Raw genomic sequence first — 144,179 nt, forward strand, 5'->3', positions numbered from 1 at the left:
AATTCCAGCTTGAAATTGCCATCAGAAGATATCCTCAATCCTGCCCCAGTCATATGATTGTTTTGTGTCATTGGATAAAGTCACTTCACTTCTGAAGCTCACTTTCCTCTTCTAAAAACCAGAGGCTGATAAGGATCGCAGGAACCTCATGGAGTTGTTCCAAAGTTAAAATGAGAGTCCGCCCGTGGAAGGGCATTGCAAATGATAGAAGATACAGATATAAGGCATCTACCTTATCTTTACCAGTTTTGTCATGTTCGTCTTCATCTCGTTACCATGGTCATCCTCATCAGCGGGGAAGAGCGGGAGTTCTCACGGCAGGATTGGCTTCGTGGCTGTGCTGCGAAATGCCTGTCTGAAGTAGGCCACACATGGGCTCTGTGGAGGTAATTGATTTAATTCACAATCAGCTTCATTAGGGTCCACTTCAGAGGTGGGTTCATGGTAGCCTTAACCCGAACATCCACTAGACTCCCCTCTGACTGGGGCCTCCCCAGCTATATACGTAGCTTGGAGATTTGAAAGGCATGGAGGCAGGAACTGCAGAGGAAGCAGCAGCTAATGAAAAATTCAAGCTAATTGTTTGTTAAAAAGCCCTGTCTGCTTCGAATGGGATTTTCTGGGCTGGGGAGGGGGATGTGGGGTGGCCTGTGGCTGTTGTCTTTTTTCAGGCTCTTGTTTCCTGGAGGACCCAAGTGGGCAGGGTATGGAGAGGATGGGGAGCTTCCTAGGCAGGCGGCCAAGTGGCTGCATCTCTAGCATCTGCATTTGGGGGAGAAAGAGCCTCTGTGGCCAGCTCTGACTTCCACTGTTTCACAGTACAATGCCCCTCTCTGTTTAGGGCTGTGTCTGTGTGGCAGGCATGTGCTTTGTGTGTTGAGGGGCATGCAAAGGAAGAGGGACAGCAGAGAGTATCCTGTAAGTCCCCAGAGTAGTCTGGACCCACTCCTGATTAGCCTGTAATTGGAGGAAAACCTCCTCCCTTTCTGGTATTCGAAGTGCCCACTATGTGGCTGGTGCACTTAGCCTGACCCGGGAAGAGAGGTGTACCTGCTCTGAGGCAGGGGAAACCAGAAATTTGTTTTGTAGTGAAAGTAACTAGTGATAAGTTAACTCATGGATACTGGTGGCATGGCGGCCCCTGCTGAGGCACCTTGGCAGGCTAATGTGTCCACTGAGTGAGAATTATATGACAGGCCCAACCAATATCAGAGGGGGAGGCCAGGATGTGGGGGGGGGGGGGCTGCTAGTTGTGTGGACTCTGGGAGAAGTCCCAGAGGCAGGGCTGAAGAGTGGAGAAATTAGATCAGACTACTTGATAAACGAATTGAGGTTGCAAGAAGTAGCCATTAGGACCGGCTCAAAAGTTGCAAGCAGAGAGAGAGGAGTGAAGGAAGATGCCTGTAAATGGTCAGGGAAGGGGAGATGGCACCATGGAACTTGGGGGGTTCTGGAAGCCATGGAGAAAGCAGTGTTAGCCCCCAGAATGCAAGGGTGCACTTGAGATACAGTGAAGAAGAGCTGAACTTCCCAAGCTCAAAGCTAAAGGGGAAAGCTGGTCTTCTTGTGGTACCCCATTACGGGACCTAATTTTGAGTTAGACTGTGTCCAGTTGGTCTTCATTATGATATGCTGGTCTGACTGACCTCTCTTGTTGAGTATATCTGCACCCCGAGATTTCTTCACCATTGAGAAATGGGTTTTGCACTGTGGCATAGTGGAAAGGGCATGAGGCTTGGAATCACACAGACATGGGTCTAAATCCCAGCTTGCTATTTTGGGGAAGACTTTGCTGAACCCTGAGCCTAGGTTACCTGTATTTCCATGGTACCCAGTGCTTATCTCCATCTCTGAACTGCACACAGCAAAATATGATGAAATTACGTACTTCTGAGGCAAACTGTCAAGCTGGTTTTCATTAGGAAGTTGCTGTGCCTGACACTGGCCTCTCTGTAGGGTATTATATTTTTGCCAATATTTCTTCATTGTTGTTGAGAGTCTCAAGTGTAGGGAGCACAATTGTTTTTTCTATAAAAACCAAACACCTTGGGCCATGCCTGGAGCACCTGATTAATGTATGTTTGTGGAACTGAACTGACCTTTGGTGATGTCATCTTTCAGATCCCGGTTTTCTCACTGGTAAAATGTGCACAAGCAATAGTGCCCACCCTGGGATTATGGTATGGCCTGAAAGAAAGAAGCACCATAAATGAAAGACCCTGTATAATATCTGGCACATAAGTAGGTGCTCACATATTCTGGTGAATGCATGACTTTCTGAGTCTGACATCTTTTAACATTTTGTGGTGGAGAAATTCTCATCCCTTGGGTGAGGGTAGTGGAAATTGACCAGGGGTTCTGGGAGACCTTCTCTTTGGGGTTGCATAAGCTCACTTTGTACTGGACTTTGCTGCAAAGGACTTGAGGCTGTCCTTCTGACAGGAGGGTTCCAGGGGCAGGGAGACTGGTTAGAGGCAGAGATTTGCTCTGGCCTGAGGCTGTGGTGGAGCGGTGAAAATGGGAACAGGTAGAGGTGGGGACATTTCTCTATGAGAGCCTGAACGTTTCTCTTGCCAGCAGTGGACTTGATTTCTAAGTGCACCCTGAGGGTAGAACAAGTGGAAACAAGACTACGCACCCAGAAAGCTGAGGATAGACTTAGAAGAAACTTCCTGATGCTTCTATAAAGTTGCCTGTCTCATTTCTATCTCAGGAAATTATTTCTAAAATTTAGACAACTCCTGCTAGTTTGGTTCACAGAAATCACAGCCATGATGACCTCTCTATTGTTTCATTTTATTGTTTTCTAAAATACAGGAATACAGGAATATTGTTTTACAAGATTCAGACAATGCACACATTAGCAAATAAAGTAAATGGTGAAAGTCCCCTTGGTTCCAAAGCTACCTCTTTCATTCTCACTTTGTTCCAGAGGGACATCACTCTTAACAGTTTGATGTATACTCTTTCAGGATTTTGCCCATGCATTAACAGCTATATGTACATAAAAGAAAACAGATACAAAGCTTTGTTTATTTATTTGAGACAGAGTCTGGCTCTGTTGCCTCCTCTGGAGTGCAGTAGCATGATCATGGCTTACTGCAGCCTTGACATCCTGGGCTCAAGCAATTCTTCCACCTCAGCCTCCTGAGTAGCTGGAACCACAGGCATGCACCACCATGCTCAGCTAATTTTTGTATTTTTACTAGAGGCGGGCTTTCGTCATGTTGCTCAGGCTGGTCACAAACTCCTGAGTTCAAGCAATCTGCCCTCCTTGGCTTCCTAAGGTGTTGGGATTACAGATGTGAGCCACCATGCTTGGCTGATATAAAGCTTTTAAACATGAATGGGATCGTACAATTTCCATTGTTTTGTAGCATGTTTTTCCAAGAAATGCATTTGGAGATCTTTCCATGTCTGTACGTACAAGTAGACCTTAATTTAAAAAGTAATGCCTCCGTAGTGTTCTATAATATAAATGGATTATAATTTTAAACAACTTTTTATGGGTATTCTGATTACAAGTGAAGTGGAGCATCTTAAAAATCGTTTGTTAGCCATTTAAATTTTATTTTTTTCATTTTTAAAACTGAATTGACTCTTTATAACTTCCGTCCATTTTAATGTACATTGGATGTCTGGTCTTTTATAGTTGATTTGAAGTTATTACATAAAGTTCAATATTAATCCTTTTGTGTTAAATACATTAAAAACATTTTCTTCCATACTCTTCATTTGCCTTTTAACTTTATTTGTAAGTATTTTGTTGTGTAAAAGTTTTCATTTGTAAGTAGTCAAATCTGTCAACTACTTTCCTTATGGCTTTCAGGTATCATGTTTTATTTAGCAAGGCCTCTCTCAGTCCAAGGCTAAAAACAACATTCTCCTATATTTTTATGTAATATTTTCAAGTTGTTTTCACTTTTGGCTTTTTCACATATCTGATCAATGGTGTGAATCTATTCTTTAATTGTTGCTGGGGCATGTCAGTGCTGTAGGTAGACAAAGGCAAATACTGGTAAAGATAATTCCAAACATCAAAAAATGTTTACCTTTGAAATCATGTGATTATAGAGTTTTATATTTTAGAGGGCCAGTTTTTAAAAATGTCAAAATGCTTTTAGCAATAAATTTAAACAATGAAGAAATATACGATGTAAGAAATGAAGGTCTCTCAAGCTTCCTTTTCTAATTCTACTTCTATTGAATTGAATTTCTTATGACAAACATGTTTTATAAACATAGAACATATATTTGTTGGCTATTTGTATTTCTTTTTCTTTTTCTTTCTCACTCTGTCACCCAGGCTGGAGTGCAGTGGTGCGATCTCGGCTCACTGCAACCTCCACCTCCCGAGTTCAAGCGATTCTTCTGCCTCAGTTTCCCGAGTAGCTGGGGCTACAGGCTCACGCCACCATGCCCGGCTAATTTTTGTATTTTTTTTTAGTAGAGACAGGGTTTCACCATATTGGCCAAGCTGGTCTTGAACTCCTGACCTTGTGATCTGCCCGCTTTGGCTTCCCAAAGTACTGGGATTACAGGACCAAGCCACCGCACCCAGCCTTGTATTTCTTTTTCTATAAATTACCTCTGTACCCTTTTTTAAAAATTGGGCTGTCACTTAAAAAACTTATTCGATGGCATTATTTGTACATTAGGACATTAACTCTTTGACTTTTATATAAGTTCCAAATAATTTGGAAATTCCAGTCTGTAATGATTAGCTCTTAAATTATAACACTGATGGTCATCTTTTGGGTTTCTTTCATTCGTTTATTTCTGAGGAGTTGCACAATAGAATGGAAAAGAGCACTGAATCAGGAGTAAAAAGAGCTGGGTGTGTGACTTGGTACATCCACAAACTAGCTGTGTAACCTTGTGGATGCTGTTAAAGTCTCTGTGCTTCAGCCTCCTCGCCTGCAAGATAATGTAACAGTGCTCTAAATCCCTGAATTCTACGATTTTTATTATTCAGCCACTGTATCTTTAATGGTCTTACTTTCTGAACCGAAGTATGGCAGATTCACATCCTGAATTATATGGTGCCCAACCGTATTAGTGATTCTGATTCCCTGGTGAATATGGCAACTAGTGAACTGGGAAGTGGGGGTGAATATCAGCTAAAGAACAGAAAGCACCAGCCTGGCAGGCAAACAGTTCACAGTCCCTGAGAGATGGCACAGAAGGGCTGTAGTACTAGGGGATGGGAGACTTGGCATCTTAGACGAGTCACTGTCCCTGTCTTGGCCTTGGAATTTTGATCTGGAAAATGGGGATGGGGAATTGTGGATGACTAAAGGTTTCTGAGCTGCCTTCCAGCTCTGCTTTTCTGTGATGGCCCATGTGAGTCACAGGTAGGTGCTTCTGTGGTTCCCGGCTGGCCATTTATCTGGTGGCCTCCCCTTGTCTCTCTCTGCGGGTGGCCCCTCTTCTACCCGCTTTCTAACACACTGGGCATAACTGCTTTACAGCATCCATCTGGCTGCTCTTGGTGTGTCTCTGTGTGAGCAACTTGAGAACAAGACTTCCCAACTTTGAAAAAAAGCCTGATTAAAAAATTCTCTGTTAATTATTAAACATGCTCATTGTAGGGAAAAAGAAAATTCATAAGGCAGATAATTCTAATAAATCTGAGACATCTACTGTTAGCATTTTGTTATCTTTTAGTCTCTGGATTTGCTTTTTTTTTTTTTTTAACTACATACACAATTTTGTATCCTGAATTATTCACTTAAAACTCTCCATAAACATCATTTAAAGTCACTCATATCAGAGAGAAGAAACATTTTATTGTTTAAAAGTGTCTTTGCATGTGTATGTCATTTTTGTCCCCAGAACAATGTTAGAAGGCATTGGGGAAGAGTAGGTGTGACTATTCCTAATGTGGAGGTGAAAAGTGAAGAGTAAGGCAATAAATAGAACTGTGTCAGGGTCATGGAGCTGGCCAGCTGCAGGGCGGAGCGGCTCTACCACTGACATTTGCATTGGGCATTATAGTTTACTGTATTTTCACACTTACTCACCTCTTTCAATAATTCTGTAAGGAACGTGGCCAGAAATTACCATCCCCTTTAAAGACGCTAACTGAGTTGCAGATCATTGAGTGATTTGCCCAAGGACGTAGAGAGTCAGTGGCAGGACCAGGATTCAAACCCACACTTCCTGACTCCAGGTTTAGTGATCGTCTTGCATTCCCAGGTGAGGACTCGTTCCACTAAAGTCTCAATGCAAAATGAAACTTGAGTGATGTTAGTGGGCAGCAAGATTTCAGAAATGAGAGTTCAGGGTTGTTGCTAGAGGGAAAGCCGATCCTCTAATCAATCCAGACATCATTTATTTATAACCATAGAAGCTCAAAGAAGGTGCACGTCAGCAGAGGTGGAGGAGGGAGAGGAAGCAACAGTACTCATCTCAGAAGGAGTCAAGTGGAGTTCTGATGTGGGAGTGGGGGCGACTGGGCATGGGGATCGGGAGGGGAGAGGGTGGATAAAACTGGGGGGAGGGAGCAGGGGAGGGCCCCTCCTGGCACCCATCCTGGCAGAAAGTGCTTCTCCTGGATCGATGGAGAATCCTTTTTCCTCCGTCTCTCTGCATTATGTTCTTTAAAAGAAATGTGATTTAGCTGCTTCTTGTGCCTAGCCCTTGACTCCCTCTGGACAGAAACAACCTGAAAAAACTGCTCTGTTGGCCAGAACAAAGGGTGGGTTTGGTGTTTCTCTAGAAAGCACTGATCTCAGCTTAATTTTTCCAGGGCTGACCTGTCCACTCTGCTTTTTTAACAACATTGAAATTGCTCAGTTCTCTGGCTTGGGCCCTCAGGGAAGAGGGCTGTGAGGGTTATCCCATAGAAATGGATCTGCCCAGTCACTGATCCAAGGGCTGTAGATGGGCTGCAGAGAAATGTGGTAGGAAGAGCTGCCCCAAGGATAAGGAGGCCTGGGTTTCCATCCGGCTTGGCCACTGCATACTGTGTGCTTTTGGGTGGGTCATCATCGCTGATAAGCCCTCAGTTTCCTTATCTTAAAAATGAATGAGTTGGAGTAGAATCGTCAAATAGACTCTAGGGGTTATTTCAAATGGATTCCAGGGTCTATTTTGGTTTTGGTGTCCCTTGATTCACTTAGAAACAGTATAGCTTAGAGGACACACCTGTGGACTCTAGAGGACAAGCTAGAACTAGAAGGCCTGGCTTGAATCCTGGTTCCGTCACTAGCCATCTGTATGACTTGGTGAGAGTGAGTCACTCGGCCTCTTCTGCCTCTGTTTTCTCACCTGTACAATGGGGCCAGTTCCTACCCCACTACATTGTTAGGATGATTAAGTGGGTTAATTTGGTGAAACACTTGGAAGGGTACCTGCCACATGGTAAGTGCTTTCTAAATGTTTGCTAAATAAATATGTATTATTGTTAAGTTTGGGGGAGGTGGGAGTGGGTACCAGATTGTAATCCTCCCACCTGGAAGGTGCACAGCTTGTAGCATGTAATAGGGCTTCACAGTTGTTTCTTCCTCTCTGAGGATGGCCGAGTTTCCACAGGGCAAGTCAGTGTTGATTAGTTGCTCTGCACAGCCAACTTTCTCAGAAAATAATGACAGCAACTGACTTGAAGGCATTTCGGGAGCCTGCTTTCTACATTATTATATGAGATCCTTTCTCAACCCTGCAAGGCACTTGGTTATTACCCCTAGCTCCCAGGTAAAAGCCAGAGGCTCATGGAGGTGCACAGCTTGAGCTGGTGGCTCCAGGACCCAGCTTGTCCTCTCTGCCTCTAGCGCAGATCCGGGCAAAAGCCTTCTGCCCAGTGGGAGATCCATACTTAAGGTCACCTTGTTGAGCACAGAGTGGCCAAGGCTGAGAGCGAGGACTGACCATGAGCCAGGCCAGGGGACTTGGGCGCTTTTAAAAATTGATTTGTACTGATCATATAGAAAAAATATACAAACTTACCAAGCTTTTAAAACTCAATCCCTTACTGTTGAACATTGAGGCTCTTTTCAGTGTTAAGATATCATTATATGCATAGTAAAACATAATTATTTCAGAACTTTAAAAGCAGTTACATGTATCTACTGAGGAGGGCTCCATAAATTGGTTCAGTTTTTCAAGAGAACAATCCAGTAATATTTAAGAGCTATAAAGTTATTCCTACCTTTTGACCTGAGAATTCCACTTCTGAGAATATACTCCAAGGAAATTCCCCAAAAGAGAAAAAAGAAAGTCATTTTTATTTAGTTGTTCTTAGAAATGCTATTTTTAAAAATTGGAAGCAACCCAGATGCCCAACCATTGGGGTTTGGTTTAAAACTCATGGTCTATTTGCATTCTAGAACGTGATAGAGCGATTAAGAATGACAAATATGGGAACTACATCAAGGCATGGACAAATGCGTACATGCAAAATAACAAGTGGCAAAGGGGCTAAATAGTATGTATTTTCTGATGACAACTATGCAAAACATGGACCTGTATTTGTTCAATGAATTGTGAAGATGAGAATGCAAGTTGCCATAGGTTTGAATATTTATTAAATGGTTTTTGCTTATAATAAAAATAAAATGGATTCTTTTACACTCATAGGTGAACAGAACTAGCTACATAATTTGCAGGCCCCAGTGCAAAAGGACCATGTGGGGCTCCTTTTTCAAAAACTAATAATTTCAAGATGGCAGTTGCAGAGCTGTAAGCTAGAGCTGTCAGTCCAATCTGCCCACTTCACCAGTGAGCAAACTGAGCTTATGAGCTTGAGTTCTGCTTAGAAAACGCAGAAGCATCTGCAATCCTGGGTTCCCCAAGCTTTAAATTAGTGCTGAGGTTACTGAACATTCAGAGGTTGGATCTAGAGAGGATATAGTCACAGATCTTTGTCCATTTATTTGTCCCTAGGTTTTGCTGCTCTAGCTGGAAAGTCCATTGTACTTCATCCATTCTTCTATTTATCAAGCATTTATGTCTGGTCAGTCTTCTCAGTGATGGGGATACAGAGGGCTCAGAACAGGAGCTTAGGGTTTAGTTGCAAAGACAGACAAAGAAGATACATGTTTATAGGGCACTTTGGTAAAAGTTATGGTAGGTTTGAACTAATGGTTTAGAAGGCACAGAGGTGTAGTTGGGGAAGTGGCAGCTTTTCTGACATCGAGGACTGACACCTGAGTTTTGAGAAAGCCATACCTTAATAAAGAAGGTGAAGGAGAGCTAGCAGAAGAAACAACATGTTCCACAAAGCCCAAGTGAGGACAGTGTGGGGATCTCCAAGCAATGACTTGTTGGAGCAATATCACACGATTGGTTAATATGGAGACAAGCCAACTAAAGCTCCAAAGTCTTTGCCTGAAGACTCTCTTAAGATGGACTGTGACATCTGTCCTCTCAGGTTTGATCAGCATGCTGTCCATGTCCTCATCCAAATTGTCAGTGGGAATGCTGATGAGGACAGCGTCAACACTGGGTGCTATTGCAGCCTCCCTGACTACCCTTCATTGAGAGTTCTCTAAATTATCCACAGGTCTGTGAGAGAAGCTCTGCTGCATGCCTTCCTGATATCAGAACATACTGATTCTTCTGGCCCATCACAAAATAACCTTGGTAGTTAGGAAGTATTGTTTTCTGAGATCCTATTTGGTTTCTAGTAGATGCTTCTTACTGTTCTGAAAGCTCACATGCATAGTAGCTGAGGACATGAACTGGAAATTGTCCATAGAGAGTTCAGAAACAAAATAGACCACCCTCTCTTCCTTCCCCCACCCTGCACCATACAGTGTCCTGGCTACATGCTAGTCCTTGGCCCAAACTTCAGTGCCACCAGATCCCCCTAGTATGGGAAGCCCCAGGTTCTCCAAGACTCAGTCATGACCTTGACCACTGACCTCCCCCGAAGGGCTTGTGCAAATCCTTAGGGAAGCTGGAACCAGATCATGACCACGGGACTATTCCATTTACCTTTTCCTGGAGATGTCACATATTGTTCTTTACTTACCCAGCTGAGTTTGTGCTTGCTATTCAGTTTTTAAAATTAATTACCTTTTGTATTTACATGTAAATAGCTAGTTTTAAAGATTTCCTTTTGAGATGGGGTCTTGGTATGTTGGCTATGCTGGTCTTGGACTCCTGGGCTCAGACAATCCTCCAGCCTCAGCCTCCCAAGTAGCTGGGATTATGGACCTGCACCACTGCACCCAGCTTGTAAAATAAAATATTTGATTGAGGAAAAAATCACCCTATTCATATTACCCGAAAGGAATCATCATTAAAAATCTGTGGTAACCATTTTGGTCATGTCTTTGTGTGTATATGGATAGAGAGGAGTAGATGGATGGGCACAAAGAGATAGAGAAATAATTTCACCAGGATCGAATCATACCATATGTAGCATTTTAGCTAAAATGTAGTAAATTTAATTTAACTGAAAGTTTTACTAGGATAATAGGAAACTCAAGGAATTGACATGGAATTTCTGAACATCAGATAAATGTTTTTTTCACAAGAAATATTAGTTCCTGAAATAGCCCTCAGAGTTAAGAGAAAATAAGTATTAAGACAATAGAATAAATTTTAAGTGAAATTTCAAATTTTAGACACTATCTAATGACTCTCTGCTATGAAAGTGAGTAAATTAGCATGTTGCTCTTTCCCCTCTCCTCCTCCACAACACAAGATATTTATTAAATGCATTACTTTCACATTGTCCAAAGTAATAACATTTACTTCCTGTTCTATGTAAATCTTTATGGACTGTGGACTATGGAATGCTTAATACTAGTTGTTGTTGGTTTTTGTAAACCACAAATTTGATCTTCAAGTTATTTTGATTCACTATTTGGTTGGCTAGATTTATAGTCAAGTAATTTTTTTCTAGGAGCCTTCTTATTTTGCACGTATGATGGTATGTGTCCACTGGCTTTACACTTGAAGGTGACATGCCTGTGTATCTTAAGCTATGCTTTTCTTCTCTTGGAATGTTGTAGGCATCATTTCCCTGTCTTTGGGACTGTGTTGTTAAGGGGAAGTTTGAGGAATTTCCTCTGAGATAGCTAATGGGCTGTGCAGAGTTCACATGACCAAAGCTCAACTCCCCAAAACTATTCCTCCATTATTTCCCAATACAACAAATGGCACCACCATTCACCCAGTTGTCCAGGCCCAACCCTTAGAATTATCCTTTCTGTCATATCTCACTTTCAGTCCTTCAGCAAAAAGGGTGACTCTACCTTCAAAATATATCTCGATTCTCACCACTTCACATTTCCTCCACTGATTCCACCTGCATGTTTCATCACACCCTCTCTGCACTGCTGTAATTCACTCCTCACCAGACCCCTTGCTTCCTGTTCCCATCCCACCCCTGTTGTGTCCTACCCTACCCTACCCTACCCTACCCTAACACCCTACCTGCCCTACCCTAATTCCCACCTACTCTGCATCCCAGGATTCTACTCCCATCCCATCTATCCTATCCTATCCTATCCTATCCTATCCTATCCCATCCCATCCCATCCCATCCCCATCCCATCCCATCCCATCCACATCCCATCCCACCCCCATCCCATCCCATCCCATCCCAATTCCCCACCCATCCTATTGAATTCTATTCTACAGGTAATTCATACAATACCAAGTTATTCTTTTAAAATTACATCATGCCACTTTCCAGTTCTCTGCCCTGTAATGGTTTTCTATCATATTTAGTGTTTATATCCTAGAAGACTTTACAAGATCTTGACTAGATGACTTCTCTGACATCATTTCTATCACTCACTCACTCACTCACTCACTCACTCACTCACTCGCTGTTTCTAGCCACAATCTTCTTGCTGTTCTTGAGACTTTATGCAGATTCCCACCTCAGGATCTTTGCACTTGATTTTTTTTTTTTTTTCTGGGATGCTCTACCTTTCAGATATCCTTATGGCTCCATCTTCACATCCTTCAGACCTCTGTTCAAAGTGACTTTATCAGGGAGATCTTTTCTGACCACCTATAAAAATAAAATGTCCTTACCAGTCTTATTCCCCACATCCTGGCTTACCATTCTTCATAACTCATACCATAACTGATAAATGTCTTTTATTGACTGTCCTTTTGCCAGAATTTAAGCTCCATGAGATTAGGGACTTTGCTTTATCACTCTGGCACCTAACACAGTGCCTAGCACATTGTAGGTGCACCATATGTATTGGTTAAACTAATGAGTTAACTAACAAAATAATACTTTTCACATTATATTTAACCTTTTTTCTTTTGTAGTGTCCCTGTGATTCTTTCTTTATCCTTGAAATTGAATACTTTCAGCAAAATGTTTTGATATAGATTGTTCTTCATAGATTTTTTTGTTTCCTGAAACAGTGTACCCTTTTTAACATGCAGGCTTTTCAGGAATGTTTTCTTTTACTTTAGTGTGTCCTTGAATACTTCATCTATCCTATTATCTGTTCCCTTCTCCACAAACAGCAATGCTATTGACTCTGGATCTTCTTTGTCATTTGTATTTTTGATGTTTTCTGCAATATTTTCATATCTTTATTCTTTTCTTTATTGTTTTATAGTTTCTTCTATCCTGTCTACCATGTTGTTGACAGCATTTTAGTTATGTGTATTCTATTTTTTCCACCTTTACAATATTTTTATTTTTCTTTCATTTATTTTCTGAACTCTGCTAGTTTATTTTTACTTTTATTACTTCTAGTCTCTTCTTTTTGTTTTTAAAAGCATTTTATTAGATTTAGTTTTCTAAATTGATGTGCAGTAAAATTCACTCTCTGTGGATTACAGACCTATGAATCTTGGCAAATGCATAGAGTTGTATTCCTACCACAACGGTCCAGATACAGAATAGTTCCATCACCCTGAATAATCTCTTCTGTGATCGTTTTGTAGCTGATTTCGTCCCCTACTGCTATCCGTAATCCTTGGAAACCACTGATCTCTTCTCTAACCCCATAATTTTTCCTTTTCCAGAAACTTCTATAAATAAAAGGATATGTTTTGGATCTGGCTTCTTTCATTTAGCAAAATGCACTTGAGATTCATCCATGACATTGTGTGTATACATCGTTCATTACATTTTATTGCTGAATGGTACTCTATTGTTTGGGTGTTCTAGTTTGTTTATCCAGTGACTAAGTTACTGAAGGACATCTGCGTTGTTCCCAGTTTTTAGTGATTATGGTAAAGCTGCTATAAACATTCATGTAATGTTTTCTTTTGTGAACATAAGTTTTCATTTCTCTTGAATAATTATCTAAGAGTAGGATTACTAGGTTGTATATTACATATATGTTTCCCTTTATAAGCAACTATTAAATAGTTTTCCACAGTGGCTGTAGAAATTTGAGGCCAGGAATATACGAGTCCAGTAGCTCTGCATTCTCACTAGTACTTGCTATTGTCAGGAATTTTTATTTTAACCATTTTAATAGGTGTTTAGAGGTCCTCATTATGGTTTTATTTTGCATTTCTTTAATGTCCCTATTTTCCACCCATGTGTCTTTTTCAATAAAGTGTCTGTTCAAATGTTTTGCCCATTTTGAGAAAAAGTTGTTTGTTTTCTTAGTGTTGAGTGTTGTTCTTTATATATACTGAATACAAGTACTTTGTCAGATATGTAATTTACAAATATTAGGTTGCCATTACTTTCAAGGGCAAAAACTGTAGTTACTTTTGTGCCAACCTAATATTTTTCTTCCAGTCTGTGATTTGTCTTTTCATTCTCTTAACAGTCCCTTTTGCCGAGCAAAAGTTTTTAATTTGGACAAATTTCCATTTATCATTTTAAAAAAATGGATTGTGCTTTTGTGTCATCTCTAAGAACTCTTTACCCAAGGTCATAATGATTTTTCTCCCCAGTTTTCTTTTAGAAATTTTATAGATTTATGTTTTACCTTAAGGACTATGATACATTTTGAGTTAAATTTTGCATACAGTGTGAGGGTTCGTGAGGGTTCTGAGGGGGTTTGCTTGAGACTAGGTTGTAGGCCTTCCCTTGCCACATGGGGCTTTTTCTAGGGGTCTAAGGAGGACAGAGAGAAGAAATCAAATCTCCATGCCAGAAACCCTGAGGGGTATGAGTGGCTCTAACTCTCTCACTGTTGGGCATGACTCCTGGGACTCGGACATTGTCTCCAGAAAGCCTCAATGAAGTGAGAGCTTGGGGTGGGCATAAGAACAGAGTATCAGGGAATGTTTGTCCAGAAAAGCAGCTGTGGATGTGATATCTGATGGGGAAGAGGACCTGGGATTTTAGAGGGATAAGATATTGAAAATAATAGCAAAAACAATAGTGGCTATCTTTTACTAAACAGTTAGGACAGCAATTTATATACATACTTTCTAAGCCGTACAGGCACTGGGCAAGGAGGGAGTTATCCCTTTTATACAAATGAGGGAACCAAAGTTCAGAGAAGTTGTCTGTTCAAGGCCACACAGCTACTGATTGGGAGGGCCATGATTTAAACCCAGGCTGGAAGCTAAAGCTGGTTCTCTGTCTACTCCAACAGTTGCCCCGCATGACTCAGGGCTCAGGGGACACTGGGTGGAGGTGGAAAAAGGGCAAGGAGGAAGGAAGGCTGAAGTTTGGTCAAACACAGGCTCCTCTGAGGCCAAGGGATCATCACCTTTTGAATGAGGAGCTGGGAGAATCCCTGGAATTGTTCTCCCTGTGATGCTTTATGAAACAGTATATGTAACTTCTCACTTACAGGAGAAGCAAGTGCAGAGGACTGGACAAAATGGCCCCAGTGGACCCTGAAGGAGAATCTCAGGGATACAGCCCTGGTGGAGCCATGTGTGCCTGCTGTCCTAGGTGTTTCTTCCCAAGGCTGACTTGGCATTTTTAGGCCAGTTCCGGCCTGGAAAGCTATTTGGCTGACTAAGTGACGAAAAGACAAGTTCCTTCCCACCCAGGGCGGTACCCATGTCTCCCCTTGGCGTCTCAGGTGGGGCACAGCCCACAGAAGCCCCGCCCATCATTGACTATCTGTCACGCTGAGGAATATCTACAGGGCCTGGCAGCAGGCAGGAAGTGCCTGTCCTGAGAGAATGGGGCCTAGAGTCTGGGAGAGGTAGTCTTGACAAAAGACAACAATTCTGGACCATTCTACTGTTCTGTGTAAAGATCTTCTTCCCTCTCCCAAATAAGGGGACTCTTTGGCCTAGGTCACAGAGCTATTCATGGAAGGTAGGCAGTGTGCCAGTGTTCCAGGCAGGCACCATTTTTGCTCTGTAAATAAATGCCACTGCCTCTACCCCCAGGGGACCAGCAGTCCAGTATGCCTCCAAGCGGGGCTCCCAGAGAGGTGGAAGCAGAGCCACAAGGGCCAGAGAGGTGGAGAACCTGGAGTCTACTCATACCAACCTCAGGTAGCCCCTGGCAAGGGTTCTACCACCCTTGTTTGGTCCTTTGTCCACCCCTCCCTGAGAGTAGCAATAAAAAGGGGGGCTCTAAATGTGCCCTTGGCTTGGTTTGGCTCCTGAGGGTGAGGATCCAGATGACAGCATCACAGGGAGTCTGGACAGCCCAGGCCTGACTTGGGGGGAAGCTGGACAACACAGAGGAACTGGAGCCATCCCTACAACAATGGGGTCTCTCCTTGGCCTGGAGAGACAGAAGCTGAGGGGAGAGGAAGCAAGAATCCAGTCAGTGAATTCAGGAAGGGTCTGAGCAGCATGAACTCACTTCGCCCTGAGGTTATCATCTGGGATCCTGCAATGAGAGGCAGCAGGGCTGTGGTGAGGGCCAGCCCCAGCTCCCCTTTACTAGCTGGGCAAGTTATATAAAACTCCAAGCCTCAGTTTCCTTTGCTGTAAAGTTTTAAGGTTTTTGGGAGAAATGGTTGACATATGAGAAGTGTTTAACATACTGTCTGGCACACAATAAGTGCTCAATAATTGTAGCAATGAGCATCATCATCATCATCATCATTGTTTGATACTTTAATTAATGCACTGGGGATCAAAATACTTAGATTTGAGACTACTTCAAACATTTAGTTATTGTGTGACCCTGGTGAGGTTATTTGACCATTATGAGCATCAGTTTCCTAACCTCTAAAATAGGGTCAATAAGAATATTTGTCAGAAGATTGGTGGGGTAAGTAAACATTTAGCACCTGGCACAGCATAGGCTCCAAATACACTTAGAATGAGGAGACTCTCATAAAGCTTAAGAAGGGCAGCTTAGGACCCTTCCTGCAAAGAAGTATGATTTTTGTGTCAGGGAGCCACTTCATGGGATGGATCACCCCAGGAGATGATATTGATTAGTGCCTTCCCCAGGCGTATTTCAGTTGCAAGGAAACAAATCCAACCTAGACCAGCTTGAGAAAACAGGGAAACCTAAGGACGTTCAGATGGGCTTCAGGCACGATTGGATCCAGACATTTCAATAATGGCATCAGCACACAGTCTCTTCACATCGAGCTCTCTTTTCCATTGTGCCAACTTCTTTCTCAGCCAGGCTTTCTCCTCATGGTGGCAAAGCTAGCCACAGTCCACACCGGCTTGCATCATTCCACAGCTCGCTTCAGAGAAAAGAGCAACACCCTTTCTCCCTGGGCATGCATCTCACTCTACTAAAGGGACTGCTTGGATGACATGACTACCCCTGAACCTCCAACCAGATTCCATGCAGGTCACATGCCCAGCCCTGCGGCAGGGTCTTAGGGCCCTTTGATGGACAGCTCCATTGGAATCAATGCAGGGGGACTGTTCCCATAAAACAAAGATGTGCGCTATTACCAGAAGAAGAGAGAAGGCTCGCTGGGCAGGCAGATTCCAATAGCTGTCAACTAGAGTTAAAAATACGCTCTAAGTAAATCCCTGGATGACCTAATGCATCATCTTAATGGGCCGTTGTGGGGAGGGAGGATGCTTTGCAAGATTTCATTCTGTGGGTCACTCAGTGCCCTGCCAGGGAAGGATTCATGAACTGGATCTCCATTGATCTGTTTTGTCCTTTGCACATGGCCAGATCCCAGCTTGCCTCCAGACCACACCCACAGCCTTACTCCCACCTTCAAGGTAGCCTTGGAGGCCAGACTTCTCCCCTTGAGCTAAGGTGGTCTAGGCAGCATGAGGATCTGAGGGCTGAACATTCATTCCTTGCTTAAATGAGTACTGGGAGGGGATAGAGCAAAATACAGATGGCCCTGAGAAGAACCCTGCACATGGAATCAGAAGCCAAGGGTCTGATGCTGGCCCTGTTCCTTCCCAGCTGCATGACCTTGGACCATGCCACTGCCCTCAGCATCCTCTTCTGCCAAAGGAGGGGCTGGGCTAGATGGTCTCTGACGTCTCTTCCAGTGCTGACATTCTGGGACTCTGTGAATGTTATTAAATTCATGAATCGGCTTCTTTGCCTGGAACAAGTCAGCTTAAAATACATGCAAATTGCACTAAGTATAGCTGTTCCCTTGCTGAGGAGGCAGCCTGGCATATTTACATAGTTTGAAATTGGCTGCTGCATGCACAGGGTGGGGGAGCAGTGACAGGCTCTGAGGCTGGGCCAGCAGCCGCTGCCTCTAATGCAAGTGGGGTCCCAGACCTTTCTCAGCCTGGAGTCCTGAGATTCACTGTTAGCAGGGACGGGGAAGAGAGCTGCTTTGTACTAGAGCCTGGATATGTCAGGATCCTTTCTGGGTGCTTGCTTTCTATTATCTTATTTAGTCCTCACAGCAGTCCTTGAAAGCAAGTATTACTGTTGCCTTTTAACCAATGAGAAAATCAAGGCTTAGAGCTTGCCCAAGGCCACACAACTAGTAAATGTTGAGGTTAGGCTGACTTCAAAATTCATGCTCTCTCCACCACTAGGCCTGAAGTTTCCTCTACACATCCAGGCACTGCCAGACTCACTGCTCTTCGGGCATGCTCTTGTTGGCCAATGTTGAAAGCCTTTGTTTGTTCATTCAGTAAATACCTGGTGAGTGCTATGGTGTGCTAGGTTCTGTTCTAGGAATTCTGCAGTAATCAAGACAGACATGGTTTTGGTCCTCTTGGGGCTTACATTCCAGTGGGAGAGAAGGAATATTTATCAAATGGTTTTTGCTTATAATAAAAGTAAAATGGATTCTTTTATACTCGTAGATGAAGAGAACTAGCTACATAATTTGCAGGTCCCAGTGCAAAAGGACCATGTGGAGCTCCTTTTTCAAAAACGAATAATTTCAAGATGGCAGTTGCAGAGCTGTAAGCCAAGAGTGGGCCCTTCTGACCATGAGGCCCTGTGCAACTGCTCTGTACAACCAAGCCCTAGCTAGAGCTGTCAGTCCAATCTGCCCACTTCACCAGTGAGCAAACTGAGCCTATGAGCTTGAGTTCTGCTTAGAAAACTCAGAAGCATCTACAGGTGATAACAGGTGAATTAGTAAATGAAATGAATTGCAGGTTGTGATAAATGCTCTGAAGAAAACGAAGAGAGGGCAGATGCCACTTAGATGGGAGCTGTTTAGGTAAGACCAGCCTGAGAAGGTGATGTCTAAGCTGAGAACAGAATGCTGTCAGTGACAAAGGTTGAGCCAGCTGCTCTGGGTCCCAGACTCAGCACCTCTTAGCTGTGTCACCTTGAGCAAGTCACTAATTCTTTCTGAGCTTTGGTCTCCTCATCTGTGCAATGGAGCTAATAATAGCTCCCTTGAGAGGGTGGTGAGAGGATTGTTAACAGGGCATACAAAGTACCCAGTGCAATGCCTGGCAGGTAAGAGATGTCCGCTGTTATGGTTATTGTCACTGTATTTCTGATCCAGGCCTAGGGCCTACATTACTTTTCATAATGAGGTTGCATGATAGATACGATCCTCTGTGTCTAACCCCAAAGATCACCAAGGCTGGTAAGATAGAGCAGGTACCAAGCTAGGAACCAGGGTCCTGGTTCCAATCTTGGCCCTGCTACCTAATGCTCAGTGACCTTGGCAGGTCGGGGAACACAAGGGTTCTTGGTGATTCCCTACCACTTGGTCATTCTGTCTTCCAGGATGGCTGTGACACATCAGGGCATAAAAAACTGTTTTCCATAACTCTGCTCAGACCCAATTCTCCATCCAACCAGCTGCATGGCCCCAACAAGTCTTTTTGTGTCTCTGGGCCCAGTTTCATCATCTGCCAAGAGGGAATAACAATACGTACCTCTCTGTCATTGTGAGGCTCAGATGAGATTAGAATGTGGGAGTACTCCAAGTGCTGCAAAGTGGGGGCAGAAATGAAGGTTTGTATTCCTGGGCCAGGGATGGCCCTCATCCCCACCTCCCACCAGCCAGCAGATGAGAGGTATCCCAAAGCAGCTTATTTTCTGAGAACTAGTGGGGAATAGCAGAGACCAGAGTGAAGACACACTGGCCATGGGCTAAGACTGGCTCCACTCCCAAGGTGAGGATAGGGACCTCTTGAGCTGCTTCTCCAAAGGTGCACTCAGTGGAGCCAAATGACTCTTGCTGAAGTCCGTGTCTGGATCATTCATCCTGAGGCAACCTGAACTCGGGTTTCCACCTGCGTCGTAGAACTGGAAAGAACACGGGGCGATCACACTCTCAGGGTCCCTACTGCGTGTAGGCGAATCCCCACACCCATTTTGTAAATAGGATGGCTCCGTTTCAGAAGATTGTGGGAAGTTTGAGGGAACTGCTGGCAGGCGGGTAGCACTGAGAAGCTTCTCAGCTCCATGAGGCTATCGGAATTGGGAGAAATGTTGGATGTGAGGAGGGGTCACATGGCTCTGGTGATGAATGACGGATCATGGAGACAGCCCTGGACTGGGAGTCCAGTCCCTGGGCTCTTGGCTTTATCATCTACTTACTCTGTGCTCTTGGACAAATTCCTTTCCACTTTTGGCCTCAGCCTTCCCATCTGTATAATGCATCAGATGCTTTCTAAGGTTCCTACCTGCTCCTGACATTCTATTTCTTCAGCTGGGCCAACTCACCTAAGCCCCAAGAGCTCACCTAAGCCCGGAAGCAGTTTTACAACTGGGGAGACACAGGAGATGTGAGTTATCTTTGGGGGAGTTCTGGAGGGAGGCAGCTGTGGGCCTAGTGGGGAGGCTCTGCCTGCAAAATCTGCATGACATCTAACCCTGGGAAGGCCCTGTGGACTATGTATGGCCCCGTTTTAGAGCTGGGGAAAGATGCCATGTCCCCATCTCTGAGTAAGCTCATTTGGACAATAGCAGCAGGGAGCTTAGGGAGGAACTCAAGGCAGGCGCCTCATCATACAAAACGCAGTCATTGGTCTCCTCCTCTTCCACCCTGATCTTTGTGGGGAGAGCTGAGCTTCTGCAATCTGCAGGTTTGACCCAACCTAGTCCCTGAGCAGTGTTTCCAGTCTATCATGCTGGGAATGAGCCCGGGCATTCTGGAATCAGCCTTCTCTGGAGTGCCCACCATGTTTCCCTAGTTTGGGTAATGAGCATTAGCTTGAGCCTATGGATCAGCACTCAGTGTTCCCCCACCCCAGCCCAGCAGCTCGGTCAGCTCCTCAAGAGTCAGGTCAGTTATTCACAGTTCTTCTCCCTTCCCAGGAGCCCTAGATATTCAAGTCCCAGTAGGCACAATGCCCCAAATCTTATAGTCTAGGCCTATTCTGGACTGGACTTTTCTTGGGCTCCAGATAGCCAGTGGCAGGGCCAGCCAGGCCTGTTGGATGGGACCCAGGGCATGGTGTGAGGCTAACTCCCTCTGACAAGCCCAGGAGCTACACCCCAGGGGCTGGCCAAGCTGAGGCCCAAGGGCACTCCTGCTGGCAGGGCAGTTGGTTGGATTGATCTTGTAATTAAGTCAGGGCCAGGCCTGCCTACTTGGGCTCAGGCCCTTGGCTCCCAGGACGGGCCAGGGTTTGTTGCTGAGGGCAGAGGGTTTATACTTGGGTGGGGTGGAACAGGGTGGGATATCTTGATTCAGTCAATGGTGAAGAAAAGCCCCCTTCTCAGTGCTCAGTTCAAAGTTAGGACTTTGGGGAGGCTAGAAGGTGAGAATCCTTAGGTGAACATCTTGGGTAAGTGAACTCTTGATCAACTCCTTCCATGAATTTCTCCATCACAAGAATGGATAGCTCTGTTATGCCAGGGGCTCAGACCTAAAACTTGGGGTCATGCTGGATGCTTTTGTCTTTCTTACATTGCGTACTCAATCCACCAGCAAATCCCATTGCCTCCGTCTTTAGTGTGTATCCAGAGTCCAACTGCTTCTCCCCAACTTCTCTGCTGCTACCGTCCCAGCCTCCATGCTCCTTGCTTGAATGATTGCAATCGCCTTCTCACTGGGCCCCAGACTCTATCCTTGCCCCCTAGAGTCTGTTCGGAAGAGCAACTGAGGTGATCTGAAAACAATACGTCCAATTAAGTTTCTCCTGTGCTGAAAAGCCTCCTATGGCTTCCCACCTTACCCAGAGCAAGGTCCTATATGATCTGCAAGTCCCCTTCCCAACCTTACTCCTTAATTTCTCATTATCTTCCCCGTTGCTTCTTCTGCTCCTGCAACACTGGCCTTGATGCATGCCCTCTTCCACCTCGCCTCACTGACTGTGCCCTTGCACTCCCTGAGCATGGAATGATCTTCTCACATGAATCTGTATTGCTAACTCTCTGACTTCCTAAAGGTTTCTGCTTAGATGTCTCCTTATCCAAGAGACCTTCCCTGTGCATCCTGCATAAAAGTGCGCTGCCTACCATCACTCTTCATCTCCCAATCTTGCTTTGATTTTATCAATAGTATTTTCTTTCTCACTTATCCCCCACCAGAAAGTCAAGTCCATGAAAGCAGGAGCTCTGTTTTGTTTACAGATACATATTCCCCAATAGCAAGGAAGGGGATAAAATTATTTGCATTCCATGCATTTGCAATAGGTTCTGGAACATAATAGGGGCTTAATTCATGCTGCCTGACTTGGTGCATTTCTCCTTTGCCAAATGCTGTGACCCTTGACTTCTTTGGAAGAAGAGCATAGTGCAGTTGGTTTGATTGGCAGTAGGCAGACTGGCATTTTAGTTGCCAATTTCCTTGTGGCCTTAAGCAAGCTGCTGGCCCCCTCTGGACCTCAGTCTTCTCACCTACAAAATAAGGCAATTGGTCTAGTTGATCTCCAAGACCCTTTCCAGACTGGACTAGCCAGGATTCTATTGCCCCCAAATTCCTCACCCCTTGCCTTATTCTTGGGAGGCAACTGTCACAGAAGGAAGCATGGACCAGGTGACAAGAGACCCAAGTTCTTTTCTTCATTTCCAGCTATGTGTCCTTGGCAAGTTTCCACCCTCTCAGCACCTTGGTTTTCTTGTCTATAAACTGAGTGTGGTAATGCCTGACCCAATGGCTGCCACACAGATATACTGTGACAGTCAGTGGATAAGAAACTGCTTTGGAGTCTGGGTCATGAATAAGAGGGAGAGTTAGCAGCATGGGCTTTGGTGCCAGATGACCTGGGTTCAAATCCTGCCTTTGGACATTATGTACGACTTCCTCACAAGTCAGGTAAGCCTCTCTGTGCCTGTGTTCTCCTGAGTATAACATGGGGCTAATTAGGGCCTTAGACATAGGATGGTTGTAAGGATTGATAAACGTATTTAGAAGAGGGCCTGGCATAGAGCATGTGCCATATATATGCATTTTCTTTTATTATTCATTCCTAGAACTACTCATTTATTTTGCAATCATTTATTAAAAGCTCCTGCCTATTTATGGGCTACTTTTGGTTCAGGGTTCATTTCCTCCCCTCTCCCAATTAATTCTTTCTACACCTTTCCTTTCTGATGGGGAGGAATGAAGAAGGGGGCTGGGGAAGAGGTTCAGAGAGAGAAACCCCCCCAGGCTTTCTCTCTCTCTCAGGAGCTGAGACCCAAGGGAAGACAGCTTTTTCAGGAACTTTTAATATAGCAATTGCTCATTCACACCTTGCAGCCTCATGAATCCCATTGACAAAAATACCCGAGGAGGGTGATCCCATTCCATTGTACCTCATAATCCCTAGACTTCCTTATCTTCCCCAGGATGCCTTGTTCCTATATTTTCCTGGAGTCTCAGGGGTCAGGAAAGGGGAGGTTGGGGAAACAGAATTAGAGTCCTTGGTGATTTTTGCTGAAGTGTCCCTGCAAGGCTCAGCCGAGTGTTGACCCCACCAGGGTGGTGGCTCTGGTTTCACACCAAGGGCTTTGACGGTGTATTAGTCAGGGCTCTCCAGAGGGATGGAACACTGGGATAAATATAAAAGGGAATTTATTAGGGGGAATTGGCTCACATAGTTGCTATCCCAAGATAGGCTTTCTGCAAGCTGGAAGATGACAGAAGCCAGTAGTGTGGTTCCCAGAGAGGCTGGTAGCATGTCTCAGTTCAACTCTGAAAGCCTCAGAACAAGGAGAGCCAACAGTGTAACCCCCAGTCTGAGGCCAAAGGCCTGAGAGGCCCTGGGAGGACTCTGGTGCAAGTCCTGAATCCAAAAGCCCAAGAATCTAGAGTCTGATGTCCAAAGGCAAGAGGAAACAAAGGCCTCTTACTCCACAAGAGAGAGAGAGCAAGAGTGAAAGAGGTAGAGAGGGAGTGGGATGAGAGAAAAGGGGGAGGGAGACCCAAGCATAGCCCCTTCTTCTGCCCTGTGTGTCCTAGCTGGGCCACCAGCCCACTGGATGGTGCCCGCCAACACTGAGGTCGGGTCTTCCTCTCTCAGTCCACTGACTTACATCAGTCTTTTCTGGAAACTGACAGACACTCACAGACTACCCAGAAAAAGTGCTCCACTGGCCATCAAGGCATCCTCAATCCAGTCAAGTTGACACCTAATGGTAACCATTACAGATGGATTCCTGCTGTCTTGAAGCTGAGTCCTAGATTTACTTCTTATTAGCTGTTTGAGGATGGGCAATTACTTTGCCTCCCTGAGCCTCAATTTTTTCATCTGAAAACTGAGATAATGACAATGATATCATGGAGTTGTTGCAAGAGTTAAGAGAGATAATACAGGCAAACTGCCCAGTGCAATGCCTGCACATGGTTTATGGTCCTTATCTCTTAGTTGAATCTGAATCATTTATTTAGCCATTGTATTTACTGAATACCTACTTTGTATAAGAAATATCTTACTTTTGATTTAGTAGCTTGCAAGGTTAGGATAAGAATGATGAAATCAGGTCCTGAGACTTCATATTTCTCTGACTGTGCTTGTGTGTGCACACACATGTGTGTATGTGTCTTTCTTAAGTAGGTCTATTCCCTCTTTACTCCCTGAGGGAGGAGGAAGAGAACTCCATTCAGCCACAGCCACCATCTGAAGCGCCTTGGGTGTGAAGGGGCACTAGGAGCTGATGGAGGGGAGTGAGGGGAGGTGGGACAGAGTTGCTAAAAGGTTTGGTCCCACCTGGAGCAAGGATGCTGGGCACAGCAAGGTCTAGATGGATGGGTTGTGGAATGAGTTGGCAAGGTGCCTGATAACTATTACCTTGGACACTTAGGTGACTGGGGTAGAAATGGAGCATTGGCTCTAGGAACAGGGTGGGGCTTGGCTGGGGTCCACCAGCATTTGGGAGGAGGCTACTCACTTAACACCTCTGGGGTTGGGGTTAGAACAGTGACTTTCTGCTTGGCCTGGCTTCTTCCACTACAAGAAGAGTGAGACAGTTCTTCCCTGGGTTGGCGCTTTTCTCCATCCCACAGATCTCAGATGCCACTTACCAGGGATCAGCAAGATGGAGCTTAGAGCCAAGATTGAAGCCATTCCAAGCCTAGTTCACCTAGGCTAGGTGGACTATTTTCATTGTATTAAGCTTCCTTAGGGCAGATGAGGTTCTCTTGCTTGCCTTCTTTTAAGACATATCTATGTTTGTGACCAGCCTGGCCAATATGGCGAAACTCTGTCTCTACTAAAAATACAAGAAATTAGCTGGGCGTGGTGGTGGGCACCTGTAATCCCAGCTACTCGGGAGGCTGAGGCAGGAGAACTGCTTGAACCCAGGAGGCGGAGGTTGCAGTGAGCCGAGATTGCGCCAGTGCACTCCAGCCTGGGCAAAAAGAGTGAAACTCTGCCTCAAAAAAAAAAAAAAAAAAAAAAAAAAAGGACATATCTATGTACCCTGAATCACCTGGGGGAAGTGGGGGAAGAAGCCTATGATGACTGAAGGACTAATATCTATTGATTATAATACTCATAAAGAGTATGGGTTTGTACCTCACAAAGGCTGTGCCAGTTATTTAGCTGTGTGACCTTGGGCTACCTATGCAAACTCTTTGAGGTTTGGTTTCTTAATCTGATTAAAATATAGATATAATACCTACTGTATTATGCCCTTCTTGCATTGGTATAAGTAGCCAAGACTGGGTAATTTGTATAGAAAAGAGGTTTAATTGGCTCACGGTTCTGTGGGCTGTACCAGAAGCATAACACCTGGATCTGCTTCTGGGGAGGCCTCAGGGAGCTTCTACTCATGGTGCAGGGGTGCAAGCACTTCACATGGCAAGAGCAGGAGCAAGAGGGAGATGGGGTGGGTGCTTCACACTTTTAAATGACAAGAATCTCGTGTGAACTCAAGAGTGAGAACTCACTTATCACCAAGGGGATGGTGACCCAAGACATTCAGGAGGGATCTGTCCCTATGACTCAAACACCTCCTACCAGGCCCCACCTCCAACATTGGGGATCACATTTCAACATGAGATTTGGGTGGGGACAAATAACCAAACGATATCACCCACCTGATGGGATTGTTGTGATAAACAATGAGATGATGCATGGTGTACACTTTGCAGTGCTTCTGGCACAAAGTCAGCTCTTATAACACGTACGGTACTTTGTATTTCTATAGATATTAATGCCTTTTAAAATCTTCATGCTGACCCTGAAAGGTAGGCATTTTAATCTTAAGTTGAGACAGGAAAACTGAAGTTTAGAAATGTTAACTCCCTTGTTAAGGTCACATAGATAATAGCCTATACTGTAGAGCCACAGATGGAACCCAACCCCGACTCCAAGGCCGAGCATTTCCTAAGGCAACAAGTCTCACCACCCTTAGAATTTGGGAAGCCTGTAGGAACTCTTTGGAGCTCTAGTCTCTTGGAATTGAGGACGGGTTTCATCCTCGGGCTGATGTGGGGTGGGGCAGGCTCTGGAGGGTAATCTCAATGGGACCTGTGGGACAGGGCATTAGGAGATGTGTGGCAGCTTGATCACAGGTGATTTAACTCGGGTGACGCACAGCGGCTGCACCTAAAGGCCAGTCTGACCCGAGAAGTTGAGATGAGAGGTCTCCTCTAGGACCAGAGAAAGATACAGGATGAGAGGTCCTAGAACAAGGCTATTTCTCTGCTTTTCCAAGACATAGATATTTTGGGCACCATTGTGACTACGAGTACTGGCTAGTGTTCAGGTTGGAATAGGTACAAGGCCAAAGAGTCTTGACCGTATCTTGATAAGCCAGTGATTTGTGAATGTGTTGTTTACTGACCTAAGTGAGCGTGTGTGAGTCTGTGTGAGGGGGTAACCTAAGAGAACAAAAGGAGATGATAACCGGAGCTGATAGATTGAGAAATGCCCCTGTTGATGGATTAAAAAGATGCAGACCTGCCTCATTTGCATGTCATTTAAATAGCATTTCACTTCAAAACATGTGGTTCTTCCCCCACTGCTGTGCTAAGCCAGCCTGGGGATATTTCAGGTCTTGATTCCAGGGCCTGAGACTCAGGCACATGGGATAGATTAATAGAAAGAGAAGTCCTGGAGCAGGAGCCGGGTCTAGCTCTGTGCCGGCCACTAACTCAGGTGTGGGTAAATTTCCATCTTCTTCTCCTGTCTGGAAAACCCACAAGGGCAGAATATCCTAAGCATCAAATGCAAAAACTTGTTTTTGAATAAATGAATGTTTTTAAATAAATGAAAATAACTCTGGACAAATCACTTTTCCTTCCTGGATATGGAGAAGAAGATAAGGTGTCTACTTATGACCAATAGTTTTAATTTTGGGGGCTTTTGGGGGCTGTGCACACGTCACCAGAAAAATAACCACACCACAACATGTCGTACATCATTTCAGGGGCTTTTTAGACCCTTTGGAGTTGATCCTTGTACCCCGTGTTCCAGATTAGAAACCCTTGGGCCAGAGAAGGTTGAAAATCCTTCAACTTTCAGATTTCTGAGTATCCTGTCCCACATGAATCTTTAGGATATGGGAATCCAAGAGAAAGGGAACACTCACATATTTTTATTGGCTCCCACTATGCGCCAGGTGCTCATTTGATCTTCACAAGATAAGGCAGGAGTCATGATTCCTTTTATAGAAGTGAGGAAACTGAGGATCAAAGAGAGTATGCTCAAGGGTTACAGAGCTGGTGAGTGACAGAGCTGGGATTCAAACTCAAGCCTTTGGCTTCAGAGCTGTTCTCTTTCTCCAGGGTTAATATTGTTCTCACTTGTGCCAATCAGCTTTGCTCCCCCTGTCCACCACATTGGCCCCCTGGACTAGGAGGGCTCCCCACTTGTACCCCACCCCATCAAGTACCCCTCTTAAGCGGGAGCTATTGGCTGGTGTGAGCCCAGGGTGGTCAAGTGTGTACAGGGCAGGTGCCTCAGGCCAGGTGGGAAGGGTTTGGTGTGCGTAAGTGGCATGGGCGGGCTGCACTTGAACTAGCTGAGCTCTCCTCCCCAAAGTGGAGAGAAGAATGGGGACCTTGATGTTGCAGCTTCCACACATCCCTACTACCTTTCCCTCCCTCTCCTCCTTGCTTTTACCTAACAAGAGCTAACTTAACAATTTACCTAACAAGATCTAAACAGTCCCTGACTGTTTAGACAAAATTCTTCCCAGCTCCTATCTTCCCAGCAACCCAGCTTCTTGGAGGCAGGAGTTCCTTATGTAGTCCCAGCAGGAGGGACCAGGCCTGGGAGGCTGCCTCAGTTTCCCATTTCTTTGGAGTAGGGAGCCCCACTCCATTAGTCAGCCTGAGGCTGTTCTGCAAAGGTCTAGAGCCCCACTGTGGTGGGGGAAATGCCCAATATGAAGGTGTCCATAGCAGCAGCTGTCCCAAATGGTTCTTGTCTCTTTGCCACCCTCTCCCTTGTCACCTCAGTACCTGCACCCAGAAACACATCCTTCTGAAGGTGAGGTCAGGGTGAGGAGCCCAGCTGCTCTGGCTGGTCAGTTTTCCTAGGGACAGAGCATGGTAGACTGTTAAGGGGTAAAACTAAAGATCTTTAATAAGAGACCTCGGTGTTTGGGTATTTGGAGTAGGGGGGTGGTCAGGGGTGGGATGTGCCTGCCAGTGACTGAGGCACCGACTTCCCTGCAGTCATACTCTGCACCATGGCCTCTTTTGAGCCTTCTAAATTTGGGGGAGTTCAGGACTAGATTAGCCCTCAGAGGAAATCAGACAGATGTGCCTCAGCAGTGTGTGTGTGTGTGTGTGTGTGTGTGTGTGTGTGTATTAGGATCTTCTCCACGGAGGCGCTCTGTGTCTCCATCTCAGGAGGCCAAGATAGACATTCTCCTCACTTGAGAGTGGAGAGCATGGTTGGTCCAGACTCCTGTCTAGGGAATCATTTTCAAGCAGTAATGGGCGGAGGTGGGGGTGGGTTTGAGGTGCGGCTGCATTTAAATGATTCCCAGACTGTGTTTGGTCTTCAAACTGGGTACCCCACCCCCACACATCCTCCAGCTCCATGGAAGATACAGGAAGTGTTAATGTAATTGGGGAGATCTCACGCACCCACCTACCCTCCCATTCACATACTCTGCCTTGTCTGCGCAGGGCTCCCAGTCAAGGGCAGGTGGGCACAGGCCAAGATGATTCCCAGTGCATCCAGGAGGACCCTCTCCCGTCCTGCCTGGTCTCTGTCTGGACCCTCATGGCCACAGAAACTAGGCTGAGAGTAAGGCAAGCACACTTGCGTGTTGTAGGGACGATAATTCCAGCAGGCAAGAAAGAAGTGAAAACCATCAGTGTCTGTCAAAAATTTTATTTTTTTCATATCACACAGAATGATGTTAAAATAAATCCTCAGTAATATATATTTATATACTTATTTACTTGTGTCAATATTTACAAAAGACTGTGGAGCTCTATGAAGTCTATGTACACCTATGATCAGGTGGACAGGCAATGTTCATTGAGGCACATATGTACACATATATGTATAACCTATGTACAAATATCAGACCCTACTGACACAGGAACTCTCAGCTGCAGAAGTCCTGGGCGGGGCAGTGTTGGTGGGGCTGAAAGCTTCCAGAATATGTCAGCAAGAATGATAATATCAATACATCCTGTGCAATGTAGTTACAGCTGGTGTCTAAATTTTCAAGAAGCAAACAAATAGTTAAATGACTCCCAACTCCCATGAGTCTTCCCCACAAGTCCTGCTCCGCCTTCAGCTCTCATTGGTCCCCAGCCTCTTATCACCATGGAGACCCCAGTTCCCTTTCGGCATCATCCTTACGAAGCTTTACCATCAGCCTTGGAGTTCCTTCTGCTATTGATCCCCAGGAGACTTATTTATCTACCTCTTTGAGTTTTCAGCAATTATTAGAGACAGGACATGGGAGGGCAGCTGAAGAGTCATGCACAAGCAGCAAGGAAGCCAGTGCAAACCCTAATTGGAGTCTGTGCTGCATGAGCTTAAGTGAGCGGCAGTCATTTCCTCTCTCTCTCTCTCTCTCTCTCTGTGTGTATATATATATATACACACACACACACATACATATACACAATATAAAATCTCCAGAGACAGCCTATATAAGCACATAAGCACACAGGTCTGGAAAAGGAAATAGCATCCTCCACTCACGAGCTTTACAGCTATGTCCCTGATGAAAATTAAGAGAATCTTCCTTGATTGCTGGCACCATTAATCTCAACTGTTCCAAGATTATCCTCAGTGGAGAGAGGGGTGCAGGGATGCAGAAAACCAGGAAGAGGCCAATTTGGCTGGGGTATTGTTTGCTCAGCAGGCTAGAGCTTGATCATGGGACTTTCCAGCTTCCTGGGGCCCTTCAAATGAAGGAACCATCCAAGCACGACAACAAAAGGAAACTGGGTCGCTGGATCCCACGTGAAGGCAGAACTGGGGCAAGCACAGAGCATGTTCAAACCCTCAGGAGCTGAGACTCACCCCCGCCAAAGCCAGCCAGGTCTCTCTTCTTGCTTTTCTATCCCATTTCTTAGCCTGGAGCTGATGTGCTCCTTTCCAGCCCCACCTGGCAGGTCAAAGTCCTTGCCTTACACTTCATAGGCTAAAAAGGCAGTAATGTTAGCAGCTGACATGGAAATTGTTTGGTAGCAAAGTGTGCCCCTGAATATTCTCTTCCTCCCAGCTCCTCCTATTGCTTTCTCTAGCAGCCCAGAGCATTTATTCACTCATACAAACAAGGCATTCGGTGTCTAGGGAATCATTTTCAAGGAGAAGCAGGGCTTAGAGGCTTCTCACAGAGACTCAGAAAGACACAGGACTGAGTCCTCTGGATAGCTACCAAGGGTCCTAGCACACAGCCACATCTACACTGCCCTCAATGATCTAGACGTTGCAGTAGCTGTCTACATTATTACATAATCATGCCCTGTGCATCCATCAGTGGAATGATGCAGGGAGTTCTCAGCTGCAAACTCATCTGGAACACATTTGACTATTTTAGGAGTGCACAGGAGCATAGAAAGATATCCATTTCCATGCTGAGGTTCATAAAGTACAAGAAGTAGCCATCCAGACAGGCCACCTCAACTGCCTCAGTTCACCAGATAGTCATGCCAAGTCCGGGTTATGGGCTTCTGCTGCCTAATCACAACTAACATAGCCAGACTGGAGGGCTTCTGTGGGTGTGGGGATATGGCAGACACCCCTGCACCACCTCAATTGCTCCAGATACAGTGAAAAATTCCTCCCACTTCCATCCAGGTAGAAAGCACACAATCAAACGCAAGAGGTGAGGCTGAGAGAAACTGTCTCCCATGGATCTAACACACTAGCAGGCAAGAGGGAGAATGAGAGCAGGTTTTAGCTTGCACCTAGCTGTTTCTTGAGTGATGTGTACAGCTAACCCCCAAAGAGGCAACTGAATTTCAGCTGCTCTAATACCCACACCCTCAACTTAGGTTTAGTCATAATAAAAAACAGAATGGATTTGTTAGTTCCATTGATTGCCACAAACCTCACCTTCTGTGTGGCAGAGATGTGCTTTAGTTCTTCATTGGAATGTTACTTTCAGATCTCATAAACCTCAAACCTAGGGCACCACCCATGACAAAGAGAATGCTAAATAGATCAATCCTTTGCCAGGTCATCAAGCTTTCCACTCCCCTCAAGTACAAAGTTTGGAATAACTTATCTGGTCCTCAGTGATGAGGTTATAGCCAACCGGGGCAGACAGAAGAAAGGCTAAAGCACCTGGCTGTTAGATCAGACTTCCCTTTTATCCCTGAGTCAGGCAGCCACCTGGGAGGGAAAGGAAAGAGGTGATCCTGGAGCCTGTTCTTTCTTTATGAAAGATCTGCCTTCTAGAGCGGTCCCTAAGCAGAAAAAAAAAAGTGGAACTGGAGAGGTGAAAAGAATGCAAAGGAGGTCATTCAAAAAATGCACATAAATGCAGTTTATTCCTTGGATTGCCAAATTTATTCCACATGAGTGAAACTAAGGAGATTGGTCAATGTATAATTCTATAATTTAAAAAATAGTATACATATATACATATACTATATATATACACACACAAATATATGTATATATGGAAAACCTCTAAAAACTCAGGACCAATTAACCGAAACCTTGATTGACAAGAGTTATGTTTTCTTACTATACTTTCAGTAGAAAGAGGCAAATGACAGCAAGGGCTCTATCTGATGAGCCAGGATGTGCCCCAGTGGCCCATTTCCAGGTCTATCTTGTAGCCAGCAGTCATTCAGCCTGTCTCTTTGGTCTTCTCCACCTATCTCCACTTCTGTACAATAAGCACAGAGGTTTACAGTGTTGACCCTGAGCAAGGCAAGGTCCCTGTTATCTTCAAACACTTTACTTAACTAAGGCAGGAAAGTTTATGCTAACCTACTTAGGAAATATTTTTCTCAATAACAAAGGTTGAACCAGACATGCTTTCCCATTCCCACTCAAATAACCAGAATTGCAAAGCAACCAGGATGTTCCCGTCCCTGAGGTTTCCCCATCAGTTAACTGAGGTTTTGCTGTACACATGTGTATAGAGCAAGGTAGATCAAAAAAGAATGGAATGGGACCCTGGGATTGCCAGCCTTCCCTGATTGTCCAGTCTGAGCATTTAACCTCACAGATGTTTTAGGAAAGGGAACTCTTCTGAATCCCCTGGTTATGTGTGCAAATATTTGTGCAGCTGCACACTCTAGCGGGTAGTAGAGTCTTTATTTCACTAATGTCATGCCCTAACCACCGAAACTTCTATCCCTGTAGACTTCTACCGAAATCCACAAGAACTTGCTTCCTTCTGCAGCTCTCATGGAGTCCCTTTGGTTGAGCAAGTCAGCTTATTCTGAAGGAGACTTAGAGGGCAATTCCCAAATCTGCCCAGGCTACTGATCCCAAGTGCAAACCTCCAGGCCACATTCCCTCAGCATCCATCTCCCTGGGGAAGGGAGGAAGGGCAGCAAAAGGATCAAGTAATGGCTTTTAGTGCATGGAAATGATCTTCTGTAATGGCTCAGGATGCTTTATTCTTATCTATTGGGAAGTGCTTTCCTGTAGGCTTACATTACATCTGCCAGACTGAGGGAAAGTCAACAAAATGGGCTGAAGAGGTCACATAAATTTAGGATTTTTGTGCCTAGAGGTTGTAAGGATGCTGTGTGACAGCAGGCAGAAATGGGGAGACAGAGGGAGAGGAGACAGAGACACACATGGAGACAGAGAGATGCACACAGGAACGAGACAGAGCGACAAAGCCCTCTCACAGGCCTTCCTCGTGCATACACTGCATCTTAGCATATGTGTCCATTCCAGAAGGAGGTCAGATCTCAGAGGACAGGAGTCATGTGAACACATGGGAAGAAGAAACTACAGAGACTGTGAACGAGCCCCCAGAAGTCAAGGGCATTATCTGATAATCCAGGTACTATCTATCACTTTTCAGTCCTGAGAGCAAGATTTTGAAAGAGCTATTGCTAAAGAAAACAGTCACTATTTATTTTATTGCACTTTTCCTCTTTAAAAATATTCAAACACAAACTATGAGAGATGAAGCTGAGATTTGGTGGGAAGGGAAGCAGAAAGAAAGGAAAAGTAAACTAGGTTAGTTTGAGGAAGAGAACCTTCCTGCATGTAGGGGAGCCCCTACCTCCATCTGTCCCTGCTGGTTGCTTTGATAGGGGAACGGGGTTGGACTCAACAAGGGTCAAGTCTGAAGATATAGATGATGGTCACAATAGCTACTGAGACAGCTCCCAGCATCCCCCTCTCTGCGGGTTGGCTCAGGTGGCTGATGATGTTAATGAGGTTAAGGTCATGAGTTCAAACCTGGCAATGGATACCTTGCCAAGGCTAGGGGAACCTCCATTGTGTAACCAAGGAGCACCATGGACATTATAGTCCTCACAGACCAGGCAGCCATCACCTACATACAAGCTGTTATGACAATGGGCCCCAGGAAAGCCCTGGGGAGCAGAGCTCAGCACCATCATCCCCTCTCTTGAGTAAACAAGTTAAAGCACTGTGCTCCCCTGCCTGACATAGGGGTAGTGGTGCCACCTTCATACGCAATTTGCACACTGTTCTATAGTTTCCTTTTGGGGGAGTCAGCCTCTATGACTCTAGTATTGTGGGCAGTGTGGAACCCCCAGCCTGAGGAGCTTCAGAGGGTGCTGTCCTCTCTCCACTTGGGTTGACACTGACAGAGTCCTCACTACACTATAGTGATAGATCCAGGAAGAACAGGTAGGATAAGCTAGTCCTGGGCACTCCCAACATGGAGCAGCAACATGAACACCCAGGCTGGGGTCTCAGGTCATCATAGCTTCCATAGGAGCCCTTTCCATACTGGGCTAATGCAATCTAGAGGCACACTCCCATGGGGCCCCTTTTAAAAGTCTAACCTCCTGGTGACATGCCAACACTAGCCTCAGAAGCACAGGTGAGAGGGACAGAGGCAAGCAGGGAAGAAGGAAGAGATCATGTCAAGTATCACTGAAGTTTCAGGAAGCACAGAGCCTTAATTATTTTCTTAATTAAATGTTGGCTCCTAAAAAGTTTACTCTGACATCTGACCTGCTCAGCCACTCTTCCTTCCTGACAATCTCTCCACCTTTCCTGGGCCTCTTCCTTTTTGGCCTCCTGAAAACTCCAACTTTCTTGAAAATGAGTCCACAGAGGCACTTGATGAAGCCAACGGGAATGGTATCTTGACTTGGAAACACAAGTTTCCAGCAATGCACAAGTTTTGGACCCACATGTCCATTCCTTGCTGTTGTTGCCTTTTCTGTAGAGATTGGGAGCTGTGACCATCACTGGAAGGGAGGGTGAGCCACAACAGGATGGCTGCAGGAGTAGAAATCAGGAGTGAGGCCTGATCCAAGGCCTGACTGCAACTCCTAACTTCAAATGTAGGTGAAGCCTTTGCTAAAATGCACTCAGCTCTCAGCTAGTCCTACTGACGGGAAGAACCGGCTCCAAGAGTAACCCAAAATGGTGGGTAATCTTAGAAAGTATTTAACTACGGCCTTAGAATATTGGATAAAGTCAGGCCCTCTAAAAAGTGTTAGCTTGTTTAGTCTTAGATGTATGTTCTTAATCACTTTTTACTTAAGCTGAACCAGGTTGCATAGCAATTGGATGGGAGGCAGAGCATCCAGGGGAGCCCAACAAGGGGGAAAGGGAGAGCGCGTCTGGGATTGAACATCGCCAGAGGGGAATCAGGAGTTGGCCCCTTTGGGCTTATGCCCAAGAGCAAGTGAAATGCCACAAGCAAGTAAAGGTGGCTCATTTTAAGAGACAGGTCTCTATAGGGTCTCAACTTCCTGACTTTGCCCCAAAAAGCTGCAAAGGATGGAAGGGCAATAAGATCTGTGGGCTTAGAGAATGTTGGGAACATCTTCACCCTGGTCCTGGGCTCAAGATCCTGCAGTTTCTTGAGCCATTACTGCTTTTAAGAGAATGGGCTGAATCGGGAGATCCCAGGTGCTGGGAGAAGGGGAGCCTGGGCTGTTGGGTTGTCTGTGTGGATTTGCTGGAAGGAAGTAAGGGTCATGGCAAGGAGGCCTATATTAGGCTGCCAGCTGTCCCAGGTACTTCCACACTCTGCCCCCAGGTTTCTGGTGGGAGGAAGATGAATTGGTAGAGACCCCATGCAATTCCCGGTCTTAGTTAGATATCTGCTTGATGTGGTGGCCCATCCTTCTGCTTGAAACCTAGGAGTTACTTCTCAGGACTGAAATCTGGTGGTGAGAGAAAAGACTAGAGAAAGATTCCGTGAAGGATACTGAGGGATATAAACACAGGCCAGGGAAAGGTGATTAAATCTGATCTTTTGTTTGTCCCTGTTAATTCATAGCTCTGGGGGCAGGGCAATGGGTCTGAGCATATGTCCGCATTTCATGTGTATTGTGTGATGTTTCTGAGCATGTGTGCTATGTATCTTGTGTGCCTATTATAAGTAAATGCATTGTGTGTATATAGTGAGTTTATGTGTATTTCATGTGTAGAAACAATGGTAAAGTAGCCTTTGTGTATCTTACATGCATATGCATTTTGTCCGTGTAGTTTTTTATGTATCTTGCATCTGAGTTGCAGGTTGTGTATTTGTATGTGGTGTATGTTTGTCTTTTGTGTATGTTCTGTGTAAATTCTGTATCTGTGCAGAGTGTGCATTTTGTATACAGTTATAACCATATATCTTCTGTGTTTGCTTTTATGTTAACTTGGTCTGTCTGTATTTTGCACATGTTGCATGTTTTATGTTTGTGTGTGACAACAGTGTACCTATTTTGTGGTGAATGTACATGACTGTGTGTGAACATTTTAGAGTCCTGGGCCAACGACACTGTGATAAAATATCTACCCCGACCTAGGCCTCAGATATGGGTTGCTTTACCTTCCATTTTCCAAAGGTCTGTGTCCCTCCCACCCCATGTCTTGGAAATTCAGCACCACCTCCCATGAAGGAGAGGAAGAGAAGCACAGAGGCTTTGTGCTGGGCATGGGATGCCCTGCAGATACCTGGGGATGTGGGTGACCAGGCACTAATGAGCACCCTGGGCCTAGCACCCTGAGCTGGTGCCCCATGCCCCAAGACAACTGGCTAGGCAGCAGTGAGGCCTGGGCTGGAGCCACCCCTGCACAGCCCGACCCCTGCAATTCACTGTTTGGGAAAATTCAGCCACTCTGTCAAAAGGCAAAGAAGCCCAGTCTGGTAAGTTAAAAGCCCCCTACCTGAGGCCATTTCAGGGTCAACCTACTGTCTACCTTTAGGCTGTGCAGTGCTCATTTGCACTCTGCCTGTTCTGGGGGGTGGGAAATGATTCTTTACCCATCCTTTGGTTCTTTTTAAAAAGCAGGTCTCATTGCCAGTTTAATGGGGAGAGAGTTTGGGTCTGGAGATCAAAATGATGCCTTTGGATCATCTAGGGACTCCATCCCTTAGTCCTGGATTTCAGACATTTCCACATACAGGAGGCTCCCTTTAAGTCCAGATCAGTGGAATTTGGTCCCAGGGAGTCCTACTCCTTGGTGTCCTTGGTTTCAAAGCAGGGGATCCATTCTGGCTCTTTAGGGAAAGGTTCGTGAAAGTGACAGATGCAGAGCCAAATGATAATAAGATCCAAGTGGCATAGGTAAAGGTGAAAATGGAGATGATGAACAGGATGAACTATAGAGAGGAGGCCCAGGGTAGGTCTGGCCCAGGACAGCTGGAACTGTGAGGGCCACAGGGCCCTTGTGCACTCAGTAAGACAAGCTTCAGCCATGGGAACTGAAGCTGCAGCACATGGAGGGCAGAAAGACAATTCTAACGTCTAGGAATCCATGGATACTGGAGTGTCTGAGGCAATGGCAGCAAACCCAGGCCCAGTGGGGTTACCAGTGAGACAAATTAACCCGTTAGGCCTCTTAGACAGCCAACCCACCAAGCAGTGGATTTGCTCCTGAACCTGAACTCCAGAAAATGAATATATATATGTGTGTGTATGTATATACATATACACACATATGTATGTATATATATACACCCTAGTGCACATAGTCAAACACATGCATAAATTGCCCTGTGTCAAAAATATTGCATAAGCTTGTACAATGTTCAAATGCAATTTTTTTTTTCTATCGCTAGCTAGGTAGAGGAACGCGTGAAAGAGAGATACTCAATATATATTTATATACACTGGATCCACAGACCTGCCTGTCGTCAGGACCAGATGCCCTGGTCCACTGTACAGTCATGCCCGTGACTAGGTTATTTCCTAAGGTGCAGTCATGTGAGGTGTTCAGATGCTGCCTTCCCTGCTTACTCTCCTGGCTTTGCAGAGGTCTGCGTTCCTGTTTAGAAGAACAGGGATAGCTAGGCTGGGGGGCCAGAAGTTTTAGTTCCATTCCAAATAGTCTATCTTTTCCCCTGATGGAGGGATTTTGCCTTCTGATGGGAAAAAACCCCCTAGTTCAAGACCATTCCAAGCCTATTAATACTCTAAATATTAATACTGTGTAGGCTACTAGGAAAATAGGTTATCTCCTGTGTTTTAAATATTGAGATTCATGCAACAAACACCCATGCAGCTCTATTGCATCACTGGTAAATTTCACTGCAGTGTCAGTGTAGCTGGGCCACATCAGTAGGAAAGCAGATGTCTGCAAACTCCAGTAAGAAACCAGACATGTTTTTGTGACCCTGGAGCCTGCAAAAATGGTGAAATCAGAGGCTTAGAGGTCCGTTGGTTTGTTAGCTTCTCCCCATAGGCCTAAGGGAACAAATGTGAAACTTGACAACTCATATTTGGTTATACTAACTGTCCCTCCCCCGGGCTTCCCTCACATCGACACTGCAGAGAAAAAGCAGAATGCAGCATTTTCCGTTATGAAACACAAGCCTCCGGAGCATCTACTTGGCAATTGCAATTCACAAACCTCAGCCTGTGACACAGAAAGTAATTCCAACACACAGGACTGTGTGTTCTTTTCAATGCAAAAATGAGAATGACCTTTTGAGTAAACACCAGCTATTTAAAGCTAAACCATGATTGTGTTCCTCTGTGAAAGGGCAGGTGGGCTCAAATGGGGTGGTGGGATGGCGGGGAGGGGAGTGCATCTCCTGGATGTTGTGTGCATTTCATTAGGAAGGAATGATGGCACTGATATGGTGCACTGTGTATTGGATATGAGGTGGCCTCAATGTCTTTCTGAAATCCTAGCTTGATAGGTGACTCCCGTCTTTGGAAACTCATAAGCCGGTGATGAGGATGTGCATGAAAGCCATGATAGATATTCTGTGTCCTAAATCAAAGTCAAAAGATCAAAAGTCACTTGCACAACTATTGCTTTCCATGCAGAACCAGATACACACTGTAGAACACACTGACTACAATGCAGGCTATTATGCAACATCTGCATTAGTTCCATTGAGCTGTGAGTATGGTAATAGGTTTCAATCAGACATCAGTTAACATTTTGGTAATATTCACATAGTTTGTGTTAGCCAAGGTACAGTTGGCTGTTTTCAAGTTTTCCTCTCTAAAGTCCTCATTACTGTTGTTTACCCCCTCCTGGATCTCCATGTAATCGGACTTACTAATGGTAGAGGCACTTCTACTTTTCTTTAGGTCAGGGGAGGATGGGATCTTTGGACAGCTTGTCACTTGCAAGTATTGGGCCTGCTCCTCTCCCTCTGTCTCCCGGTGGTAGAAGTAGTTGAAATTGGACACAATGACAGGGACCGGTAAGGCAATAGTTAACACACCTGCAATTGCACATAGGGAACCCACTATCTTTCCCCCAATGGTAGTTGGAACCATGTCTCCATAGCCTACAGTTGTCATGGAGACGACTGCCCACCAGAAGGCATCTGGGATGCTGGGGAACTGGGACTCTCGCTCATCGGCCTCTGCAAAATAGACAGCACTAGAGAAAAGGATGACCCCTATGAAGAGAAAGAATATCAGGAGGCCCAATTCTCTCATGCTGGCTTTGAGGGTCTGACCTAGAATCTGGAGACCTTTGGAGTGTCTGGACAACTTGAAAATCCTAAAGACTCTTACCAACCGGATGACACGGAGGATGGCCAGTGACATGGCCTGCTGGCCTTGCTGAGCGTCCTCTGGCTTCTCAGCCAACTCTGTCCCCAAGGTGATGAAGTAGGGGATGATGGCCACAATGTCAATGATGTTCATGATGTTGGTGAAGAAGCCGGCTTTGCTGGGACAGGCAAAGAACCTCACCAAGAATTCAAAGGAGAACCAGATGATGCAGAGTGTCTCTACAATGAAGAAAGGGTCTGTGAAGGAAGTGGACTGCTGGTACCCGATGGTGCTGTTGGAATAGGTGTGGAAGGTCACCCCACCACCATGCATGTCTTCATTCTCATCCCGGAAGATGGGCAATGTTTCCAGACAGAAGCTGACAATTGAGATCAGAATCACCATGACAGACACAATAGCTATAATCCTGGCAGGCCCTGAGCTCTCTGGGTATTCAAAGAGAAGCCACACTTGTCTCTGAAACTCATTTTCAGGCAGAGGACGCTCTTCCTCCTTGATGTAGCCTTCATCTTCCCGAAACATCTCCATCGCTTCTTCTCCCAGCTCATAAAACCGAATTTCTTCAGAGAATATATCTAAGGGCACATTCACAGGTCGCCTCAATCGGCCCCCCGACTGGTAGTAGTACAAAATGGCATCAAAGCTAGGGCGGTTCCGATCGAAAAAGTACTCATTTCGGAGGGGGTCAAAGTACCTCATTCGTTTCTTTGGGTCCCCTAAGAGGGTCTCTGGAAACTGGGCTAAGGTCTTTAGCTGGGTCTCAAACCGCAGCCCTGAGATGTTGATCACCACCCTCTCACAGCACTCGTGGTCTGCCTCTGGGTCATAGGTGTCCTGGGGGTGCCCAGGGAGGGCAGCAGCCTCGTCTGCTGGGTCTCCGGTGGCCACTGTCATAATTGGGACTGAGAAGCGCCTCACGCTATGCCTTTCAGCTGCCTGGTGGCAGGGAGCTCAGGGTGCTGCTACTGGCCCCAGGAAGCACAGGAGCATTGGCCTGGTCTCCTGCAGGAGAGCCCCGAGAGCTCTCTGAGAGCTGGAGAGACAGCCTCGCTTGGCTGAAAGACAGAGGCAGTTATTGACATGCGGCTACTCAGCATTGGCAGCCCGACATGGGTTGCCACTTTTTGTCTCCCATCTCTCAGCCAAGAGTTCAGAAACATGATCACCACCACCACAACGACAAAGCAAAATGTACTTTCACCTTGTAACTTGTCTGGGGATCAGGGGGAGCAGGTAGCAATCTCTCAAGGAACCTCTGGAATGCCCTGCACTGGGGGAAGGTGGCTGGTACAGGCCCACTTGTACCACACAGGCTTCGTGGAGCATAACCCCATGCTAATAGGTTAAAAGTGGACCCTCTCCCAGGTGCTGCACTAATGTCTCAGATACTCGTACCCAGGGAGGTGTTCACGGTGGGGGATCTTGGGCCTGGGTCTTCCTCATTGGCCTCTACCCTAATGATTCTACACAAGGTTGTTATTAAATGATAGATTGATTTACCTGACCAGACAGGAACCTGAAGCTCTCTTCCTTGCAGAGCTGATCAGATGCTGCAGGAATCTTAGATGCACAAACAGGCAGCCCAACTCCCCATCACGTCTTCTCACTCCAGCTAGAAATAATGGTGAGTCATTCTGGGCAGGAGGGCAGATTCTGGGTCCTGGAGGTGAGCTCTAGGACTGGGCTGGGCTGGAGGGGCGATGTGATGCCTGGCCAGGGGCATGCGGGACTTGAAGACAGCCGAGCATGGGCCTGGAGCCTTTTGAAGGAAGGAGGCAAGATGCAAAGCTCAGCAAAAGCTGGAGTCCTGGCTGTCCTCAGGAGGTGTGACGTTGCCTGGAAAAAAACAGCAGCAAGGTGGAACCAGGGCATTTGGGCAGCTGGTGCCAAGATTTAGGAGGGTCTAGCAGCTTCCCTCATGGGAGGTGACAGGCCCCCATGCCCACCCTCCATTCTGATGCCAGACCTGAGGACTATCCCTCAGCCTTCCTGCCTCTTCTGGGCAGGCTTCCCATCAGCTTGAAGCACTTTCTCCCAGGGAGCAAGACTCAGGGTTAGCTGGGCCTGCCTTATCCAAGGGCCACCCTGGGTTGATCCAGGTCCCTAGTCCCCAGCTGCTCTCAGGAAGGACTCTGGAAGAAGCACTCCTACCCCCACATGTCAGGGCACAGCAGCTCCCAAGAGGAGGGCTTAGCTCACTGCAGCCTGTCTACAAGCTCTGACCTCAGCCAGTCCTGGAAAAGAAGCACCCCACCCCCCCAGCACACACAGACTGCTTCAGAGCGCATCTAGGGAGACCCCACACAACAAAGTCGGCACTGTACGAAAGCTGGATGAACTTACTCTCCCTCCGGGATCCCTGGGCCGCAGGCCTCCCTCTGAGCCGGGTGACATTTGAGCTGGGCAGTCGCTCGACCACTGATTCCTCCCCCAAGAGAAAATCCCTCACATCTCCTCAGCAGGGAGCACAGAACAAACGCTCAGCCTGCCTAGCTGTGAGGCTGCTTGGCAGCAGCGAGAGGGGGAGCCTGGAGGAAGCCGGCTTCCGGACTGGCCCCCTGCCGACCCAATCCCGCAGGCCCCAGGGCGGGGAGGGGTCTGGGCCCTCTCCCCATCGCCCCGGGCTCCGGCCGGGATTCCGTCCGGCGCGCTCACCGCTCGCCTCGGCGCAGAGGACCAGACCCTCCCGCTGGCCGCGGCCGCTAGCGCCACCTTAACCCCCTCCTGCCCGCGCGGTCGGCTCCTGCTGCGGGCCCGAGCGCAGCTCAGCTCTTAAGCCCCCGGGGTCCAGCCGAGGGACCGCCGAGGCTCAGTCTCCACCCAAAAATCCCGGAACCTGATCTCTGGGGGTGGGGAGTAGCCGGCGCCAGGCTGCTGCCCCAGATCTCAGCTTCCTTTTAAGCGCGGGGGCTCGGCTGCAGCCCACGGCCCCAGCGAAGGGGAAAGCCCTCTCTGCAGCAAAGCTGTTTGTTATTCTGTGCCGTAAAGGCGAATGCAGCCCGGCCGTCCCAAGTGGTTCAGGTCCTCCAACCCGCGCTATTTACCAGACTTGGTTATGCTGCCAGCTGCACTTCCCACCACCCACCAGCTCCTCTCCGTGCCCTCCGCCCCGCGCCACGCAAACCCCAGAGGGTCCCAAGCCCATTCTGTGCACTCTTCTTGAGCAGGGTGCAAGTTCCCCTTGATCTCCCCGGTCCAGGACTTGCCGAGCGGACTGCAGTGGTCGGCAAGGGCTTGCCCGCCCGGGACTCAGCCCGAGCCTGCTGCGCTGCAGGCTGCGCCGCCAGATGCCCCGCAGCCCCTCTGGGCGCCGCCGCCGGGCAGGGAAGGCAGCACGCGCCACGCAACGCCCCGACACGGATTTACCCTTCCGGATGGGCACCGGGGCCTCCATGTTCCTGGGTTACGGCCAGCGCCGGCAGAACCCCAGCAGCGGGCGGCGGCGGGGTGCGGGCGGCCAGCCGGGAGCCGGCTCTGCAGATCCGCGGGCGGCGCGTACGGAGCTCCCGGCCGCCGCCCGCAGCCGCACCGCGCCACGCAGCGCCGCACCTGGCTCCACGGCGAACTCGAATTAAAGGGGCCGGTGGGGGCCAGGGCTGGGGCGGCAAACTGCCAGCCGCCGCCACCGAGCTCGTCACCTCGTTGGCCCCCGGGCCTCAGCCCCCACCCTGCGAGGAAAACATTCTTTGGCAGAGCCCGGCTTACTAACCAGAACCTCCAGGAGAGCTCAGCTGGGTGCTGCTGGGCCGGGGAGACTGGGGAGGGCAGAAGTTGAGGGGCGCTGGTGAGAGGCTCCTGCCAACGTAATGAAGTAGGCAAGGAGGAGATAATCAATAGCAGCTATCCCAGGCCCACGGCGGGATCCAGCCCCGCGGGAGACGTGTTGCTATTACTGTGGTGCCGCCAGACAGGATCGGCAGACCCCTTTCTTGCCCTTTCTCCCGCCGTGGCGACCCCTTTTCCAGATCGGCTTCCCACCTCCCTGTTACCCAGCAAAGATTTGGCTTCGCAGGGAAATGCAGCAGGTGCGGTCCGCAGTGTGGCAGAAACTCTTCTGCTGTATTCGCCCCCACCGACAGGAGCCGCAGGAACAGGCAGCACTGCAGGGCTGGCCCTCTCCACTCCCCGACTCCCTCCCCCAGGGCCCGGGCAGGGAAGGCTGGGGGACACGCTGCTGCCCTTGGGAAGAGTCAGCTACTCACAAAACGGGCCCTCTGGCAGAACTTGCAAAGCCAGCTGGCCCACGGGGCTCTGAACTTGGGAGTGCAGCTTACAGCACCCTAGGTGGGCAGACGGGGATGCCCTTTGCTTTTGGGAAATGTGTGTGGGCAGCCCAGCCTGCCTTCTGCCTAGATAGGGCATCTGAGAAGGTCCAGGGTGCTTTGGGGAGGCATAAGACAGCCTCAAGCCCCTGCTAGTTCTGTTCTCCAGGTCCCTGTCAGGGTCACCTAGACAGGTGTGCCAAACAGTGGTGGTTCCTTGAGATCAGACTGCGGTAGATATGGAGCTCTGGATTCAGAGGGGCTCTAGCACTGGGAAGTCCCCACTGGGCCCTCCCCCACCCTCCCGCCAGGAAAACCTCCTCTCTATGTGTGTGCCTCATGGGGAGAGCCCCAAAAGCCCATGAGGCCCGACTCCGGATTCTGGCATTTCGTAGTGGTAGTCTGTGAGGTGTGGTTGAAGACTGGGAGCCTGCCTAGAGCTGCAGGGGGTGGTCTAGGAGGGCAGTGGCCTCCAGGAGCCTGAAGGATGACAGATGACTATAGAGAAGGGCTGGTATGGTTTGGAGTCCCTTGAACCTGGCCTGTCAGTGTCCCAGTCAGTGAACAGCTTGGGTGTTTTGGAGGCAGCCAGATGGAAGCGTAAATCCCTAACAGTTACTAGGTAAGTTATTTCACTTCTCTGGGCACCAGTGTCCTCCTCTGAAAAATCAGGATGCCCCTAAGGGTATGGTGAGGTTTTAATTGTTGAATGAGTTTAGCATCCAGCAGACACTGAATACATGATGATTTCTCTGCTCTGCTTCCTTGTGAAACTCTCCTCATAGCTCTCAGCCTCCAGCATAGCTCTGGGGTGTTTCTCCAGGCTCCCAATCACCAGGTCCTTGTTGCCCTATTCCCTCTGCTTCCCAGATTGCCCCACCCTCTACTCTCCCTGAGATCTCACCATTCCCACCCCTCTACCAAATTGACCGCCAGTTCCCTTCCCTATATACTCTTTTTGAAAGCCTCCCCTGACCAGCACCAAGGGGCTCTGTTTCTCCGACTTGGCACACTGAGTTCTCCTGTCATTTAAAGTCAGATAATCCTGTGTGGCCAAAGTCTGATGCTTTATCCATTTGATCATATGTATATATTTCCTTTGCCTTCCTTCTTGAGAACAGAAGCTGTGGACAGAGAAAAGCCCTTGAAGGAGAATCAATTGTCATAATTGGTGACATGGGCTTACCATGTGTCAGACCCTGTGCTAAGCACTTCTAACCCAGGGCAACATTTAATCTTCACAGCCCTAGAAGTTAGTGTATACATTAGTACCATTTTATAGGAAAGGAAATGGAGGCAGTGAGAGGTGAAATCACCTGCCTGAGGTTAATAAGTGGTGACTCTAGGACTGGAATTAGTTCTTTGTGATTCCAGGACATGTGCCCTTAGCTCCCACACCACACTGTGCAGGTAGAATGAGTAGCCCTTGAATTTCATTTCCCTCTTTGAGATCTTCCTCTGACCTCTGCTTCTATTTTGTGACTTGGCCTCAGGGGTATGTTGTCCTCTCTCTGTCCTTTAAACTTAAGTGTGAACAACAACAAAAAAAGAAATTAACTAAAGAAGGAAAAAAAAAAAAAAAAAGAACCATCATAACAGTTGTTCAGGCACATTTCAGGGCTTCTGCCCTGAAAAGTATCTGTCAGTACCTTGGTTTGGCAGTGCTGTGTAGGAAAAGAACTCAGGCCCTATTCCCAGCACTGACACTTGCTAGCTGTATGAACTTGAGCAAGTTATTGACACTCTCTGAGCCTCCTACTGTTCGTTTCCTAGTTGGTTGAATAGGAGAGCAAAGCTACTTTACAGGGTAATAAGGACAAAATTAATATAAAGAATGGACAGCCAGCTAACTTAACTGAGCCCCCTTTCCAGTTCTGTGGTGGGCTCCATTTCTGATTTTTGGCCACACAATAGCAGCCAGAGTGTCCCTTGATCCTTTCCCTGGGCAGGGTGAAAATCCCCAAAGACCACTCCCTTCCCTTTGGTTTGGTTTCCTGCTTGAGAGCCAGGCCTTGCCCTCAGCAGAGGGAAGGACTGTGGTGGCTGTCACAGTGAGTGATTGGTGACTACGGTCATCTAAAAGAAGAGTTTATAACTGTGTGTGCATACACACCCACACCCACACAGAGGGACTGGAGGCAGAATCTCTTAGTTCTTCCCATTTGTGAATCTTCTCAGGTGTCACTCCCAGGGAACCAGCTCCCCTTCCTGGCATGACTGCCACTTCTGCTTGATGCTCCCCACCAGCCCACTCACCCATGTGCTGGCACAGTCTGCACTCACCCATAGGTAGGCAGGGCAGGAGGACACTGGACTGACAGCCCTCCAGAGATCATTTGATTTAATTCTTGCCACCAGCCAATGGGAAATATATCATTGTCTCTATTTTACAGATGAAGATACTGAAGCTCAGAGACAACCAAGGTAATTTAGCTGGTTAGTAGTGAGGCTGGAACAGAACTCAAGATTGTGTGACTTTATAAGTCACCATGCCATTCTACTGCCCACTTTTACTGTTAGCTGGGTGCCAGGCCTCTGGGCTCAATTTCTGGTCTCAGGAACAGAGATTCCCCAGGGGTCCTCTCTCCTGGAGGCAACCTGACTTCATGCCAATCTGGTTTAGAAGGGAGTTGGTGCTGGTGATTAACTGTTCATACCTTAACTGAGGGCCTTGAGGCAGTGGTGGTGCAAGAGTCAGGACCCAAAGGCTCCCAAAGGGGAGGACAAGGCAAGGCATCTGACCAGGACTGCAGTCTGTGTGACCCAAGCTCACTCACTTGACCTTTCTGTGTAGCAGTTTACTAATTAAATAGGTAGGACACTAGGCCCCCCTACCCCCTTGCTTCATAGGCTTAAACAGAGAGTGAGGAAGGAAGGAAGGGAGGAAGGAAGGAAGGAAAGAAGGAAGGAAGGAAGGAGGGGGCAAAGGAGGGAAGGAAGGAGGGAAATGGACCTTCATTGTTAGTGTGTGTTAACATGTCTTTGGTTAGGACTACAGAGGATTAATACCTATGGAGGTGCATGGAGAAGCAAAGCCTGGTCAGTGTGGAACAGGACTCTGTTAATGTCACTGTTGTTGCTGATGTTGTGGTTGTGCATCTGCCTGACGTTTGAGAACTTCCCTTGGAAGTGGCATGGGCCTCCACTCCAGCCCACTACTTACCTCCAAAGTCAAGGTCAGCCTCCTGCAGGAAGGCTTCTCAGATTAACTTCAGCTGCCTCTAAGGGGCTCCTTCATGGATGCCTGGGCCTTGGCTCCCGTCTTGAATGAGCTGCTACACACTCATCTCACTGCAATATTGGCTAAATAAAAGAATATGTTCTTTTATTACAGGGTGGCTCATGCCTATAATCCCAGCAACTTGGGAGGCTGAGGTGGGAGGATTGCTTGAGGCCAGGAATTCAGTATCAGCCTAGGCAACATAGGCAACATAAGGCTCCACCTCTAAAAATTTTTTTAAAAATTAGCTGGGCATAATAGCTTGTCCCTGTAGTTCCAGCTACTCGGGAGGCTGAGGTGAGAGGATCATTTGAGCCCAGGAATTTGAGGCTGCAGTGAGCCATGATCATGCCACTGCACTCCAGCCTGGCTGACAGAGCAAGATCCTGTCTTGGGGAAAAAAAAAAAAAAAAAAAGGCTGGGTGTAGTGGTTCATGCCCTTAATTCTAACACTTTGGGAGGCTGAGGCAGGCAGATTGCTTGAGTCCAGGAATTTGAGATCAGCCTGGGCAACAAGGTGAAACCCCATCTCTACAAAAAATAGAAAAATTAGCCAGCACGGTGGTGCATGTCTGTAGACCCAGCTGCTCGGGAGGCTGAGGTGGGAGGATCAGCTGAGCCCCAGGGAGGTGGAGGCTGCAGTGAGCTGAGATTGCGCCACTGCACAACAGCCTGGGTGACAGGGTGAGAACCTGTCTCAAATAAATAAATAAATAAATAAATAAATAAATAAATAAATAAAATAAAAGAACATGTTAAGGAATGGCTAATGAGGGTAGTCCCTCCCTCACGGTTTGGAGCTGCTGCTCTGGTTCAAGCAGTGTGCTGGTTGTCTTACCATGAGGCCCCCACTACTAATACTCAAAGGCAGAATAGCAAAGTGGTGGAAATACAGTCACGTATCACTTAACGATGGGGCTACGTCCTGAGAAATGTGTAAGGTGATCTCATCATTGTGCAAACATCATAGAGTACTTACACAAACCTAGATGGTATAGCCTGTCACACATCCAGGCTGTATGGTACAGCCTTTTGCCCTACGCTACAAACCTGTACAGCATGTTACTGTGCTGAATAGTGCAGGTGATTGTAACACAGGGGTAACAACATTCACCCAGTTGCCCAAACCAGAAACCTGGATGTCCTTATCAACACTTTTCTTCCTCCTTCACCCAACACACTCCATATGCAGCCAATCACTTGGCCTTGGTGTCTGTTTGCTTCTCTCTGATTCCCTCTCCCTCCCCATGTCACCCTGGTTCAAGCCACCAGCAAGCACAGTCTGGGCCACTGCAACCCCTGTTGGTCCTGTCTTCAGACTTGCTCCCCTCTGGTCTCTTCTCCCCACAGTTGCTATAGAGACCCTGCTAAAGTGCAGGTAGGATCTGTCACCTCTTCAACTCCTCATTGGCACCCTATTGCTAGGATCAACCTGCATTTCCTAAAAGGCGAGCAAAGTCTTTCATGATCTGATGTTCCCCTGTCTTCCCTCTAAACCCCCATCCTGGAAGTCCACACTGGCATCACATTAAACGGCCTTGAAGGCTCTAACTGGCTGAAAACAGACAGGTTAGGTTAAGACTTGAAGTCAGACAGGCCTGGGGTGGAGCCCCTCCTCCACTGCTTGCCACTCACATGGCCTTTGGTGGGGTGTTTTTCCTCTCTGAGTCTCAGGTTCCAATCTGTAAAATGGGATTAATAATGCCCAGTGCATGCTCTGAGGATTAAATGAGATAGTGTGCCCAAGGTGTTTATCTCAGTGACTTCCAGGAAGGTATCAAGAAATGTGAGCTTCCAGATGGTTCCAGGTGTTTCTGCTTTGACTCCAGCAGCCTCCTGGCCAGAAATCCCTGCCTTCCTCCTTCCCTGTCACTTCAATGACTTCTTCTGACACTCAACTCATGTCACATCCTCCACGGAGGCTTTCTCAACCCTCTTCCTGGTCTCTACCCACCAACTCTATGCTCCAGACACAGATCTGTCACACCAAGTCCTGAGGGGCCTGTGTCCATCCCCACGTGGTCTTCCACTAGGTGGAAGCACCCTGAGGGCAGGGCCATGTCTCTTCTGCCCTTGCATACTGGTGTCTGGTCTAGGCTGGGCACAGAGAAGCTGCCCTGGCAGTGTTTGTGAACCAGCAAACACCAGCAGATGTACGGCCTCTATGGTGCCCACAGCTTAACTGCCTCTTCTTGCCTTTCAGCCCCTAGACTTGGTGTCCTTAGAGGGCCCTCACTTACAAAGAAATTTGAGTTGCCACAGGGCCAGCCAGGGGCTATTTCTGACTCTTGCCCAAGAGGCTGAGAGGGGTCAAGAGGGAAGACCAGCCTTGCACCAGTCATCACTGCCAGGAGGAGGATGCACCAGGCAGCCCCTGTATCAGACGTTAGCAGGGCAGGGAGGAGGGTTTCCTAGAGCTGGTGGCTCCCTCTCTATTTTACAGAGAGGTTAAGTATCTTGTTCAGGGTCACCCAGCCAGTCCAGGCAAGAACCAGGGTTTGAACTCAGGCACTGTGGCTCCAGAATTCATGCTCCTATCCATCCTGCTGTGTTGTTCTCATAGAGTGTTTGGGTATACTGTGGGCTGAACCTGGTCCTGTCCAGTAGTCACTCTGTGCTTTAAGGTCTCCTAAGCACCCATGGTCTTCCAGCTTCTGCTCACATGTGCTTATTGCCTCCTACCAGGGATCATTCCAACTTTGGACAGAGCTAACTTTTCAGTTGCCTTTGTGGACCAGGCATTATCCTTCTTGAAACTTTCACTCAGGCTTCTCTACCCACCTGTGGCCATACAGAGCAATTCTTCCTCCCCTCCCCTGCACCTTGCAGACATCAGCACTTTACAAAGTTGAAAAGAGTGGCCAGAAGCTCTGTGGCTTCTCTTCTTTGAGGTCATTATTCCCAGGTCCTTAACTCTTCCTTACATGCTGTGGCTTGAGGTCTTGCACCACCCTGGCCATCCTCTGAAGTTTTCTAACTTCAAAGTGGGCCATGTATCAAAGTCTCCAGAGAAGAACACTTTGACCCTGGTGTGGCCCAGTTAGTCCAGAAGGGCAGACAGTATCACTGCTTTTACTTCATAAATGTAGCCTAAAGCAGGTTGACGCCTTAGTGTCTGCGTTATGTGGCTGAATTAGCTGGGCCTGAAGGTTACTCTAAGCCCCAGGTCCTTCTCTCCCTTTTATGGCCTTTGGTCAGTAGAGAAGAGGAATAGAATAGAAAAACAAGAAGCAACTTGATATGGAAAGGCCCTTGACCTGCCAGTTCCTGTCCTGACTTTATTACCAGGTGACCTGGTAAGTCACTTCCCCTCTTTGGGCCCCTGTTTCTTCATCTGTAAAATGGGAAAACTGGGCTACTTCTTGTTCTATGATTTGTTCTTCAACTTTACCTGGCCGAGGAGCGGGAGCCCTAAGCAGACAAATGCATGTATCTCCCTTATCTCCACTGGCACCGTAGGTCCTCCTACTGTCACTATTTTACTGAGAGGACATCAAGGCTCAGAGGTCACAGGACCTGCTTAAGGTCGCACGGCTCTAGGAGTGGCAGAGCTGGGATCCCAGCCCAGGCCTTGCTGACCCCCACATCAACGGTTCCCCCATCACATCTCACTGCCTGTTTAAGAAGGGAGAAAGGACTTTCGAAGACGCCAAATCATTTTGAAAATGAATCCTGCAAACATTCCAAACAGTGCAAACCTGATGCTCAGTGCATCTTAATGATGTTCTCTGAGTCCAAGAGGGGTCATTACAAAGGGAACACAGGGAATCTTTGACTCTGAGGCCTTGCAGAAAGGAGGCTGAAACTGCAGTGAGGAGTTTCCTGAAGTTGAATCTGAGGAAAATGACTGGCTTTACTGGAAGTCTGATGGCCTAAAGCACCCACAGGTGACCTGTAAGAACAGAGCAGGGCCTGCCTGCCATGCACCACTTACCTAGGGCCTTACCCGAATGCTAAGGAAGTAGAATTAGAGGTGCGAAAGACTAGGTAGAAAACAATTGGATAAAAAAATGTGTTTGTTGATTGGAGTAAGCTCTTGTGTGGAGAGGCAGTGGCGCTTGCCCTGGGAACTCAAATCTGAGGCTCTGGAGTGACTCAGCCTCTCTGGCTCAAATATTTTTATTTTTATTTTAAACATACATATGTTCTGAATTTCTTAAAAGAACAAAACATTCTAAGTCCCCTACTTCCGAACTCTCCTGCTAGAAGGAGGTTCAAGTTGGTCACTAGAATGGGGCTATTAGAAAGATTTTCTTTGCCACCAGATGTTCTGCTCCTGATCTTCCTTAAAGGCAATACCTTGGCACTACTTGTTAGTGTCAGCAGCAGGATGCTTTGGTGCTTTGATGGACCAAAGTCTTTGAAGCAGGGGAGGGAAAGGTAGAGGACAGAAGGTGGCTAAAGCATCCTGGCATTCCTGGTATTGCAGAGCCAACGTGTATCTGGAAGAGTACAGGGAAGATGACTTAGGAGCAGAAGAGAGCCTGGGGCACAAAGGACAACTAGGAGGAGGGACAGAGGGTTGGGGACGCCTGGGGTGGAGAACCCCTGTGGTTTCCGTGGCTGGCGACCAGGAGTCTTGGGATGCTTGCTTGTCGCCTGAAATTCCAGGATCATCCAACAGTGCCCCCCAGTGGCCACATGGGTGCAGGGACGTGCCCAAGGAAGTGGAAACCAGATGGGAGGAGAAAAGGGCCTCACTAACTCAGAAAAAGAGAAAACTGACGTCCTTTCTGCCCTCAGGTGTGGTGTAGGGCTCCCCAGGGGTCTTTGGACCTGGGCAGAGCCATGCTTTAAGGGTCCTGCATGCCCCAAAGGAATTCCTCTCTTCTCTGAACTCTGGCCATTAGAATCTGCTGGATTAAACCAGGGATTTCATAACCTGCAGATCCCCAAGTCAGCCTGGAGAGATGGGGCATCTGTAGCCCTCGGCCCAGGTTTCACTTCCTGAGATGATGAGGGGCTGGGAATGCAGCCCCACCCCCACCCCCACCACCCAGGTGCATCTAGTCAGGGTCAGGGCCCATGGCAGTTGTCAGGTCAGCTCTGTGGGACAGCAGTGGAGAGAGCAGTGGAGAGGATGGAAGTCAGAAGGTGACTTCAAAAGAAGGCATCTTCAAAAGTCCTTTTTCCCCTTTTAAACAGGCAGTGAGATGTGATGGGGGAACCGTTGATATGGGGATCAGTGAGGCCTGGGCTGGGATCCCAGCTCTGCCACTTACTAGAGCCGTGCAACCTTGAGCAGGAAGTCAGAAGAGTGACTTCCTAGGGGGCTGCATACCACTTCCCTTCTCTTCCAGCCGCACCTCTCCGAAGTCCAGGAGCTTTCAGGAAATAAGCAAAAGTTTAAGAAACATGGGACCCCAGAGTTAGATCATAAAGAAGCCAGCATGGTTCCTAAGAAAAAAACAACAGAGCCTGGGAACAAGGGTCTAACTGAAACTCTCCAGGCTATGTGAGAAGGATAATTCCTAACAGAGGCATGTGCTATGTTCACTCCCTTTCAACAGTTACAGAAACAAGCTTGGTGAGGCTGAGTAGCTTGCCAGTAGCCACATAGCCAGCAGCTGGGTGCAAAAGACAGGAGCTGAGTCATGGTCTGTCCTCTAGCCCCAGCTCTAAACCAGGCATCGAGCCAAGCACTGTGGGGGACACACAGAGTGTGGCACAGAGGAGGTGATTGATAAATACTAGTTCCTTCCTTAGAAGGATAGATACTGAAGCAGAGTTGTCAACAATTGACTCTAACCCAAGGCAGAATGAATTGGCTTAAATAGAAGAATAAAGTACAAAAGCACCTAATAAGAGGAAAGCCTTCACTAAGGATGGACATTGAGAGATGTCTTTACGGAGGAGCAGAATGTCCAAAGACCCCGAAAGAGGTGTTGAGGTGAGGTTTGGGCATTCTGCATGCGCAATCTGCATGCCTCGCCGCCTGCTTCATTCATTCACTCCCTGGAGAAGGGCTCTCTGGAACAGCCTGTCTCACACTGTGTGAGGAGGGATTTTGAGGATTTTGTTCGCTCCTGTACCCCCAGTGCCTGGAGCACTCTGGGTGCTTAATACATAAATACCAAATGGGTGAGTGGATTCCAGGAAAAAGGCACAACAGGGACAGACCAGAGAAGCAGCCTCATCTGTGCCAGGGACTCTGCACCAGATGGAGCGCCAGGAGCGAGCAGTGTGGGAGGACGTGGTGAGATGAGAGGTCGATAGGGGAAGGCTGAGAAAGGCCTTGAAGTCATGCTGAGGAGTTCGGGTTGTCCTGTAGGTGACAGAGAGCCATTGAGAGTTCTGAGAGGGAGAGACACGATCCAAGCTATGTTTCAGAAAGAAAACTTGGGAAATGTAGAGTGTAGTGGAAAGGATGGATCTGAGAGCAGAAGCAGGAAATGGATAAGGAGGAGGTTGCTTCACCTCAGAGATGTCAAGGGTCTGGACTCAGGCCATTTGTTCAATGGGTGAACGGTAGAAGGGATGAAGGCAGTGGTGAAGAGAAAAGCACCAAAAGGGAAACACTATAGGGGGTGTAGTGAGATGGAACAGGGAGAGAGACTGTGGAGGGCCTTCGCAGGGTTTCAGAGGGGTGGTGTGTGCAGTGCATGTGCACCTGTGTGTGTGCACTCATGCATGTGTCGAGGGATGGAGCTCACATGGTGGGCAGTTCTGGCATACATGGGGGTTTGTGGGGCTGCTCTGATGGGCCTGTTCCTTGTCAACAGGGCAGATGGCAATGCTGGCCTGATGCTCAGGAGAGAGGTTGAGGGTAGGGAATGGAGAGTTGAGAGTCATCATCATGGAGGGGTCGTTGAAGCCAAGGGTGAGAATGAGATCCCCCAGGATGAGATGGAGTGAGAAGAGCAGGGAGGGGCCGGGTGCAGTGGCTCATGCCTGTAATCCCAGCATCTGGGGAGGCCAAAGCGGGAGGACTGCTTGAGGCCAGGAGTTTGAAACCAGCTTGTACAACACAGTGAGACCTTGCCTCTACAAAAAATAATTTAAAAAATTGTCTGAGCAGGATGGCACCCACCTGTAGTCCTAGTTACTTGGGAGCCTGAGGTGGGAGGATCACTTGAGTCCAGGAGTTCGAGGTTACAGTGAGCTATGATCACGCCACCACACTCCTAGCTGAGATGTGAGTGACCTGTCAGTGTGTGAGAAAAGGCACTTTGTCCTCTTTTAATTCCCCTCTGGAGAGTGGAGCCTAGAACCCTGACTACCTCTGACCTTGCCATCCAGTTGGGGTGTGGCTCTGGAATATGAGCGCCTTTCCTCCGTTCTTTCCCTGTGGACTTGCTGCTCTGTGTGGGTTTCCTTTCCTTTCGGAGGTAGGATGGGGAGGCCTGGGTGGCCCTCAGATGACAAAAAGACCCAGAAGAGCCATGAAAAGAACATAAGGAGAGGATGGAGAGGGTAGAGAGCCCTGCTCAGGTGCACTGAACATCATGACTTGGAGTCTAATTGGCAGCTCAAACATGGCATATCCCAAACTAAACTCTTGCTTCCTTCCCATGCCCCCATACCTGAACCCCCATCCGTCTGGGTAGCACCACTTCTCCCTCATCCAGTTGCTCAGGCCCAAACCCCGGGACAGCCTTTGGTTAATCCAGCAGGGATTCCTATGGCCTCTGCTTTCAGACCATCTTCTGAACTAGATGTCTTATCTCCTCTGGCAGGCGAAGCAAACTGGCCCCAGACACTCTCCTCTCACTTGGTCTCTTCACAGGTCTCCCTGTTCCTATTCACGCCCTCGCAGAAGCCAGAGTAATTTTAAAAACAACATGAATCGAGTTGTTTTATGTCTTTGTTCAAAGTCCAATGGTTGTTCACTGCTCTCAGAACTAAACCTGAAGTCCTATGGCCCAGAAGGCTCTGTACCATCTGTCCCCTGGACATCTTTCTGACTTCATTTCCAACCACCCTCTGCAGCTGCCTCCTTGCTGGTCTCCACACCCAGAGAATGCATCCCTGTGGCCTGGCTGTCCCCACTCTGGGAGACTACCCCCAAACATGCTCATGACTTGCTCCCTTCCTTTATGGGGCCTCTGCTGACACATTACTTCCCAGGAGATGCCTGGAATACATTGGGAAAACGAATGGATGCATGTATGATAATACCTGTTTTAACCTTGTGCCTGGCACATGGGAGGTTCTTGCAAGCTCTCCTGTCTCGGCTATGAAATCTGCTTCCACTCCCAAAGGCATGGCTGGTTCTTTGTAAAGGAGGCCCCACCTACACAGAGAAGGTGGAGATCAGCTCTGCAGAAAGGACAGACGCACGAGCTGCCACTGGACGCCAGAGGGCGCCGCATGCAGCGGCATCTGCACACTGCTGTTCGGGCGGCGCTGCTGCAATCTGGGAGGGCTGCAGCCGTCAACGCCCACGCAGCAGGGAGAGACCGGGACTGGACAGCCACTGGCAGGGCTTCTGAACCAGCCGCGCCTGGCTCCCTGCGCATCCGCCATCCCAGGTCCTAAGGGCTCTTAAATAAAAGGTCAGGGGAGATTTTGAGGGTATGATTTTTTTTCGCCACCTATTTGTTAAGGCCTTAAACCCCAGCACCTTCAGTCACCTGAGGTCACATCTCTGACAACACCTCCCCTTCCGCATTCTAAAAATACAGAACCCAGAAACAGAAGCTTTAGTGAGGTAAAGTAACCTACACCCTCTGCCTGACAAACCCCTCAGCCCTTCCCTGGACAGCTCCCAGTCTCTCCAAGCCGACTTCATGTCCTAGGAGACCACCTTTCCCTGTTCAAGTGCCCTGTAGCAAATGGTGCTGTGAACTGCGATTGTGTGAGCTTCCTGAGAGCAGGTTAGTGAGAGAGAGAGAGAGAGAGAGAGAGAGAGAGAGAGATTGAGATTTGGTGGGTATGCAGGGCAAGGAGGCTCCTATTAGACTTCTCAGCCCCCAGACCAAATTGGATATCCCTAACATAGCCCTGTCCTCACACATCCCGGTCTCTCCTTCCAGACTCTCTCTTCTCCTTTCGCTCTGTGTGAACCCTGTCAGGCAGGTTAGCCTTGGAGGCTCTCAGTGTGGACAGCGTCTTAGAGATCACCTCACTGTTCTTGGGCGCACCCAGCAAACACAGGTCCCAGGAACTCACTGATCACCGCCCCATCCACAGCCCAGGTCCTCCTGTTGTTTTGTGGTCTACTGTGATTGGTGGGAATATCTGCCCACCATAGCAAGCAAACTCTGTCTCCCAGGCATGACTGCCCATCGTCTCACCTGTTTTTCCCATTGCGCCTTCTCAGAGGTGAAGGGTGTGCTGCTAAGAACCTGACTTGGCAGAAGGCCAGAGGGCAGGGCTGGGTAGGGCTGGGCAGGGCAGGGTAGGGTGTGAACGGTGAGCTGTTAGTCTAGGCAAGGCACGAATGAATGGTGAGCTGTTGGCCTAACCAATGGATGGTCTGAGGTGAGGATGCAGGGTGGAATGAGTGCCAGGACCGGGTCAAGGTAGCATTTGACGTGGATAAAGTCAGTCTCCTAGGTGCTCCTGTCTTCCACATAGCTCCTGATTTTTGTTCATTCTCACTGAAAGCTCCTTTTAAAATATCCTCCCCACACACCGCCAGGGGCCCCGCATGTTGGATCATCTTGCCTGCAAAACAAACTGCTCTTATTATGTAATGATGAGTGAGTGCGTCTATCCACCGTTAACAACCTGAACATTTGTAACAACCAACATAGCTTCTGGCTGGAGCGAGAGGCTGTGCACTGCCTCACTCTCACTAAAGTGTGAGAATTCAGCCCCAAGTAGAGTCTCTTGACATTCTGGTTTGCCTGGGCAGGCTTGTCACATGTAACAGTGTGACTTTCTCTCAGGCTTCTTGAAATTCTAAAATAATGGAAGCGCCTCCATATGACCCTCTTGGACAACCAATCTCTGGGGATTCCTGGGTGCGGATACCGGCTTTGGTGTCAGACTTGCTCTGTCCTGCAGAGTCCCACTTCTTGTTTTCTGGTTGGGTAGGGGTTCATTAGCTATTTTTTTAATGGTGTCGATAAAAAATGGATTAGTATGCTAATTTTAACCATAGCTTTCACATGGCATAATGCCTTAGCCCAATAAAATACATAAAATTGTATATACAGCCTGATTATAACTTTATTGAAAAGCAACAAGGGGTAGGATTTCTAGCCATGGCAGAGTGAAGATAAAATTATACGCTTATATTAGAAAAGAAGATCTTACATCAATGACCTCTTTTCCAACTTAAGAAACTAGAAAAAGGAGAGCAAATGAAACCGAAAATGAGCAGAAGGAAGGAAATAATAAAGATTAGAATGGAAATTGATAAAACAGAGAACAATAGATAAAATCAATGAAATCAAAACTGGTACTTTGAGAAGATTAATAAAATAGATAAGTGTCTAGCCAGTCTAACCAGAAAAAAGAGAAATAACCAATACCAGAAATGAGAGAGATGACATTACTATTAATTCTACAGACCTTAAAAGGACAATAAAGGAAATTCTAAACAACTTTATGCTAATAAATTGGACAACTTGGTTGAAATGGAGAAATTCTGTGAGAGACATAAACTACCAAAGCTCAGAAAAAGGAAACAAATAACCCAGTACCCCATAGTTATTTAAAAAATAAATATGTAGTTTAAAGCCTGCTTAGTTTTAACTAATTTTCTTAGTTAAGAACAAAAATTCCAGGTTCAGATGGCTAAACTGACTAATGCTACCAAATGTTTAAGGAAGAAATAATTCTACACAAATTCTTTTAGAAAATAGAAAAGATAATACTTGTCAATCCATTATGTGAGACCAGCATTACACTGATACCAAAACCAGACAAAAACATCACCAGTAAAGAAAACTATAGGACAATATGCTTCATGAACATAGATGTACAAATGGAATAAAAACGTATCAAATCAAATACAAAATAACAAGAAAAGAATAATACTTCATGACCAAATGGGGTTTATCATAGAATACAAGGTTGGTTTGACTTCAAGAAATCAATGTAATTCACCATCGCGCGGTGGCTCAAGCCTGTAATCCCAGCACTTTGGGAGGCCGAGACGGGTGGATCACGAGGTCAGAAGATCGAGACCATCCTGGCGAACACGGTGAAACCCCGTCTCTACTAAAAAATACAAAAAAACTAGCCGGGCGAGATGGCGGGCGCCTGTAGTCCCAGTTACTTGGGAGGCTGAGGCAGGAGAATGGCGTAAACCCGGGAGGCGGAGCTTGCAGTGAGCTGAGATCCGGCCACTGCACTCCAGCCTGGGCGACAGAGTGAGACTCCGTCTCAAAAGCAAAAAAAAAAAAAAAAAAAAAAAACCAGGAAAAAAAAAAGAAAAACATAAAAAAAAAAAAAAAAAAAAAAAAGAAAAATATAAAAAAGCAAAACCACATGATCATCTTAATAGAGAAAAATGTTTGACAATATTCAATATTCACTTGTGATAACATCTTTCAGCAAACTAAGAAAAAAGGGAGTTGTTTTTCACCTCATAAAATGCATCTATGAAAAACCTGTAGCTAACATTATACTTAATGATGAAGGACGAAATGCTTTCCTTCTAACATCAAGAAGACAAGGATTTCTGCTTTCACCATTTCTATTTAAGATTCTATTGGAGCATGAACCTAGTACAATAAGGTAAGGAAAAGAAATAAACAGCTTCTAGATTGGAAAGTAAGAAGCAAAATTGTCTTTATTCACAGGTTGGCATGGTTATTTATGTAGAAAATCCAATGAATCTACCAGAAAAGCGACTAGAATTCATAAGTGAGTTTAGAGAGATATCAGAATACAAGATCAATGTACAAAAATCAATCATATTTCTAAATACTAACAACAAACAATTATAAATTGAGATTTAAAAACCCCATTTACAATAGCATTAAAATATAAAATACTTAGGGACAAATCTGAAAAAGGATGTGAAAGACCTATACACTGAAAATTATGAAACATTAATGGTAAAAATGAAAGGCCTAAATAATTGGAAAAATAGACTGCATTCCAAGGTCAGAATATTATCAAGACATCACTTCTTCTCAAATTAATCAACGTATTCAATAGAATCTCAATAAAAATCTTGGCAGAATTTTTAACAGAAATTGACAAATTGAGCTATACATTACTGCAAAGAACCTAGAATAACCACTGCAACCAAGGCTGCAGTAATAAAAACAATGTGGTATTGGTGTCAAGATAGACAAATAGATCAATGGAGTAGTAAAGAAAGTCCATAAATTGATTCACACATATATGGACAATTGATTTTTTATAAAGACGCAAAGGTAGAAAGAAGTCTTTCAACAAATGGCACTGGAACAACTGAACAGCTATATGCAACATGAACACATGTACATAGACCTTTTCCTAATGTCATAAACAAAAATCAGCTCAAAATGAATCATTAGACCTAACCAAAAGAGCTAAAGCTATATACTTTCTAGAAAAAACCAGAAAATGTTTTGACCTTGTTACTCAAAGATGTCTTAGATATGACACTAAAGAAGCATGATGTATAAAAGAACAAATTGATAAATTAAACCTCGCTGAATTAAAAACATTTGCATTTAAAAGACACAATTAAGAAAATGAAAATATAGATCCAGGCTAGGAAAACATATTAGCAAATGCTACAAAAAATTATTTTTTGTAGAGACAAGGTCTCGCTATGTTGCGCAAGCTGGTTTCAAACTCCTGGCCTCAAGCAGTCCTCCCGCTTTGGCCTCCCAAAATGCTGGGATTATAGGCATGAGCCACCGCACCCGGCCCCTCTCTGCTCTTTTCACTCCATCTAACAAGGAACTCACATGCAGAATATATGAATAATTTCTATAACTCAGTAAAAAAGAAAAACAAATTTAAAAATGGGCAAGATAATTGAATAGACATTTCACCAAAGAACATATACTAATGGATAATAAGCACATGAAAAGATATTCCCATCATTAGTCATTATGAAATACAAATTAAAAGCACAATGATCAGAACAGTAAAGACAAAAAAAAAAAAAAGAAGCACAGGAAGATATCATACACACTACAAAACTGTAATATAAAAGACTGTTGGTGAGAATAGGGAGAAATTGAAACACTCATTCATTGTTGGTGAAAATGTGAAATGGTGAATCTACTTTGGTAAATAATTTGTAGTTTCTTTAAAAAGTTAAGCATACACCTACCATATTAGCAATTTATTTATAGGTATCCATCCAAGAGAAATAAACACATATGTCCAAAGACTTATGTAAGAATACTTATAGCAAGAATAGTCAATATAGCCAGAAACAGAAAGGAGGAATCCAAATGTCCACCAACTGCTGGATTAACACAATGTGCTATATCCATACAATGGAATGCTATTCAGCAATAAAAAAGAAATAGACTACTGGTATATGCTATAACATGGATGAACCTCAAACATGCTAAGTGAAAGAAAACAGACATAAGAAACACATATTGTATGACTCCACTCCCGTGAAATTTCCAGAAATGCCACATCTATAGAGAAATAAAGCAGAACAGTGGTAGCCTGGGGCTTGGGGCGGGAGTAGGGATTGAATGAAAACCGGCAGGAGTGAACTTTTGGGGGTGATGGATATATAAATCTCTAAATTTACCAAAACATTAATACTTAGTCTAAAAATGAATGTATTTTGTACAGTATAAGTTATACCTCGATAAAGCTATTAAAACTACACAATAACAACCACTACTACACATGCTGGGAAAAATGATGGGAAAAATGTGCCAATATGCCAAAAACGGTTATGTTGAGATCATGTTGCGAGTGGATTTTCTTTTTTATTTCTTAGATTTTCAATAATCTGCAATACATTTATCGTGAAAAATATAATAAGTGGCAAGTCTTGGGAGATGGAGGTTGATATTGGTGAAAAGTCTGATTGGAAAGGCATTCTTATTTTGAAGGTTCTTTCTAGGTCCCACGGCCATTTGGAAGTAATAAAATCAATAAGACTGGGGCTGCCAATAAAAAACCTTGACATCATCCTGACTTCTTCCTCCTTCATTTTTAAGACTTCGTCTCCAAGTCTTGGCAATTCTTCTGTTAGAGTAGGGATAGTTCAGTTTCTTTCTGCCCATTCTGGCCACACAGCCCTTGCTCAGCCCTTGTCCCACTGCAGAAGCATTCTAACGGGTCTGCTAGCATTGTAAATACATTATTTGTAATGGGTAGGGAAATGCCCCACTACTTATTCCATATTGTAAAACCTCAATAATCAGAAGAGTGTGGTAGTCCCAGTACGTGAATAAACAGATCAATGGAATTGAATGGGAAGTTCAGACACAGCCTGAGTACATTTATAAATTTGTATAGATAAAGGTGACATCTCATATAGCAATGAGAGTAGGGATGGCTTTTTAATAAATGGTGTAACGACTACTGAATAGCCATCCCACACCCTCTACCAGTGTAAACTCCAAATAAACTGAAGATTCAAATGTAAAAAGTAAAATTCTATTACTAGGAGAAATCTCAGGGAAGTATTTTATAATCATAAAGAATATCTTTCAATAGATGACTCACAATACTAAAGCCATAAAATAAAAAATTGATAAATTCAGTTACAAGAGCAACAAAACTTTTACATGGTAAAAATATGGTAAGAAAATTCAAAGAAAAATGATAAAGTGGGAAAAATATCTGTAACTCATCATCCAGACAAATGGCTAATCTCCTTCATATATAAAGAGCTGAAAGAAGTCAATAAGGTAAAAGGTAAGCAATACAATAAAACAGTGGGAAATGGCAATGAACAATTAGTCCACAGACAAAGAAGTGCATGTGCTCCTTAATATGTGAAAAGATACACTCCTTCACTCAAAATTAAGAGAAATACATATTAAAGCTACACTGAGACATCATATTTTTTGACCTATTGATTTGGCAAAAGTTCAAAAGTTTAACTATATATTTGTCTTTGCTGTGCTCTCAAGAAACAGGCCCTCTCATTCATATATTGCAGGTGGGAGTGTTAATTGGTTCAGCCCCATGGAGGCCAGTTTGGCAACAGTTTTCAAAATTGCCAATACATTTACCCTTTGACCCAGAAATCACATTTCTGGGAATTTATTCTATGAATACACCTGAGTATATTAAAATGACATATGCACAAGGTCATTCATTGCTGCATGATCTGTAATAGTAAAAGACTGGAAACACCCCAACTGTCTATCACTAGAGGACTGGTAAAATAAACTGTGTTAGAGCCATACATGGAATACTATGCTACTATAAAAATGAAACAGGTGTATTTCTATGTTTTGATATAGAAAAAAGCTCTGGATATATTATAAAGTGAAAAAAAGCAAGGTAAACCAGTATATTTAGTATGCTACTTTTGAGTATAAAAATCAGAGGAAGGGAAAGATATATTTGTATTTGTTCATATCTGCACAAAAAGTACTAGAACGATACACAAGAAATGAATCTCGGTGGTTATCTACAGGGATCATGGAATGGAGTGGACAGGGCAGAGTAAGAATGAGACATCTCAGTGTGTATCTTTTATGATTTATTATTATGGTTTTTTGATTTATGTGAAATATTACTATTCAAAACAAAAAGTAAAAATCTCTTGAAGTTCACCATTAACGCATGTTAGAAAACATACATACACAACCATGTTGAAATGTTGTTCCCACAGTCCACACAATCAAGTGTAAAACTCCTACACCTGCCCTCAAGAGTCTCAATTTCCCAGCTTTATCTCAGCCCTCACCTCTACACAGGCCTCAGGCACCAGCCAGACCAGGCTGGTTCTGGTTCCGTGAGAACACCATGTGCTCTGGGACCTGAGTCTTTGTTTCTTCCACCTCCCTGCATGGAATTCCCAACCCTACCAGTTAATAACTTTCAAGACCCTCTTCCTGCATCTCCAGTGAAGTCTTAGTATAAGAAGAATGTGATGATGAGGATGATGATGATGATGACACCACTGTTTACTGGGCACCTATTGTGCTAGGCATTGCACTAAGTGCTTTATTGCATCTCATTTGATCTTACCATCAACCATGTGAAGGAGGAATTGCTATCTCTGTTTCACATACACAGGAAACTGAAAACAGAAGAGGTAAAACCAGACATGGTGCAGCACCACAATCCAAACCTTGGTATCTGGGGTTAGACAGGCTTGGCCTAGACTCCCAAATCAGCTCCTTTCTGGCTCAGTAACCTTAGAAAGTGACATCATCTATGGAAGGTTTAACTTAATCATCAGTAAAATGGTAATAATTAAAATGCTTATTTCATGGAGTTGTTCAGGATTAATGGGACACTGGAAAGAAAACACTCGGCATACCGCTTGGCACATAGTAAGTGTTCAATTATTGGCTAGTCACAAAGTCCTTATAGTACCAGATTTTATCCACTGTCCATGTTGAAGTCTTTCCCCCTTGAAGTGTGAAGTCCTAACCACCCAAGCTTCTTGTTTATACAGACAACACCATGCCAGTCAATGCTATGTTCTCTTTCTCTATCTTCATTTGTCTTTATTTCATCTGTTAGATCATAACGGTTTCAAGGGCTAGGACTAGCTCCTGGGTTTCTCTCTGTGCTCCCTCATTGGACCCAGCACTTAGTAGATACTCAATAAATGTTTATTGATTTTGTCTGAAGAAAGTGGGTAGGAAAGGAAAACAAAAAGGGAGAAGGAATCTAAAATAAAACAAGAGACATCTAAGGACTAACATAATTATAAAAAATGTTAATGCAACCCTTGAGCCCAGAAGTTCGAGATTGCAGTGAGCCACCATCCCACCACTGCACTCCAGCCTGGAACAACAGTGAGACCCTGTCTCAAAAAAAAAAAAAAAAAAAAAAAAAAATAATAATAATGCCAGGCTTGATGGGGAGAAAGTGAAGAGGGAGAAAATCCTATGAGGTGGACAGGAAGTGAAATAGCAAGAATAGGAAGTGGGAAAAGAGGGTACTGAAAGTGGTGCAATACAATGAGGGAAACACATTTAGAGGGACTCTTGGGCAACATTGAATTTCCTCATTTCTTGAATTCATTAAGATATGGATGATTAAAATGAGATTAAAAGGCCACCCCTAACTCCCAAGTTAGTCTTATTGTTTAGAGATGATGGTGGTGGTTGAAGGGTTTTTAACTGATCACAAGTTGTTCTTGTGCCCTGACCGGGGAAAAGACAGTATGTAGCCCTGAGCATTAGTGGGCCTGGGTGCTGCAAAGGCCAGGAAGCAGTCCTCCGTTCTGTCCTCCACACTGGGTATGTCTTGATTGGGAGTTTGCATCTAGTTTTGATCCATGGACTTTATAAAAAGAGGGAGCAGGCCGGGCGCGGTGGCTCACGCCTGTAATCCCAGCACTTTGGGAGGCCAAGATGGGCGAATCACGAGGTCAGGAGATCGAGACCATCCTGGCTAACATGGTGAAACCCCGTCTCTACTAAAAAATACAAAAAAACTAGCCGGGCGAGGTGGCGGGCGCCTGTAGTCCCAGCTACTCGGGAGGCTGAGGCAGGAGAATGGCGTAAACCCGGGAGGCGGAGCTTGCAGTGAGCTGAGATCCGGCCACTGCACTCCAGCCTGGGGGACAGAGCGAGACTCCGTCTCAAAAAAAAAAAAAAAAAAAAAAAAAAAGAAGGAGCAGTGGGAGAGTCTAGCAAAGTGGTTGGGGAATGAAATGCTGCCCCCTTCGTCCATGATCATCCTCTGAAACCCCATTCATCCTGTTAGGTTCACTGTGAAGAAGCCTCCTGGGTGTTAGAAAGGGCCTGACCATCCTCCATATTCCACTGGTTTCCACTTGTTGACAGTACTCACACAAAGCTATTTTGCATAAGAGAAATGAGAGAGCAAAACTCCCTCACCCCAGACTGGGAACTCCTTGAGAGCAGACAGCCATTGTGTTCATCTCTGTACTGCCTGATGGGGGCCTTGTCCAGTGTCTGGCACCTGGTGCCTGACTTAAAACAGGTGCCCCATAAATATCTGTTTGTTGAGGCATCTCTGTAGAGGACTGGACAAGAGGTGATGACTTGAAAGAATGCAGGAGGTCAGATTAGATGCCCCACTGCAGTGCTTCTGTGACACCCTGGACTTCCCACACATTATCACCAGTCTCACAAAATTCATCTGCACATTTTAGGCCTCTCTCCCCCAACCAGATCCTTTAGAGCAGAGATGAACTGACTTGTGCTAAAAGCAGGTGCTAGATGATTGTTTATTGAATACATGGACACAACTTCATAATCCTGTAGATTGCTTTAGAGCTCAGCAGAGCTAATTCCCCTGGGAATCATGGTGGTGCTGCACCATGCCTGGTTTTACCTCTTTCTTGGCAGCAAGACCTGATGTGTTCTCTTCAAATTTGCATTTGATATCATTCATCTCCCAGGCCAGATCCCTGAGGATCCTCAAGAATAGCTCCCAAATGTTGGCTGTGTAGTAGAATTGCCTGGGGAAGCTTTTAAATCCTAGTGCTCAGGTCACATTTTGGATAAATTCAATCAGAATGTCTTGGGGTAAGAGCCTGAGTTCAGTGGCTGTTAATGATCTCCAATTACCACCAAATGACCAAATGATCCCCAATCAGTGAGTGATTTTTAAGGACCCCACCAATGGCCCCAAGATCATCATTGCAGACAATCCCCAGTGGATATGAAAGTTTGGGAACTACCGGTTTCGGAAATGCATTTTACTATAGAAATTGAGTAAGTCTCAATATATCGGAAAATTAATAATGAGACCTGTGTCCCTGACACAACATAAATGGAGGTGCCACTGTAGAACATTTATCAAAGGATCTGGTGTGACAGCTGGAATTTGTCCAGATGCTGTTAACGTTTGTAGATCATCCTGAGAAGTAGTTCAGTGAGGCACCTCTTCCTCAGCACAGTTACTCTCTCCTTCACCTGTGTGTTTATTCACCACTTTAAATTATTTGTTGCTATGTTTTTCTCCTCACTAGTTGTGAGCAACTTGAGGGCAGGAACTGTGTATCCATAAGCACACTGAGCGTCTGGTGTCTAACCCTCGGTGGATGACAGACACCTGCTTGTGACATAAATGTGTCAGTGAATTCACTCACTCATTTATATACTCATTCAACAAATGATGATAGGAACAGACAGAAAGGTATGGTATTGGCAGAGAACAGGAGTTAATTAAGCAGAGAGCAAAACAAGGAGACTGAATTAAAGACAGGGAAGTAAAAGCTGAAGAATAAGAGAAAGAAAAGGGTATTCATTTATCATTTGAATTCATGTAATGCAGTGGTGGGTAGGTTTGACTGGAAGAGGCATTTTTTAAAATCAAATGGACTCAAAAGTGAGTTAACATCTCTAAGTGCTCTGTACTTTTTTTTTTTTTTTTTTTTTTTGCAGGGCGGGGGGAGCGGGGGATGGAGTTTTGCTCTTGTTGTCCAGGCTGGAGTGCAATGGTGCCATCTCGGCTCACCGCAACGTCTGCCTCCCGGGTTCAAGTGATTCTCCTGCCTCAGCCTCCCACGTAGCTGGGATTACAGGCATGCACCACCATGCCTGACTAATTTTTGTAATTTTTATTTTGTTAGAGACGGGGTTTCTCCATGTTGGTCAGGCTAGTCTCAAACTCCCGACCTCAGGTGATCCTCCCACCTCGGCCTCCCAAAGTGCTGGGATTACAGGTGTGAGCCACCGCACCTGGCCAGTGCTCTGTACTTTTTCTCCTTTTTAGGATATTTAGTCACAAGTAAAATAAATGAGTTACTATATATTATTTGCATACCACCCCTTTTCTCTTCCAAGTTCTACAAAGGCAGATCCTACTTGTGTCACTCATCTCTGTGTCCCCAGCACCCAGCATGGCATGACCCACACAATGGGTGCTCAGTAAATATTTACCAAGCTATTCAACGGATTCACGGATTCAGTTCTTCTATTACCCAAAATCATCACGTCATCTTCATCTCAAAGTTGTTTTGAGGAATAACTTAGATAAAATATATAAGCACTGGGCACATGGTAGGCATTCAGTGATTGTTAAGTCATTATTATAATTGAGAAAAACAATAGACACTAAGCACCTACTTTGAAACAGACCTTATGCTAAATGCCGTGCAAAAAGGGACAATCAAAAGTGCCAAGAAATTGCATCTTTTAAAAGCTGTATGGGTTTGAGGACCCCATTGTCACTGCCTCCCCCTGCGCTCTCCCCAAAGAGCCTCGGCAAAAACCAGTATTCACTCACAATCATCTACCTGGCCACACCCCAGGCAGCCAGCCCTGGAACCGCTAAGCCTGGTCTTCCTTTCCACAACCACCAGATGGCAGCACAAAGCACACGGATGGACAATGCTCCGTGCAGGAGGGCTGCCATCTCGAGCACAGGTCTGGCCTTGGTCGGCTGCTTGGGAGTCAACACTTAATGCTTTGCGATCGGTCCCTTCCTTTCCACTTCCAAGCCTCTGACCCCATCCCTTCACCCTGGAGTTACCTCACACCTGCAGGGTCCTCATTCACAATCCTTCCCAGAGTACCTGGAGTGCCTTCCTTTCGCCTGCATTCCTTTACTGACCCCCATGTTGCTTTTCATGAAGGTGCCAAATCCGTTATCTCGCCCTTGAAGTGTCTCACCATCGCAGCTCACCTTACTCCTTGCTGCACCCCAGCAATGGCCTACCAGTCACCTCCTGTTCTCTGTCTTTGCTCACATCACTCCCTGCCTGCTATGTCCACACATGCATGCTCACCCTTGCTGCCCCTCCTCTTCACCTCCTTGAAAGCCCAGCAGAGGCTCTCCTGCAGAAGTCTTCACGCTGGAAACCAGATGATGGCTCACTCTTCTATGTGCCCCATCACCACTTCCTTTCTTGGTAAGTGTTCAAAGGGTTTCAGGTTCGAGGTGACCTGGTTGCATGATGCTTCATCAGCAATCTTCAGGTGTTTCCTGTCACCCCAGCCAGGGACTGCAAGAACAGGTTTTTCTCTTAAGAGAGAAACTGAGCACTGGCAGACTAGCAGGGGTCGGTGAGCCATGCAGAGTTAGGAAGAGCAATCAGCACTTGGAAAACATGGCGGGAGACAACAGGGAAGGCGAAGGGAGTTGTGTATAAGTAATTCATTGTGACTAGAGCTCAGTGTACAAGCAATAAAAGAGAAGTGTATGGAGAGGGTAGCAGGGACCAGATCTTACAAGGTCTAGAAGACTCTGCCAATGTTATTTGGACTTCACTTTGGAGATAGGGGAGTCTTAAAGGATTTTAAGCCAGAGGGGTGACATGACTGGATTTTTCTATTAAGGAAGATCACTCTGGCTGCTGTGGGGGATAGACTGCTGGGGGGGCAATGACTGCAGGGCATAGGGAGACCACCTGCTGGGAAGCTGTTGCAGTGGTCCAGACAGAGATGTGGGTATGAACTAAAAAGAGATACTGCAGGGATGGAGTCAGTAGGCTAAACAAGCCCTGTAGACCTGTTGAGTCTGAGGGGTCCGTGGGATACCTGAGTGGGGAGTACAATGGGATTTGGATGTTCCTGCGGGGAGCTTGGGAGATAGGCCTGGGCTGGATCTAGAAGTCTGTATGGATGAGGCCTCTGACATGGATGAGATTAGGCAGGGAGCAGGGGTGCATGTAGAAGAGAAGAGAGGAAAGTGGGAACATTTAAAAGCCTAAAGACAAGGAGGAGCCAGAAAAGGAAATGGAGAAGGTACAGCCATAGATAGAGGAGGAATCAGGGGAGAGTGATGTCTTGGAAGCCACGGGTGAAAGCTGGCTAAAGGCAGCTGAGAGGTCAGGCAAGACGAGACTGAATGTGTCATTTGGAGGAAGCCACACGGAGGTCACAGTCTCAGTGGAGCCGTGTTGGGCAGAGGCGGAGCTCCGTGGGTTGAGTGAGTGGGCAATGAGGAGGTAGGAACGGGTTTGTAGGTACTCTTTGAAGACATTTGATTGTAAATAAAATGATGAAATTACGTGGTAGGTGAAGGGAATGTAGGATTAAAGAAGGTTTTATTTGTTTAAGGGTTTTCGTTTGTTTTAAGATGGAAGAGACTTATAGAGAGAAATAGATACAAAATGAGTAGTTGAAGATCCAGGAAAATAAGGAGAGAGAATTCCTGGAGGGGAGAAGTAAGAAGGGATTCAGAGCACAGGTGGAGGGGTCATGCTCGGTAAGACCTGCGACACTTCTTTATTTTTATTTTATTTTTTGAGATGGAGTTTTGCTCTTGTTGCCCAGGCTGGAGTGCAGTGGTGCAATCTTGGCACACTGAAACCTCCATCTTCCGGGCTCAAGCGATTCTCCTATCTCAGCCTCCCAAGTAGCTGGGATTACAGGAGCCCGCCACCACGCCCGGCTAATTTTTGTATTTTTAGTAGAGATGGGATTTCACCATGTTGGCCGGGCTGGTCTCGGACTCCTGACCTCAGGTGAACCACCTGCCTCAGCCTCCCAAAGTGCTGGGATTACAGGTGTGAGCCACCTCGCCTGGCCCAGACCTGGAACACTTATTTGATCATAGGAGGTGAGAATGGATTGGAATTGGCTTTGGCTGAGAGTACAGGGGCTGGCTGAGGTGAGGGTCCTCAGGCACCTGGAACTGAAAGGTCTTCTCTAAGACAGACTGAACTCTGCCCAGATCTTGGTGAAAAGGAAGGATGTGGCAGTACTTCCTCTCCTTGTGGCTGTGGGATTTTCCCCATCAGGACCCCTAGACTGGGTAAAGGAGTGAGAAGGCCACCATGTTATTGATGCAGGGTGGGACTGTGCTGGTGAGGGAGCAGAAAAGGGGTTATTGGAGTTGGAAATCTTGCAAGAAAGTACTTAAAGCAATGCCTAAGGGTTCTGGGCTACTGGACTGGTGGGAGTGCTGACAGTAGGACACTGATAGGCTGGGAGAGAAGACAGTGCTCAAGGGTGGAAGGTATCAAAAACATGCCAGAGACCATGCATATGGGATTCAGAAGCAAGAAAGCGTGAAGGCAGAGAGGTGAGAGTGGGATGTTTGAGCTTAAAATTCCCAAGGAGTGCAAGTCCCGTCAAAGTTCAGGATGTGGCCTTGAGTGGGGTCCCTAAGCAGAGTCAGGGTGTAGGAGCCTGGAGAGGAAAAGGTCAAAGGTATTGGCCTCCAGGATTCTGGATGTCAGGGTGAGGACTGAATTTGAGGGGAAGGCTGTGAGCCAGGTGCCAAGGCCTTGGATGGCTGAGGAGTGAATGGGTGGGCAGCTCTGAGAGGGGGTCTTGTCGTGTTCTAGATACTGAAAGATGAGCAGGGGATGCCTCAAAAGGCCACTGGGTGTAGTCCAGCCCTAGGTCAGCTGTGCTTGGGTGACTTGCCTGAGGACAGGTAGCAAGAAAGTGGCTGAGACAAAACAAAAATTAACTTTATGTCTGTAATCACTTAACTCTTCCAATCCTCACGGACTGATGGTCTGTACAGATGTTCTGGTTCACTAAAAGCTTGGGGTTGACAAGACTTTTTATTCTCCTGAATTTGTAGTACATATTCACCATGTGACTTTTAGAAACGCATGTCATATTCTACCAGCCTCAGTTTCCCCCTCTGAATGCCAAGAGGCTGACCAGAGCGGCGAGTGTTCAGCCTTGTCAGGTGGAGCCCCAGTGATTCAGTGGAAGAGGCTAAAGGTACTTGGGTGGTGTTGCAGAGCTGGGGGTGGAGACATTACAGGGAATCTGTAGGGGATCAGCTCCTGGCCCCGCCTTGGTCTCCAGCTGAGCAGCTACCCTTGAACCTGCCAGAATCCTAGACTTCTGCATGAGATTTTGTTTGGAAAGAGGATTCTGCTGCCTAAAACAGTGTGAAAAATCATGATCTTGCCCAGCCCTGACACTGCATGAGTCTGTTGCCTTCCTGTACTGGAAGGAGTACCCTTGGCAGTGTGTCCCTGCTGCTCGCCGCTGTCAATTTTAATGCCTAAGCGCTTGGCAGGAACATGGGCAGTGCCAGGACCTCTGTAACACACTTGGCAATGAGCTGATGCTCGTTAGTGGTAGTTGTGATGCCTCTCAGAAATCTGACTTTCCTGAAGTGGTTTTGATGGGCCAAGGGCTTGGGTGCTCCTCAGTGACCTTGATGATGAATTACATCCGGGATCCAGTGAGTAGAACAGACAGGTTCTTTAGCTGAGGAACAAAGCCCAGACCTGTTCTTCATCACCTAGCCCCAGCTGGGATCTCTTGTTGCCAGGCTGGCAGCTGTGAGGGATCACTGGGCCACCAGGAAGCCTTCCCAGCTGGGACTGTTCTGAAGATTTGTGCCAGAGGAACTACATCTGTGAGTCACTGCTCAGCGGAAAACCCAGCTGCTCAGCTCAGCCCCGGCCCCAGTGCCCCGGGGAAGGACCAGAAGGCAGAGTGAGAATAAAAGATAGGCTGATTTGCTTTTCTCAGTTTCCATAGCAGGTTATCATATTTGCAGTTCTTCATTTCATGAGGGAAGTTGAGAGTGGAACTGGAATCAAAAGAAGTACTCAGATGGTGAAGCCCGTAGCTGTTGGGTGTGGAGGTTTTGGCTGAGCCACCAGAGATACTCCTCTGGCCCTCGGGGTCCTTACTTTGACTCATCACCGTTTTTTTTTGTTTGTTTGTTTTTTGTTTTTTGTTTTTGATCCACAGGAGGCTACAGCCAGGCTCACAGTCTGGCACATGGCATTTCTGGACAGTGAGAATCAGGAAATGGGGGTGACCCACTTCTTAGAGTGGGTCTGATGAATCATGGGAAAATCTCTCAATATTGAGACAGAGATACTGGAAGGAGGATGAGATTTGTTTTATAACAAGAGGGATGCTTGGTGTCATGGCTGCCTTCTCAGAAGGGAAGATCGGCCAGGTGTGGGCCTGAAAGCCATAGGTGTTAAAGGGCTGACCCTGAAACAGTCCCTGCAAGGATAGGGGTGGACCATCAGGACCATGATGGGAAAGTGCTGGTGTTTGGGATGTCACTTCCCACAAAGTGACAATCACTGCAGAGGCCAAGAAGCCTCCCACTGGGTTTGGAGGGTCACTATCTCTTCAATTAAAGTAAGGCAAATTCTTAGCTGCCAAGGAGACGAGGTGACTTTGGGTTCTAGTCTCAGATGAGTCCTAGTGGGATAGAAGCCTGTCTTGCTCTGCTTGACGCAGACCAGACATGATGGGTAGGACTTAGTTCCACAACGGATGTGGGGAGTCCTGTGAGCAGGTGGGAGTGTGTCTGGAGCATGCCTAGAATTATGGGCCCTGCATGGTAAAGGTCCTGCAAACCAAGCCAAAATGGGGATGCTTGTAGGGCTGGGGATGTTTAGCCTAGAAAAGGGCACAGGAGGCTAGTGTTTTTGGAATCCCTGTTGCTACAGATGGCAGAACTGAGGCCAATAGATGGAGATAACAGGAAGAAAAATTGTGACTCACCAGAAATAAAGCTAGCTGATATTTTAAGACAGTAAAGTCTAATGGTTAAGATCTTGGACTCTAGAGTAGAGTCACAATGGGCACCACCCTGAATCCTGCCCACAGATGTGGGTCTGCGACCCACTTGGTATTGGCCTGCCCTGCCCTGGGATTTAAAAACTTGCATCAGTCATCAGCACAAATTGGGAGATTATGCTTACAAATCTATATGGATAGCCTCTTTTTAAAAATCTGAGGATCTGATCACCCATGTTTCTACTCTCTCCTGTAACAATAAATTGGACGTGGGTGGCAGCTGCCTCTTCTGAATAAACAGTTGCACTGTGGTTTTTCACAAGTGCTACTTCCTCCACCTTTCTTACATTTGCACAGTTTCACGGATTCCCAGGTGTCTGTAGGTATTGTAGTTTGCAACCCTGTTCTAGTTAAGAACTGAGGGTTTGTAACCTGGCTTTGCCAATTTTAAGTTACTGTGACCTTAAAGAAGGGGGTCAATTTCTCTAAGCCACAGTTTCCTTATCTGAATATGAGAATCATAATAATACTTACCATGAGTTAAAGAACTCATCACCCTTTTTTTTTTTCTGATCCACAGGAGGCTACAGTCAGGCTCATAGTCTGGCACATGGCATTTTCTGGACAGTGAGAATCAGGAAATGAGGGTGAAGGAATGGCTGGCAAGGAGTGAAGCACGGCATGAGAGCTCACCAACTCTTAGCTGGTGGAACGCTGTCCAACAGTGGAGGAGGTAGCCTTGGGAGCTCTATCACCAATGCTGGACCTGCAGAGGGGCTGCATGACCTGACAGTAGCCAGGACTATAGAGGAGGACAGCCATCAAGAACTCTGAAATAAGTGGATCATGCAGCAGTACTCCTTGGGCTCTTCCCAATGACCAAGTCAAAGGTGTTGGTGTAGAGCTTCTTTTGATGCTCATTAAAATCAAATTTGAGGCCAGGTGTGGTGGCTTACACCTTTAACCCCAGCACTTTGGGAGACTAAGGCAGGCAGATTGCTTGAGCCCAGGAGTTTGAGACCAGCTTGGGCAACGTGGCAAAACCCTGTCTCCACCAAAAAACAAACAAACAAACAAATAAACAATAACAACAACAACAAAACCCCCCAAATTAGCCAGGCATGGTGGTCCATGCCTGTATTCCCAGTTTCTTGGGAGGCTGAGATGGGAGGATTACCTGAGCCCAGGGAGGTCGAGACTGCTGTGAACTGTGATTGCTCCTCTGCACTCCAGTGTGGGCAACAAAGGGAGACCCTGTCTCAAAAATAAGTAAAATAAAATAAAAATAAAATAAAATTGATTTGATCTGGAAGGAAATTTTATAGAAAAGAATGTGTCACCTGGAGTAACGTACATCCACTTGGGAGGCTGCCGTGTGCTCATAGTGAGTTGGAGTTCCAGCCCCAGCTGATGGTGGGTGGGAGCATTCCCCTGCCCCTTCCTGCTCTGCCACAGGGCTCCTTGGAGCTCACTGGCAGCATGTCCTCCCTTGGTAGCTGGATAGGCCCCTCAGTGGGCTGTGCAGGCTGAGCAGCCATGGGGGACAGCTAAACCCATACCCATACCTTGGCTCTATGACAGAGTGGTCCAGCACTTCAGGACCTGCCTGGGTCCTGGGTCTGCCCCTGGGTGGGGCCTGGGTGGTATGGATTCTCTTTGGGTGGTCTGGACTCAGCCTGATGAGAGAGCCTTTGGTGGCTGGTTTCCATTGGCCCCTGAGAAGCCCTCTGCTGGAGCGGCATGGAGTGACTGAGAGAGTCAGTTCTGTGTCTTAAGCCGTCATGTATTTTCTGGTTCTGGAAGCAGAATCTGCTTTATGTGCTTCAGATGCTGAGCCAAGGGCAGACACATCCTTATTCTCAGAGAGCCACTACAGGGGAGGAAGCAGGGGTCTACTGGCCATGAGCACAGCAGTACATGCCGCATATCTGCCCGACAGCCTGGGAAAAAGCTTGGGGGAGAAAGAGGGCTCATCAGGCCTGGAGGCTGCAGGAAGCCAGCCTCCTGGGCTCTGAGGATGGTGCCATGACACCAGTGCTGAGGACTGGTGGGCATAGTGGGGTGAGTTGAATGAGCTGGGAATTCGTGTTCTGAATCTATTTCCCCCACTGCTTCTCCACTCCTCTGTTCTCTCTCCCCTCTCTTCAGCATTCACTGTAGCCTTGATAATTAGAATATCATCACAGTCAGTGAGCAGCTGTCAATGACCCATCTCCTTGTCTCAGCACTAGGTGGTGCTTGTATCTCCCTTCTGACTGGCTGAGGAAGCAGGGCAGCAGGAGGCAGGTACTGGTCCAGAGCCCCCCTTCTTGCAGAATCATTAGGCAAAGCTCCCGGCAGCCTAACTTATGCAGATGTCAGAGCTCAGGCTTTGGTTCTTGTACTTGAGCTAATTGGCATCTTTGGAGAAGCTTTTCAGCCTCTGGCCTGTGGGCACCTGTCCCTGAGGGGTGGCCCATCATTCAGCCTTGGTCTTTGCATTAGGCCTGTATTGCTGCTGAGTTTTCACCCCAAGCCATGTCTGATGGCCTTTGGCTGGAATCTGGGATGGTAGAAAGCTGTTGAGACAGTTGGGTCTAAATTAAATATTAGATCTGAGTGGGTTTCATGTATTTCATAGCATAATTTTGTTGGGATATTTATTTGCTCTTCTCCTGGTTCTCTCGAATTAATAATGGAGTAAAATCCGTTTTGACATTCAGCACTGATTTGCTTACATTCTGCTGAAGTGCACCTGCTCTGTGAGAGAGTGGGTGTGTCAGGAGCCTGGGAGAAGTGGGGGCAGACAACAGAAACTTCAAAGGAGAGGCATGGTTTGGGCACTGACTTTATATGTGAAAATGTGATTCAGCCTTAAACTTGTGGGTCACCTGCTAGATGACAAGCGCGAGATCAGACTCCAGTGGGAGAGTAAAATCATGGAAGATACTGTCTTCTTTCAGGAAGCTTATGTTGGGGAAATAACAGCAAACACAACAATACCAGCTAAAGAGCAGAGTGCAAAGACAGGTGGCTCTCCCCTATTCCACTGCACATACACCCACAATCAAATACACATATGTATACATTTGGTCAAACCTGTGAAGACCAAACCAGGCTCTGGGTTTTGGGACTGGGGTCATCAAGACCTACAGGTAAAATCTCCTCTTTTCAAATCTGCATTTCCTTATAGCAAAGTGGTGAGAGCACAGGTCCTAGAGCCGGAAGGCCTGCCTGAGAATCTGGCTCCCTCCGTACTAGCTGTTTATGCCTGGACATGCCACTTAACCTGTCTGTGCTTCAGTTTCCTCATCTGTAAAATGGGAATTTCAGTGTCTATTTCACAGATTTGCTGAGAGGTTTAAATAAGTTAAAACATGTACATGCTTCAAACAGTGTCTGGCACATGGACTGTGCTCAGTGGCTATGACTGTTGTTCCAAAGATCTGACCACTTTTCACCGCTTGCAGAGGTAAATGATAGATGTTCAGACCATAAGGGAAAAACAGAGGCCCATTTTTAGGATGAGAAAGTGGGACAAATAATACAATATCTGCTTGGTTTCAGGAGAGGAGAGGGTCCTGGAAACTTGGTGCTTCTTACACAGCTGCTAAGCCCCAACTCAATTCAACTCATCAAAAGTATAATGAGGATCTGCTGTGCACAAGGTATGTAAGCATTGTGGGGAAACAGGTGCTTCAAGTATGGAGCCCATCCTCTACCTCGGGAGGTGGAACAGACAGATACAAACAAAGAGTAGGACATGATAAATATCACAAACACTCAGGAAGACCCTAAGTTGTGAGAAGGGAGGAAAGCCCTCATGAGTGTTGGAGAAGAAGATATCAGGGACAGCATACATCAGAACAGGAAGGCAGAAAAGCTTGAGAACAGGACAGAGTCTATTTTGGTTGGAGCAAGCTTGGGTGAGAAAGGGTGTTGGGCTATCAATGGAGAGTGTGGGATGCAAAGGCAGGGTGAGTTGGCACTTCATCAACAGAAAATGGAAGGCCACTGAAGGCTTTCTGAGCAGGAGTAGAATCTTTTTATATTTTAAAACTAACAGACTATAGTAGGTGAGGAAGATGGAGGGATGAAAGACGACAACATTTGTTCATTTGTTTGTTTTGCCTGGGTGACTATCCGCATGATGGTATCTGCTAGAGATAGGGAAGTCAGAAGGAAGGGCCAAATCACTGGAGAAAGAAAATGCTTTGCTTGGACAGTCTGCATGGGAAGTTCCAGTGAGTCATCCTGGTGGCAATGACTGGCAGATTGTTGGAAATGGAAGAGCTAAAGAGAGAGAGTCTAAGAATAGAGATAGGGATTTGGGAGTTAGTGGCAAATAGAGTCAAACTATGAAAATGTATATGATGGCCTGAGAAGAAATTATAGGAGAAGTAAGAAGGACTAAGGGCTGAGCCTGGGAGACAGGACATGGAGGGGAAAGGCAGCTGAGATGAGCCTTGAAGAAGACTGAAGAGGTATAATTACTACTGAGGAGAAGCAAGGCAGTTCAGTGTGATGGATGCCAAAAGATGAAGAAGTCAAGGAGGTAAGACCCAAAGAAAGGCTACTTTTGGGCTCCTGGTGACCTGGGAGAGCCATCTGCGTAGAGTTCTGGGATGGGCAGGGTGAGAGAGCATGGTAGAGCAAAGGGTTGTGGGAAGATCTGAGAGGCTTTGTAGAATTAAGGGAAGAGATGAGATACTAAGCACATTAAGTCTTGCCTGTCTTCCTAATGCATGAATTAAGATCAGAAAAGAGAACTAGAGAAAGAGGCTGGATGGCTGCCAGAAGCCAGAATATTAAGAAATTGGGCCGGGCGAGGTGGCTCACGCCTGTAATCCAAGCACTTTGGGAGGCTGAGGCGGGCGGATCACAAACTCACGAGTTCGAGACTAGCCTGGCCAACATGGTGAAACCCTGTCTCTACTAAAAATACAAAAATTAGCTGGGTGTGGTGGCAGGCTCCTATAATCCCAGCTACTCGTGAGGCTGAGGCAGGAAAATAGTTTGAACCTGGGAAGTGGAGGTTGGAGTGAGCTGAGATCACGCCATTGCATTCCAGCCTGGGTGACAGGGTGAGACACTGTCCCCCCACCCCCCCCCCAAAAAAAAGAAAAAAAGAAATTGGTATTAGTAGCAGAAATGCAGAGTGTGAGAGGGTGTATATAAATGGATCACTAAGAAGACAAAGATTGTTTATAAAATAGAATTGCCTGATTACGAACCAAATACGAATCAGTTATAATATGTTAATATAAAACATTTTTTCTTAAGGAAAACAACTTAGACAATATCAAATATATTTAAAATGTTGGGTAGGCAATGGTTATGAAGGGGGAGAAGCATGCACTTCTCCAACTGCACCATCACTAGCCACATGACTTCCTGTGAGTTATGACCCCTCTGCTTCACATTCTCATCTGTGTAATGGGGATACTAACACTTTTCAAGGTTTTTGCGTTGTTGTAAGGACTGAGTGAGCTATTGAGGAATCTGAATGCAAAGGAGTTATTATCCCAGTGCCTTGTGCATGGTGAGTAGGTGCTGAGTAAGTATTAACTATCATCACTGTTAGCTTTTCTTGGCTGTCGGTAGCGCAGTCTTGGAGAGAACAGTTTGGCATTCTGGGCCCTGATATTTAGCTAGATGGATGCTCAAATGCTTGCCTTGGGTGGATAAATGCAGCTGAAGTAGAAGTGAAAGATCGTGTGTGACTAAACAAAAGAGAAAAGGGAAGAGAAAGGAGAGGTTTAGTGCATTTGTGAGTGAGTGAGTGTGTGTGTGTGTGTGTGTGTGTAGGGAGAGAAGATGGTAACAATGTTAGGAGAAAGGCAGCATTTCATGACTGGCAGAAATGGGTTCCATGGTACCACTGCATGGTCGACTTAGATCCGGGAAACTTGTGGTTTCACAATTCACAGTTGTGAACATTGGTGCTCTTTATCAAACCCTTCAGTCAAAACTGCAAATATACAGTCCAGAACCACAGATTTCTTTAATTTTGACTTTGTAGCTAAGTCATCCTAATCAGGGACTCTCTATCCTACCCACACCCAAACTCAGTAAACCCAAAGAATACTGAGAATATCAGACCAAAATATTTGGTGTACAGTTTGGATTTGTGTTCTGTCTTCTCCAAGTCTCAATTTTCTTCTCTGTGATGATTGCCTAATGTCTACCTTTTTGAATGTCTATGGAGATATGTTTAAGTACTTGGTAATCTGGAATGTGCTAAATAGAGGGTTTTTTTTTTGTTTTGTTTTGTTTTGTTTTGTTTTGAGACAGAGTCTCGCTCTGTCAACCAGGCTGGAGTGCAATGGCACTATGTTGGCTCACTGCAACCTCCGCCTCCCAGGTTCAAGCGATTCTCCTGCCTCAGCCTCCCAAGTAGCTGGGATTACAGGTGTGAACCACGGCGCCCGGCCAGAGGTTATCTTTCTGTACTAGTTTTCTTTAATATTTTATTTTGGATTTGTTCTATGTGAATTTATCTGAAGTTGATTTGAACCTGTTTACATTGTAATCTGTAACACATTTTGGGCAATAAACTTCATATGCTGACTACTTAGCTTCTTTCGTTCATTTTAAATTTACTTCTCAAGTGTTCAGCTTCAGGGAATGCTCTTCAGGAACAACATTCCTGGATCTGGTGATCAAGAACCTTTGCTCTCATTTTTCATTTTCTCCCAGTCTGAGGAGGCCCTGACTCTGCCCAGTGAGGCTGCTCTCCCTCTGGTAATGCCCATCCTGTCAGCCACGATGTGAGTGTTCTTGAGCTCTGCCTTGTGCATGAGGTTTGTCCAACTGGGGGAGGGAGCTAGAGTCAACACTGTGTCCCAGATGTAGGCAGTATGGTTGCTGTTCTGGCAAGGTAATCTGTGGGTTCTATGGAACATTTTTAAATCCTAACCTGCTTTCTCTTTAACTAGCTTCTCTTCCTATCCCTTTAAATCTTTATTTAAAAATTATCCCAAATGTCTGCTAGTAGCCTCCATACAATTCAATATATTTGGTGCATTACAAAATCCTTAAACATGACTTCTGGATGATCTTTTTTTTATCTACCCTCCATTAACAGAAACGACGTAGAACTGCTTGGATCTCTCTCACCTCCTCCCTCACCTCCCACCCCTCTTCACCCTCCACCCCCAAATACTGAAGTGTTAATGGGGATAGTGCATTGCTTAAGCTGTCACAGTGTGTGATCAAGACAAACTGAAAGTCCTCTAAACCATCAATAGTAATTCCATTCTCCAGGAGAGATGGTAAATTCTTGCATGCAGGAGATATTAGTCACTCTGTTTTAGTCTGAATTGCGCACAGAATTTCCTGGGCTACTGTAAGGTGGAGTAATCCCAGATTGCTGGGGCTGTTCCGTGCATCCATGGGATAATGTATAATGATCAGTAACCTGTAAAGTGCTGAACTAAGGTTATCCTTTTATCCTAGTTTCCTTTAATAATATATTTTGGATTTGTCACATGTGAATTAATCTAATGTCTTGTAAGTGGGTGGAGTTCTGGTGTGTCCTGATCTTTCTCGATCTGCCTAGAGTCAATCAACATCCAGGAGTGAGGAGTGGAATGAAGAATGGAGATTCTAGAACCAATATCTAAAAATATGTGTGGAGGTGGGGGCAGGGAGGGAGTTCTTGGCAGGCTACCAGGAGGATTCTTGCTTCCATATTCATTTATCCATAAATCATTTGTTGGGGGCTGTGTTGTTTGGTGGCCTCTGTGGCTGAGCCATGAGGTAAAGCTGATGACAAAGATTTCACTCTGATAGTCTTCTTGCTCTCTGAAGAAAGGCATCCCCTCTTCCCCTGGGAGGCCCACCCTCTGCCTCTCAGCTCATCACTCAGTTTGAAACTAGGCTGTCTGAGCTGTCTCATTCCGCTTGTGATCATGAGCCATTCTGACTTCCTCTATTTCCTCTTCTTTTATTTACTATTCTGTAGTCCTCCCCATGCTTTCAAAACTGAAGGAATGGTTGAGTTGCCATGGCAACCCTCTGCCCCCACCTCTTTTTCCTTCCTCAACAATTTTTCTACATTTTAATAAAATTACTATTTATAGTGCACAAAGCTGCATTCCCCTCCACTGCAGCTCTGCAAGGGAGGTTTTCTGTCTGACCAGAATACTAATGACTAAACCATGGCTTTCCAGTGAGGAAGTGAGGAAGCCCTCCAGAGCAATCACTTTGGGAGACATATGTGTTCTTTAGGACATTGCTTAAGCATGTATGCAGGGCTTGGCCTGCATATATGAAGAACCTCAGTTGGCAGGGCTGAAACCCCATCCTTGTAAAATATACCACATAAATGTTGAATATGGAATTCTCAGCACTTTGGGAGGCTGAGACGGGTGGATCACTTGAGGTCAGGAGTTCAAGACCAGCCTTGGCAACATGGTGAAACTCTGTCTCTACTAAAAATACAAAAAAATTTAGCTGGGCATGGTGGCACGTCCCTGTAATCCCAGATACTCAGGAGGCTGAGGCAGGACAATCACTTGAGTCTGGGAGGCGGAGATTGCAGTGAGTTGCGATTGCACCATTGCACTCCAGCCTGGGTGACAGAGTGAGATCCTGGGTGACACAGCAAGACTGTGTCTCAAAAAAAAAAAAAAAAAAAAAAAAAAAAGAACCGATCTTTTAGGGTTTTTTTAAGGATCCAGTAAATTAATATAGACAAGGACTTAAAAGAGCGTCTGTTGTCATTTGTTATAGGCATTTGAATTATCATTTTAGTAGCTTATTAACATCCATGAAGACTACTCCAAATGTGAGGTTTTACAAAGGTTTTATAGCTGTTGAGGGATAGGCCTGGTGGAGGGGGTTAGGAATGGTTATTTTGTATGAAATGAAACATTTAGACTACATTGAAGAGTAGAATGAAGGAGTAGCTTTTAAATTCTTAGTATTCAATAATGAAAATATTCATTCTTTATCATGTTTTGGGACTTTATAAAAACAAATTCTATATAGGAGCAAGGCAGATTATGTTAGCTTAATTTGAACTTATATTGTTTATTCATTCAAAGGGCTCACAGGTGGAAAATCTCCAAGTGAGGTTATACAGTAATGATCTGGTAGTAGTGCTATTTAAACTTTCATGTGCATATAAATCACCTGGGAAGTTTATTACAATTCAGATTCTAATTCAGTGAGTTTGGGGTGGAGCCTGAGAGTCTACATTTCTATCAAGCTCTTAGATGATGCTGATGCTGCTGGTCCCTGAGGACCACTGAGTAGCAAGGTTTAAGGTTTTTGGGGCCAGCTCTTCCTAAAGACACTTTTAAAACAAAGTTATGGGTTGAGTGGAAGGGGCTTTCCAATTTCCTAGTTAGACCCAAAGATGGAATTACCCAATATTAATAGAACTGGGCCCTCATGAGAGAATGAGGTGAAGAATCACCAGTGGAAGCCAGAAGACTTCTCTTTTTCTGAGATTTTAACAAGAGAAGTCAGGGAAGGCTATATACTTTTTTTATTTTTATTTTTATTTTTATCTTTTTGTTGGCCAGGAAGCTCAGAGGTGCCTGACTGCATTGTATTCAGGCTCTTCTCTTGCTTTATAAGTCAGATGTGATTACTCACTTAATTTTGTTCTTGAAGCATTTTCAGAACCCAGTAAAACTCATCATTTTCCTGAATGAGAGTTAAGGCTTTTTTTTTTTTTTTTTGGTGGTGATTTATTCAGAATATTTTGAAGACATGATTGTTGGACTAAGATCCAAGTGAAACTGAGCCAAAAGAAGACATAATTATTAAAACATTAACTTGAAATTTCAACTTCTGTTTGAAAGCATCGCTTTCCTATCTAAATGTCTGTCAATATCTTATTTAAGTCTTTTTTTTTTAAACAAAGCAAAACAAAACCTTTGACATGTTTTTAAGAACTAACAATAATGGTGATATACAACAGCTGCAGTCTCACTTCCGAATGGAGGAATTAAAGGCTCATGTTAGAAGATGAGAGGTTTAGCTACTTTAATCAGCCAGTGACTCACAATTACGAGTCATGTGATTCAACAATCTCAGTGACTGTGAGTTTCTCTTTGGAGGACTGGGCAAACTGTGAAGAAATATGTGAAATTAAAGAAAGAAATGTGAAGTAGACTTCCTCTTTAAATTCTAGATTAGCCATGACTCAAAGAGCATGGTAGGACATCTGTATATGCTCATTTTATTAGAAAGGTCATCTCAATTGGATTTAGACTTCTATCCATGTAATCTATCTTCTTTTTGCAGGCAGGATTATCTCTAGGCTAGTACAGAAAAATTGTCATTTCTATTAGATTATTAAGCAAGGTCTGTATCATCTCTCAAAAAGACCCACAGATCAAGATACGTTCACATCAGTGGAGGAGGAATTGCCCTTTCAGTGGCACTTTCAGCCTTTGCAGATGCCAATTCAATCAACCAGTAACAACTCAGATGGGAGATGGGAGAGTGCGGCTAAGATGGACAAGAATACACTTTCAAAATGCAAAGCTTTTCTGCAGCATTAAGGGTCATGGAGATGTTAAAAGACTTTTCAAGTAGCAACCACACAATAGGACTCCAGACTAAAGGCTCCTCAGTTGACAGATAACCAGTGGGAAAAGATGAAATGAGAATTATCTGAGAATGGCTATCATAACCTATCCTTAAAACAGAAGAGCTTCGTTCCTTTTAAGCTTGTGGGAGCCTGTTATAGTAGCAGCCTTATAATTTGTCACTGAATAAATCACCAACACCAAGTTACATTAATTATATCTTACTCTTCAGCTCCCTAAATTTCTCCTTAATAGACCTAAAGGAATTGTGATGAATAAGGATTGAGACCATTTGCAACCTTTGGAGTTAGTGTTTTGCTTTTCAATAATTGACATTTTTATCTATTAATGCAGTTAGGAAAATTCATGTTTTCAGTTTTGATAAGAATTTTGCCTAGAATTATCAGCAACTAAAATCTTACTCTAAGTTAGTCAGTTGTTCTTGATGATTATAATGATTTAAAGTTTGATGCCCACAGCCTCATGTAGGTTAATTTCCAGTAGATTCCATAAGGATGAGAGAATGTGTGTATGTTTTCGAACTGGGAGGCATTCTGACTGGGATCTACAGAGATATAAATGGGCAAATCCAGTACAGTTTAAACATAAGAGTTCTTATCCGAGTGGAGTACTTCAAAGGGTTGGAGATTGAAGTAGCCCTCTGATGAAGTCTAGAAACTACTGGAAATGTTTAAATACTGTGGTTTAAAATTACACTTGAGATAAAATCTGATTTCCTGTTTCTAAGTCAAAAAGCTTACAACAAGGACCTTGAAGGTTCCTGGAATAATAAACAACTTTTCTAAAACGGCAACTGGATGAGGTAAGTGTGGTTGACTAGAAAGTACAGATTAATTTTCTCAACACTACTCATGTTTCAAAATTAAGAGGGAAAATTTCCAAGAAAGAGACATATCTGAGGTCATGTTGAACCCAAAATAGTTTTAAATGCTGCAATAGTTTGAAACATTTTTAAAGGTTTTACACTGCTAAAACAATGAGCTAGTTTCCTCAGATTGCATTTGTGTTACCAATTTAGTGATGAGAGCCTCTTAACAGTGGTATATCAATGTGCAACATTTCTTGCAACTTATGAAAGTAGACTGGCACTGGTTACAAGGAGCTGGAAATCCTTCCCCATCTCATTGGCCTCGCTTAGTCCTTTCTACTTAGTCATCAAGCCTAAATCCTTCTCTTATTTCCTGAAGGCCCCTAAGCTAATTTTCTCTTCCTTCTTTCTCACAGTTCCCTGAGCGTACCTGGTGTAGAACTTGTCACTATGCCATAATCATAGGTGTTCTAATTTCCCACTATTTCTATGAGATATTTGAGGATAGAAGTTACATCTTCTCAGTGTCTTATTTATTCAACAAATATTTATTGAGCACCCGTTATATACCAGGCACTGTAAATAAAAAGATGACAAGGACACAGAGTCAGCTCTCAAATTACTCACAGTTTTATAAAAGAAAAAAAAAGAGTAGACAGTTATATTTTGTGTCAAGTTCTTTAATGGAGGGCTCTTCATATAAAATATCAGATAGATACTTAACTGAAATCTTCCTGGAGAAAACGTAAGTTTTGGAAGATAAGTAGCTATCATCCAACTGAGTAGAAGAACAATGTGGATGAGTGAAGTGGGGAAGAAAAATAAAGGTGTAAACATATTTCTGGGCAGAGAGATCAGCAAATGTGAAGGTATATGGGAGGGCATACTGTATATAAGGGATTCACAGTAATTCAGGGTGACTGGAGCAGAGAGTACATACTGGAGAGTGATAATTGATGAAATTAGAAAGGTAGACAGAAGTTGGACCATGAGGATCCTTGGATGTCATACTAAAAGGTTTGGGCTTCATTCTAAAAGGATAAAGGAGGAGTCACTGAAGTATTTTAGCCAGGAGAGTTATTAGTGTATTTGTGATTCAGAGATCACTTTGTCTGCAGTATGAAAAATTCACAAGACTACTCTAGTAACATAGGCAAGAAATAATAAGATACAAAAATAACTCAGAGGTGAAGAAGGCAGCTAAAGTTGCATCAAGAATTTAATGGCTGTGAAGAGTGAGGGAGAAGTTTGAGATTAGTTGGTTCCCAGATTTCCAAACAGTAGCATTAAAGAGAGGTGGTTTGATTACCCAAGACAAGAAATACAGTTGAGATGACATTGCTGAGTGTGGGAAATGAGTTGTTCTGTCCTGGACATGTTGGGTTTGAGATATCATAAATAGTTTCGAGACCATCCAAAAGGACATTTATGGCAAAGTGATTAGTACACAAAAGATAAGTTGTCTGTGTGGGTCAGAAGACTCCATCAAGCTGGCTAATGCAATCATGGATTTTTGGAGGGTTTAGAAGAATCTCATAGAACCCAGTGACAGGGAGTAGAGTTGGGCCTCCCATGTGTTGGAAATTGTCTGTAAATTGTGCTCTTCTTTAAGATTTTCTGATAATAATCTTTCACAGGGGCAGTGTGCTTGTTTTGCGTTGTGTCTGTTTCATTCTTCCCTTTGCTTCTCTGCTAGGCTTAGTTACTACTTCACCAGAATATAGATTACATGGACTTAGGGTTGCTATGATGCTGACTTTGGCTCATCTTGCTAAAACTTAATAGCTCTTTGCCTAATTGTTTCTACTTCTAACTCTCCAAGTTTCAATCGAAATTCCAAGGAGAGAGAATCACCTGGCCCAGTTGAGTTAGGTGACCACCTGTAGACAGAGAATGGGCTGACGTGGGTTTTAGGATTGTCCCTTCTAGACTGTGGGTTGGCAGGTTCAAAGGTAAAAAGGGCAGAAATGATTGGCTGAGAAAGTGACTGGTACCTGGAATATGGTAAGACTAGTACTCAGGTTGTAGCTCTGGGCTGGAGATAAAAATTTGTGGAAGTAGTTGAAACTAGGATATTGGATGAGATTACCTAGGGAAAGTGTTGACTCAGAAAAAGTGAGGCCTGAGATCAGAATCTTGGGGAGCAGCAGTATTTAAAAAGTGATAAGAGAAAGACAAGTCAGTGAAGGTGACTGAGAGAAAATGTCACAAAAGCCAAGAAGGAGGGAGGGATCAACAGTGTCAAATTCCACAGAGTTGGGGAGGTTGAGAATTGATGTATGAGAGAGAAACTAGTATTAAGGAAATGTTCAGTGTAGAAGTGGAGACCAAAGCCAGATTACAGAGGAATAACACTGCAGAAGAATGTCAAATAAATGAGGGGTCAGGAAGTAGAGACTTTTTAAGAAGTTTGGCTTTGAGTGGAAGGGGGCAAAGAGAGCTAACAATGGTCAAGGAAACATATCCACCGATCATAGATTCTGAGATGGGGACATACTGAGGATAAGGAAAAGGCAGATGATATTTAATACAGTCAGGTTCTGGAGGAGGTTGAACAGGATGGAATGGAGCTCCAGAGACTGGGATAACTTTTCCACTGAAGTGAGAAGGAGAAATTGCATATAAGAGCTACTCAAACATTTTTGAACGAATAAATGAATAGATGAAGGGAATGGTGGTTGATTCAGTTTGAAGCGCTTGGGTTTTTATTTATCTTGGTGTCTCGCTTTAAGGTAAGGGGATTGGATCTTGAGGCTTGCTGAGGCAGGACTAGGCTCGCCAGTGTGAACATAGTATAAGACAAACACAATGGCAAGGGCTTTCTTCTGCTCTTCTTTAAGATTTTCTGATAATAATGCTCTCAGTTTCTTCACTTCTTATGGAAGCCAGAATTTGAGATAAGAGGGGTGTTGGGGGGAGGGAAATGTGGCTACACAGAAAGAACTGCAGATCAGGAGTCAGAAAACCTTGTATTCTAGTCACTTTCTGACATTTGCTGACCACATGACCTTAGGTAAATTGCATAACTGCGCATCCAGTTTCTTCTTTTATAAAAGGCATGTGATACTACCTCCTCTGCCTATTTCAGAGAATATATATATGTATACTTTATATATTTAAGTATATAGAGTTGCTTTGAACTATATATACCTACTTAAGATATTGTAAATATTAGAAAGCACAGTACAGATATAATGCCCCATTAATGTATATTCCAGACATTCTGAGAATGTGGGTTGCCTCTGAGGGGTGCCCTGTAGAGCTGTCTAATCTTGTCTAACTATACATACATGTATGGCATGCCCCTGGAGTTCTGTTTGCTAGGTTTTTTCTTGGCTACTACACATGCTGAGAGCTTGGCCTGATAGTGCAGAGATTCCTACTGGCATGGAAAGTGCCTGCAGGGAGCAGCATATTAAAATCACAAATTCAATACGTTCTCGAGACTAGGACATACAAAGTTAAAATAGCCTTATAAATTGCCTCCAGGAATAAAGGCAAAAATTAACTCTACCTCAAAAATTTACATCCACACTTATGAATGTCACTTTCCTCTCTCTTATTTCCATTTCTATTGCCACAAATTAAGACACAACACAAGCCTTTTCCTCTGCAGAATTCCTCAGCTACTCTATAGAGGTAAATGAAAAATAGACTGAAGATATATTTATCATCGTTTATTCCAGATTCCAGATTCCTACTAGGCCCTCTGACTAACTTACATCATGCTGTCTCTGATTACTTTTAGATTCAGGTTATATGGAAACAACTGTCTGTTTTCATGGCTGGCATATGGGTATGAACTAGTAATACCTGGCATCTACATTGCAAAGGTTAATGAATAGTACCTATGAATTCATTTGTGTTCTTCACCTTCATTTAGAAGCATTTTTTACGCCAAATCAGACCAGGCATGGGTGAGGGACTGTGCCACATTTATTCATTTCCTTGTCAATTGTGTGTTTTGAAATCAGATTTCTATTTGTTCCTTCTCTGGTGGCTCCATTTCCAAAAAAATTACTTCACTGACCTTACATTTTAAGATAGTATTTGTCACTAGAGTTTTAGCTCCTCATTTGGCTTTTCTAATTCCATGATATAGTCTCTTCCTCTATGACTCAAGTTATCAGATATCACTGAAAGTAAACAGGATTTTTTGAAACAAAATAACCAATTTGTTTGTGATTAATGAAACCTATAAACAGTAGATCTAAGGGAGAGAAAGTCACAAGATTGATAAGGGTTTTAGTACAAAGGAAAGTACAGAAAAGTGAATGGATGATTGAGTGGGTCCTAACTCATAGGAGGTGTGCAGCAATAATTATGTACTAATTTGTCTCTGTTGAAATCCAGCAGAAAAGTGTGAATTCTTTTGAACACAGGCATGGTTCAAAGAGGATATAGGTAATCCCTTGGAAACAACCTACATCTCTTAATTTACTCTGTGACCATTTCCAAAGGACTTAAAGATTTGGTCCCTTAAAATGAAATACTTTAGGCCTGGCATGGTGGCTCACACCTGTAATCCCAGCACTTCGGGAGGCTCAGGTGGGTGGATCACCTGAGGTCAGAAGACTGAGACCAGCCTGGCCAACATGGTAAAACCCCATATCTACTAAATATACAAAAATTAGCTGGGTGTGGTAGCACATGCCTGTAGTCCCAGCTACTCAGAGGTTGAGGCAGGAGAATCGCTTGAACCTGGGAGGCAGAGGTTGTAGTCAGCTGAGATCATGCCACTGCACTCCAGCTTGGGCAACAGAGCAAGACTCCGTCTCAAAAAAAAAAAAAAAAAAAAAAAAAAAAAAGAAAAACTTTACAAATAGTCACTAATGGAGTTCACTACCAAAATTCTATGACAAGAAAGCTTAAAAGTTATTTCTCATGTCAATTGGAGGATTAGAAAAATATGTTTTGTTCTTGTCTCTAATAACTAATCACCACATGTGTAAAGCCATCTAAATCTGCACTTAGTTTTTTTAGACAAAGTAAAATTCCAGGTGGAAACAAGAGAGAGGGCCTCTGTTTTGATGATGTATCATTTGTTGACATTCCAAAAGTAAAAACACATTTGAATAACTGGCTGTTATTAGGAAAAAGAAAAAGAGTTAGGATCAACATTGCTAAGCACAAAATGAGAACAATGGGTACGTAAAAGGTGATTGCTAGAAATTACACTCTCTTACGATACAAAAACATTGGGCATGCACAGAGAATAAATATTGAAAACAGAATGTTCTTATTTAATATTTGACCAATTCTGGATCTAAAGAGGATCCTAACCTACTAGCTTGGGAATATGTGTGTGTATGTATATACATATATATGTGTGTATGTATATATGTATGTGTATATATGTGTGTATATGTGTGTGTGTATATATGTGTATATATGTATATATACATATGTGTGTGTGTGTGCACGCACATGCATATATCTGAGAGCAGGGTCATCTACATATTGACATCCATATCCCTGACATTGCTGTGAACAGGTCAGTGCATGCAATTGATGTCCAATACTTATTTCTGCATAAAATAATGTACATTTGCTGTGCCATAATTTACTCATATAACTAGCACAAAGCATAAAGGCACAGACTATTGTGAATAAGTTTTTCCTTCCTTGAGACTTTACTGTGTCTCCAACAGTTTAAGATAGGGAACACTGGAAGAAACCTAGGGAATGTTGGCTTTCAAAAGGCTTGCAAAGTGTAATACACAGAAGTCTTCATTATAGTCATGTGGGAGAATACATAAGAGTCTGCAGAGCTGGTCTCAAAGGCAGCTGATGCTTGAGGTACTGACAACTGCCCAGCTTTTGATGTTTCCTCTTTTGCAAAAAGAAAACAAGGAAAGAGAGGAAGGGAGGAAGGAAGAAAGGAAAGAAAGGGAAGGAAATCATTTGGAACTAATTAGTAATATGTGCAACAGGATTTCCTTTTTTGGTCTTTTATTGAATTCTCTATATAACATTAGCAAAGAAAACATTTTAAATCCAATGACAAATTTTAAAAATGAATCAGATGAAAACATTACATAATCAAAACTCACAGATATTTTCTGATATTTACTTAACAAAGGCCCAAAATTATTATGACAAGAACATCAGAGAACATGGCATAAAGCTTATTTCAACTTAACAATAATATGTGATAAGTTAAAACAACTCAATGTCAAAGGATAAACATAGAAAAAATAGAATATGTTTGATTTTATATCTTATTCAGAATTCCATTACTATCACTGCTTAAGAATGATTATTTCATTTCATAAAAAATAATGCTTATTTATTTGATGAAGAGAATTAAATTCAATGTTAGAAAATTTTAAATTCCAATATAGTAAGTTCTAGCTAAATATTCACAGTAACAATGCATTGCTAATCAGTAAAAGTACAGCATGTATCACAGACTGTTGACTTACAAGGGAAAGCAGTAACAGTGTCTGTTGTCTGAGAAAGAATAAAAATGTAATATTGTGTCATGAATTGAAACGAATATCTTCCTTATTCAAACTAAGCAGTCATGACATTTTAACTGGGAAAATTCTTAAGTAAAATTTTAAATATGTGGAGAAATTTCACTAAATATTTGAACTATGATAAATGTTAGTAATATTGTTATCTAACACTTGATAATCAATACTTTTTGAATAGTTACAGGAAATGAGTTTTCTTAAAATAAAGGCAGTTTTTCTCCCCAGTCCCTCTTCTCTGTCCTCCACTAATCACAGAATAAATGTGATGAAATACAATATGCTGAAAAATGGTTACTAGGTTGGATTTTTTTTCCCTCTGAATCAGAATGGATGCAGTTTCTTGTGTTGATCACTGCTTTATTCAGCTGTTCAGAAGTCAGTCATTATGATGAATTTTTAAAAAGGGAGATTAGAAATGTCAGTCAAGAAGATTAACTTTTAGTCTAGCATTCTGACATCAAGTGAATTCAGTGTCTGTGGTCAGGGTGTGCAGACTTCAATGTTTTAGGTGGAAAATGTTTGAGTATCACCCTGTGGAAGGGCTATAGTCTGGAAGTATCTCAAAAGGTCTGACAAGAACAGCAACAATGTCTTTGCACTAAAATCTGAAAATTCCCAATGTATCTTTTAAAAGTAAATTTTTGTCAAGGTTTTAAAGATAATGGCAGTGACAGGATAAAAATAACATGACAAAAGGTGAATAGTATAAAGAACATAGGAGGTTTAGAGTCATTTATTGGCCATATTATCTTGGACTAGTCATTTGATCTTTCTAAACCTTGGTTGTTTAATCTCTAAACTTCAGATGACATTAGTACTTCATATAAATATTTTCAACATTAAATAAATGATGTAAATGATCTTTGCGAAGTATGATGTAAGCAAATCTTATAAGTAAACTAATGCTAGACTCTATAAAAAATTGAGGTGTTGTATTTGTTATTTTGACTTCTGCATAATCTGTGTAAGATTTTGAAAATGGATTCTTGCAACATGTAGCATGTCACATAGAAATACTGCATACACTGTTTGCTTTCCCTTGTACGTGTATATATATATATATATTTGTGTGTGTGTATGTGTGTAAGAGCTTTTAAACTTAAATTATACCATTCTGTGGGATAGTTTCCAAAATGGTCTATACAGTGCCCTTAAAAGTGAAAAAAGAGAATATTCTTATTTGGCTTATAGTCATACAATTTTATGGCATTTAAGAAAAACACTTTGACAGCTTAAAGTCAACAAAATACTTAACCCCATCCCCACCCCCAAACACAGCATTAAGAGATCACACCATAGAAACAATTTACGAGAAGAGATACTACTATGATTTGTTTATGATGGCCAGTTCACAAATTATTGTAAGATACAGTATTAACACAATATGCTAGAATCACCATTTATCAAGTTTCATCAACTTAAAAAAAAGGACGAAATCACTTCTCACAAAGATCACAGTAATACATAAGTGACTCAATTACACCTAAAGTGAAAATTCAGATTCACAAAACCAAAATGATCAGATTAAATGTTTTAACTAATTGCTCCACTAGTCAAAATATACATTTCCTATAATGACAGAGGCCTTTAAAAACTGCCCCCTTTTCTGAATGGAAGGGATATGAGACTAAACTTCTGGACAAATAATCTCAGTATGACAAAATATTTCTGTATTATTCAATTTCCCAAGCGTCCAAATTTTAGTATCCTTCTAATATCTTTACATCATAAAACCAGGAACCAGAATATATTCCTGTTTTTCAATAGGTATAGTCACCTCTTATCTGTGATGTGCAAAAGCTATCATCCTTCTTTACCTAACTATCCACTATTGCCAAACAGACATGTTTGGGTTATCCCTGAATTTTGTTTCTCACTCCTGAGCAAAAGGAACTACAATATGGCTTGATTAGGCCTCCTCTGTTTTCAAAAACATTCACAAAATTTTGTGAATATTATTTTAGATTATAGTCATTGCTTCTGGGACCAAAAGGGCATTAACTTTTTAATGTGACAAAAATGCACCGTACAATCTGCTACAGTTCATTGATAAGCATGATATAGTTGCTTCTGATTTGCTACATGTTTATTAAACTACAAAAATTTAAAGAGAAGATTAACTGGAACAGACATTCTATTTAGGTAACTCACTCAGGATTCAAAGATGAAATGATAAATCATAATAATTTAAAGCCAAGGTCAAAATAAAAGGTAAGATTTACTTTTTTTTTTTTTTTTTACTTTTTTAGGTCTTGCTGAGATCAATTATTAATATTAGAAACAAGAACATTTGGACTTGCAATCTGTTCACTCAAGTAGAAATATGTGGCATCATAGTGACCAGAGGGGAGCAACATGTACATGTACACATATAACAATCTGAAAAAGTTATAGAATTCTGAGATGAAGAGACATACAGATTACTAAATTTAAAAAGTTTTCACTTTACAGATAAACTCGGGCTCAGAGAAGTTAAATGAACTTTCCTAGGGCACATGAGAGTTTTTGGCAGAGCCAGCACCACAGCACAGACACCTGCTTAAGCTCTACCAATCTGCTTCTTGTGTAAAAGGAGTCAAGAGATCATAAGGCAAACATTTCTATCACTCCAGCCTTTTCGCACCGTCCCCTGCTCCCAGGCTTAAAATGTTGAGCATGCAATAAGGCTGTGGTACGGTTTTAGCATTTCATAGACAATTTTCAAGTTACCTTAACATTTAATTAAACAAATGCTTTCCCCTCCTTTCTAGCTATTTCAATTAATCTGTTTTCATTCTGCAGACTGATTTTTCTACTTTTTGATCCCATTATAGATCAATGAAAATTCTGAGGAGAAAGAATCCTATTTTCTTTCATCATCATCAATTTGAAGAATGATATATTTATGATACTTTCAAGGCTTAAATCTTACTTCATGTATTCTTTCCTGCATAAGAAAATCTGGGTACTTTTTTCTTTCTTTTTTTTTTTTTGAGACAAAGTCTCACTCTGTTGCCCAAGCTGGAGTGCAGTGGCGTGATCTTGACTCACCGCAACCTCCACCTCCTGGGTTCAAGTGGTTCACCTATCTCAGCCTCACGAGTAGCTGGGACTACAGGCACGTACCACCAGGCCCGGCTAATTTTTGTATTTTTAGTAGAGTTGAGGTTTCACTGTGTTGGCCAGGCTGGTCTCGAACTCCTGACCTTGTTATCCACCCACCTCGGCCTCCGAAAGTGCTAGGATTATAGGTGTGAGCCACCGCACCCAGCCCTAAGTTTTCTTCAAAGCATTTCTCAAATGTGTATAATGAGAATTTTGGGGACTGGTGAGGGCTTTGGAGATCACTGAATCCAGCACACGCATCTTGCAATTCAAGCCTGCAAACTGAAGTCTAGTAATGTAACTGATTTACCTAAGGTCCCACAGGTAGAAAGTGGATAAAAATTCTGGTCTACTGTTATCTAAACCAGTACCATTTTTACTATCCTTTCTGCGAACCATATTCAGTATGACAGTTTACTCATCTGACACCATCCTGTGCTTTTACAACAAAAATCCAGGTTTTGTCTTTATTTGAAACTGTAATCTGTAATAATAATTCAGATATTAAATATACTATAATGCATACAGTTGTCTCATTGGTGTTTTATAAAGGTAGTTTTTGTGTCTATTTTTGTAACACCTACTGATGCTTACTAAAACATCTGAATGTCTAAGACCTCCTGTAACACAGTTGATCAGTTTGTTTCAATCATCCCAGCAGCTGATGTGCATTACTTTACTGCTACCCAGGCTGTGATAATTAATTATAAGGATTATATTGGCTGCAATGGACTGACTATTCTCCAGGTCCATGTCTCTACTAAATGGGCTAATGTAGAACAAAGACAAGGCAGTGGCCATATTTTCACTTCAATCACAAATCATCTTGACTAAAAGTTCACATAGCTCAAATCTGAGATAGCTGTCAGATTTTTATTTCATTTTTCCTGTAGTGATCTGTTCTCAAAGTTTTGACACAAAGAAATTACCAGCAGCTTGTGAGAAATTCATTGTAGACTTTGCCTCAAAGAAAGTTACCTAGATTGTATCTTTTATTTATCTATCTGTTTTGCTGCAGGAATAAGATTGTTTTAGTTACTGATTCTCATACAATGCAATTCATCACTTGTATTCCATTCTGTAGGGGATCAAAAAATTTATAATCTTGGCTTTGCTACTGAAATATTTTTATAATAATTAAAATTCTACAAGTGCTCTTATTATAACATAGCATTGTTATACATTTAAATAACAGAGGATTTGTTATTTATGCATTTGTTCAGGTATTTTTTGAAACTAAAATATGGAAATAAAAAAGGGTTCTATATAATAAATTTTCACAGTTTGACTTTCCATAAGGCTTATGAAATAATATACAAATAGCTACCATTCTGCTGAAATGTCACAGTAAATACATTAATGGCACAGAAGTGAAATGTTCCCAAATGGGAAACCATCTTCATGACCTTCTAAATCTCTTTTCCAACTAAAACTTTTTTTAATTGAAAAAGAGTTCCATTTCTAAAAGAATATAAAAATAGAAAATGAGTTAAGGAAACTTTCACATATATAATTTTGAAGGAAAGGCTATAAACATTAGATGAAATATTATATTTATCTTTAAGAATGTGCTTTGTCTCAACACATCAAACATCCCATGAAAACAAAATTAAATGAATATATAACATATGAACTGTTGAAAGTATAACTAAATGTTACAATTTTAATTAAGATAAATACTAAAACATGTAATAAGTACTAATATATTTTTGTCAAGTTCAGCTCAGCTAAAACCTATGAGACTAATTTGCAAATCTACCATTTTGAATTAAAAAATAAAAGAATGTTTAATCAAGCAAGGCACATTTCTTTTAGGCAAGTCTGTCTTTAATACCATTCATGTGGGCACAGTGTAGACTCACTTATTTATATGTAAATGGGCTAATCTATGTATGAGAGCCTTTGGTACAAAACACACCTTCACAAATAATGTTGCACATAACCCAGAATATGGAATATAACATGATTATATCTCATGATTAAACACAGTCCACTACTTAATTGAAAAAAAAAAAAACAGTAATAGTTGGCTTGTTAGAAACAAATTTTAGGCTTTCTTTATCTGCAGCACTGATTATAGTTTTTGGATGATTCGATTTCACCAAAATGTCAAAAGGTTGCAATGATACCTTAATATTTTTAGCATTCTTCATCTCTTGATCAAATACATCTTTTATATGCATGTATTATGAAGCGAATCCTCCAACTTCAGAGCTGTTCCCTTTATATAAAGCATTTGTTAGAGACATATTATTTAATGTCAACTGAAATAAAAACATGTACTGGCAGATGGATCACTGCCCATCAGTGATATAACTGCTACTGCATTCTTGATCCAGGCAATTTAAAATGGAGCATCCTACTGGTCAGTGCAGCTCTACAGTTCTTTATGTGGGGGGCTTTTCAGGGATCTGTCAGACAGAGTAAACACAATGATTTACTGGTATATTTAACTTTTTAAAAACTATAGACTTTATGTCAATAGAAAATGTTCCATTCATGAACCAACCCAAATGTCTATCATTGACAGACTGGATTAAGAAAATGTGGCACATATACACCATGGAATACTATGCAGCCATAAAAAAGGATGAGTTCATGTCCTTTGGAGGGATATGGATAAAGCTGGAAACCATCATTCTCAGCAAACTATCCAAGGACAGAAAACCAAACACCGCGTGTTCTCACTCATAGGTGGAAACTGAACAATGAGAACACTTGGACACAAGGCAGAAAACATCACACAATGGGGCCTGCTGGGGAGTGGTGGGCTGGGGGAGGGATAGCATTAGGAGAAATACCTAATGGAAATGACGAGTTGATGGGTACAGCAAACCAACATGACACATGTATACCTATGTATCAAACCTGCACGTTGTGCACATGTAACCTAATAAAGTATAGGTATGGAGGGGGTTGTAATTCAACAGAAACAAAAATAAAAGTGGTATCAGGATAATAATCATAATGTCGGCCGGGCGAGGTGGCTCACACCTGTAATCCCAGCACTTTGGGAAGCCCAGGCGGGCGGATCATGAGGTCAGGAGATCAAGACCATCCTGGCTAACAGGGCGAAACCCCGTCTCTACTAAAAATACAAAAAAAATTAGTCGGGCATGGTGGCAGGTGCCTGTAGTCCCAGCTACGTGGGAGGCTGAGGCAGGAGAATGGCGTGAACCTGGGAGGCAAAGCTTGCAGTGAGCCGAGATTGCGCCACTGCACTCCAGCATGGGTGACAGAGCAAGACTCTGTCTCAAAAAAAAAAAAAAAAAAAAAAAAAAACCCAAAAATCATAATGTCTATATTATTGGTTAAGATGTGGGTTGAAAGGCTTAGAAGAATGGACTCAAAATCGATTCTATAAAAAGAGAGAAAGGAGGTACAATAGAAGACAGTGACCTATAATTTACCAAATAAATGTTTCAACATATAGAATAACATACAGAACAAGAATAGAGAATAAGAATAGTCAAATTTCAATAATTATCAAATTTATGAAGAAGTAATTAATACCTCCAAAAGGCCTAAATGAAAGAGTACAGAAACCTAGTTTACTTAACTAACTGTTAGTCTCATTAACTTATATTTGATGAGAAAAGAGTTGAAGCTATTCTATAGCATGTAGTTTTATGGGAACTTTGTCTTCATGTGTCTATATACTTTGACATCTATTAAATTACTTAAGAGTTAGCTGCACACCAATCAGTTTTACCAGTTCTACCAAGTAAATGGTAATGAATAAGCTCAAGGACTAGAAAGATTTCTTATTCGGTTATATACAATTCTCTGATTGAGGTCTTGAAAATTATGTACTCTTAGCAAGCAAAAACCTTTAATCTGACTCAGTAATTAAAGTCGGTAATATGTTAAGATGTAACTTACATCTTAAAAAAATTTAGAAAGTCATGGGAAAATGAGCTGTGAGGTATAACTGATACTACTTTGAGCAATATTTAGGTCTACTAATAAGAAGTATCTTCAATTTATATGGTCACACAGTAAAATGCTCTTTTGAAATCAGTTAAAAGGTCTGCAGGCAAAAGGTCTACAGAATCTAGGTATAAAGCAATTCAAACAGTTCTTACCTGAAGAAAATATTTCTCTCTGTACTTTTTGGTTACCCGGTAAATTTTGCTCTTTAGAAGTCTGACACATAGTCACTCTTGTTTAACATGCTTTTCATAATAATTTCTTATAGAAGAAATTTATTCATGACTATCTGATATTTTATTGTTCTGTAGTCAGACATGAGGTAAATACAAAATGTAATGGCACATAAGGCTGCCTCTTAAGTGTCTAATACCTTGACTAAACAAAGTTATAATAGAAAATCCAGTAAAATCCATAGTGAGTTAAATAATAAAAATAAACAATATCACAATCCTTCATCCAAAACCAGAAAAAAAACACAAATATAGATTTCAATCCTATATTTTGTGTCATTTCTTTAAAAATCCCTAACAACATTTTTCTCAGAAGAGAAAAATGATCTTTATCCTATGTGAGCTTAACTGTGTAAAGTGATGTAAGGAGAAAAGAGTTTCTAATTTCTGCTGGTCTACATATGTAAACTCAGGCACATATGTTAGTTTCAAATTTGTTGACACAGTTGGTAAGGAAATTGTGCCACTTGGGTATGCAGAGGCAAGAGTCAGGTCATTCTCTGGTCTGGTTTGCCTGAGAAATCCAGGGAAAGGAGGAAATTCAAAGGGGGTGTGGGGAAAGTTCCTCTCTATTCTTATTAGGAGAATCCTCATTTCCTACTGCAGAGGAAAGTGCCTTGGTTACAATATTACAAAAAATCATGGTAATATCTGCAGTAGTCATATCAATGCTTTAATCAGTTTCAGTCATTCCATACTATATGTGTTGGTATTTCAATGCCGCTAGGAATCTCCCAATATTAAGAACCAAATGCTGCTGGATTGTCTTCACCTTCCATCTAATTATTTAGAAGTAGTTTAAGCTTTACCATTTTATAAATATCACTCTAAAAATCTGCTCTTACTTTTCATTAAGTGATTTAAATGTCCCCATCTCCTTTCATGTATGAACAATCACTTCAAAAAATAGCTAATTTTTATTTTAAAAAATAGCTAATTTTTAAATGTCATAATTTTAAAATGTAATTATCATTACATTTTAAATGTAACCTATAGGTTTATAGGTTTAAATGTAATTATAGGTTATTAAAATGTAATTATCATTACATTTTAAAATTAGGTTATTTTGCAAAAGATACCCAGTCAGTCCATATCTACAGTGATGTAATTCTGTAATGTGATTCACTAGTGAAATCTAATGTTTGATTCAATCAGCTTCCATAGTAATGAAGACTTCATGGATTTTTAGGACTCATCATTAACTGAAACTGAGACTGAACTTATAGGGAAGTTTCTTAGAATGTCTGCTAGATAGATAAGTCCTTTGGAGATATCACTTGCTTGTTCTGATTTTGCTGTGCCATCCTGGTGAATTAGTCAACATGTTTATGTCATCATTAATAAAAAGCACTCTGTTAGCTATTATGTATGAAAAAACATGGTCTTTGTGAAGCATTCTAACTTCCAGGTATCCTTAGTGACTAGGTACCCTCAATGATATCTCATATAAGGTAACAGTTAAGTTACTTACATTAAGGGATTCCATCCCCATAATTGGGTGGTATAATACTTCTTGTGGAAAACTTGCTGGAGCATGTTTTAACAAATGCAAACCTTCTACAGTGAATTGATTACAAGGAATTTTGTAAATTAATTTTGAAAATTAAGCAGAGAAAGGATAGAGAGAGTGTTTTGAGGCTGCAATTTTAAATAGTGTGGCTAGGGAAGGCTTCAATGTGAAAGTGACACCTGAAGGAGGTGACGGAGGCAGCCATGCAGCTATCAGATGGTAGAACATTCTAGGCGGGGAGAACGAGAACAATAAACACAAAGCCCCCAAGGTGGAGCGTGCCTGGTGTATTTGAAGAAGATCAAGGTGGCCAATGTGGCTGCAGCACAGGATCAAGTAGGAGAGGAGTTGGAAATTAGGTCAAAAGGGTAAGGAGGGCAAAATGAGACAGGGCCTTGCAGGCCATTGTAAAAAAGCCTTTAGCTGGTACTCTGTGTGAAATGGGGTGCCAAACGGTGGTTTTGACACAAAGATGTAATACAATTTGATAAATGTTTTAAAAGAATCACCCTGGTTGTTATGTTGAGAATAGACTCAAATAAGAGGAAGGATGGAAACTGGAGGCCCGTAAAAATCCAGGTGAAGATAATGATGGTTTAGATCAAGTGGTAGCGGTAGAAGTGGTATGAAGTGGTAAGCCTCTTGAAACATTTTAAAAGTAGTGTTAACACAGTGGATTAAATAAGGGATGTAAGAGGAAAAGAAGAATCAAGGATAATTCCAAGGATTTTATTTTGAGCGACTGGAAAACTGAAGCTGCCAGTAGTGGAGGTGGGGAAGAGGGCAGGAAGTACAGGCTTGATGGGAAGGAGGGAAGCTCAGTTTTGGACATATTAAGTTTGAGATGTCTATTAGATATCCAAGTGGAGACGTCATGTAGGCAGGTGGAAATTCAATCAGGAGCTCAGGGGAGAGATCTAGGTGGGAGATACAAATGTACACACATAGATAGTTTAAAGCTATTAGAATAAGACAGAATGAAGAATGAAAAAATGAGAAAGAACCAGTAAATAAGGAGAGGCCAGAGAAGTAGAAAGAAAATCCACAGTGTGTTATCTTGGAAGTCAAATGAAGACAGTCTTCTTAGGAATGGGGAGGTAGCTGACTATGCCAAATGCTTCTAATAGGTCAAATTGAAATGAGAACTGAGAAATGACCACTGGGTATTGTTATATGAGGTTACCAGTGACCTTGCCAAATACACTTTTGGTGGAGTGATGGGGGGTGACAGCCTTTTGGAGCAGACTCAGGAGAGAGTGGGAAGGGAGTCAGTGGTGAACAAAGAAAGATATAGTCCCCACTCTCATGGAAGAAACAGAAATTAATCATATAACACAAATAAATATAAAATTACAGCTATGTCAAGATAACATACTATATTTAACGCATTCTAAGACATACATTTTTAGATTTGAGCATCTATGAAATTGGGATGCACCTTAAAATCACTGGTACTTTATCCTTACAATTGGAAATCTTTAAAATAAAGTACACAAATAATAATATTTCTTATAATCAAAGGCATCTTACATTTAATGAACTACTACACTGTAATAGGGGAACTGAAAAAAACCAGAGTCATGAGAGATGCCTTGGAGGAGTATTGAAGTAAAAATAGAAGAGGTGAGGAGAGAAAGAGGAGGCTGGCAGTGAAACAATTGCAAAGATCCCCATTAGCTTAAGAGGGAAAGGGGGCTTATCCTGTATCTGGAAGAAGACCAGGGTGACTGGAGCACAAAAGGAGGAGGGGAGAAACATAAGCAAAGAGGAGGTAAGGCTGGATACGAGATCATGTGGGACCATAAAAGCTATGCTAAGCCTTTGGGTCTCTATCCTAAAAACAAGAAGACCCTGCAAAAATTTTAAGCAGGGGTGGGTTATGTAATCAGATTTTGGTTTCAAAAAGATCATTCTGGCTACCAGGTAGAGAAAGAGTCAAAGAGTGCCCACAAGAAATGTGAGGATGCCATGAAGAGACCTTCACACTTATGTAGGATAGAGATGACAGTGTGGATTAGAGTGGTCCTGGCAGCGCCATAGTAAAGTGGACTGTTTTTAGAGATATCTGGGAGGCTAAATGACAAAATTTGGTGATAGGTTGAGTATATTTACTATTTCTATGAATATTATTTCATTAATAAATGCATTGAGAACACTAGGCAATAAACCTACATTTTAAGTAAGGCTGGAAAAAAAGAAAAATGATTTGTAAATATTTATGCTGCACATATGGAATGAAAATGAATATTTTGGAAATTCACTAATTTTCAGAAAAAATGAGAACATTTAGATCAACAGACAGAAAGTAAATGTACTGCAGGATAGGAAGTAATCTATGAACAGGTACGGGGGGGTGTGTGTGTGTGTGTAATAAATTGTCCCCACTGCTTCTCTTCCAAATTAATTATGTTTAATTTAAAGAACATGTTTAAATGTATAAAAATAAGAACCTTAGGATTCAGAGGGACTTCCATAATGAATGGAAGTTTAAAATAAATGTAATGGAAGACAAATGAAATAACAGTGCTGTCTGATATAAAACATGTAGGCATGATGCTAACTTTCATTCTAAAAAGTTGGTGGGGGCCTCCATAGGATTCCCAAGAGCCTTTGTGTTATGATATTAGGAGTGGGTGTGAAGTTGGAAGCTCACTGTAAGAGAAAAAGCTTCTCCCCAATCACTATCACCATACTGGAAAGTATGACCCCTGTATCTGCAAAGTCAGAGTCTTGCATGAACAAATTTATTCATAACATTCTTTAGATATGATGAAATATCATTTTTTTTCTCCATTTAAGTGCTGTATTGCTAGCAACCAGAATTCCAGGCTTTATTTTTTAGGGCAGAGCTCCTATTCCACACTATTTAGGTTACAACAATAACAACATGGCTCCCAAGAAAATGATGGGAGGCTCTTTTCCAGATCTCTTCTTAATATGCATTTGATGGCTAATGGTGCAAATTTTAAAAAACACATCTGGTACAAAAGAACCCAGTAAAATCATGAAAACGTTTTCTTTTTAAAATGTATTTTTTCTTCACAATTTTGAAAATTAGCTCACGACGTCATTAAAAATCAAGACAAACATCTGAAAGCTTTCTAACCAGTCTGAATCATTTAAATTATACTTGCAAACTGAATATGAGTACATAAAGAATACTATTATCATATGCTATGTAGCAATGGCCATTTTCTGGCAGAAAGTTAAGAGCTGAGTCACAATAGTAAAGGTCTGGGCTCTGATTGGCTTCTGCCCCCCTTTTCCTGCCTTCTTTGATTTACTTTCTCTCAAAGGCTACCAACCACTTCCTAAAGGTATATAAAAAACAAGTGATTTCATTAATATATATAGAATTGCCCCCCAAACCCATACGGAATAGTACAAAAACCAATAATTGTATCCTCCTCAGTTTAAAAGGTCTAATACAAGACAGAAAGAAAAAGCTCCCACCCTAAAAATGCATCCCTAAATATCCTCGTCCACATTCTTATGCTCCTCACCTCTATCTCACAGTGTTTCCATAAGTCTTCAGATTATGGGGCACGTGTGCTTCTTTGCATTTCTTAGTGGGAAGGGTTATCACTTCTATTCACAGCTGAGAGGTGGGAAGGACTTGGAACTGCTGTAGAAAATGTTGAAATTTTAAATGTATAGAAGTCAATAAGTTATAGTTATGGTTCTCAAAGGAATAGACTACTAGGATATATTATATACATTGTATTTATATACTATAGCAAAACAAATACTTGGGTATGTTATATGCCAAAAAGGTAAATAACAAACTTTATGGCAACAAACCATAACTTTAAATGTCTTCATATTGTGCATTTAAAATTTCAATACTGAAAATTTATTTCAAAGTTTAGAAAAAACTGACATAATGCTTCCTCCTACGTGTAGGTGTCTGTGGTTATGTCACCATAGTTGGTGCATCATGTCATTTTAAAACATCATAAAAGAAATCAAATAATAACAATGTTAACTTCCATGTTTCTATCTGGATTCATCAGCTGTAAGGCATATACATTTTTCCCCAGGGGGTTGATGGATGTGAACTGATCCAGTCACACCTCCTCACATGAATCTCTTGCTATACACAGACATCTGTATATTTCTTCAACACCTAAGACATGCAACTGAGCTTAACAGTGAAGCCTGTAGTTTGGCAAAGCTAGCTGGCATGTGCAAACATAGGCTCATTAGAATTTTGCTCTAAGCCCAAATCACTATCCATTTTCATTTCATAAATGATTTAAGAACTTAGAGAAGGGTCTGCAGCTATTATGTAGGAAAAATTATATTTTAATTTTTTTAGAGCACAGATAACCTTAAAGATCCATGGAGTGGTTAGGTAAGGCAATAATGTCACAAGTTTCAATGAACTGGCAATCTCATTCTGCTTTTAATACTTCTGTTCTGAATAATTTCTTCCCTCTTTATAAGGGAGAGTCAAAATATTTACACAACTTTCTGGTATGGTTCTTCAGTAACTTAAGCAAAGTATAAGGAGATAGAAAAATAATTTGCATAATGCTATCATCTATTGTTGATTAAAACACATGAAAACAGAACATCCTAAAACTGAAAAATACCCATTGTCATAGCAGTTATCACTAAACACTACTACGACTGGTTATACTTTCTAAGATTAAATTTAGATCAACCAACCATAAGAAAATAATCTTTTGTTATTAGAAAAGTCAATCTCTTCATCTTATTTAAATAACTTATATTTGATCCTTATATTTGGTTAAAATATCTGATTATTTTAAACAGGTTAATTTTCAGTATACTGAAATGAAATAGGTTTCTGGAGATATGTTATCTACATGAACTCATTAATTAGTGACACGGGCTGAAGCCAAGCCTAAAAGCATAAAAGATTTATTTTGCTTTTCAAGTCACCTAATAAAAGTAGCACGGGTTTCAGAGCCAGAATAACATGGCTTTAAATCATTGGAGTCTCCTGCTAGCTGTGAAGTCTTAGGGAAATCACTTAACTTTAAACATCTGTTTTTTGCCCTCCTAAAATGAGGTTAATAGCACTTACCTTGTGGAGTTGACGACTGTCCAGGACATGGTTGACTCTTAATAAATGGTAATTATTATTATTCTTATTATAGAAAGGAAATAGGAAGACACTGATTATTTATATATTTCATATTCACAAAGCATTGTATTAATTATACAATGTTTGTGAGTAATGATCACAATATAATCTCTTAGCAAAATCTCTGATGCTATGTCATGGAATTATTTTTTCTAAGTGTTCTATCTATATTAACATTTACTATTCACAATAAACCTATGAGGTACTATTACTCCATTTAACAAACAAAGAAACTGAGGCACAGAGAGGTTAAGTAATTTGTTCAAGATCATATAGCAGAGTCAGGATTCAAATCCTGGCAATATGACTGCAGAGCTTATGCTTTTAGCCACTTTATTAAAAGCCTGGAAATAACATTCATGTAAGATAACAGCCATTCACTCAACAAATGTGGCACCCATTCTGTGCTAGGCACTAGTACCTAAAACCTTCAAGACACAGAGCCTGTAGCCTTTAGGGAACTTATAATGTGGTGACTACAAGCAATCATATTACCTCAAAGTTATGAGTCAAAAGCCAGGATATTTCTCTGGATTCAAGAACAAAGTTCCCCTTTAAATTACTGCCATTTAATAACCATAAGAATTATGGCACAACCATAATTTACTTATAGAACTAATCAAGGTTTCTACATCTCTTGAATAAATATGAATAAAATTGCCATTGCACTTCCTTGACCTCTATGTTATTTTAAGAACAGACACGAAAATTATTTTAATGTAATTGTTACAATGTATCTAACATATTATCAAAATGTGTCATAAAAATAATTTCTGGTCATTAAGGGTACCAAAAGTTTGGTCAAGAGGTAGATCAATGTCAAAGGTTAACTCAAACAAAAGCAACAAAAACTAGATAATGAAGTCCTAGTTAGATATACACAGATAAAAACAAACAACAAATCTATGACCAGGTATATTTAGATTTCTTGCCTCTATTTGTTTGGTCTTTTCCTTCCTCAGCTCTCTCTTACAATCTCAATCATTATTTTCCACTCTCTTCAATGCATGCATCATAAATATGCTCCTAACTGAAAATACTTTATGGGCTTTAAAAATAGGGTTATTCTCATTTACTCTGGAAGGATAGAATAGTTATATGCTATCAAAACCAAAAAACAATTGTGGATAATGTATAATTTATATAATATATATGAAACAGAATGACTATGTTTAAATAAAATGTTACTCTTATTTTATGTTTAACCATTTTTTGTTTCAAAGAACTGTACCACTGCTTACTATTAAATAATTATGTAAATTAAAATTGGACCAATAATCTAACAGCAGTAGATTCTGCCATTTATCCTTTTTTAAGGGGAAACAGGTTGCTTGGAGGCCAAGTGGGTTAGTAAAAGGAATGGAATAATTTTCAGTTCAGCTTGGGCGAAGGTTATTCTGAAGAGCAATGACTGTTTTTTCATCCTTTTGTAATAAACAATGGAAACTAAAGGACAGTTAGCAACATGGAAATCAAATGAGAAAGGTGAAAATTATTTTTAAAAAGACACCAAGCATGCAACTAATATAAAACTGTTGGTTTGGCAAATACCATCAGTCTGTATATGAATGACAGTTCCCTGGCTCTGGATAACAAAAGGGACTGCTCCCAGTAGATCACACAGTGCTCACCTGATTCTGTCTGTCTTCTGGCAACCCTTGGCATATGGCTGAAACTTGCAGGTGTTCTCCCGAGATCTGGTTACTTCCTGTCCCTCCTTTTAATTGATTGTCTGCAATTCACTCAGTTTAAAACGTGCATCCTTTATTTATGTGAGGTTTATTTAGCTTGTCAAGGGCTGTGATGACGACAGAGCTGTTGGGGGATCTGTATTTTTTTTTTTTTTTTTTTAAAGAGAAAACCTGAAGGTCCCTCGTAGTAAGGTTTCAGGCACACTGATTGAATCTCTCATTTGCTTATGTACAGAACACTTTTACATTTGCTTTTAAATTTCATTTGTTGGCTTGAAAGTTCTTGGATAAAGAAAACTGTAGAGAAGCATCTTTTAAAATTATTGCCTAATAAATAGCATGTAATCCAGATCATGCCTTATTGTGGTTAATATCTAACATTCCAAACACCATATTTTCCTTCTTGATTCAGTCATTATGGAATGACATAATGATTTTCATAGTCAAAAAATGCATTTGGGATTCATTTCACCTCCTTAGAGTCTCAGACTTAACTTTTTTTGTGCGGCTTATTCAAACAGTGGTTTTCCTTATGAAATCATGTAAGTAGGAACCATCTGGAAAGGTTACTGTGGAAACGGCAGGGGCTGGGAGGTGGGGCTAGAGAGCAAGAGATGCCATGACAACCTTTTTCGGGTTTCCCAGGAAACATGGGTTGCTATGGGAACTGCATCAGTCAGGTCCGAATTAGTAACTTCCGCTGGAAAGGGTGTCTGCCACTTTAATCTTCTTGTGATACTGCCGAAGCTTATCTCTCAGATGCATTAGGAAATTTTTTGTTTCTCTCAGCAGCACTGAAAACATCTGTTTCTAGACTTTGATAGATATTGGGGCTGGGACATATGCACAGAACATCACAGGAATCTGTTAGTCTAATGCTTTAGAAATGCTTAGCAAGCCCGAAAGAATTAAACTAATTAGTCAGATCAGGACATCTTGGGCACTTCCCTTTATTCAAAGTTGTAGAGACCCTTAAAATTCCGGGAAGGGGGATTCAAATAGGAATTTCAGTCAAAAACCAAATAACTCACGGTGGGTTTACAAGTCATTATCTAGTTAGACTCTTCATCCACATATCTACAGGGTAGGCAACCGAAATTCATATTCAGGAAATAACGTTGAAAGGTCCATCAAACTGAAGCATCATTTACTGCGAATTGATGTACTTAGGAAAGAAACAACTGCCTTTAAAATTCTGAGGTTAAACAGTTACTCTAACTGTTCTTTAGTTTCATTTCCTCCCAGGATGTACTGCTCTTTTTAAAATAGGGCGTGTACTAGAAATGCAGTTTAATGTAAGTTTGTTGTTTACAATGTTAAGAGAGAGAGGGTAAGGGGGAAAAGGAGAGCTGAGAGAATGCAGCCCACTTGCAAAACAGGCACCTGTTTCAGTATGAAGCAGTAGGGAGAGGGAGAATGAAGTGTGCTTTCCACTTCTTCAGGTCCTTTCCTTGATGAATGGTCTGGAAATGTATAAAACAAGGGCATAGGCAGACCAAGGGGGCATGTTCCACACAATACTGAGCACAGCATGTCACTTGTATCATATATTAAACATCGGTGAATATCTTTTTGATGTTGACACAAGAATTGGGATTATTGTTCGTGGTGCAGGTGGCAGTGGAATTGCCCGTTTTGAAAGGGGTCTGGGGGAAAGCGCTATGGTTCATACCCCCCTCTTCGATCACCATATACTCCGACTTACTCAGAGTCGAGTTACTCCTTGCTTTTCGGAGCTCCTCGGCTGAAGAGGAGAGGTGCTGGCAACTTCCCACGTGCATGTACTGGGCTTGCTCTTCCCCTTCTGTCTCCCGGTGGTAGAAGTAATTGAAGTTGGAAACAATCACGGGAACAGGCAATGCGATGGTCAAGACACCGGCGATGGCACAGAGAGATCCCACAATCTTGCCCCCTATGGTCACTGGGTGCATATCGCCGTAACCCACTGTTGTCATGGTTACCACTGCCCACCAGAAGGCATCCGGGATGCTGCTGAAACCTGAAGTGGGGTCGTCTGCCTCGGCAAAGTAGACCGCGCTGGAGAAAAGGATGACCCCAATAAAGAGGAAGAAGATGAGCAACCCCAACTCCCGCATGGACGCCTTCAGCGTTTGCCCGAGGATCTGCAGCCCCTTGGAGTGGCGCGAGAGCTTGAAGATGCGGAAGACCCTCACCAGGCGGATGACCCTCAGGATGGCCAGAGACATGGCCTGCTGTCCGTTGCCCTGTCGTTCGGCCAGCTCGGTACCCAGAGTGATAAAATAAGGGATGATGGCCACAATGTCGATCAGGTTCATGATGTTTCGCGAGAAGGTGGCTTTGCTAGGACAAGCGAAGAACCGCACCAGCAGCTCGAAGGAGAACCAGATGATGCACAGCGTCTCCACCACGAAGAAGGGATCCGAGAAGCTGGAGGCTCCCGCGGCGGCCCCCGACGTGCTGTTGCCGGCTGCATCGAATGAGTCCTGCGACGGCGAGGCGGGGTAGTCCTTCTCGTCGCGGAATTCCGGCAGCGTCTCCAGGCAGAAGATGACAATGGAGATGAGGATGACCAGCACGGACACGATGGCGATGCCCCGGGCTGGCCCGGAGCTCTCGGGGTACTCGAAGAGCAGCCACACCTGGCGCTGGAAGTCGCGGCGGGGCAAGGGCCGCTCCTCCTCCCGCAGGAAGCCCTCGTCCTCGCGGAACTTCTCCATGGCCTCCTCGCCCAGCTGGTAGAAGCGGATCTCCTCGGAGAAGATGTCGATGGGCACGTTGACCGGCCGGCGGATGCGGCCCCCGGACTGATAGTAGTAGAGGATGGCGTCGAAGCTGGGCCGGTTGCGGTCAAAGAAGTACTCGTTGCGGAGCGGGTCGAAGTACCTCATGCGCCGCTTGGGGTCGCCCAGCAGCGTCTCGGGGAACTGGCAAAGGGTCTTCAGCTGCGTCTCGAAGCGCAGCCCGGAGATGTTGATGACCACGCGCTCCCCGCAGCAGTCCTGCTCGCCCGCGGCCGGCAGTGAGGGCGGTAGCGGCTCGTAGCGGTCGCAGCCGCCGCCGCCACAGCCGCCCTGAGGCGGGGCCCCTCCACCATCCGCCACCTCCGGCTCCAGCAGGTGGTCCCCGGGCACCACGGTCATGTCGGGCGGCAGCTCGGGGCCTGCGGCGGGCTCCGCGTAGCCGGGGTTTACCAGCGTGTGGGCGCCGCCGCTGCTCGCGGGGCGCTGGGCAGGGTGGGCGCGGTGGCGGGCTGAGGGCGGCGGCGGCGAGCGCAGAAGGCTGAGGTGCTCGTCCATGCGGCGGGGAAGAGGCGGCTGTGGTGGGGCCGGGTCGCTCCTCCTGGCGCTCCCCGCCCCTTCGCCGCCTCCGCCCCCGAACCGAGCCCGCCGCCTGTTGCAGCTACAGCCGCGAGGCTCTGTCTGGGTCTGGCGCGGTCAGCCGGGCTCCCGCACGGAGACGCCTCCTCCCTCCTCCTCACGCTCTCCGCCCCCTCCCCTGCGGGACGCGCGCTCGCCTCCGCGTCCCCTTAGTTTTCCCGCCCACCGCGCGGGCGCGCGCCCCGCTCCCGGGGAGAGCCGCGGGCCTCCCTTTCTTGCAGCCCTCACGGCCCCTCCGTGTCAGCGAAGAGCCCTCATGTTGTACCTCGGCGCCCCGCGGGAATGCCCACCCAGCGGAGCCGGCCCACGGGGAGTCCCGCCGCCTGCCCGGGCCCCTAGGCTCCGCCCGCTTCTGGTCAGCGCCCCTCGCCCCCGGCCCGCGTGGCCGCGTCCCAATCCCCAGGGTTTTTGGCCCGTGGGCCGGGAGAGCTCCACCGCGGCCCCGCGGGCGCCGGCCCCCTGGCCTTCACACCCCTTGGGCCAGCCCGGGGAGGGCAGGCGGGCCCAGTGTCCAGGGAGGGAGTGCAGGACAGGCGGGCGCCCTGGGCCAGAGGCAAGCCTGGCGCCGGCATCCCAAGCTCCCTTGAGGGTCGAGGACCGCCAAACCCTGGGAAGGAGCGGGGGTTTGAACAATTTAGCTTTCTGCTAGGATGCGAAGCCGAACGGAGTAATGGGTGCTGATGGGCTTCGCAAACGGAGTCCGAAGGAAGTGGATTATTAAAGGCGTTCGGGCCCTGCTGCTTTAGAGAATAGTTCACACCCTTTTTCGCAGCGGAGATTTCGGCCACTGGGAAGAATCAAGGACCAAGTTTCTGATTGGGATTAGCAGTGACATCCTGGTCTTTACCCACTACACAGATTTCCTATTGGCGGGGAAATAAGAGGAAAAATGGGAAAGGAAATTCACGAAGTCTAAGTTGTGTGGTTGGGAAGTCCGACTTTATGACTCAAGCCTGTTGTGGAAGGGATGAGAGCAGGACCTGTACCTAGACTTTTTACTTAATATTTTGGCACTGCCCTTGTGGTAGGGAATTTGCATCGCTCTATTAAACTGGAAGGACATTCATTCTGCACCTTGTACCTCTTGCGTGATCTGGGCCCCGAGATAACTTACATGTATCTTCTTTAAACCTATTTTTCCAAATTGTTGTGGTTACTTTGAACACAATTTGTTTCCAGAAAGTTTGGCAATCTAATATAACTCAACCCTAGGCTTTAAAAAGTCCGTTTTTTTATTGTATCATTCAAATCATTTACAGAAGAGGAACTATTGTCTAGACAGCCCCTCACCCACCCAAAGTTAGCTGACAATTCAATTTTAAGTAAGTGATTTGTGGTCAATACTTCACACCACCACTCCCAACCATGAGGTTCTCTAGGGCACAGAGTAGGTCCTAGCCAATTTATATTTCTAGCAACTACCGAAGTGCCTTGTAAATGGTGGGGACTCGGTACATATTTGTCAAATTGAATTCCCCAAGGAGTGGCTCTTTGCATTGCTATCTGTTCTGGAGTGTCAACATTTCTTCTTTTTGAGCCCAGAATCCTGCTGTGATTCCTAAGATGAGGAGTGAGGGAAAACTGAGCTCACCATAGAAAACACTGCTCGTTTATTCCATAGGATTTCCACCGCTGGCTCTCCTGGGCACAACAGGCACCCATGTCCTTTACTGTCCCTTCATCTTCTGTTTCACCTCCTGGTCAGTGCCAGGCAATGCAGGCAGTCACTTATGTGGTGAGATGGCAAAACTGGGCAACCACGTAAAACTCTCTTACAAAACTCCAGAACACTGGAATGTGACAGCCACCTCATTATTTTGCATATATATTTTGAGCTGGTGATTAGAGTAGCAGTATAATCAATCATTCATATATTTAAATCTTGGAATGAGACAGACTGCTTGCTGCAATGATAGCTCATGGAAAGGCAAAGACCCTATTTTTAAAGACCAGATGTTTCATGTACTTCTATGTCTGACTTAGAAAGTGATTTATTCCTTCTTTTGCAGGAATTAGTACTGAAATTAATATTAATCAATGGCAAGGAAGACCAGAGCAGAGGATAGTCCTGTGATGAATGGTCACAAGCTTCTTCCAGCTGTGAAATATCTTTCCTTCATAAATGACTATTTCCATTCCTTTCATGTATTTGCCTTGTCTGGAAGACTTTGATTATGAGCTTCTTAGGACATACATAAAACCCTTACTTTATATTTGAGGCCCAGAGAAGTTTTGCAATTTGTTTAAGCTCACATAGCTAGTTAGCAGCAGAGCTGGGCCTAAAATCTTGGACCATTTCCAAATCCAGTGTTTGCTTTACTGTATCACACTGTGCAACTCTTATGTTGATCACTGTGAGTACTTAATATACTAGATTTCTAACAGCAGCCTATTTGCTTCTGATTGCCGACTAGTTCACTTCAATTCATATTTATCTTAACTGAAAACCACTCCTTCTGATGGCTAGTCTGTTGTCTGTAGAAAATGAGTTGGTGGACTCATTCTAGCCCTGTTGGACAGCCGAACCCATCACGACAAATCAATGCCAAAAATGGCATTTCAAGAGGAAAACATACCGTTTATTTAGTACCCCCAACAGAGTAGCTCAAAGTGATTTGAAAATGTCTCATTAATCCTCATGACACCCCTGTGGGATAATAATAATATTATTATAATGTTTAGGCGTAGAACTGTGGCAAAGCCAACAGCTTCTCTGAGCATGTGCAGGATTTCCTCATATTTCAGTCTGCAATGCTAGAGCCTGACAAAAACCATCAGGTCTGCAAACAGCAAGGGTAAATAAATCTTGGTGTTTGGCCTTTCTGTGTTGCTCTAGGCATAGTTTGTGTTTCCTACTGACCACATTGATCCTAGAAATAGTTCATCAGTTGTTGGCCAGATGGTAAGCAGCATCTAGGATTAGCTCTGAAGTGTTTGAGAGTGGGATGAGGCAGGGTTGGAGATCCTGATCTACAATTATAGATAAATGAATGGAGAAAGAACACCTAGTAACAGTATAAAAGCATTCCTATTTCTCCACATCATCTCCAGAATCTGTTGTTTTCTGACTTTTTAATGATCGCCATTCTAACTGGTGTGAGATGGTATCCCATTGTGGTTTTGATGTGCATTTCTTTGATCAGTGATGATGAACTTTTTTTCATGTTTGTTGGCTGCATAAATGTCTTCTTTTGAGAAGTGTCTGTTCATATCCTTCACTCACTTTTTGATGGGGTGGTTTGTTTTCTTCTTGTAAATTTGTTTAAGTTCCTTGTAGATTCTGGATATTAACCCTTTGTCAGATGGATAGATGGCAAAAATTTTCTCCCATTCTGTAGGTTGTCTGTTCACTCTGATGATAGTTTCTTTTGCTGTGCAGAAGCTCTTTAGTTTAATTAGACCCCATTTGTCAATTTTGGCTTTTGTTCCCATTGCTTTTGGTGTTTTACTCATGCAGTCTTTGCCCATGCCTATGTCCTAAATCGTATTGCCTAGGTTTTCTTCTAGGGTTTTTATGGTTTTAGGTTTTACATTTAAGTCTTTAATCCATCTTGAGTTAATTTTTGTATACTGTATAAGGAAGGGGTCCAGTTTCAGTTTTCTGCATATGGCTAGCCAGTTTTCCCATTTATTAAATAGGGGAGCCTTTCCTTATTGCTTGTTTTTGTCAGGTTTGTCAAATATCAGATGGTTGTAGATGTGTGGCCTTATTTCTGAGGCCTCTGTTCTGTTCTGTTCCATTGGTCTATATATCTATGTTGGTACCAGTACCATGCTGTTTTGGTTACTGTAGTCTTATAGTATAGTTTGAAGTCAGGTAGTATGATGCCTCCAGCTTTGTTCTTTTTGCTTAGGAATGTCTTGGCTATATGGGCTCTTTTTTAGTTCCATATGAAATTTAAAGTAGTTTTTTCTAATTCTGTGAAGAAAGTCAATGATAGCTTGATGGGGATAGCATTGAATCTATAAATTACTTTGGGCAGTATGGCCATTTTCATGATACCGATTCTTCCTATCCATGAGCATGGAATGCAAATTAGTTCAACCATTGTGGATAACAGTGTGGTGATTCCTTAAGGATCTAGAACTAGAATTACCATTTGGCCCAGCAATCCCATTACTGGGTATATACCCAAAGGATTACAAATCATGCTACTATAAAGACACATGCACACGTATGTTTATTGCAGTGCTACTCAAAATAGCAAAGACTTTGAACCAACCCAAATGTCCATCAATGATAGACTGGATAAAGAAAATGTGGCACATATACACCATGGAATACTATGCAGCCATAAAAAAGGATGAGTTCATGTCCTTTGCAAGGACATGGATGAAGCTGGAAACCATCATTCTCAGCAAACTAACACAGGGACAGAAAACCAAACACCGCATGTTCTCACTCATAGGTGGGAATTGAACAATGAGAGCACTTGGACACAGGGCAGGGAACATCACACATCGGGGCTTGTTGGGGGTTGGGGGACTGGGGCAGGCTGATAGTGTTAGGAGAAATACCTGATGTAAATGATGAGTTGATGCTGCAGCAAACCACCATGGCACGTATATGCCTATATAACAAACTTGCATGTTCTGTATATGTATCCTAGAACTTAAAGTATAATAATAATAATAAAAAAGAAAGAGCACCTAGTACATGCACAGCATTGTCCCAGATTCTTTGGGGATATGGAGTTTAAACATGGATCATGCCTTCGGTGGGCTTACATGCAGTTGAAAAGATAGGATATAAATCCATGAAAATTTTTACAGTGTTATTTATTAACAGTACCTGACAAGAGTACTAGAAATGTTACTTGTGGCTATTTTGTCTATTCTAGCCAAGCTGGATGCCTGGCTGTTTCTCAGTTGTACTAAATGAGTTCTTATCTCAGGGTCTTCATACTTGCTCTTCCCTCTGCCTGAAACACTCTTCCTCCAGTTTTTGGTTTTTTTTTTTTTTCTTTTTTCTTTTTGGCTCTCTCCATCACTTTAGGTGTCCATTAAAACTGTCAATTTCAGGGAAGTTGCCTTCTCTGACCACAACCACAATATTTCAAATAGCCATCCTTCCCCGCCCGCCTTTGGTAACTCTCTAGTCTCTTACCTGCTTTATTTTTCTGGCATTTATTTACTTCACATTGTATTTTATATTTATTTGGTTACTTTTTTATTGTCTGTCTCCTGCACTAAAAAATAAACTCCTTGATGGCAGGGTTTGGACTTTTTAACTTCTGTATGCTCCAGATCTAGAAGGGTACCAGGCACATGGTAGATGCTTAATGGAAGAAATACAAGGTACAGAATGAACATACAGACATGTGACAGTACTCTGTGTGTGTGTGTGTGTGTGTATGTGTGTGCTGAGTAGTTATTTTGAAGAAGTATCTGTTTAGTTCTGGTTCATAGAACCAGTTAGGCTACACACACACACACACACACACACACACACACATATATATATATATACAAGGATTGTTTTTTAAGTGCCACTTCCTCCCTTTTTTTTCCCCTCTTTTTTTTTTCACCTTCCCTTCTAACCATCCTGAAGGGGTCTGTCCTGCACTCCAGAATTATACTTTAAACTCCCTCACTTGATATTCTTCCTGCAGTTCCCCAAACTTAATATTTATAACACTGAGCTCATTATCTTTTTCCCCCAACTTGTTTCTCTTCCTGTTTTTTTTTTTTTTTTGGCGTGTGTGTGTGTGTGTGTGTGTGTGCGCGCGCTAGATTACGGAGTCATCCCTGCATCGTTCCTCTGCTCCCACATCTATTCGGTCACTAAGTGCTGTCCATTCCCCCTCCAAGCCCTTCTCAATTCTGTCCATACCTCTCCATTCTCACTGCCACTGTCCCAGTTCAGGCTGCCATGACAGTTTCGTAACAGGCTCCCTGCTTGCAGTCTCTCTTTTATGTGTTTTATCCTCCAGGATATAGCTGAGTTATTTTTGTAAAACGTAGGTTTGATCACATCGCTCTCCACTGCTGCCATGATGGCCAAACCCTGGCTCTGACCTGTCATTTTGGCCACATCTCCACACTACTTGCTGGTCCTTGGACAGGTCATCCACTTACACACTGCTGAGCCATTGCTCATGCTAGCTGCTTATGCTCTAGCTTGCTGGATACTCCTTTCACCTTTTTCCCATTGGTGAATTCAATCTTCAAGTCCCAGCTTAGAGACTACTTCTTTTGAGAGCCTCACCTTCTTGTCAGTCATGATTACCACTTCAAAGAAGATTCAGTGTAAATGATAAATTCAGTGACACTATTTCTCATCAGAGCTCTTACAGTATTTTGTTTAAAGCCCCATTAGAGGGCTTTATTGTACTATATTTAGGTGTGTATGATATGATCGGTCTCCCTATGAGAATGTGAACTCCATAATACTGATAGCTAACATATTGAGCAGTGAATGCACTATGCTAAGCCAGACGTGGTGCTAACCACTTTATATGCAGTAACCTCCAACAGCCCTGTAAGGCAGGTAATATTACTACTATAATAATAGTAGTAATATTTCACAGATAAAGATATTGAATGCAGGGTGGTGAATTCACTTGTACAAGGTTTACAACTAGAAAATGGTAGAACCAGGATTCAAACCAAGAAGTTCACATCCTTAAGCCCTACTGTAGGTTACCTCTGTAGTGATTAGAGGGCTTGTCTTATTCATCTTTGTATTTCCAGTCTCTAATATTGTGTGGCTGTATGATAAATACTTTTCATATAGTATAACAGAAGAAAAATGATTATGAAGCATAATAGCTATTTGCTAAAAAACTGATAGACCATGATGAAAGAATTTGTCCTGTTCTTCAATACAAGGGCTATATATATGGGCTTTCCTGAATCTGTTTTTTTTTTTTAAGAAATAAAAAACTATTTTTTTTAAGAAGTAAGAAAGATGCAAGGTATAAAGAGAAAGTTATTCCAGAAGTAGATGCAGATATAGGTCCTGACTGGGACTAAGATGGCTCTCCAGTGTTGCCATGTCCTCAGAATGACCCAGCAGTCTAAGTTCTTGTTCTCACATGGCAGAGTGATTTTCAGAAAAACATTTCTAGGCCAGGCGCATTGGCTCATGTCTGTAATCCCAGAACTTTGGGAAGCCAAGGCAGGCAGATCACTTGAGGGCAGGAGTTTGAGACCAGCCTGGCCAACATAGAGAAGCCCTGTATCCATGAAAAATACAAAAAATTAGCTGGGCGTGATGGTGCACGCCTATAATCCCAGCTACTCTGGAGGCTGAGGCAGGAGAATCACTTGAACCTGGGAGGTGGAGGTTGCAGTGAGCTGAGATTAAGCCACTGCACTTCAGCCTAGGTGACAGAGTGAAACTCTGTCTCTAAAATAAAATAAACAAAATAAAAAGAAAAACAATTTTAGGGAAGATTGGAACTCTTATCAGCAAGTATGCCAACCAAAGAGTTAAAAGTATTGTGTTAGACTGAGCATTTACATAAACCCAATTCTTTCTTGAGCCTCTATATGTAAGAGACAACAATCAGACACTGAGCCACTTGCATAGCCTTTTCAGGTTGTACTTAATTTATTGAAAAAGCAGGCACAGTCACACCTCTAATCATAGATAAGATATACAATTAATGATGAGATAAGCTGTAAAGCCCATGTACGGCAGTTATTTATTTGCAGATGGGAAGCTTCTCAATATTTGTAGAAACAGTTGAATGGCTTTGGAGCACTAGCAAACATATTACCTCTCTTTTAGCAAGATGTACACCACAAATAATACTTTCACCATGATTTTTCTCAAAGTGGATTTGGCCAAGAATGTTTTAAAATATCTAGAAAATTAATTTATTTCCTCACGTTCCTTCTGTGAGGTACTTTGTTATGAGGCTTTTGTAAGTCACAATAAAATTAATTTCAAGAAATAAAATGGATTATTTCAGTTATATGATTGAGTTGACATTAATGTGAAATGTTGAACATAAATTGACATGAAATTGTAAAGCTTTAGCAAACACCTATGGGAAATTATTGAAACGCTGTAAGGTCAAGGATACATTTTGATTGAGGTTTTTGTATTACCATCTGGTGAAACCCAAAACCTATTAATCTGCAGGCATCGTATTACAGTGTTATTACTTTGTCATTAGGTTTTGTAATTATGTTGATAAAGCAATTCAAGAACATGTCTGTAGAATAGCATTACAATTTTATTGAGTTTTCATTACAATGGTAATAATGTTAATGAAAGTATTTGAAGGCCCATAATGATCCAGTTAATACTGAGTATTATAATAATAAAAGAATATGAATAGAATTCTTTGGGGATTTCATCATACCTGAGATATGATGCAATGGATACATTACTTGGTTATAAAATGGATGCAAATAAAATTCAATGTGTTATGATACATCTGTCCTTGCCTGACCGAGGCACAGCTGCAAGTATTGAAAGCTTTCATTTATAGGCTCAGGGCAATTTAATTCTAGAGCCAATTCTAAACAAACTTATGGGAATATATTAGAAAATCTGATCTTCACCCCAATCCCTGGTGGAAGATCTAAAATCTTTCTTGCTGCTCTAAGCTCAGTGTGTCTGAAGTGGGCCCCTTATTGCCTATAAACGTTCATCCTGGTTCTGTGCTTTCACCATCTTTTGCGTGACAATAAGACCATGACTCTGTCTTAGCTCGTTACTGTTCTCTTTAGTTTCTCCATTGATACTGAAGCCCTATCCTGAAACCTCAACTGTCTTGTTTGAGATTCCATTTTTCTTTTTAGCCCTTAGTAGGCTCCTCAAAGGCTGAACCTTGCCGTGGGCTGGAGTCCTTATTTATGCCAGGTGAATCTCTTGGAGCTACACAGCTTCCACCACCCACCTGACTACCAGTGTTGCTGTTGCCATGGCCATTCTGTGGCTTGCATCCTCCACTGGTTTGGACCTTATGAGTGATGAGGCTTTCTCAACTTGCATCCAAATTTTATCCTTCCCTCTAGGATTTTATAATTTGAGAAGCTGGCCACCCTTGGAGACCTGTCCTAAAGCTAAATTTGTTCTCCTAGCATCAAATCTCATCATTCCCAACCTATTAAAGTCCTAGTATGCCTCATGACTGAGTTATGTATATTGGCATGCACAGTTAGAAACACTAAAACAGGCCGGGCGTGGTGGCTCAAGCCTGTAATCCCAGCACTTTGGGAGGCCGAGACGGGCGGATCACAAGGTCAGGAGATCGAGACCATCCTGGCTAACACGGTGAAACCCCGTCTCTACTAAAAAATACAAAAAAACTAGCCGGGCGAGGTGGCGGGCGCCTGTAGTCCCAGCTACTCGGGAGGCTGAGGCAGGAGAATGGCGTAAACCCAGGAGGGGGAGCTTGCAGTGAGCTGAGATCCAGCCACTGCACTCCAGCCTGGGTGACAGAGCGAGACTCTGTCTCAAAAAAAAAAAAAAAAAAAAAAAGAAACACTAAAACAACTTACACTGAGGTTCATTGTTTATATACTCATTTAAGTGAACTATATAATGAATAAATGGATATATATATATAGTCTTGATTTCCCACCCCCATCAAACTTAGGAATCCACCTGTAGCATGCCAGCCTTAACATGCACATGAACAGAACTTTCTGCCAAATGCTTTTATGTTAAAGATTAGCTTTCAGGAAAAGCCTACAGTATAAGCATGTTTATCCATTATGTTATTCACAACAAGCTAATGTAAAGATGTGTTGTAGTGTACTAGAAGGGTTCTAGCCTTGGATTCAAACTATAGTGGTCCCCCTTTTATCCATAGGGAATATGTTCTAAGACCCCCAGTGGGTGCCTGAAACCACTGATTGTACTGAATATAATTGCTGCCAATCGTAACATGTTTCTGTTCATGTCTTCCACCCACAAATTTAATGCCTTTCCATCTTAACTAAGCACTTGTCATGCACTGTGGCTATAACTTTTGCAGTTTGAGGTATGACGGCAAAACTAGCACAAATTTCTTTTTCCCTCTTCACAATTTCACAGACAGAAGATTTGTTCTTACTCAGTATAAGATGTTTTTTTGGACTTTCACCTTTTCACTTTTAAAGGAAGCACTTTATAGCTTCTCTTTGGCATATCCAAATTTCCAGCAACACTTCTCTTGCACTTTGAGGCCATTATTAAGTAAAGTAAGTGTTACTTGAACATAAGCACTGTGATATCACAACAGTAGACTTTATAACCAAGTGGCTACTAAGCGACTCATGGGCTAAGTGACCGAAGAGTGGGTAGCATATACAGTGTAGATACACTGGACAAAGGGAGGATTCACCTTCCAAGAGGGATGGAGTGGAAGGCCAAGAGATTTCATAATGCTACTCAGAACAGCATGCAATTTAAAACTTATGAATTGTTTATTTCTATAATTTTTCGTTTAATATTTTCAGACCACAGTTGACTGAGAGTAACTGAAATTATGGAAACCAACACCACAGATAAGGGAGACTACTGTTTCTGGAGTTAAAAATGCCCTTGAGAAATTCATTTTACCTCTCTCTGTTTTAATTTCTCACCTGTAAAATGAAGAAAATAATATCTAAGCCACATGCTACGAGTGTTGAATGAGATTATAGAAGTGGAAGTATTCAACTCCTTGCCTTAGATACAATAGGTGCTCAATAATTTCTTGCTCAGTTATATTTTCTATACAATATAAATGCATTATACGGGGAGGGTGAGATGCATTAGGACGTTCATACTTCTGATTGCAAAAGGCCATATGCAATGCAAATCCTTCATCTTTGTTGTGTCTTGAAGAGGGACAGGCCTCTTACTTATGACTTTAATTAATATATAGTCCAAGAGCATCCACACTTGGCAGCACTTACAAAATTAGAGAACAAAGTACATGCTTTAGAATCAGAACTCCGGCCTTTCCTGATTATTACTCCTATTTTTTTTTTTTTTTTTTTTTTTTTGAGACGGAGTTTTGTTGCCCAGGCTGGAGTGCAATGGCGCAGTCTCAGCTCACTGCAACCTCCACCTCCCTGGTTCAAGCGATTCTCCTGCCTCAGCCTCCCAAGTAGCTGAGATTACAGGCGCCCACCACCATGCCTGGCTAATTTTTTTTTTTTTTTGTAAGTTTAGCAGAGACGGGGTTTCGCCATGTTGGCCAGGCTGTCTTCAAACTCCCGACCTCAGGCGATTCGCCCACCTCAGCCTCCCAAAGTGCTGGGATTACAGGGGTGAGCCACCGCGCCCCACCCTATTACTCCTATTATCTCAGTTTCTTCAAAACTTGTATTTGGCAGTTAGTAGGCATTCAAAAAAGATTTGTTGCAGTAAACTTTACTTTTAGGTTATCTAGTCTATGCATTCATTTTACAGAGATGGCGTAAGTACGGTCTCAAAATATTAAGTCACTTATATCCAAAGTCCAGCATTTAGTCAGTAGCAGAGTCAGGATAGAACCTAATGTTACTAATTTCCAGCCAAGTTAAATGGACTTCTATTTCTACATTTTTCTTTTCTTTTTCACTCATGGTGTGGTGACCTTTTTCTGTACCTCTCTGTTTCTCCTTGCTTTCCTTTCCACAATACCTATGCCGCCTACATACTGGGAATCTAAAATGAGCAAGACATGTTTCCTACTTTTATATATGCCTGAGACATCCTGCCTCAGCTGACCTCTCTGAACCCACCCCAGTCCTGCCTGCTTATGGCTACCTGACTGCACTAGCTGACTTCTCTGCCAAGATCTATGGTTGCCTTCCTTTTCTTCTAGCCTTTTTACCCTCACAAGCATTTTTCAACCTCTTGATTTATTAGTCATCCTCTGCCTGTAAATCAGGATTTCCTACCTAGACCTCCTTTCCTTTGGGCCCCTACATCCTACTGTGGTGTCCCAGTGCAGTGGGAGGTCTTAGGCACAGCTTGAAATTCTATCCTTTTGGTGGCTCTGCAGATGGCCCCCTGCTGGAGAGTGCATGTCTCCACTGCCTTCCTCAACCTCTGCACGTGGAGTCTGCACTTGACAAGATCAATGGGATATGATTCTCGAAATTATTCTAATTGGGGCAGAAGCCTCAGCTACACCAGCTTAATGAGACCTGGAGTAGGTCTTAATTTCGATATGCCCGTGTAAGCATGAAGGTATCTGCATGTCTAGCAAGTTATTTGCTACCCCACCTGTTGTCCTACTCCACTAGTTCTTAAGACAAGTTCTGCCTCATTTTCCTTTTGTTTAAACTGGACTACCTCCCCACCAGCTCCTACTGGGATCCTCCCTGGGAGACCAGCCCTGCTCCTGTGTCACCAACTCCTGTCTGTATCTTGCTCTTCAAGGGCTACAGTCCCGAAACCAGGGAGCCATTGCCTACCCAATGTCAAGCTTCCTGATTTCTACTGCTATACCAACCCCAGTGTGGACGGGAGTGGGCATTTTTCCCACTATGGATGTAGCTGACCTCTCCTTCTCTGCTATCATGTTGAGAAGATGCCCTTTTGGGTTAGACACTATAAGACTACCGTCTTCAGAGATGGGTACAGGGAACATCACTTTCCTGCACGGTGTAGAACAAAATGGCAAAATCTGGAAGGAGAGATTCAATCCCTAAATGTCAATATCCAAGAGATGTGAGAACTGGCTGTTCTGTGGTAGTGCGTATTATTAATGGAGATAAGTGCCCTTTTGTGCCCAGATAACACTGGCTACATAGCTTTGGGAGATAATGCATCGCTAAGTACTCCTGACACCCATTGCAAGGCTGATTTCTAAACAAATGGGCTGAAACTTAATTAGTTCTAATTCTAAAACACAAGGGCTCTGGGCCCACCTCAGCATGAAGAATGGAATCAAAGGTGCCAACTAAAGGGAATATTCCAGATGCTCACATTGAAATATGTAATCTGAGAGTGTTTTAAGTGCATCTGAGTACTTTAGTGCTTCATAAATGGTTGAGCTACATTATCAACCCTGGATATTGAGACACTAATAAGCAAACAGCTCTTACTTTTTATAATGCTGTATGCCTGAGTCAGAGGAAATGTTGAGGATGATTAGAATACTGGAATATTCCTTTGTGGTTAGATGTTACTAAATCCCAATAGACTTTGGAGGTCAAAAAACGTCAACTCTATGCCACATAAAATCTATTGTAAGTAGGGTTTTCTGAGATCATTTTCCTAAAATAATAGACATAACAACAGAAAATTGACGGCATGAGAATGAAACGTAGAACATTCAGTTTGCCAGGTTTTTTTTTTTTTTTTTTTAATTACCTGGTGAATGATGGTCTCTTGGTTTAATAAAGCAACATGTTTAGGAAACTTCAAAATAGATTGGTTTTATTATCTCTTTGTTTAGATGACGAGAACAGGGCCATACCTTTTTCATGATTACCTTCCTCAGTGCCTTGTATAGTGCTTTGTACATAGTAGGCCTCTATAGTTATTGAGCATTTAATGAATTATTCATTTTCTATAATGACCAAAGAAGCCATTGCACTGATAAATTTTTAACATAACTTTTTTGCTGCCTGCATGCAGTCTTGGTCATAGTCTGTAACCATTTATGCCATTTCCTCCCATGTTAACATCTTTGTAATTTGTATTATGTCCCAGGTCTATGAAATTTCTGAGGCAGAGTATAAAGTGCAAAGTTAATGCTTCTTTTGCACACAAATATAACCCTCATGAGAATAAAGTCGTGGATTTCAAACTTGTATTTCAATGTGACAACTATATAAAGCCAGATTGATGTATATTTTAAATCATTTTCCCTACAGCTTTATCCCCACCCATCCTTCCCCAAAGCCTCATAGCAGCTTTAGCAAGATATTTACTGATTTAGATGCATCTTTCACATAATATCGGATCTGTGTAAATGCAATAAAATTCATAACACTGCTGTATAATATAGGGCAGAGACAAGCAGGACCCTTCTGCTCTGAGGCTGGAATATAAAGTAGTTTCAGTTGCTGAGATAGATTAATTCTTTAGAGTCAGAAAACAGTCTTTAACTCCAGTAAGCCCAATTTCTGCCAAATAAGCAAGAAGATAAATGCATCATTCTTCGAAGACAGAAGACATGTTGGAAATCAGACAACTTAATTTCAAATATGAAATATATCTAATTGATTTGCAATACTGTCCCTGGTGTACTGCCCAGTGAAGATGCAATATTCTGAGGTTTCTGGACCTGTGACACCAGCTAGAAAAGCATTATCTGCCACTTCTACTTGAGTGATAAGAAGACATAGGAAAAGCATGAGGGAGGATGATGCACGACTCTGCAACTCCTGTGGGCCACTGCACTTTGTCAGCCAGAGACTAGTAGCACACAAACATCTTATGGGGCTGATTTCGTCCTCAGCTACACCATCAATTGGTGTATGTGAATCACCTGACCCTTAATGGGAACCTTCATATACAGTCAAAGACAGAATTTAGATTAGGATGCAAACAGGCCACACAGGCTGCCTCTGGCAGGAGATAAATGTGCTCTTTTAGCCTATCTTTATCTGGCTAATGAAATAATATTGCCAAGTAGTGATTTCTTTTCTTCTTGTGGGTTGACTTTGGTCATTTCTTTTTTCTTCTAGGACTGCATTAAATTGCAGGAATGGAACTTCAATTAATATTATAATAATCCTAATTGCTGATAGTGTTTTTTTAAGCTCATTATCATCACATTTCTGCATGATGTTTTAAAGATGCACAAGAGATTTAAAAATCCTGATTAAATATTTTCAGTTCTTACTAATATAAATTCATACAGCCTGAAAGTATTAATGTGATCAATGCTAAGAATAGCAATATCCACAGTAAATATGCTGAGCCATTGTAAATTGCAATATTTATCTGATTTATTTTCTTGAATGTTGTCTCGTACTCCAAAAACAGATTATTGGAGAGTTCTGCTATGTATAAGAGATGTCAGAAATAATTTTGGTCAGCTATATGGGGACCAATTTATGTGTCTATTATGCGCCTACCAAATATTTAGCATAATGTATCAAAATAGAATGTGAGAATAGGTAATTTGTTACAAAAGCAAAAATCAATACCATAAGTAAGTAAATAACTGAATTAATTAAATTAATGATTGTTTAAAATGTATTGCTTGTTATACCTCTTGAAAATTGGGCAATTAGCAAAAAGTACTAATTGTACATTGTATGTCATATAAAATGTATATATATTTTTTTCATTTAAAAGTTGTGGTAATGGATTATGGGAATACTCGCTTTTTTAGACGGATTGAGGTTCTATCCTATAAATGGGAAAACTGACCTGAACATTAGAGCTACTTTTGGAGTGAAGTTGGTTTAATAACATTCTTAAACAGTTGTTTAAAATGTAAAGGACTAGAGATAATATACATAAAGCACTGAAGTATTTTATGCAATACTGGCTCTTTTAAAAAGATGATTACTGATGTGTCTGTATAATTATATATAATATATGCATGTATATATTTTGAGCCTTTTTAAAAAGATGATTACTAATAATAGCAGTAATAATTATAGTTTTCTGGAGCTCTTAAATCATTTTGATTCAAGATTCCTGTTAGCCAAATACATTTATAGTATTCTATTTTTAGCATAAACCTTTCCTAATGATATGAAGAGTGTTTGACCTTTTGAACTGATCCCAGAGCAGTGCAGAGCCTTGGTTGCTAAGCACTGAAAAGGGTATGTCAGCCACCTCTGTTCTAGAGACAACTGGTTTTACTTTGATGTTTCTTAGTTTTCATGTTTGATACATCCCCTCTGCTAGAGCACAACAATTATTTTTCTGCATATGTGTTTGTGACATTTCTACTCTGGAGAATTCCTGTATAATAAACTCCATTTCATGATTTTTTTTTTTTGAATCAAGTGGCATGGTCTGGACTAATGGGCACATCTGCCTATGCTCCAGTACATTTCTTCATGGGTACCTTCTAAAATATTCTGATATTTTAACGGTCTTAGCAACAACATCATCACTCTGAATTATAGATCATGGGACTTCAAAAAGTTCATGGAAAATGAAAACACTATATATACATGGATTTCAAAATTTTGCTGTACAAAAAAACCCTGATGTTAACTTGTTATAACATGTCTGAACAGGATCTAGTTTGAGACACTAAGAAAGATTAGACATCAATTTGAAAAGACCCCCTATCAGAGCAACATGAATTCTGCTAAAATTGAAACAAGAACAAATACCAAGTTTATGGTGAAGCCTGGGTGGAAGAATGGTGAAGTCATTGATACTTTATGAAAAGCTTATGGGGACAAGGCCCCAAAGAAATCAGTTTACAAATGGATAGCTTGTTTTAAGAAGTGATGAAACGGTGTTGAAAATAAAGCCCACAGTACCAGACCATCCACATTGATTTGTGAGGAAAGAATTAATCTTGTTCATGCACTAATTGAAGAGTGTAGATGATTATAGCAGAAATAATACCCAATACCATAGCTGTCTCAATTGGCTCAGCTTACACAATTCTGACTGAAAAATTAAAGTTGAGCAACTTCCACTCTGGGTGCCAAAACTGTTGCACCCAAATCAGCTCCAGACAAGAGCAGAGCTTTCAATGTAAATTTTAAACAAGTGGGATCAAGATCCTGAAGCATTTCTTCAAAGAACTGTAACTGGAGATGAAACATGGCTTTACCAGTATGATCCTGAAGACAAAACCCAGTTAAAGTGATGACTACCAAGAGGTTCAAGTGGTTCAGTCAAAGCAAAAGTGGACCGACCAAGAGCAAAGGTCACGGCAATAGTTTTTTGGAATGCTCCAGTAATTTTGCTTGTTGATTTTCTGGAGCACCAAAAAGTGATAACATCTGCTTATTATGAGAGTGTTTTGAGAAAGCCAATACTTTAGCAGAAAAACACCCAGGAAAGCTTCACCAGAGAGTCCTTCTCCACCCTGACAATGCTCCTGCTCATTCTTCTCAACAAAGAAGGGCAGTTTTATGAGTGTCAACGGAAAACCATTAGGCATCCACCTTATAGTTCTGATTTGGCTCCTTCTGACTTCTTTTGTTTCCTTATCTGAAGAAATCTTTAAAGGGCACCTATTTTTCTTCAGTAAATAATGTACAAATGACTGCATTGAGATGGTCAAATACCCAGGATCTTCAGTTTTTTAGGGATGGACTAAATGGCTGATATCATCGCTTAACAAAAGTGTCTTGAACTTGACAGAGCTTATGTTGAAAACAAAGTTTATATTTTTTATTTTTATCTTTTAATTCAAGTTTTCTATGAAGTTTTTGAAGTCGCCTCTTTAAAATTGCCTTCCTCTTATAAATGGTTTTTATTTTTAAAAATACTGAAACTGTAAAAAAGTCTCTAAAATGTACATCGTTAATTCCAACAACATACTCTTTAATTTTACTAAGTCACATAAATTGCTTAAAACAAAGCATATAGAATTTCATATTCACAAGTTTGCCTAATATAATGTTTCAGAAAAATATTATATGTTATCTTAGTTAATGCTTATGTCCTTGACATTGACTTGTTTACAGATTATTTCATTGGATTGCCCTCTAATTCTGAGTTTTTATAGTCAAATCTGCCCAGTGTATGTGCAGGTAAAAGTCTGGAGGAGCTTTGGGGTAATAGGGAGAACTCAAGACTCTAAGTCTGGAGACACATGTTTGAATTCTAAGTCCCTGGGTTCCTAAATCTCTCTGAGCCTTCAGTTTCCTCATCTATGATAAGTGGATAACAATAATTAGTTTACAGGGTAACTGTGAGGATTAAATGAAATAAAATACTTTGAATACCTAGCAATGCTTAGTATATATTTAATTTGACATAATCTAAAAGTGTTTGCCCAGGTTTGCTGGAAGTAAAAAATTGGTGCTCAGCATCACCTCTCACTTGAATGGAAGAAATAGCCATTGGACAGAGATATCCATGTATCAATGATTGGCTCTGGGTCTGTTTATTTTTATTTGAGTCAATGAATAAGTGCCCATACAGCACTTTGTCTACTACTAAGATTCTTATACTGTGTTAATTTCCATAGCAGCATTCCTGCCTGCTGAGTTTCCTGGATTTGCTGAGCTAAACAAGTTCATTCGCACCCAGTTCCACCTGGGATGAAGATCCATCTACAGGGCTGGAACTGACAGGGAAAACTTTTCATCCCATCTGAGGTCACCTTCACTTACAGGATGCTGGCTGCTGATAAGTATCCTAACAGGAGAAGAAGAGAAAAATAATTTGACACTTACAGCCTGTCTTGAAAGATGAGATTCACTTATCGGCACACCACATGAAGAGAATCACTGAGCACAGAAATGAGATCTGAGCACACTAGAGCTCAACTAATGTATCCCTGCCCACACAGGGTTAGTCTCTACAAATTGCCCATTTCAGTTATTTAGCCCCATTTTTCCCCAGAGATGGTGTGTTTCACATAATCAATAGCTGCAAAATAAAAGCAGCATCTGCCTTGCCTTCTTTTCCCCTTATTTGGTTGTGGCCTCCTAACAATGTGACAAGCAGAAGAAGACAGAAGTAAACAAGAAATCAAAGAGATCTAGGGGAGATGGCTAATGTGGGTGCGAGGAGAGCAGCAAATACCAATTTCACAACAGGTTGAATCATTGCCAAGGAACCCAGATTGACAAGTATGATATACTGTTGAGATTCTCAGTGGCAACCGTTGCCAGTTTTGCAAAAGAGCAGTGTTATTGGAGCCGGATTTGGAGAGCAGATTTTGTGAAAAGTCTAGGATTCTGCTGCCTCCCAGGACTTGGTTCTAATTTTGTCTTTGGGCTGTCCTCAATGCTCCCACCTCTCACGCATGTGTTCTATTTGGGGGCTTATTGTGGAGGACGCCAGCTAATGCTACGTCCAGAAAGAGAGAGGGAGAAAAAAAGTCCAAATATATATTTTTCTTTATTGAAATAGAAAAACAAATTCAAAATTATCTGGATTTTATGTTTCCAGCCATCATTAGTCACAGACAGAGCTCAGCAATCTGCTCACCTTGGCCCACTGAGAGCAGATATTTCACTGACAATTTTTTGCTCACCTGTAAAAGTTGATCTCTCCCCAACTGAGTATTCATTCCCCACCCTTCTCCTTCTTCAGACTCTACTCTAATCCCCATGCATTCCCAGCCTTCCTGGGGCTGATGTGGGAAGACAAAGGAGGAACCCAGGACCCTAAGAAAAGGCAGCCTTCTGATACCCACTGCTATGGGATCATTATAGGAGGGCCGGTACTTGGTGGGTAGCTGTGAGAGGCAGCATAACTGTGCTCTCTGCAGGCAGGGCTTCTCCTTCAGGCTTGAGTTGTATTCTCCATGAACTTGTGTTGAGCCTTCCAGTGCCCAGCTCTTAGTCTTAGAAACTTCTTTGCTGCTAAGACCTTTCAGAGTGAGGCCTGAGGTAAGAGCAAAGCTGAAAGACATCAGGTGGCAGGCCTGCTCCAGCCCTGGTCTGATCCTGGGGATGAGCATGTTGTGCAGGATGGTAGGTTGGTTCTCCCCATCTCGAGCCTTTGGGTGCTCTGGTTTCTTTGGCATATGGGTATGCACTGGGTTGGTCCCTAGGATCCTCTACCTTTTAGAATGTATGAAGTGGTCCTGGTTCCACCCTAATGTGAAAGAAGATCTTGCCATCGTATATGCAAGAGCAGTGGGTCCCACCACATGGCCTAATGATGGCCATCGTAAGATGATCAGACCATCTTTTTGTTCTTTGAGTTAAAATAACAAAGTAGATCGAAGATAGGTCCACTCTGTACAACTAAAGTCATATGCATTGCTTTTCTCTACTTGCCGAATTGCTGTCTAGCACCCCCTTTTCTCTCTGAACTCCCCATCTTTTCAAGGGCATAAGGACCCTTTTTCTGATTAGGACAAAATGCAGGAATTTATTTTGAATTTTCTCTTTATTTCTGGTGCTGTGAGTACTTGGGCTTGGAGTTGGAGTGGTAGCTGGATATTAGGCTTTGACTGGGCTTTCCTCATTTTCAGCAGAGCCCAGCTGGCTTTGGCCTGGTTTGGAGATTCTCCAACCAAGTCCCACCCTCAGAGAGGATGCCATACTCTCGCCATTAGAGAAGCAGCTGGGAGTTACAGCCACACCAGCTTTTGCAGAATCCCTAGGAGACCTACAGGGGCAAAGCAGAGTAAAGGAAAAGGTCCTGGAGAGGTGAGATTTTCTCCATTTTTAACAAGAATTTTAGACTACATTTTCCAAAAGTTGCTACAGCTCATCCAACTGCTTTGTAAACTCAACATCTGAGTCTGGCCCATTGAAAGAAAAAGTTCATTTACTACTACTACTTTCTGTCTATGTTGTGTTTCAGGCTTAGAGCCAGGCTTAGAGTTGTGATGAAAAGGAAAGCTCTGACTAAAATAATATTTCTTGTCATAGTAGTTATTTTGTTTCGTAAGTGTTGACATGTAGGTTGTTACTGCATTTTACAGACGAGGAAACTGAGCCTTAGGACTCAGAACTATTGTGAGGAACACAGTAAGAACAAGACACATTAGGTGTTATTATCCTAGGTTTAACCTGTTGCTATTTGAGGATGGCATAGAGAGAAACAAAAGCTATTACTTAGAGAAAACCAGCTGCTCTCTTAGACCAGCTTTGAAGGATAAGGACCCTGGTTAGGTCTTCACAGTCTAGGTCCATGGTTCTCAGTCTTTGACTTACATCTGAATCAGCTGTGGAGCTTTGAAAAATAGAGATTCCTAGGTCTTATCCCATACCTCCCAAATTAGAATCTCCAGGGACAGGTCTTGGAAGTCAACATTAAAAAAAATAAAAAATAAAAAACCCCAAAATATCCTTGGTTGAGTGATACTGTTGGGCAGCAAGTTTGGGAACCATCTAAAGTTTTGCCTCTAATTTTGGTCCTGAAAATTTCTTGCCAGAGATAATAAGTCTTCTGGAGATGGACTTACATTAACACAATTATCATATATGACTGATACGTGGATCAGAGTGACAACTGACAGTGAGAACTATCTTGTTGTTAGCCTAACAAGACCATCAGGCTCTTGTTAGTAGAAGGTTATGCTTTTCCTGGAGGCTGCATGTAGCCAGGTGAGCAGAGACCAAAGGTGGAGAAAGTGAATGATCATGAGAGGCAGGACCATCAAACATGGTGACCCTGAGGCATTCATCTTCAGAAGGTTCCTGCTGTACAAACAGAATACTCATGTTCATGGGCTCAGATGCATCACCAGATTTTATCTTTACCATCCTATTTATGGGTGCCTTAACCCCCATCCCCATTCTGAAAATAATTATTTTTATTAGATACAAAATACAGTATAGTTGATTAGATTTGCTCTTTTCTAGTTAAATATCACAGCCTAAATGCTCATAGTTAGCAAGAGTTTTAGATAAACAGGCACTCTTGTACTTGACTTGTTACTGGGAAATTAGCACGATCTTTCAAGAGGGTCTTTTGGTATGAAGTATTGGTAGCTACAGGGAAAATTTTTGGCACTATTAACAATACTGAAAAGTTGGAAGCAACTCTTATGTCCAAGAATAGAAGTAGATAAATTCATTATTGTATATGCACACACAAAATGGGCTGATATATAGTCATGGTTTAGAATAAAATGTAATTAAATGGAAAACACTGACGATGTTGTGTGAAAAAGCACATACAAATTCTTGTATGTGTGAAAAGAGACACACGAAAATGTTAATGGAAATTTTCCCTGCATGGTTTAACTATGAATGATTTTTTCCATTTTTATTTATCTACATATCTACTTTAATTTTATCATAATAATTATGTAAAAATTGTACCATAAGAAAAAGCCAAATACGCATTATTATAAAAGTCATAATTCACATGTTTCCTCCTGACATTATATGTGAGCCATCATGACTATTAATATATTTTGGGTGACCTTCATATGTAGTTTTGAGTTTGTGTTATTTCTATGAATGATGGTTGTCATTCCTTACCCCTTTATCTGGAATAGCTTCATTCACAGAAGCCATCTGAATTCAATTTTGGAGTCTGTTCAACTTCTGGTGGTGCATACACAATTTAACCACTGTGGTGGGGACATACACTCAACAAACATTTATTGCAGACTTTCTCTTGCAGACTTTAAGGGTATATGTTTGAACAATATATATATTACTGCTGTAAAGGAGTCAGGTGGGGATATAAAGAAATGTAAAACAAATAATAAATAATTTATTAGAGATAAGACTATGAGATCCCACAATAGGGAGTGACTAATTTTGACTGGGAAAATAAGTCTTATTATAGAGGAGGCAACTTTTAAGCTGAATCTTAAATGAGTAGAAGTTTTCCAGGTGAGGGAAGGTGGGAGAGCATTTCTAGGAAAAGCAAACAACTCACGCAAAGACACAGAGTAGTGAAAAGGGATGGTGTGGAATGTTGAGGAGTTCAGTGGGGCTGGAGCTTGGGGTATTACGGAGAAAGGAAAAGAGATGAGACTAGAATGAGAAATTAATACCAGATAGTAAAGTGTTTTGTATGCCATGTGACAGGATTTTAATTTGATCTTTTGAGCAATGGAAATTGGCAGTGGTTTATAAACAGGAAAAAGACGTGACAGAACTATTTTTAAGGACATAACCCTGGGGAGGATGTGGAAAATGGAATAGATTAGGGTAGAGGCCTGAGGCACAGCAGATAGTTGGGAAGATTAAAGATGAGAGGTAATAAGGGCCTGGCCTGAGTCAGTGACCCTGGAAATGGAGAAAAAAGGCTCGATCTGAGAGGCCTCTAGTCAACAGGGAGAAGATTTCCCCACTCCCCTGTTATGTATTGTAGTTCTTAATATTCTTTCCATACGCTTTTAGAGATGTGAACCTCCATATTGAATATTTACTCTTGCCAACCCAAATTTGAATCAATGCATGAGCACCTGTGTTTGACAAAGCCCAGTGGATCCAAATCCAGTTTGCATTGAGTATGTCCCAAAAAATGAGTAATGGCTGCAGTATACAAAACAAAACCACCCCCGACTCACATGTGTTTCTGTGATTCCTTAAGATGCCGGAAGAAGATGAAAACAGTTACCAGTGTTGGCTTTTAAGAAAATGTCAGATCCAAAACATTCAACCATATTTTCCCTCTGACTCAACATGCCTGTAGTTTTTAGTGAGACACCTTTAGAAATCATATAATCCTTTTGGTTGAGAATTCGTCATTGAATAATAAAAAGAATACAAGATCTGAATCCAGACAGACCCAAATCTGTTATAATTGTGTGACTTTGGGTAAGTTACTTAATTTCTTGTTTTACTTACTTGTGAAATGGAGGTATTCGTATCTATTTTGCAAGGATAATGTGAGAATTACAGATCATATATATTAAGCATCTTGTATATTCTTGGTCCACAAAAAATAGTTAGGGCTGGGTGTGGTGGCTCATGCCTGTAATCCCAGCACCACTCTGGGAGGCCAAGGCAAGTGGATCACTTGAGGTCAGGAGTTCGAGACCAGCCTGGCCAACATAGGGAAACCCTGTCTCTACCAAAAAATACAAAATTTAGCCAGGTGTGGTGGTGCATGCCTATAGTCCCAGATACTTGGGAGGCTGAGGTGGGAGAATCGCTTGAATCCTGGAGGGGGTGGGTGCAGTGAGCCGAGATCATGCCACTGCACTCCAGCCTGGGAGACAGAGTAAGACCCCATCAAAAAAAAAAAAAAAAGAGGAAATAGCTTTTAATTTACTTTCAGAAGCTTGTTCTGGGCAAATGATATCTGAAGGATTGTGTTCATTTCGTTTATGGCAGTTTAGGAAAGACATTGACAAGCTAAAGGCTTTTAGAGAAAGATGTCAAGGATGACAAAGAGAGTAGAAATAATTTTTGTGGTGCTTCCTCTTCCTGGTACCCAGAGCTATGTAAGCTCATCTTATTTTCCTTATTGTCTTTGCTGCCAGGAAACTCAGTGTCATATTTGAAATTCAAATTCAGCAACTGCATTAGCCCTTGAATTGGTATATCTGCTTTATCCTTTTGTTTGTCTCCTTAAAACTTCTTTGGAAAGAGATTCAGCACAAATAATTTCAGGGAATAAAATAAAATAAAATGTAATGTGCAAGCTTGTAAAATAAATTAAACAGATTTAACATGCAAAATAGAAGCCTAAAGAGGGAGTTAAAATTATTCTCAAGTATTTGAAAAATTGTCATGTTGCAAAAAAATAGACTTGTTTGTATTGCTCTAAACATAAAACATCTGAACAGTAGATAGAAGGTACAGGATAATTGTTTAAGTAAAATAAAAGAAGGGATTTATAAAATAGCTGCACTAATGGAATGGAATTTCTATTAGGAAAATGAGTCCTTCATCATTGGAAGAGTTAAACTTTCTATATAATTTTTACAAAAATAGAAAAACAATCTTATAATTCATATGAAACCACAAAAGACCCCAAATAGTCAAAGCAACCTTGAGCAAGAACAAAGCTGGAGGCCTCACATTTTCTGATTTTAAAATATATTGCCAAGCTACAGTAATCAAAACAGTACAGTCCTGGAATAAAAGCAGACATATAGACCAATGGAACAGACTATACAGCCCAGAAATAAAACCATGCGTTCCTGGCCAACTGATCTTCAACAACAGTGCCAAGAACATAAAATGGGGAAAAATAGTCTCTTTAATAAATGATGTTAGGAAAACTGGATATTCATAGGCAGAAGAACAAAATGGAACCTTAATCTCACACCTTATACAAAAGTCAACTCAAAAGTGGATAAAAGACTTAAATATAAGACTACTAGAAGAAATCATAGGGAAAAATCTTTACATTGGTCTGGGCAATGATTTTTTGGATATGACACTAAAATCACAGACAACAAAAGCAAAAATGGACAAATGGGATTTGCACTGAACTAAAAACCTTCTGCAAAGCAAAGGAAACAATCAACAGAGTGAAACAGAGTGGGAGAAAATATTTGCAAACCATAGATTAGAGAAGGGGTTAATATTCAAAATACATAAGGAATTTGCAACTCAGTAGCAAAACTCCCCAAAAACCTGATGGAAGTATGGGCAAAAGACCTGAATCAACATTTCTCAAAACAAGACATACAGATGCTCAACAGATATATGAAAAGATGCTCAGCATCACTAGTCATCAGGAAAATGCTTATCAAAACCACTCATCTCACTTTCTGGAATGGCTGTTAACAGAAGAGATAACGGTGTTGGCAAGAATGCTGAGAAAAGAGAACCCATGTACATAGTTGGTGGGAATGTAAATGGTTACAGTCATTATGCAAAAACAGTATGGAAGTTCCACAAAAAGTTAAAACAATAATACCTTATGATCCAGCAATCCCACTTTTGGGTGTATATCCAAAGGAAATGAAATCAGGATTTCAAAGAGATACCTGCATTCCCATGTTCATTTCAGGATTGTTCATAATAGTCGAGATATATAAACAACCTAAATGCCCATCAGTGGATGAAAAGATAAAGAAAATGTGGTGTATTATATATACAATGGAATATTATTTAGCCCCAAAAGAAGAAAATTCTGCCATTTGTGAAAACGTGGATGACCCTGGAGGATATTATTCAAAATGAAATAGGCCAGACACAGAAAGACAAACTCACAGGGACTGAGGGAAGAGGAAATGGGGAGATGTTGGTCAGGAGTTTCAGTTATGCAGGATGAATAAGTTCAGATCTAACATACAACAAAGGGACTATAGTTAACAATACTTTATTGTATACTTGAAATTTGCTAAGAGGGTAGATCTCAAGTGTTCTTGCACCTCATTTCCCCCAAAAAGAAAATGGTAATTATCTGAGGTGATAGCATGTTAATTAGCTTATATACATATAAAATTATCAAACTGCACATCTTAAATACATATAATTTTTAATTGCCAAATATACATCCATAAAATTAACTATATCTATTGGTAAAAAAAAAAAAATTACTGTATATTTTAACTCAATTTGATGTCCTCTAAAAACTCTTCTAACCCCAAATCTCATGGTGATACATTTTCAAGCAGCTTCTTTAGGGCAATTTGAAAATGTCACCATCCATTGGTTGACAAGGAAACTCTCCATCAGGAGTGCTCCGAATCTGTTGGTCAACTTTTTGGTGACCAGTCACAGAAAGATAGCATGCTCTAGGGAGACCCAGTTTTTACCTCTGGTAGCCCCATTTGGTTACTTAGCAATATCTGTTGTGTTCCACATAACCAGACTCTGCAGAAAATGTGGGTTCGCAAAGAGAGAAGACCCCCTTAAAGCCCCCATCACCATGGCATTAGAGACTCTCTCACAATGGTAAGCATATTTCACATTTAATAGAGGCCATTTGAATTGAGTGGCTCTTGCACCCAAGATATGATGAGGTCATTTATGTAATAATAACTTATTATTTTGAAGCAATTTTATCTCTGGGGTTTCATTTCATCTTCTTTCAATGTGGTTCAATATATTGGGGCTGGGTAAAAAAGCTGGGTTGCAGAAAGGTAGGTGTCTGCATTAGTTACTTAATGCTGGCTGCACCAGACAAACCACAATATATCAATGACTTAACACAATAAAAGGGTATTTTTCACGTCACAATTAGATGTGACTCAGTGGTCTTTCTCCATCTTGTAGCTATGCCATCTGGAACATGAGGCCTCCAAGGTCACAGAAGAGGGCAAGAGACAGACTGAGGAGGCACACTGGCTCCTCACTGCCTTGTTCTGAAGGTGACACAGATGACTTCTGTTCACATTTCATCAGCAAACTCTAGTCACAGTATGCCAACCCAACTGCAGGGGGGCTGGAGAAGGTAGAGGAACACAAGTTTTTGGTGAGCACAATCTCTGACATGGTGACTAGGGTCACTTAAGAGGCTTAACTAGAACTAGAAATTGTGTCTTCTGATTTCCATCATTTAATTCTCTGCTATGAACTCTGCTGCCTGATTTTCCTGTTGAGATGGAATGTGGTGTTTAGGGATCCACCCAGAGTATTTTGGGAGCCAGGGGTCTTGGAACCAAAGACTTGGGTCATGCTATGGCTTCTTATAGGATTTTCTAATTTTTTTTTTCATAGGTTGTCTGGACAAAGATTACCAAATTGAGAGGAGGGAGATGTCTGTGAACAGTTATGAAATCTGGAACCACAGGAATTAGAGAAAGGTGTGATAGTGTGAGATAGAGGAGAGTAAACCAAAAAAATTCTTCACTTAGTGGCCTGCCAGGGTCAGCCAGGCTGCAGGCTAATAATCTGGCTGTTCTTCAAACCTGTATTTGTTAAATATTTGCTCATCATTTATTTAGAGGAGAAGATGGATGCTCCATGGAAAAAGGCAAAGAAAGAAAACAGCTGGTGGCAGATAGCACACATTCTCAATTGTCCCAAACAAATTAAGCTGTGTCCCAAATGGGCCCGTTGTTCTTGCAAAACAAAATGCCTGCAGTTAAATGAACCCATCCCTTAGAAGGCAGTTAGCAGTCTTGAGAGACTCATTCCCTTATCCCCAAGGAACTTTACAGAATATTATAATTCTGGAAATAAAATTTCCCCCATTTTACTGCCTTGCTAAGGATATTTTGATGTTCATTATTGTTTGGTGCTCCAAGTGTGTTATCTCTATAGAAGAGCTTGAGACACCTAGATGCATTACTGGAATGGTCTGGGAGTAGGTACGCATTGCCTCCTTCCATTTGGGATACATATGTCCAATCCCTCTGACCTGATGTGTGTAATCTACAGAGAGAGGCTGCTTTGATGTGATGTATTTCCTTCTAACCTTCTAAATTCTGTATTTTCACAAGAGCACAACTGTAGTGCTTCAAGATACCCTGTTCTCAGCCCAGAGAATCATCCCTAGATATCCAGGAAATGAGATACAGGAACCTGCAATGATGAGGTTTAGAGTGGGAAATGTTTATGCAAAAAGTTAATGTACTTATGAGAACTTTGATTTTTGCATTTCTTGACTTACTCAAAGAACCTTGCTCAGCAATACATTGTCATAATTTTATATGGGAGCTGTTCACACACACCCTGATAGCTTTCTGTCATGGTTACTAGGAGAGAGAGCAAGACAAAATAACGGAATATTGTCTTTCATTCGTGCATGTCAAAGAATACTAAAGAAGGATATGTGCATTTAAGTAGATTCTTTTTTGATATAGACTCTCCAATTAGAATTTGGTTTACTAAGGAAAAAATCAGCGACTTGTTTTTATCTCACACAGCTGTGAGAAAATGAGCCTACCGAACTATACAAATGATTGAGCACATTTGTTTCTCAGCATTTCAGGCTGGCTGGTGGCAATACAGAGTGAAATAGCCTTCACACAGTACTTTTCCAAGCCTTCCTCCTCCTTATGAAGGCCTAGGTGGAAGTCCTTCATAAGGAAGTCTAAATAAGGAGGCCTTCATATGAAGGTCTAAATGTTTGAGAGGTGCTTATTTGATTTATTCAAAAAGGAATGAATTTGTAGAGATGTCCCAGGAAAAAATAGTAAGATATACTATCAGAGAACAGGGCACCTGTCCCACCATAGGACAGGGCCTATGAAAATAGATGAGCTTTAAGTTCTCTCATTAATTGAGTTAATTAGTGAATGAGATTCCCCCCTTCATTATTCAAATACATATTGAATTTCTACAATATGTTCTACTATTGCTTTGGTTATTATCCTTAACAGCCAATTGTAAAATGTGTGGAGATTTTACCATTAAACAATACACTCTCACATTTTTCCTTCTGCATCAGCACATCTCATATTATCCACTGTAAAACTGTACGTGTAGTTATTGGTTCAAGGACACATCTCATTTGTGCTGTGTGGGAATGCATAGGGGGAGGTAGTAGTGGGGGAGAGAGAGAGAGCATGAGAGAGATTGAGATTTAAGAGATCCCTGCAGTCAGTTGAGGAAAGTCACAAACAAGCCTTCACATTACACAAGGATCTGGTCAGGTTTGCAGCACTAGACAGTTCTTTCAAGGGGTCAATGTCTTTCTTTAGTTAATGGCCCATCTTCTGGGCCCTGATTCTTGTGGCCAGGGAAATTTTGGCATCCCATGCTATTTTCACCTTCCTATTGAAGGTTGATGTATTAGTCTGTTTTCACCCTGCTGATAAAGACATACCTGAGTCTGGGCAATTTAAAAAGAAAGAGGTTTAATTGGACTTACAGTTCTCCGTGGCTGGGGAAGCCTCACAATCATGGTGTAAGGCAAGGAGGAGCACGTCCTGTCTTATGTGAATGGCAGCAGGCAAAGAGAGAATGAGAAAGCTGCAAAGGTGGAAACACCTGATAAAACCATCAGATCTCATGAGACTTATTCACTACCATGAGAACACTATGGGGGAACCACCCTCATGATTCAATTATCTCCCACCGGGGCCCTTCTACAACACATGGGAATTATGGGAGTGCAATTCAAGATGAGATTTGGGTGGGAACACAGAGCCAAACCATATCTTTCTGCCCCTGGCCCCTGCCAAATCTCATTTTTTCACATTTCAAAACCAGTCATGCTTTCCCAACAGTCCCCAAAGTCTTAACTTATTTCAGAATTTACTCAAAAGTCCACAGTCCAAAGTCTCACCTCAGCCAAGGCAAGTGCCTTCTGCCTATGAACCTGTAAAAGCAAAAACAAGTTAGTTATTTCCTAGATACAATTGGGGTACAGACACTGGGTAAATACAACCATTCCAGATGGGAGAACTTAGCCAAAACAAAGGGTCTACAGGGCCCATGCAAGTCTGGAATCCATCGGGGCTGTCAAATCTTAAAGCTCCAAAATGATCTCCATTAACTCCATGTCCCACATAGAGGTCACACTGATGCAAGAGTTCGGTTCCTATGGTCTTGGGCAGCTCTGCTCCTGTGGTTTTGAAGGGTATAGCCCCACTCCTAGCTGCTTTCACAGGCTGGCATTGAGTGTCTGCGGCTTTTCCAGGTGCATAGTGCAAGCTGTCTCTGGATTTACCATTCTGGAGTCTGGAGGACAGTGGCCCTCTTCTCACAGCTCCACTAGATGGTGCCCCAGTAGGGACTCTGTGTGGGGGCTCTGAACCCCCATTTCCTTTCCACACTGTCCTAGCAGAGGTTCCCTATGAGAGTCCCACCCCGGCAGCAAACTTCTGCCTGGGCATCCAGGTGTTTCCTTACATCTTCTGAAATCTAGGTGGAGGTTCCCTAACCTCAATTCTTGACTTATGTGCACGCACAGGCCCAATACCACATGGAAGCTGCCAAGGCTTGGGGTTTGCACCATCTGAAGCCATGGCCTGAGCTCAATGTTAGCCCCTTTCCACCACAACTGGAGCTGCTTGGACGCAGGGCACCAAGTTCCTAGGCTGCATACAACATGGGGAACCTGGGCCTGGCACACGAAACCACTTTTTCCTCCTAGGCGTGTGATAGGAGGGGCTGCTGCGAAGACCTCTGACATGCCCTGGAGACATTTTCCCCATTGTCTTGAGGATTAACTTTTGGCTCCTTGTTACTTATGCAAATTTCTGCAGCCAGCTTGAATATCCCCTCAAAAAATGGGATTTTCTTTTCTATCACATGGTCAGGCTGCAAATTTTTCAAACTTTTATGCTCTGTCTCCCTTTTAAAACTGAATGCTTTTAACATCACTCAAGTCACCTCTTGAATGCTTTGCTGCTTAGAAATTTCTTTCGCCAGATACCCTAAATCATCTCTCTCAAGTTCAAAGTTCCACAAATCTCTAGGACAGGGGAAAAATGCCACCAGTCTCTTTGCTAAAACATAACAGAGTCACCTTTGCTCCAGTTCCCAGCAAGTTCCTCATCTCCATCTGAGACCACCTCAGCCTGGACCTTATTGTCCATATCGCTATCAGCATTTTTGTCAAAACCATTCAATATTCTCTAGGAAGTTTCGAACTTTCCCACATTTTTCTGTCTTCTTCTGAGCCCTCCAAACCCTTCCAACCTCTGCCTGTTACCCAGTTCCAAAGTTGCTTCCAAATTTTTGGGTATCTTTTCAGCAACGCCCCACTCTACTGGTACCAATTTACTGTGTCAGTCCATTTTCACGCTGCTGATAAAGACATACCCAAAACTGGGAATTTACTAAAGAAAGAGGGTTAATTGGACTCACAGTTCCACGTGGGTGGGGAAGCCTCACAATCATAGTGGAAGGCAAGGAGGAGCAAGTCCCATCTTATGTGGATGGCAGCAGGCAGAGAGACTGAGGAAGCCCCAAAAGTGGAAACCCCAGATAAAACCATCAGATCTCATGAGACTTATCCATTACCACAAGAACATTATGGGGAAACCACCCTCATGATTCAATTATCTCCCAGTGGGTCTCTTCCTCAACACATGTGAATTATGGGAGTGCAATTCAAGATGAGATTTGGGTGGGGACACAGAGCCAAGCCATATCAGTTGGGTTATTGTTTTTCCTTTTAGTTCCTTTCCTTACAGGGAATGTGGAATGTAGTTATAGAATCCAGCTTTGATCAGCTTGGAAGATAAATTTTCCTCCAGTCATATAATTTTGCCCATTCCACCAAGTCTAGATGTGTCTTATTCTCTTGCCTCACTCCTCCCACATCACCCTTCTCTCTTCCTGCTTGCACCATATTGCATATCTGTTTCCCTATCCCTAATCCCTTCTCTTGGACTCAAGAAGCCTCAATAAGCTGCCATGCTCAAAGAAATGTATTCATAATATTAATGTTCCATGTTGGCAGAAAATGGTGGTGGGAGGCAGATTAGAGAAGGAGAAAGGCCAAGCACCCAGCAAGTGCCTAAGTGCCTTTGTTTGATACCCACATTCAGAAAGAAGCAAGACCAGTAGGACCTCTGAGATCCTCTGGCATAACCATCTTGTTTTATAGAAAAGGAAACTGAAGAGCATAGAATTGAGAGGTGACAAGCACTTAAATAGCTCCCATCTCTTGGCTTCTGGCCCAGTTTTCCTCTGCCACTCATAGCTGCCCCTGTAGCCACTGGCCATTTTTTCCCCCAAACCTGGGCAGGCTTAGGAAGAGTTCTTCTTCCATTTCCACCAGGAGCAGATCACACAGGAAATTTCTACTCTGATCCGACTCCCAGGCCCAGTTTATTATCCATGTAACTCTCTTAGAAGTGGAATAGCATTCCCTCTAAAGGCAGGGAGTTGGGAGGGGTCAGCCTAAGAATCATTAGGCTGTTAGTACTAAGCTCCTCTGAAATGCCTGGGTTATTGCCCTGGCGTTCCCAAGAATGCCAGCAAGTCCTCAACACTTTCAGAAGCTTGTTTTTGAATGTGTACCTGCTGATTAATTAATTGAAGAAAGCTACTGGAGCACAAACATAATCTCGCCCTGTGTTAGTCATTCCTGGATGGGGAATGTGTTCCTGGGAAGGCAGTCGTGTTAATGTTGGCAATTTCTATTCTGCTCATGTCTACAGAGCCCATCACTGTGGCCCACAGAGCATGAGCTCATGAGCTCATGGTTTAATTGGGTTAGAAATTAAATGAATGCTTTTTTTCTTCTAAAGGAGGAGAGCCACCCCATACTAAGACTAGCAATTAAAACTGCAAGAAGATACTTGGCAGGAGTCTCAACAGTGAGGCACACACGAAGTGGAGAGGAACAAATGCTCTTACCTCCAGCAAAAGCCAGAAAGTTTGACAGGTAGCAGTTGTCAACACGGATAGCTGTGGGGTGGAGGGTGAGATGGATTTACAATAATCTCAATAAACTCACAGACAGACATATGAGAGAAAGGGAAGACTAAATGATATCATACTTAAATGTGTTTGTTCTTCCATGAAGACAAAAGAAACTGATGAAATATCTAGTTAGTTGAGATGATTCTAAAGCTCCTTCCAAATCTAAATTGTGATGTCACATGAAATTCAAACCTACATCACCAGCTGATAGAGTCACACACCCTGTATCCTCAAAATCCTTGTTATTTATTTCTGGGAGTTCCCAAATGGGTGTCTCATGTGTGTCCCCAGCCCAGTCATTCAGCTACTGCCACTGCGAGGAGCCTTCGACTTCCCATTTCTCATGCCCAAGAGCCCCTTGAAGAGGCGCCACCACTGGCACTGCTCACATCTGGCATGCCAGTGTCCCTCCAGGGGTGCTACCTCCCAAAGCATCCAAAGCTGCCAGGACTCTAGGCAAAGGTGAGGAGAATGTGTTACTCAGTGTCTCAAAATTTTCCTAAAAAAAGGTTCCGACTTCTGGTCTTCATCTTTCCAACCATAAATATTCAGACCAAAGGACCATGTGAACAATTAAATCAACAAATCTTTGTTGATTGCCTAGTATGTACCTGTTACTTTTCCAGAAGCTTAGATGCAGTAATGAACACATAAAAATGATCCCTGCCTCCTTTTCCCTCCTCTGCTTCTAGCTCCCATCCCTCCAAACCCAATTATTTCACCTTCTCTAGTTATAAAACAAAAGTTCCCATGGATATTGATAAATGGAAAAGAGTTGCGAGTGGGGTATTGGGAAGAAATGAACTATCTATAGTAGCATAGTTGGGGCTTCAGCTCATCTAGCCAAAGATGCCCTGTACATCTGACAAAATCCATATACCAAAATTTCATAGATAATTACTTTCTATGCAGCCAGTCACAAGTGAATTTACCTGATAGTTTTAATATGTGGTAGAAGGAAAGAGTTTGGAAGACCAGTTTAATAACACAGTGAATATGTTAGTTTTGTACAATTTGTGTATCTGCAAATATACAAAGGCATTTTGAACATATTTGCATATTTGCAAAATGTGGTATGTTTGTCTCCTCCCTCCACATTGCCTCATTAATTCAGAAAATATTTATTGGGCACCTTCTTTATGCCCAATAAATATTTTCATGCCAAATACTTTTCTTTTTTTTTTTTTTTGGGAGACAAAATCTTGCTCTGTTGCCCAGGCTGGAGTGCAGTGGTACGATCTCAGCTCACTGCAACCTCTGCCTTCCAGGTTTAAGTGATTCTCATGCCTCAGCCTCCTAAATAGCTGGGGTTACAGGCATGTGCCGCCGCACCTGGCTAATTTTTGTGCTTATAGTAAAGATGGGGTTTCACCATGTTGGCCAGGCTGGCCTTGAACTGCTAACCTCAGGTGATCTGCCTGCCTTGGCCTCACAGAGTGCTGGGATTACAGGTGTAAGTCACCACACCTGGCCCAAAACACTTTTCTAGTTGATTGGGATATAGCAAAGAACAAGATGGACAGAAAATGCCTGCCTTTGCAGTCTTTATTGTGGCATAAGACACAGTCAATATAAATAAACTATACATAAATAAATAGTATGTTAGTTAAATGTGCTCAGGTGAAATAAACTAAGAAGGAGGACAGGGAGTGTTGAGGGAGGAACTGGCAAGGAGAGCAAGGAAGCCCTCACTGAGAAGGTGACATTTGACCCTTGAAGGTGATGAGAGAGCATGCCATATCTGAAGCAAGAATATTCCAGCCTTGGGGAACAGCAAATGCAAAGACCATGAAGTAAACAGGTGAATGGAATATTCAGGGAACAGCAAGAGGTCAGTGTGGCCAAAGAGCAGAGTGAAGGAGGGAGAGAGCCTGAGGAGATGAGGCCAAAGACACAGCAGGTGCCACATCTTGCAGGGCCTTGTGGGTTTTTGGAAGGACTTTGGCTTTTACCCAGAGTAAGATGAGAAGTCACTGGAGAGTTTTGAGTAGAGGGGTGACATGATCTGGCTCTTGTTTTAACAAGCTAATTCTAGCTGCTCTCTGGGGAACAGACTAAAAGAGCAAGGGTGGAAGCAGGAAGTCCAATTAGGAGAGTATTGAAATAATGGAGATGAGAGGTGATGGAGACTCCTACCGGGGTAATAGCTGAGGAAGTAGAGAGAAAGCACATGTCATGTGCTTTCATAATTCAGAACATTAATTTCATCATGCTGTATTGTAACATTTGGTTTCTCTGGTAATATGCCGTTTTGTTTTTTTTATGAAATAAAGTAATATATATATAAGGTACAAAAATGGCCCCTGGCCTATGATAAGCGTTTGACTAGCGCTAGTTACTGCCTATTTTCTATCTTTTCTACTCTAGCTACTTCTGAGAATGGTTTGCTACAGCTAATAATAAAAACTGCGTATCCATATACATAATTGTTAAAATGAAAACAAAGATCAGAAATCATGTGTAGGAGGGGAAGATTGTAATTGGACAATAAATTAGATTATTACTGCAAGTAGGCACTAATTCAACTTCTGTGTTTCCTAATAGGCAAAACAAAAAATGAGATTCCATAATTTATCAGATTTTGTCTGGTAAGAGGAAATATCAATTTTCAGGAGACCCACACTTGTTCCTAGCACTAAAATCCTATTGATTCCTAATATAAGGAACTCTGATTATTAGTATATAATGTCCTCAACAGCAATTCAGCAGGTAATACAGAGAAAATCTTTGTTATTTCTTTCATTGATTCACAATAGAATTATTAAATAATAACTCAGTAAAGCCATTAAGGAAACAACATGGTGTAGT

At 43.0% G+C, this 144,179-nt stretch overlaps 2 protein-coding genes across 7 annotated transcripts; both read right to left on the reverse strand.

The window, feature by feature from the left end:
• Nucleotides 1-28,886: 28,886 nt before the first annotated feature.
• On the reverse strand, nucleotides 28,887-68,747 carry KCNA2 (potassium voltage-gated channel subfamily A member 2). 5 transcript variants are annotated; one of them, XM_009215007.4, is made up of 4 exons: nucleotides 67,324-68,747; nucleotides 46,560-46,699; nucleotides 40,635-40,970; nucleotides 28,887-40,189 (listed from the first exon to the last, which is right to left on the reverse strand). In XM_009215007.4, exon 4 carries the CDS (start codon nucleotides 40,026-40,028, stop codon nucleotides 38,529-38,531), a length of 1,500 nt encoding a protein of 499 aa, XP_009213271.1. In that variant the 5' UTR covers nucleotides 40,029-40,189; nucleotides 40,635-40,970; nucleotides 46,560-46,699; nucleotides 67,324-68,747; the 3' UTR covers nucleotides 28,887-38,528. The 5 variants fall into 5 exon arrangements, with proteins under 5 accessions (XP_009213271.1, XP_009213275.1, XP_009213265.1 ...); XM_009215011.4 differs by lacking the exons at nucleotides 46,560-46,699; nucleotides 67,324-68,747 and adding an exon at nucleotides 43,124-43,262; XM_009215001.4 differs by lacking the exons at nucleotides 46,560-46,699; nucleotides 67,324-68,747 and adding an exon at nucleotides 42,844-43,262.
• Nucleotides 68,748-89,288: 20,541 nt separating this feature from the next.
• On the reverse strand, nucleotides 89,289-108,889 carry KCNA3 (potassium voltage-gated channel subfamily A member 3). 2 transcript variants are annotated; one of them, XM_021922052.2, is made up of 3 exons: nucleotides 105,334-108,889; nucleotides 102,093-102,211; nucleotides 89,289-95,327 (listed from the first exon to the last, which is right to left on the reverse strand). In XM_021922052.2, the coding sequence occupies exon 1, from the start codon at nucleotides 108,669-108,671 to the stop codon at nucleotides 106,944-106,946; it is 1,728 nt and encodes a 575-aa protein (XP_021777744.2). In that variant the 5' UTR covers nucleotides 108,672-108,889; the 3' UTR covers nucleotides 89,289-95,327; nucleotides 102,093-102,211; nucleotides 105,334-106,943. The 2 variants fall into 2 exon arrangements, with proteins under 2 accessions (XP_021777744.2, XP_021777743.2); XM_021922051.2 differs by having other exon boundaries at nucleotides 102,093-102,214.
• Between the last annotated feature and the right edge of the window lie 35,290 nt (nucleotides 108,890-144,179).

This window comes from Papio anubis, chromosome 1 (genome assembly GCF_008728515.1).
Source record: "Papio anubis isolate 15944 chromosome 1, Panubis1.0, whole genome shotgun sequence".
NCBI lineage: Eukaryota > Metazoa > Chordata > Mammalia > Primates > Cercopithecidae > Papio > Papio anubis.

What these genes read in the sequence shown, in the direction of transcription:
- KCNA2 (XM_009215007.4), bottom strand. Translation starts at nt 40,028, where the DNA reads ATGACAGTGGCCACCGGAGACCCAGCAGACGAGGCTGCTGCCCTCCCT.
- KCNA3 (XM_021922052.2), bottom strand. Translation starts at nt 108,671, where the DNA reads ATGGACGAGCACCTCAGCCTTCTGCGCTCGCCGCCGCCGCCCTCAGCC.